This window comes from Gallinula chloropus, assembly GCF_964237585.1.
Source record: "Gallinula chloropus genome assembly, chromosome: 18".
NCBI classification, from domain to species: domain Eukaryota; kingdom Metazoa; phylum Chordata; class Aves; order Gruiformes; family Rallidae; genus Gallinula; species Gallinula chloropus.
This window is the reverse complement of record NC_140103.1, coordinates 2,571,786-2,695,071: the sequence shown is the minus strand read 5'-3', so window position 1 is coordinate 2,695,071 and position 123,286 is coordinate 2,571,786. Positions and strand designations below refer to the sequence as shown.

Sequence of the window (123,286 nt, the reverse complement as noted above, 5' to 3'; positions counted from 1 at the left end):
TTTCTGTGACTGCAGTATTTTTTTCCAGAGAGGATTGTCCTTGATTATAGAGATTAAAAAACAACCTCTTGTGACTCCAGTGATTTTTATATGGCTGCCCACAGAATGGACTGGACTAGTAGAAGGTGATGGCACCTTCAGTGTCCTCCTGGATCTCGTTGTGCTAGATCAGACCCTCATTTCTCCTGCTGCAGTGTGGCTTCATTTCCTCCTGGACACAACAGAGAAAGCAGAGGGGAGTGAGTTGTTTTCCAAGAGATTAAATTTTCTGGAAAACTAAGAGTCTTGAGTTTATCAAGAACCATTAATCTGAGATACCTTGGCAGGAGTATGGTGTGTTTAAAAGCTTAGTCTGGAAAGGCAGGAGGGGAAGCTTTTTGTAAAGGATGTTAATGGAATTTGTGGGTGACTGTGGAGAGAAGGTAGGATAACTCAGCGTGTGTAAGCAAATACAGGCAGGGGGTTGCAGTGGGGAGAAGAATTTGTTGTTTTCAGGAGGTTTTGGTTAATCTGACCAGAAATGTCTGTTGTGTTCAGTGCTTGGTGTCAGCCCAGGGCAGATGTGGTTGTAGGACCTTCACTAGTGCTGGGCTCTGTGCTGAATACATGAGGCTTCTGAGTGTGGCTTTAGTGCTGTCGTGCCTCGTGCTTTGCCCTGTGACTGAGCATCCTTATGTGCAGGCAGAGCTGGGTGATCTCCACACTGATAACTGTCCTGGATGAACGTGCAACATCTTATCTGCTGGTGTCACTTCTCAGACTCACAGCTGAGGGAGTGAACTGACCATCCCACAGCTGCTGGAGCTGGAGGGCATGGGAATGTGTTGGTGGTTCCACAGCAGCACGGTGTTAAGTGTCTGGCTACCTCCTGCAGATAGAAATGACGTTTAGACCTGCAGCTTAAGCTGATGGTTTAGCTTGGTTTTCACCAGGATTAACTGGAGCCAGGGTTGAACAACCCTGTGTGAAAGCAGAACTGGCTTTGGCTAAAAATCCTTCCAGCTGCTCTCAAGGTTCTTGTTGTGCTTCTGGGGGCTGGACAGGAGAGAGTGGGACCTTCAGGTACAGCTGTGGCATTGGCTTCTCCCACTGCCAGCAGAAGGGAAATAAACTCCAACAGCTGCCCAAAGACAGGTGATTTCTCCCCCACACTGAATTTTCTGCAGATGTGCCTATGCCCCTTGCAGAGCTCCCTGGAAATGGAGCTCAGGGCGATCACCAGGATTGCTCTGACCCAGACACTTAGTTTTCTGTGTGGAGAGTATGAATATGGAGCTCCCTCTGGCCTTCCTCAGGTTCTTACCCACAACAAATACAAGAATGTACATCTTTAAAGTGCCTTTCAATGCAATTTCTCTTCCTCAGTCTTTCACACATCAGTCTGTTGTGTGTTTCTGTGCTGTGTGAATTTGTAGCTACTGTGTGTGTCTCATTGTCACCATGCTCACCCGCACAGTGAGTGCTCAGGCAAAGAACGACCTTGAGTTTCAAGAACAGACTTCTCTGAGAACCTTAAAGCAGCTCAAGACTGTGGGAGGAACATGAGTGAGGTGTCAGGGCTTGCGTTTGCCATTTGCTTTGCTTCTCCTCCCGCCCCAGCCTTCAAGTCTGATGGCTAGAGGCAGTGTCAGAGCACTCAACCCCCCTCACTTTGGGTTCAGAGATTTTTGTGGGTTTGGGGTTTTTTTAAAGTACAACAACAAACCAGATGTGTCATATTTGTGATTGTCCATGGGATTTGGTGTCTGCTGGTCTTTGGCAGTGGGGTCACAGCTGGGGCTTTGCTTCTGCCATACCCTAGAATAGCCCCAGGCTCTATGTTGGGTGTTCAGCTGTTCCCCACACTACATGTGTCCAGTGAAATGGGTCTCAATTAGGGTTTTAAATCTGATTCATTTTAAGAGCGAGATGCAGTTGTTGGTGTTCTGGTGTGACTGAAGGTGGCAGCAGTGGCTACAGGTGATGGGGTCTGTGGTTGAGGAGCTGAATTCCCAGCTTCAGGAGGTGACAGGCAGTGACAATCTTTGGGGAGCTCCATTTCTGTTCCCATATTTGCTGCCGTGTCCCTACACAGAGCGGGACAGGTGGGTGAAGTGTTTTGTGGGGGAAGTGGTTTGTGTCTGCTGCTGATGGGTGAAAACTTCCCTATAGTATTAATACTCTTTGGGGCAGTTTGGGATTGCAGTGTTGCTGTGGCTGACTCGAGTGTATTCTTTAGATGTCAAAGTGCATCTTTCAGCACAGTAAAGGAAACAAATTAGAGTGATTGTCCTTACATTGACCATGTGCTGTTGTTTAACTGAGTATTAAAAATGGGAAGAAACATTTGCATCATCTTCTGTAACTGGTTTTGGGTGTTAAATGGATGCTGTGACACGGATGGTGAGTTGGGTAACGGCTTCAGCTTTGTGGCAGCCACCGAGGGATGCGGGTGTGACGCATCCTGTGCGATTCCCCACGGGAAGGTGAGCGGATCTGAGGCCCGTTTAACCCACCCCGTGTCCTTCAGATGCTGAGAGAAGAGTGAAGCTTGTTTCTTGACAACATGCATGACATGTGTCCTTGTCATCCTTGGTCTCAACACACCTTGTCAGGACAAACACACCAGAATCACGGGAGAAACTGGAGCACAACACCCACCTTGGGAAGCTGGCAACTCATTCCAGATCGCTGCCCAGACAACAGGCTGCAATTACCATGTGGTAAGCAAAAATAATTACAAATTAGCATGGGGGCTTGGGTTTTTTAAACTTAGTTTGGATACATTATCAGTATAAACCAACCCTTTCCCTTAGGGCTCTGAACTCTCTGCCCGCAGGTCGGTTCGCCCTTGGCTTGGGCTCAGAGGTTTGAAGAGCTTGGGGTTCCAAGGAGGATTTGTGCTCCTCTGTTCTGAGTCATAAGTGAAACTCTTTATTTTGGAAATGACACCAAGTTTTATTGGAACCTCTCAAACTTCCTTACACAGGGGTATGTTGTTTGGTGGATCTTGGATCGGTCTCTTGGGGTCACTGTTACTGGTCAGTGATTTTGGGGTTGGTGTGTGTGCACAGAGTGCTGCAGGCTGTACCCACAGCATTGTCCCGAGTGCTTACTGGGAATTGTATTAATCCAGGTTAATATAACAGTAGTTTACAGACCTTTCTTATAATCCTGGTCTACATCTAACCAGTTGTTATGGTAGAATTGGGAAAATTGTGCAATTAAACCCCCCAAACTTCTGTGTTAGTAACACCAGCTTCATCTTTCACATCGATGTTCGTGTTTCACCATCGGGCTAAGGGCATCTTTAGTCTTTTGCCCTTAAAACTGCCAGGAGATTACATCCTGGCAGATGAGAAGTCACTCTGCCTGCATTCACAGCAGCATTTCTGGGCCTGGCTCCCTTGATTTCCCAGCAGCAGTGACAGGAGCTGCTCGTGGGAACACTCCTGACTTTGAGCCGTCCTCGGGGAGACGCTGCCTGCTCGGGCATGAACAGCGTTCCACACTCTGCTTCCCAAACAGCAGCCAGGTTGCTTCACACACCCACCTTCCCTCCCTGGCCTGCCTGTTCAGCACGATGCTGCTCTCCAGAAGGAATGCTGCAGACTGACACGTTTCTGTTTGAAATTACAGGATGGATTCACTTCCTTATCTGTGCTAAATACAAATCTGCTGTCAGATTGCTCCTCGGTATTGAAATGCCACCATAGCTTTCTGATCCCTCCCTGGTTCAGAAACAACGTGTATTTATTGTACTGGGAGGGGGTAACCCTGGGAAAAGCTGCTTAAACTGATGTGTGCAGCAGGGATGATGAAATACTCAGTATACAGCACTTGTTGAATGTCAGGTGAGGTGCTTGAAAGGATGGCTTGGAGCACACAGCACTCCTGGAGTCACTCTGGTGCTACAGGAAACCTTACAGGAGGGAAAACTGGCTGCTTTTGGATGTGTGCCTTTCAGGGAATAGCTAGAAAAACTGAATTTACAGTGATTTTATTTCTTTTCATGGTTTTCACTTGCTTTTTGCTACCCAGCCCCACCAGTGCCGTTCTTTTCCTCTTTCTAATGTCTATTTTAGTGCTCTAGATTTGGGGTTTTCCTTCTTCCTAAAGAAGTTTCCAGCATTAGAAGCTATTTTTTTCTCAACCAAGTCAAAATGGTAAATGAATTTTGGTTTGTTTTGCAGCATAATTTCCATTTCTTTCACTGGTGAAGCACGGGGAGGAGCAGCTGCATCCAGGTAAAGAGCCTTCTGCAGAGAGTGATGCTGCAGTGACAGAGCAGCTGAGAAACAGCATCTGCTGATGAGGACAGACAAGGGTGAAGGGAGACATGACCCTGGGCATCGTGCTGCTGGATGGTTGGGTTTTCTGGTGATGTGAAGGTAGGTGGGGGAGATCTCCAGGCCAGGGATCTGGAGGTGGAACCCAGGGGCTGTCAAACGTGAGAAATGCTGAGTGCTGTGAAGCTGTGTTTGTGCTGATGGGCAATCACAGAAGGACCAGGGGCAGAAGGAGCTGTTGTTGTTTTTACAGAGGTGTGGAGAGACAAACCCAGAGGTTTGTGCTGCAGCTCCCCAACCCTGTAACCAGCAGAGCTTGTTCAGAGGCAGCTGGGAGCTGTGGCCACTCTATGGGCATTACAGTCCTGTTCCACCATCCCTGCTGGGCTCATACCTGTGAGGGCTGGTGGAGCTTGAAGCCACCTTCCATTGGGTGGGATCCCTGTAGTTCAGCTGCACTGGGAAAGGGCAGGAATTTGTTCTCCCTGTGTAGATTTGTCTCACTGAAGCACAGCAGTTAGAAGTGACTTTGCAGGGACCTGGCTTCCTGCTGTCCTTGGCTCGGGTCACTTTGCAGCAAAGCAGCTCCATGGCTTCCAAATGTCTCACTTGGCACCTGTGTTAGTCCCAGAGTGAGCTCAGGGTGCTTAAGGCACATTGTCTGTGTCCTCCTGCATGGTTTTGCATAAATATGTTGCGATTTTTACAGTATTTCCTTAAAATGCCCAATAAAACCCACCTCTGGTTATTCATATATATGAACATATATATATATATATGTATATATATATGTGTGTGTATATATATATATATGTATATATATAAAACACTCTGGAAATGGGTTCTCCTTTGGAAATCTGGGGATGTGGACGTGAACCAGAGACTCAGTGAAACATCTTGAAGCATTTGGAGGTAGAAGAGCATGTACTGAGTCCTGGCAGAAGTTAATGAAAAATAAAAATAATTCCCTTAACTACCTATGAAATTTAATGCAAAAAAAAAAAAAAACCAACCCAAAAAAGATCAAATAAGTCAATTAAATGACCTTTAAACACTGTTGGAGGGGTGGTGTCCTTGTAACACTGCAGGTTTGCTGTTGTCATATGTGGAGCTTTGAAAATGGGGGTTGTAAAAAGGAGTTTTTCATGTGTCCCCCCTTGAAACTGGACCTGGGCACTGGAAAAAAACAACATTTTCCCATTGGCTTCAAAGGAAAAGCTTGCTCCCCTTAAACACACAACAGCAGGCTGTACTGTTGCTGCATGCAGCTCTTTTATTGTCATTTGTCTGTACAGAAATGTGAAGCATCTTCACAGTAATTGTACAAAACCATCCCCACCCCAGCCCCCCCTTGGCTGTGTGTCCCAGCAGGACGTGTCAGGCAGTCCCATCCCGGAGGGGGAGCTTTGTCTGCTGCTCACCAGCCATGCAGGAGCTGAGCTGGAGAGATGATGACAGGTCTGTCACTCAGGGGAAGTAAAAATGTCATGTTCTGTAGAGGTTGGAGTAAAAAAGGGGGAGAACAGGAAATAAATATGCCCTAAAGTTTGTTTGAATCTTCAGTGTGGTTTTAATGCATGATGGGGGGGGGTTAGTGGCCAGGTACCATGCGATGGAGCTGGGAACCCCCAGACTACCACAGTCACTGCTCCTTCCTGTGTCCCCCCAGGGCTGTCGTGGCTCTTGCCAGGACTTGCAGCAATTGTTTTCCTCACCCCAGGGAAGTGTGGCTGTGTCCCCTCCAAGGTAGCTCTTTTCTAAGCAGAAACAACTCCTCTGCCATGTGTCACCACTTCCAGGACCAGTACAAAAATAAACTCCTGTGGTTTTCACATGGAACCAGCAAATCCCAGACTGGGCTGGGTTGGGAGGGACCCCAAGGGTCCCAGAGCTCCAACCCCCTGCCACAGGCAGGGACACCAACCTCCAGGCCTGGAGCTACACAAGGTTGCCCAGGGCCCCATCCAACCTGGCCTTGGACACCCCCAGGGACAGGGCACCCACCCCCTCTCTGGGCAGCCTGTTCCAGCCCCTCACCACTCTCCCTGTAGAGAGGGAGGATACATCAGGATACCAACCCAGCCTGGAGAACTAGAATCACTGAACACTCCGTGGTAGACTGGCACTGACCACAGGCAAGTATCTACAGTATTTATTCCAACATCCCAGGAGAATGTCTGCTCCAAATTTACACCATAGAAAGAATTATGCAAACCACAGGTGGTTTGTACACACAGCTTGCTCCTTAAATACACAGATTTACACATCAAACAGAAGCAAAGTACAGGAACCTCCAGGTTGTTCTGTACCAGGGGCACAAACCAGCTCCAGCCTCTGCTGCTTTGGGCACGTGGGGTTCCTCTTTGTGTTCACAAAGGGTCAGTAAGAGAACTGGGGGTGCCCAAGGAGGAAGGGGAGGTACAGAAAGCTGTGGCACCCCGTGTCTTTGCACAAGAACCCTTTGCCAAGCGGGTTTTGGTTTCTTTTTAACCTGCACCACAGCTTTGTTCCACTCTCTCCCTGCAAAGGGAAGTGGGGAATAGAAAACCAGCTGGGCTCTGGGCAGTTCAATATGTTAACACATGAGGGGACACTTCTGGAATTATCTTGAGGCTTTAAATTCTCACAGCTCCCCAAAGTGCTTTTGTCCCTCAACTGAGCTCACTCTTTAGACTTCATGAACCTTCATTCTCTTTTATTCCTTGAGATGGTATTTTTGGCATGCAGAGTTAGAAAGGGGAATAAATAAAACACTGGATCTGCCTTACCCAGAGAGATGAAAAATGAATAATTCAATAATAATCCACACCCCCCCCCCCCCCCAAAAAAAAACAGCATTGGGGCCAGTTCTGTTTGGATTTGGGCGGAAGGGTTGGGCTGGCAGACTGGGCTCACTGGTTTGGGCCGAGCCCCAGCTGTGCTGGTGGCTCGTGGTGCCTGGTGTGGGTCACCCAGGACCTCATTGGCAGCACACCAGGAATAATAACAATTAAAAATTATCCTGTTCAGGCACAGAAGGTCTTTGCCAACACCTTCCCTGGGCATCCTCACCACTCGTGCTTTCCCCATGGGCTGGGCAGCACGTCCCCATGTGCTGGGGCTGCCCCACCAACTGCTTAAAACTGCAATTTTAAACAGGGTTGGGGTGGGATTTTTTGTAAACAACTTCTCTTGGGGGTGTCAGAGGGAGCAAAGGGTGAGTGTTAATGGCAATAAGTGGTTCAGCTGGCAGCGAGCCTGGGCTGGCTGATGGGGTTTCATGGCACCATTTCAAAACCAAAATAAACCACCTTGAAGGGTTAATATATATATATGTGGAAGTATATAAAGTTAACCACTCAGTTATTGGCTTGGCAGGCAAATAAACCCTTTACCCAGCGATGCTGGAAAGGCTGCAGAAACATATGGACACTCCAGCTGGTGTTTCTGCTGCTGCTGGGGCTCTGCGGGGTGGCCGATGCCGACCAGCAGCAGCTGCTGGCGAAGGCGCCGCTGCCGCGGGTGGGCCAAGCCCCTCGGGATCTGGGAACCCCCCCTCCAGGTAAGCAGGGCCGGGCAGAGCAGCCAGGGTGACCAGGGTGGGCATGGGGGGCCGGGCAGAACCCGCTGCCTTTAACTGTGTCTCTGGTCTGTGCCCCAGGAGAAGGGAATGGGGGGGTTCATGGCTGGGCTGCATAGCCAGGGAGGGGCTCAGACCCCAAGCTGCCCCTGGGAGGAGAGGAAGGGGCTGAGCTGAGCACTGACCCTCAACACCCAACATGAGTCTCCCATCCCACCCCCATGCAGGGACCTGAGGCTCTCACCCCCCCCACCCAGGGAGCTCTGGCAGCAGCAGCAGTGGGGGGGGCAGCTCGACGAGGGATGACAACCCCAGGCCCCTGTGCTGCAGCTGGGGCTCAGGCTAGAGCCACGCACACTCTACACCTCCATGAGAGAGCAGGGACAGCGTGGCTTTCATCACCTGGGATTGGGTTTGGGAGCTGCTGAGACACGCTGGAGGCAGCACAGCCTCTGCCGTGGCACTGGGGGAGGACTGCATCCCCCCGGACATCCCGTCCTGTCCATCCCATGGCCAACGGCACGACGTTCCCCACCGCAGCTCCGAGCGCTCCTCACAGCGACGCCCAGAACAGAAAACGAGCAGAGGCTGAAGAACACGAATTGGGTGAAAGAGCAGCAGTTTGGGGACTCCGGGGGATGCCTGGCCAAGAAGGGAGAGGAGGACCAAGAGGAGGAGGAGGAGGGTTTTGGTGCAGTTTTGCTCCTGTAGTGCCAAGCCCCATCAAATGCAAATGACCTGCATCCTCTGGGGCCAATCCTAACGCGGTCCTGCCCACGCAGGGTCATTTGGCATCCGGGTCTCAGCCACGTCCCACCAGCACCAGCGACCGTGCTCACTAGTTGCGGTATTGGTATAAAAAGTTAAAAGCCAAGGGGCGCCCGACCGCCGGCTGTCGGTCTGTCCAGCTGTCCCCTCCGTGCCGGGATGGGGGGTGTGGGCATCCCTTCCACAGCACAAAGCCCAGCCGGGCAGCGCCTTCCCCCTGGGGCGCCAGGCACCCGTGGTGGCAGCAGCCTTCCCCTCTGGCCGGCCATCCTCTTCTCCACTGCCTCTCCCCGGAGCTGCCGGCCCCGGCTGGGGTGCAGGACATGGTTTGGGGGGGTGTGGGGGGGCGGCTGCTCACAACTGGGTCTCGTCGCGTGTTTCGGGGTTGCAGGGGCCCAGCTTGTTGCTGCAGCTGCTCTTGCGGCTGTGGCCGTCGTTGGCCACGTGGGCCAGTGGGTCGGAGCGGATCAGGTACCTGTGGGATACAGCCCAGTTACACCACTGGGACCCACCCCTAGCCCTGGTTCCCCAGTGGTAGAAGGGAGTGATGCTGCATCCCCCCCAAAGCAGGGTCTGGCTCAGCCCTGTGGGGATGCCCCATGATGCTGGGCTGGGTGCTGCTGGTGCCCGTGGGAGAGGGATGAGCATCATGGGGTGGGGGCAGATCAGGCCTTGGGAAGGGGAGGGTGGGTGGCACGAACTGTGGGGGCTCCATGAGAAATCAGGGGAGACAAGGGGATGGGTGGGGGAACCCCAGCGCTGGGGCAGGTCTGGGGGCACGGGGACAGCTCCTGCCCAGGCTGGGGGTGGGAAGAAAGCCCCTGGGGGGTGGGAGCACCTACACGATGTCGTTGAGCTCCAGGCGCGTGTCCGGGGGAGGGTTGATGAGGACGTAGGACAAGGTGTTCTGGTGGTCGTTCATCTCATCTGTGAGAGGCAGGGAAAGGTCTGGTGAGGGACATCCCAACTGACAGCCAGACAGACACCTCCACCCCCCACAGCCCCAAGCACTGGACTCTGTGGGGTCACAGCTCGTCCCCAAGGTTGGCTGACAAGTCCCTTTACAGAGGGAGCCCACAGGCTACAGCCTTGCTATGGGGAGAGCACCAAGACCATTGCTAACACCCCCCCCCCCACACATACACAACTCCTCCCCCTCCCCAGCTGCTGCCCCCACCCCCCCAGCCTGACCCAGGACACTTCAAAGTCCCCACTCCCCCCCCTCCAAAAAAAGAAGTGAGGTGTCTTACCTGGGGTTAGCACAAGAAAGGGAACAGGTTAGTCTTGCTGCCATAAGTAAGGCACAAGGACTCAAATCACTGGCTCAGGGCAGCCAAACCCCCCTTCCCCCCCCAGCCCCACTTCTCCCCTTGTTAACTAATTAATTCAGCATCATCCAGCAACACGTGTTTGCTCAGCAATTGCATCTCCCCCATGCCCAAGGGAAACCACCACCATGGCGTTCAGAGCCACCACCACCATTCAGGGACAGCTCTGAGCCACGGTGACATCCCCGGGGGGCTCAGGGCCACCAAGGGCTGCACCCATGGGTGCTGCGTGGGGCGACCGGGTGGCCCCCAGACCATTGTGGGGGGCCCTGCGCTTTCTGAATGAGCTGAGAACAAGATCATGGGTGAAATGAATGGGGTGGGGAGAGGGGGAAAGGGGGTGCAAGGCTGCGGGCGGCCGGGGCGGGGTGGAAGCTGCGACAAGTAACACCACTTACAGACCGAGTGACGGGGTGCAGATGGACAGGATGGAGGGGGACGGACAGACGGACGCCAGGGCAGCAGAATGAGCACAGCGGCGCACCAGCTCGCTGCAAGGCTTGGCACTGGGTGCCTCTCCAGGGCATGGGAAGGGCTCCTCTGGGAGCATCAGTGCCCGACGGAGGGTTGCTGATGTTGGACAGATGGAGCTTGATTTGGACCAGCTGCCGGGACAGGCGATGGCTCTGGGCTGGGGGCTGCTCTCACCGCCCCCACCACCCCATCCCTGCCATCCCTGGCCGTGAGCCAGAGTGGATTCCCCTGGCAAAGGCTGCCCTGCTGCGTGGCCAAAGCACCCGTGGGCATGGGATGGCCAAGGCAGCCCGCAGATGAAGGGTACTGCTGCTCTTCAGCCTTGGAACTGGGGAGAAGCCCCTGAAGTGGGGTTTATCCAGCTGCAAGATGAGCCACAGCAGCCACCTGGCCTGGCTGCCCCCTACACAGGGATGCAAAAGATGCACAGGACCCTCATTTTGTGACCCAGACACCCCTTGGCACCACTGAGCCCACAGAAGCAGAGGAGGGGGATTGTCTTCAGGGAGATGCTGTGTGGGAACCCCTGACCTGTGCCGGGATGCCCAGCCCCAGGCACCAGCCGGTCCCAAGAGCTTTGGCCACCCCAGTGCTCAGCCTTACAGCGAGGCAGGGACAGGCTTGGGGATGCTGGGGTGCAGGGGACACACAGACCCTGGGACCCGACAGAGACAGGGGGAGGGGGTGGGGGTTGCCATGACGGGGGAGGCGAGGACGGGCCCTGGCTCACGGCAGGTTTCCCTGCCCCATGGAAGCACCTTTTCCTGACCCCCATGCAGCTGAGCCAGGCACTGCTAAACCCACCAGGTACATTGCCACACCGACCCTGCAGCACAGCAGCAGGGCTCAGCCCGCCAGCACCCACCACCCATTTATTCCATGGTAATATTTTTAATAGGGTTATTTTTTGGGGGGGGTGGGGGAGCCAGTACTGAGCTCCAGCTCCTGTCCCCACCCAGCCCCCAGCAGAGATGCCACCATGTCGGTCGCTTATGGGGGTCTCGTGGTTTCAGGGGGGTGACTGGACAGAGCTGGGCTCCTCCATGGCAGGACTTGGTGAGGGGGGGTCTTGCTCTGCCCCAGCACTTCTGGGGGAGGGGAGATACCGGCGGGGTCTGAGCTCTGCCTAGCTGGCAATATACTCTGCTGGCAGTGGGGCTTCCATGAGCCCTACCGGGGCTGCTGCTCTCGGGAAGGACACGGGTTGGAGGAAAACGCCACCGTTTCACCTTAAGCGCGGGCTGGGGAAGCCTAAACCAGGGCTGGGGGCGCTGCTGTGCAAGAAGGGGCTTTTCCAGGGCACTTCCCACCCCTGCGTCAGGCTGCAAAGGATGCAGGAACCCCGCAGCTCCCGCCCGGGCCAGCGGGGTGTCCCTGCGGCTGCTGCCTCTGCCGAGCCCAGCATCCCCCACGCCCAAAACCAGCGTCTGCTAATGCTGGCGAGCTGTTGGGGAACGCACAGCGAGGACTGGGCAGGGAGGGGCTCTCCAAGCGCTGCCCTTGCCCCAGAGCTGTGGCTGACCCTTGTGTGGCCAAGGGGCAAAGGGGCAGGCACGGGAGCTGCAGCATCTCATGGCAGCAGCAGCATCTCTCCCCCCACTCCCCCCAAAAAATACCCTCCTCAAGTTGCTGCTTGGCTTCAGAGACCAAAACCAACTTGCAGAGCAAGGGAGGGAGGGTTTTGTTCAAGGCCAGCCCGGGGCTGTGATTTCCCTGCAAGAATTTAACTGGAAAAAAGGGGTCCCTGAGGCTTTTATCTCCGTGACTTTGCAGAGCCCTGCGGCTGCAGGGACAGCCTTTTGGTTTCCAACACCACCCAAGGGATCAGTGCTTGGAAGGCTGGGGTGTCTAAGGTGAAAACCGGCGAGGGGGGGGGGGTTGGGCTTAGCTGGCATGATCTTGTTGTACGCTGCACACCGTGAGTCACGCGGGACTCCCAGGGAGAGGGAATTACCTTGCAAATATCCCAGGTTTACCCGATTCATCACATCACTGGCTGTTAAATTTGCTACATCCTCTACAGAACATACAGGGAAAGGCACAGACATAAACAGAGAGAGAGAGAGAGGTCAGCAAGCCATGGTTTGGCAAATCTCAGAGACGAGCTCCTGCGCTGCAGCGATAAAATGAGCAAAAGAAAAGGAAAAAGGGGGTGGGGAGAAGGCAGAGCAACGTGTCCTTCTGCAACACCATGAGAGGCCAGACACTGACCGTGACACGAGGTGACAACGCACAGTCCCAGCACAGCCGGACGCACAAAGGGAGCTGCTGGTCCCCACCCCGCCCATGCCCAGTGCTCCAATCCCGGCCAGGCACTGCCCTCCCCTCCCCCTGAAAATGGGAGACGGGTCCTGCACCCCTCACCACTTCTCCACTCGCTGGAGCATCCCCCAGCCTAAATTTGCTGGATGGGCTGGGAGAAGGATGCCCAACTCTGCTGCTCATCCAGGTCATGGTGGCCCGAGCATCCTGGCAGGGCTGGGATGCAGGGAGAACCCCCTGGGATGCTGTACAGGTAGGGAAGCTGCCTCTGCCTTCCCCTGTGCATCATTGGAGGGGGTGCACACGAGGGGCAGCTCTGGCTTTAGCTGCTCCCAGCCTCCCAGCCCCAGCAGCTGTGAAACGCCACTGCTTTAAAGGGGGTACGCTGTGAGTGGGGCTGAGCCCTGCAACAGAGCTGCAGGCAGCTGGATGGGCCCCAGGAAAAGCAGTGGAAACTTGTGGGACTAGTCATGAAGGGAAAAAAGGGAGATGGGATGCAGCTCTGCAGCCCTTCACTTGTCACACCCCTGTCCCCACTGTCCTCCCGCAGCCACTCTCCCTCCCCAGGGTGGCTGGTGATGCCTGCAGCCAGCTTGTTTGACCCCAGATCCTGCCCCACTCCTGCACTGCATTTCTTCACATCCTCTCTCACACAGGGCTTTGAGGGAAGAAGCCAAGATGGGAGAGGAGGATTCACCCCCTCCCGCTTCCCAAAATCCATTCCCATCCCAGCTGGGGCGCGGTGCCAGCCTGCGTGCGGGCAGGGGACAGTGAAGGGGGGGGACAGATGCTCTTCAAGGATGGAGCAAACAGGCAGCAGCACAGGATGGCTTAAAAGAAAGGGGGAAAAAACCCAAACCAAACCCAATAAAGCAAACTAAACAAGCTGTGGGCTACAGACTTTGTCACAACCAAGGGGTGGGGAATTGTCGGGCAGGGGGGACAGGGACACAGATGCCAACACCCACAGGCAGGTGAGAAGCTTCACAAGAAACGCTGCTGCGCAGAGGGACCCTGCAAGCTCCTCACAGCTGGAGACGCTACTGTCACACGCAATGAAGCAAACCACTCAGCCCTACAGCTACCAACATGTCTTCCATGGAAGAGATTCATTAAGGATTAAACTCTGTAACAACAGGGGTTTGTACCAGCTGATGGGGTGTCACCTCTCCCTGCCACGCTGGGGGCTCTGGGGCACACAAGGGCCTGGAGTCAGTGTGTCCTGGACCATCGTTCCTGCACGGCCAGAACAGGGGTAGGGGGGAGAGGGGGCAAGCAGGGCTTTGTGCCCGAAGGCTGCAGAGCAGCGCTTGGTCCAGTTGCAGGCAGAAGGGAAGAGAGTAACTCTGCTGCTGCAAACTCCCTCCTGGACCCAGCCCAGAGTCCTGAAATGGGGGTGGCTGCCTGCAGTCGGATGGGGGGGGGGATGCTGCAGGCAAGGGGGATCTGCACTGCGGGACCCCAGCCGGGAACGCGTTGGTCTGCAGAAGCACAAAGCAAGCTGAGGTATGAGGTGCTGCTTGGAGCTGGGCCTGGCAGCGCCAGCAGGGTTAGGCTTGGCTTGGGGTTAGGCTTAGCTTGGGGTTAGGCTTAGCTTGGGGTTTTCGGCTCGGCACGGGGTTACCTGAGGAGCCCGCCAGCGGGATGCGCCGCTGCAGAGAAGCGGCGCAACCCAGCGGCACTTACCGTAGCCGGTGGTGGGCAAACCCAGGTGCTTCATACGGTTTTTGACCAGCTCAGAAAGCTCCTGCCGCTCGGAGCGCCGGTACAAGCTGAGGCGCTGCTGGCTGATCCACTCGGCCGTCTTGCTGGAGTGCTTGTTGCCCTTCCTGCTCAGCCGCCGTGCCCACTGCATGCTCTTGCGCCGCAGCAGCGGGTGCTCGGACTGGTCGCTGGAGCAGGAGTTCCTGTGGTGGCTGGTCTTGATGCCCCAGTGCTCCTTGACATCCTTCGTGTCCTCGCAGTCCTCAACATTGATTGAGATCTGTGACTGGAAGCCCAGCAGGTCACGGAGGGGACCGAGGGCGCCAGGGGGTCGGGGGGAGCCAAGAAGAGCCAGCCCTGTCCCTGATGGTGTGGGATCTCTCCCATGGGATGGGATGAGATCCTCCCTCTGACCCACGTGCACCCTCCCGGCTCATCATTGCTGTGCTGATGGGCAGATGTGGGGTACACACTGCTGAGCCAAGTCCAACAGGCACCCGAGGGCTCTCACCAGGTTGTCTCAGGGCTGCCCAAGGCACAGCCATGCCCCTGCCTCTCTTTATGCTCACAGCAGGCACACTGCTGCCTCTCCGGTGCAGCCATCCCCAGGAATTGTTAATTAAACGGTTTAAAGGAAGAGGTGGATCCCGTTTCATTAACTTTCGGCTCCCTGCAAAGCCGAAAGCTGAAGGTATTTACGCTGGTGCCTGGCTCACTCCCCAGCTCCTCATCCCCATTAATTACACCTCACGCCTCTCCTCCTCCCAGGCTGCCCAGGTTTGGCTGGCATCCCCCCTGGCAGGGCTGTCAGCACCGGGCTGACGGCTGGCACGGGGTGGTGGGTGGCTGTGGGTGGCCGGAGGAGCTGCCCGGCCAGCCAGGCCCAGCCATTCACCCGCCATCAGCCCCCAGCTCAGGGGTGCCCAAGGCAGCGGATAATTCCCGACACGGCCCGTGTGCCGGGGCTGGACGCATCACTCACCTGCGCTCTGATGTCGTGGGGCTGTGGAGGGGGAACGGAAGGAAAAAGCGGGTGTCAGCAGCCCTGCTGTGCCCCGTCTGCCCACGGGCTTGAGAGATTACCCCCCTGCCTGCAGCCGGGCCGCTGCCTGGAGAGATGGGCCCGTATATCCAGCCAGCTCACCCAGCTGGGGGACTGGGACACCACCAGCACGGGGCTGCTGAGGAAGCAAAGGCAGAGCTTCCTCTGCCCTCGCTCCCCACCGCCACTGAGGTCTGAAGAGCCTCATGGACCTGGCCAGCCTCAGTGGCCGTGTCTCTGCCAGGCCAGGACCCCTTCCTGGCACAGGCTCCTACCTCAGAGGTTGCAAACATGTGTGACTCAGTCCTGTAAATCCCAATGGGAATCTCCGCGCTGGAGGAGCAGAGCTTCTGGAAGAGACGGCCGTACGTCCGGATCCACAGGTCATCTTCAGTGATCTTCATCTGAGCAACAGAGGGCAAGCATCAACCAGCCTGTGCTGTGCACAGCCTGCTGAGGAGCATCTCAAGGCTGCTTCTCAGCTTCATCCAGCTACGCCATGGCAATCCCAAAAGTGAGATGGGCCCCACAAACTGACCAGGGGCAGTTTCCAGCCCGGCCTTCAGAACAGGGGCTTTGCTCTGTGGTAGTTCTTAGGGTTTCGGTAGCACGGAGGCTCCCCACATAGAGGCAGGGGAGCAGTGACCTGGCATCTCTACCTACTGCTGCCTTCCCTAACTCCCAGAAGAGGGGAACCCTCCGCCCACCCCCATACACAGGGTGACGGATCCCTCCAGAGCCACTATGACTTGGCTCAGTGGTTTCAATCCAGAGGGACCCGGCACTTACCGCACAGAGGTAGCCAGAGCCCGGCGTGGTGTCAAGACCCAGCAGCAGCCGAGTGATGGTGATCATGTAGTCCTTCACGAACGACTGGGGGAGACATTTGGGAAGAAGCCCGAGAACAGGTTTGCTCAGTTGCTCACTGGGAGGTGTGAGGGGGTGGCCAGGGCTGCAGGGGTCCATGCCCCAGAGCCCAGCAGGTCCTCACCTGGTAGAGCAGCGTGTCCAGCATGCTGATGCTGAAGACCCTCCCGGCTGCGAAGGGCAGCCGGAACATGAAGGCCAGGTTGGAGCCGTTCTCTCGCTCTTTCTGGAAGAGGAAGGGGGGGGTGTGAGCACCTGCAGCCAAACACAGTTGGCAGGGGCTTGCTCACATCCTTCTACGGCACTTAGCAAAGCCAAACCACACAGCCTTCCATGTACAGGTTGCCCAGAAAACAGGAGGACACCAGCACAGTGGTGTGCTGGGAGGGGACCAGGGCAGCATCCTCCTTACTCTGGGTGAAAAAAGGTTTTCTTCTCCGTGCAAATGTGTGAGACATGAGGCATGGCTGGGATTTTTGACACGGGCTGGATGGGGCCCTTTCACCTGCCCCAGTGTCTGGATCAGGGGTCCTTTCCCCCCATGTCAGAAGATCAGCATCAGTACAGTGACCCCGCTGCCTCAAACCTGACTCAGAGGCCCAGTGTGCCCAGCACAACAGCAGGTGAAGCAGCACAAGCTCCAGTCACCCAATAAACACACTGATACACAGAAGAAGGTGGCAAGTCTGACGATGGACAGCCTGCACACTTGTTCATGGCAGCTTCTCTCAGGTGGGTGACACTAACCATGCAGAAGAGCGTGGGACCTCAAGGAGCTCAAAGGCAGTCACTCTGTGCTGAGTTCCCAGACCCCCATGCAGGGGAAGACCTTCTCTTACCTTTTCTAGCTTGGAAAGGGCAAGAGAGTAGCTGTCCTTCGCTCTGAACTGCATGAACCTCATGTTGGAGGGGTGGGTCAGCTCCGTGATAATGCTGAGGCTGGGGAAGAGCCTGTGATGGAAAGAGACCCACTGTCCTGCCGCTCACTGGCAAGTGAGAGCCCTCCCTGCACATAAAGCCTGAGGCAGACCCACTGTCCTTAGCCACCACCCCAGCTCCCAGCACCCTTCCCAGACTGTCTCCAGCAGAGGTAACTGGCTGTGCCAGAGCCAGAGCAGTGCTCACCCCTCACCTGAACATGGTCTGGACGTTGACAATGGTCTTTGCATCTGCCATGTAGTCCTCCTCAGCGCTCATCGTGCTCTCCTTGTCTACAACCACCAGGTTGTCAGCGTAGATGATGCCACACTGCAGCAAGCTGTCCAGGCTGGGCAGTGGCCAAAGAGAAGGGTTTGGGGTCAGCTCTTGGAAACGACGCAGAGAAGGAGCACGTTGCAACATGCACCCTACATCAAGCCCAGGCTGCTCCCAACCACCAGCTCTCCACCTGCTCCCATCTACTGAGGTGGTTTGACATCCCAAGAAGCCAAGGGTGGGCTCAGCTCTACAGTACCACCCCTGGGGCTTCTCATGGGATGACCCAGGAGTCCAGGCTGGGGTAAATGTAATACATTCAGGCATCACTGTACAGCTGCAGGTGGAAACACCTACTTGTCAATTGTGCCCTCCATGTAGTAAACCATGGGAAAACAACAGATGGCTTCCAGGAAGTGATGCTCAGGCCTGGAGGAAGAGCAGCAGAGAGCAACATGGTTCAGCAAGCATAATACGTGTGTCAGGTACAGACACAAACCCCACACATGTGTCCCTGGGGCCAACATCAGCCAAGGTACCCAACCGTGTCCCCAAAGAAAAGACACCCAAGAAAACACAGGGATGGGCTCAGCAGGATGGAAACCTCTGTGGAAAAGTACTTGCTTGTTGTCCAGCAGCAACACGATCGGGTTCAGCTCTTTGCGGGACCGATAGTACGCCCGGAGCGGGACGATGAAGTTGTACAGCCCATTGCCAGCTGTCTCTGCTGAAACGATGATCAGCTTGTTCTTAAACCCATAGGCTTTGGCATCTTCAAAGCTGTTGTGCTTGCAGCCCTGTGCAGTGGAAGGCAGCATGGGGACTCAATGTGGGGACTCAGCTGCCCGCCCACCCACTGTTCCAGGGAGGGAAGGAGAGCTGCCACTGCTCCCATCCCCATCGTACCTTGTCCAGCCGCAGGCAGCAGAAAGGGGCTTTCTCAGGTAAGAGGTGGCACAGAGTCGGGGAGCTCCCAATGTAGGGGGAGTTGGGAGGGTAGCCCTTCACGTACCTGCAGCAGGGAGAGGAGACAGGGACAACACTTAGATGCTGGGAAAAAAACCTTCAGAAGCTCAGGCATGTCACCAGCAAACGCTGCAAAACTCATAGAGCCACAGAATCACAGAACCACAGAGTCTCCTGAGCTGGGAGGGACCCGTAAGGACCATCAAGTCCAAATCCTGGCTTCACACACGCCCAGCCGAGCCAGAGCATGGGACTGAGGGCATCATCCAGATGCCTCTTGCCCTCAGCCCAGCGTGGGGCTGTGACCCCTTCCCTGGGGAGCCTGTCCCAGCACCTGGCCAACTCTCCCACAGCAGCTGGAATTTCACAGAACACATGTTATTTCAGAGTCTCTTTCACTGTGCAAATGATAACGGGAGTGTAAATAGGCAGCACTGCCAGCCAAAGGGAGACAGGGCAGCCAGCTCCGGGACAGGAGGGCGATGCTGAGCACGTGTGCTTATGCCAAATCCGAGGGGCTCAGCCCGAGCACCCCTCAGGCACCACCGGACGCCCATCATGGGCAACAGTCCCTGACTCTCCGCATGGCGAGACAGCTCGAGCACAGGCGAGTGACTCACTCCACAACCGCCGACCCCTCCTCGTCCGACTGTGTCATCTCATCTTCCGACTGGTCGCTGAGCAGGTCGCAGGGCAGCAGGGACGAGGTGTCAGCCAGCTCCAGGACGGGCGCGATGCTGGGCCGGCGGTTGCCGGAGCCGTTCTCTGCCGGCAGCGTCAGCTTGCTGCTGTTAGCAGGGCGGCACTCTGTGTTTTGCAGGTCCATGGCTACTGTACCTGGACACGGTGGGGAAGGGAGCAAGGCAAACAGGCTATAAGGAGGTGAAAAAGAGCTGCGTCAGCAAAGCATTGCAGCCTTGAGCCCTGCACAGAGCTGAGGTGGGGCACACGGGGCTGAGAGTCACTAAATACATCTCAGACGGGGCTAAGCCATGCATGGGGATGGGGAGTGTGGGCAAAGGACCCGCCAGCAACCTCCACCCAGAGAATTCAGGCATGGAGCATCTCCCCAGGGCACAGCTTGGCCGCTCCTGTGGCTGGCACAGGATGCTGGACCTGGCAACTAACCCTCTCTCTCCGTCCCCCTGCTGAGGCAACCTCCACGGTGCTGGCTGAACCACTTTGCCCCCCTGCTGCTCGCTGAGCCTGAAAAACTTCCCCCTGCCACAGCTTTTATTGTACCACTGCCCCTCAGAGCTGACAGCTCCCCTACCTAAGCCGCTCCTGCAGACATTTGCAGGCTCTGGGACACCCCAGCTGGGTTAGGAACAAGCTGATGTCACCATGCCTAGCCCTTGCTGGGATGCTGCCCTCCCCGTGGAGGTCCCTTTGCCCCAGGGAGAGGCAGATGGGCAGCTCCAGATGCAGCACAGCACCCCCATCCACCTCCCACATCCCTCCTGGTCAGACACAAGTCATCACACGGGGTAAGAGAGTCCTCCCCATCCTGTGTTCCAGCAGCTTCCAAAAATCAAACCTATTTCTGAGGTATTGAGCAGGGCTACAAAGCCACCATGAGAAGCTCCTGCTGAGCCTCTCGCCCGAGTCTCAGCCAACCAGAGATTTTCAGATGCTGAGGAACATGGGGAGCTCCACAGGGAGCAAGTCCCAGGCACTGGGCTCACTGGACCCCACTGCCCCACACTCGTGTGATTTCTCTCCCTCTCATTACTTATTGCCAAAGGTCCCTCCGCAAACGAGCCCCGTAATGAGAGCGCTGCCAAATGCTGCTCAGCAAAGCGCTCTGGGGCTTGCTGGGGGATAATCTATGCAAATTGCTGCTCGTGAGTACAAATGCATAAATTATTTGCCTGAAATATAATCGGCTCGGGCAGCGCAGCCTCTCCAGGCAGCCCCAAACCCCACTTTCCCCAGCTGCAATCTGGAAGTAATGACTCATGGTATTTTTTATTTGCAGCAAGGCAGCGCTCGCTGCAGAGCAAACCCTGCTCTTCATGGGGCTGCCAACGAGAAACACGGTTTGGGATGTGGCCAATGGTGTTTTATCCTCCCAGCCAGGGCCTGGGGGATTTATGCAAATATCTTTAATGATAATGGACATCACAAGCTTTAATAATGGTATTTGAGCTTGCTGAGAGCACCCAGGGTAGAAGCAGCCGGGTGTGTTTTAGAGGGGAGGTGATCGGGATGGGGAAGGGAAAGGGATTTTTTAGCAGCTCCCAGCAACACCCAGGTGAGGGCACGGCAAGGAGTTTGCAACATAAAGCCAAACCTGGGGAAGGAGTCAGAGCAGCATGTGCAGGATCCTACCCTGCCCTCCCAGGGAGCCCCACTGCCCCCACCACCCCGCCAAGGCCCCCCCGACTCACCCATGCTGGCGATGATGCTGTGCACAGGCAGGCGGGATGGGCCATCGTAGGTGCCTCTCCCCGCGAAGCCCTTCTTCTTCTGCTTCTCCTCCTGCTTGAAGATGAAGGCCGAGTTCTCCTCCTTGGTGATGTTGATGTAGAAGCAGGTGTCGGACGCTGCCATGATGTGCCGTGGGCCAGGGTTCAGCAGGATGCTCTTGTTCTCCTCCCTGCGGATGCCGATCAGGCAGACGCCGTACCTGTGCCGGGAGCGTGATGTGGGCATTCACAGCTGGAGAAAAACCCCTTTGGAGCTTCATCCCCACACAAAGGACCCCACAGACCCCTCCAGCCCCAGCCCCGTGCCCCCAGGGATGCAGCAGGATGCTAAGCCCTGCCCAGCCCTGCCCATCACCCCCTGCTCTCACTTCTTGTGCGCGTGGAAGGCGGCGTAGGTGAAGCTCTTCCCCTCGTACTCCATGAAGAACTTGCTGTCGCCCATCCGGATGTGATAGACCTCGTTGCCCGAGCAGCGCCCGTACATCCGCTGCCACTGCTCCGGGGACTCCTGGCCCTCCCTGCAACAGCAGTGTGCTGGGACAGGACCCCTCCGTTCTGCTGGGATGGGACCCCTCTTCCCAGGGACAGGACAGGTTTCCCCTTCCCAGGGACAGGATGGGACCCCCCCCAGACGCTGGCACAGACCCTGGCACAGCCCCAGCCCACGGCACAAGAGCTGCTCAGTGCCGGAGCTGCCGCTTCGACCAGCAGCAGTGAGATCACAGCAACTCATCCCCGAGAGCTGTCGGTGTTTGCAGGCTGGGGATCAGCTCCTTTCCGTTTCTAATTGCCTTTTTATCTAACGAGGGCTCTCGGGAGGCACTGAGGCAGGGATCAGAGCCCGTGCTGGCAAACAGCTCCGAGCGTGGGGTGAGAGTGATGAGGCAGCAATGGGGCAGAACTTTTTGTCAGAGCCCAGAGGCGGCAGGGAGGGATGGGGAGGGGTGGGCAGGGGTGGGCAGCACTCACTGGCCACGGGAGGTGTGCACCAGCAGCGTGATGAGGGTGGAGGTAGCTGGGCAGACACAGTTCAGTGCCAGCATGGCATATTTGCACTCCTCCTCACAGACGACGTGATCTGAAAGGCAGAAGGGACCGTCACAGTGGGGAGGGGGAGGGATGGGTGTGTCTGGGGATGTGGTAATTTTGGGGTGGTATTATGGGCTGGGTGCTTCCTGGCAGTCTGGGAGGGCTTTCAGCCGATCAACAACCCATGGGGGAACACCACAAGTGGGATTCATGCAGGGATGCAGGCTGGAAATCAGACAAACAGACACCAGCCCACCAAGGCCACCTTCCCTGTGTCTGTGGGGATGCTGATGTGTCTCCACACAGCCCACCCTGGAGCCAGCCCCAAGCACTTTGCTGCAGGCTTTCATGTGCATCACAATAAAGCAATCAGGAGGTGTCTCAACATCCCTGACTCCCCCAGCAGGACACACCACTGGAGACACCCGTGACAGCAGGTAGGACAGCCCAGACAGGGAAGTGAGCAGTGCTGCCCGCTGCCTCCGACTCACCCGCAAACTTGACGTGGAACTTGTTTTCAGGCTTTAAGATCTGAACGTAGAGGGGACAGTTGGGAGCAAAGTCTTTCACTGCCCAGGCTCGCAGGATGGTCTGGTGGTCCTAGCCAAGGAGAACAACAAGAGCTGCTTGTCTAATGGCTTATGTCCCCCAGTGTTTCTACACCCAGGATGACCTGCAGAGCACCCAGCCACTGTGGAGATGTATGGCCAAAGCTGCTCCAGCACCCACTAATGGGGTAACCGCTCTCCCCTGCTCCCCAAAGCCCGGCACTGATGGAAACTGGGATGGCAGAAGGAAGGTGAGCCCGTGGGGGCTGGCAGTGTGCTGCTGCACATCCCTGTACTGTCCCCATGCCACCGCTGTGTTTCTCCACAGTCGCTGCCTGCCTGCATCATTACAAGCAGAGCCCCCAAACTAAGGTCTTCCCAGCAAAGGCCCTGTCCTGACTGGGGTAAAACTGCATTAGGGAAGGTGATTTTCGGGGTGAGCTCTCCCAGAGCACTCCAGGCACACAGCCTGCGCTGGCACCCATGGCACAGAGCTCAGCACTCAGCCCCGCCTTGCCCCAGCTGCCTCCTGGTGCACTCGTGTGCCACGCAGAGACAAGACACAGCAACCACCCCAGTCCCTTCCCGCCTGAGAAACCAGCAATTCCCGACCGTGCCACCCCCAGGCCTGGCTTACTGCCGCAGTGCGGTCCACCTCGTTTCGGCTGCTGAGAATGAAGCAGGCTTCTCCATTGTCCATCCTGCAAACAGATTGCAGCGACCCTGTGAATAGCACAGATCAGCACACCGGGCGTCCGCCCGCACCGGCCAGGGCGCTGCCAGCCCCCTCCGAGACCCCAGCACGGGCATGCAGGGACACCTATCGTCATGCATCTGGGCTGGTGCTGCTGGGGACCCTCCTCTGCAGCTCGGTAGCGCAGGAGGACCAGCCTTGCCGTGGGCGCGTGGCATGTCTCTCTGCTCACTTGGCTCTCATGAGGTCCTGGTCCTTCAGCGCAGAGCCCTGCAGGTAGATCACACGCTGCGACCACAGAGGGATCTGCAGGACCCGTCGCACCTGGATGTCCATCTCTGTTGGGCACAGGATCACCACGTAGTAATCCTGCAAGAGAGAGAGGCTCATGTGGGCTGGCAGCCTGGCACATGCCTGCTGCAGTGTGTTTGCGCCTGATGTGTAGCACCCCGTGCTTGAGGGTCTTGCAAGTGGCTCAGGAAACACATCAGCATCTTCCCCACCCTGTTCTCCATAATAAAGCCAACACTTGGCTAGGAAAGAGCTGCACACCCACAGCAGAGCAGAGCCTCTTGCAGCCACAGAAACGAGCAGGATTTTAGCATGGCACCAAGGCTGGGCACTGGTAATGAAGCGTATGTGAGTGTTGGAATGAAATGCAAATCCAAAACGCGCCTGTGATGCTCTTCTCCTGGGGAGATGGAAAGGCACAGTCATTTGCAAGAAGATTGCTTCTCATGTGGGGAAGCTGCTCCAGTAAGAGCTGGGCAAATGGCACTGTGGTTTAGCAATCGCTTGTTCTGTTTCTGCCTGAGATTCTTCACTCAGCAAAGACATCCTTACTCATGTAAGAGCCCTTCTGGTCCCTCTCCATGTGCTCACACAGTGCTGTAACAGGCCTGGCCAGAATATGGGGTGGATCAGGCAGAAATCTCCCCACCAGTGAGATGGCAAGGTGAGGTGGCCCAAGGGTACCACTTGTCCCCTCTATTTGGCCAGGGCTGGGTGGCTTTTAACATCTTCTTTGCTACATCCAGTGTAGCTGAGCAGGGCACCAGCAGTGACCCAGCCATGCCCAGCAAGGCTGCGAGCCTGGCAAGGGCCAGTGTTGACCGAGCACAGCGTGGCGACACGCCGGTCCTCACCTGAAGGCGTGGGTGGGCGTAGAACTCATTGAGGAAGTCCATGAGAAGGTCAATCTTGAGGGAGCTGACACAGAGGACAACATGCTTCTCTGTCTGGGCACGGTGACGGCTGTAATTGCCTCCTGACTTCTGCCGCTCCATCCACAGGTAGACAAGCTCCTCGAACTGCAAATGAGGGCAAAGAGCTGATGCACCCATCAGTGGGGCTGCCTGGGTGCCAGCTCTGCATCCCTCTCCATCCTTGGCCGTGCAGGTCTAACCTGGAGCGGCAGCACGACCAGGGCAACGCAAATCATTATCACGACGAGGAGCTGGGAAGGCCAGATCTTTGGTGTCACATCTCCATAGCCCACGGTGGAAAAGGTGACGATGCAGAAGTAGAAGGACTTGAAGAGGGAGAGCTTCTCACCGGCTCTTTCTAAATGCTGGATGCCACAGGTCCTGCAGAGAGAAAGCACACCCCACAGTGAGTGCTCCCCTGCCCGGCAGCGCTCGTGGTGTCTGCTGGAGTCAGTGAGGAACCCAAGAAGGTGACTTCCACCCGTGTGCATGGAGGAAATCTGTCTGTAACACGCTGTCAGCATCAGCAGTGGATTTGTGTCACCAAGAGAAATGATTCAGCTAATGGCCCTTACAGATCAAGGAGTCAGTCAGGTGGGGGGTGCTCACCAAAGCCGTGTGAGGAACTCTAGGTCCCAGGTGATGGATCGTGGTAAGACCACGCCATGGACAGCGTGCTGAACATCACCCTTGCATTGCAAAAGCCAAAAATGTGGAGGCAAGCAGCTGTCCCAGCCAGGCTCTGAGGGACTCAGCCAGGGGAAGGTCCCTCAGCTTTGAGGGGATGCACTCCCAAGGCAGGACCCAGATCCCACTGCCCTTGCAAAGCTGTGCCGCAGAGCTGCCTCCCTCCCTGCAGTTAGGCAGGCAGTGCAGATTCAAAGTCATCTTCTTAAGCATCCCCTGCATCACCCTGGACCCACACCGCAGCCCTGCCACGTCCGTCAGGACACACATCCATGGCCCCAGCAGGCAGGAGCTGCCACGGGCCAGGAGCTCTGATGAGCTCTGGAATTGCATTAGTTGTTCACATCAGAGCATCATCTTTATTGCCGCAGACTCGTGAGCCTCAAAGCTTCATTTCCTCTCCATCCAGCAGCTTAATCGGTGCTGTGTACGCTCCAAACACCGACCAAGGGAGCTCGAGGAAGATTCAAGAAGCCCAATTCACAGCTAAGTACCCAGTGATGAGAACAGGCTCCTCTGTAAAGCGATGCCCTTGCTGACGGCAATGCGTGGGGTAAAGGGCCTGGTTAATTAGCAGAAGCCCCGGTGGCTCATTACACAAACAAGCTGGTAACTTGGTGGGGAGGAAGAGCACGGTCAGAGCCAGTGAGCACAGTGGGCCCTGGTGCTCGGAGCTGTCACACATGTCTGAGCCTGTGTCCATGTGCAAAGCTGCTGTCCCTGCCCTCGGCTCTGCAGCACCCACAGCCCTGCTCCCAGACCCGCGCCCGCACCACCCATCTCCCTCTGACAGCACCCTCATCCTCACACGTACCCAGCAAAAAGTTTCCCTTAAAACTCATATAATTATGGAGGATAATTAGTTTCTAAATTAGGAATTGATCTTCCCAGTGCTCAGTGTGCTGGGGAATGAAGAGGGGTGGGGAGGAGCCCGGCGCTGGGGGCTGGTGGTGCAGGGCATCCTCCCGTAGTTCCAGCACACGTGGCTGTGCCTAAGGCAAAGCTCCTGAACAGGAGTGGGAACTTGAGGCACACTCCTTGCCAGGGCTCCCCCAGTTCCAAAACTCAGCCTGAGGAACTGGGACTTGTTCTGTTAGTGAAGGAAGGATGCCAGGAACTCAGGAGGCCAACCCCTTCAGCAGCCTTGAAGAGCTCTGCTTCCCACAGGGCACACGGACCTCTTGGGATGAAAAATCAGGCCAGCAGACAGAGACTGAAGGCAGAACCCCTCTGGCTTCCCACATTGCTACGCTGTGTCCTGGCAGGGCCATCCCACCACGGCCAGGAAAGTCCCACCCCATCTCCCTCTCCCGTAAGCCCTTCAAGAACCTGGCTCTGCCAGTCACCCCAGGATGCTCAAAGCTGGTTTCCCAGGATGAAGGAGGTGGTTTAGTAAATCAAAGAGCAACACTCACCCCGTGAAAACGAGACAGAGGAGGGTGCAGATCAGAATGAGCACCTGGTTAAACATTGCAGACTGGGTCCTTTGTATGGCTCGGTGCAGGTCGTTCTGGGGAGAGAGGAGAAGGCTCTCACCAGCTCAGGGAGGCTGAGGGTCAAGTATTCCTCTGGGTACCGACTGCTGTCTTGCTGGCTCCAGCAATGCCCCCCTGGATGAACGTCAGGCCAGAATTTGGCCCTTCAGAAGGGATGGGCATTTCCATGAGCCAGGACAGACAGCTCAAGGGGAGCTCAGGTCCACAGCCCAGCATCACCAGATGGCAAAGCCTCACCCCCACAAACCCCAGCACAGCCTCTCAGAAAACCCACCCAAGAGCCAGTGGCAGGCAAGGACATCCCATCCCATCCCATCCCATCCCATCCCATCCCATCCCATCCCATCCCATCCCATCCCATCCCATCCCATCCCCCTGCCCTCAGCATCCCCATGGCAGAGGAGCTGGGTGAGAGGTATGGAATGCACCCAGTCACTCACAATCATGTTCTCCAGGGCGTACTTGGCGAGCCAGCAGTTCAGAAACACAGGAATGAACAAATTCCTCAGAGGGGGCCAGAATATCTATGAAAGCAAGAAAGAAACCCCCATGTTTCAGGGATAACGATCCAGAGAAAGTCATTATGTTGGAAAATATTGAAGGAAAAAAAAACTTTCTGCCAGCTTTAAATACTACTTGGCCAGACATCCACTTATCTCTATTTCACTACCCAAACTACAGTACTTATTAAGCTTAAAGCTGTTAGAAAATGTCACTGGGAAACACTCACTGTGATAATAAATGGCACCGTGTTAATCATCTCGAGGATGAACGAAATGCGAAAAATCTGTTCCCAGATGTTCCCCTGAGGAATTAAAGACAGATCATAATTAAACAGGCTTGGAAATCTACCCGAGGACAACTGAAAAGCTCCCACTCCGCCACAGCCCCTGCTAGATGGGGGAAATGCACCAGAACGGCCAGGAAAACACTGGTTTGGCTGTGGGAGAGAGATTCAGCTCTCTTCCCGAACTGTCTGGGCCTTTCCACAGCTGTGACGTCCCTCTGTCCATCCCTGCTGCTGCCCAAAACCAGGGGACAGCAGGGCTTTGTGTAAGGATGGAGAAGGAGAGTGACTGATACAGATGGCTGGCACTCGAACCAGGTGGGTGAGACAGGGGCTGGGTCCCTTCTGCCATCTGTCCTGGGGACCCTGAGAAGATGCCATTTGTTAAGGTCACTTTTCTTGGCCATTTTAAGGGGTTTCAGTCCAAAGGAGTCAGCTTGTGCCTCTCTGTGCCTGGCCTGGAGCAGTGCCTGCTACCCCTGGCATCAGCAGACCTCAGAGTCACGCTGCCGAGCTCAGCTCCAGGTCCTCAACCTTAGAGAACTTGGCTCCCTACCCCCACCAAAAAGCAGCAACCCTTTGTAAAACAGGTTTGGATTTCAAGGAAGGTGGAAAAAGAAGAGATGCCCCAGCTCTGCTCTGCCAAACACTCATCCAGCAGCCCAAAGGGGAATGAGAAAGGCAAACAGCCAAGCCAGCGGAGACGTCGCTGAGACAAACGTCTCTGAGGATGCTTCAGCCTTCAGACAGCTCAAAGACAGAGAAACGAATTCACACCAGGGAGGGGGGGTCAGACCCAGCCTGCCCATCACTGTCCAGCGCCCGCCCTGGGGCACTCACCTTGTAGCTGAGATAGATGAGCAGCATGGTCTCCAGGAAGCTGATCAACGCGATGCTGACCTGCAGAGACAGACAGACCAGGGCTGCTGAGGGCTCGTTCCAGGCACTGTCCGTCACTCAGAGGCCTCTGCTGAGCCCTCCTGTGATGGGTACCACAGACATAGCCCTCATCCTTTCACTTCCCAGCATCTGTTTTGGGTGAACGCCAGCCAGGCACGAGCAGCGGGCGTGCAGCCAGCCCTGAGCAGGAGCTGAGGGGCGTTCAACCCTCCTACGAGCGATTCCCCAGGCAGCTGCTGGGCCTGAAACCAGCCCCTGATGGGTACAGCTGCATCCAGGCTGGGGAGGAGCCGAGCCAGCCTCCTGGTTTTATCTTCCTACAGCTCATCCTCTGCTATAGCTCCCAGATTTTCACCCGAGGAGAAGCCCCAGCTCATGTTCTGCTCAGCCAAGAGAAGCCGCTGCCCATCCCTGTTGCAGGCAGAGGATGCCCAGGGACAGAGCTCAAACCCCAGCTCCTGCTCGGCTCCTGCACGCCCATGCCTGAGGTCTGGGTACTCACCTGCACTGCCCACAGCGGCGTTTTTCTATCCACCCAGAAGATGTGTGACCTGCAGAGGAAATTCAGAGCAGACCTGAACTGCAGCCTGGTCAGCAGTGCCTTTCCCTGCACCCACTGCAAACCTCAGGCCATCACCGATGCAGGGTCCAGACTGGTACTGGTGATCCAGTTTGCTCAAGCAGCCTCTGCACTGGGGATAAGCCCTTCCCAAGGGTGCAGCCATGGCACTTGTCAATTGATTTAATCCTGGGAGGGCCCCTCAAGCAGCCCCGTGGCCATGGGCAGCTGCCAGCACCATCCACCTCTGCGTTCCTGTATCCCAGACCCCAGCACTGGAGCAACCCTCAACTCACCAGTTTATCTTCGTGGACTGGTTGAACGCTGTGTAATTCTGCTTTTCGCATTCCCAGCTAGGAGGAGAGACAGAGCAGGGAAAGCAGTCAGCAGAGGGGGAGGGAGGAAAAGGGGTGCTGGCATTGACTCCCCAGGCTCATGGGGTGCTCTGTCCTGATGCTGGGGGTGGCCCCCAGACAACACTCCCACGGGTCCAAATGCACACTGGTCTCTGTAACTGGGGCTTTCCACAGGAACCCATCTCACCCAGGGAATTTTTAACATCTTATTACTGGTGAATGAGACCCATGGGGCACTTCAGACTGTAGCAGAGATGCTGCAAAGTGCTGCTCCTCACCCAGCCCCGGGCTGCCTGGGAACTGTGCCCCAACACAGGGCAGCAGCTGGGAATTACCAGGTTACAGTGAATGAAAGCTGGGAATAACCAGGTTACAGTCAAAGAAAGCTGGGAATAACCAGGTTACCACGAGCAAAAGCTGCTGAGCATCAGCCTGTAGGACAGGGTACCCGGGATGCAGCCAGGAGCCAAGCCCCCCATCCCACCTGGCTGCCAGGGATGTGCTCTCACCAGCCAGCTTTTATTTCTCCACACCCCCTCAGGGAAGCAGTGTTTCCTGACCTGTAGCTCTGCTAAAGCTTTCCAGGGTACATGTCTGTGTCAGGCTGAATTCTTAGAGGCTTGAAACCACTTTTGGACCATGCGGACGTACGTGGTAGTCCAGAGCCTTTGCAAAGAGGAAATTCAATTGCTAATTCTCCTAGGTCTTGGGGGAAAAAAACAGCTAAACACAGCAAGGACATATTGAAAACAGGCTTCTACTGAAACCCAGCACAAAGCTGATGTATGGAATCATCAGCCACCTCGGGGATCTAAATGGCAAAATGGATTTCCTTCCTGAATGCTTAAATGAGACTTAGCATGGGTGTCTTCAAGGGCATCAGAGTTCAGAAGATACTTGCATGGTGATGCCCCAATCGTGAGCTCTTGCCTGTGCCTGCACCCCTGCCCCCTACAGCCAGGCAGCACTGGGAAACGAACGTCATGCTGAATTCTTCTGCCACTTTTTCCCCCCACCCCACGTGCCCAGCTGGGCCAGTGGGTGCCCACACGCCTGTCCACGGGGTTTGAGCAGGGAGCAAAGCCCACCAGGACCGGCAGGTTTGGCTAAAATACCAATTCAGACAGCTGGAGTGAGGAAGATAATCCGTGGTGCATCTCCCCACCCGCTGTGGGGATGCCACCGCGCGGGGAGCCCGGCAGCGGCGGCACTCACCAGCCGATGCCCTCCTCAGGGTTGTCGAGCAGCACGCGGACGATGTACAGGAGGCAGGTGAGCAGCTTCAGCGAGAAGTTAAAGAGTCGGATCCTCAGGCCTGGGGCAGAGGGGAGCACGGTGTGTGCCAGGCAGTGTGCCCCGTGCACCCCATGTGCCTGTGCACCCCAGTGCACCCCACACCACCTGGGTGCCTTGTGCACCCCAGTGCACCCCATGCACCCTGATGCACCCCATGTGCCTTCTGCACCCCGATGCATCCTGATGCACCCCATGTGCCTTCTGCACCCCGATGCATCCTGATGCACCCCATGCGCCCTCTGTACCCCAGTGCACCCCACCACAGCCTCTCCCATTCCCCACAAGCTCTGCACCGCTGGACCCCCCTGAGCCCCAGGGCAGCACACAACCCTTGCTCAGGCTTTGCCCGGGGCTCTGCTCATCCTACCCAGTGTCTAATATACAGGAGACTAATACAGAGAGAAATAACGATGAGTCAGCACTTTGCTGGCCCTGGTACATGTGAAAGCCAAACCAGGGAGCTGCGTATCACCCGCATTAGCAGGCGTCTGCAGAAAGGCATCAGCCTGGCAGGGCCAGGGCACCACCACGCTGCCCACAGCTCACAGGGCCAGCAGGCAAGAGCTGCTGCTCTACCCATTCTCCCTCCCCATCCGGTTCATCGGGTTATTACTCAAATTACAAGTGAGGAATTCATCACATTTTCATTAAAAACTTCCCTGTGGGCACCCCGTTGCGCCACGCTCCAGCTTTTTAACAAGCTGACAGGATGCAGGGAGGAAAAGAAAATGGGGATTTATAAATTAAGGAGCAGACTCCCTCCAGACAGCTAATGACATCCCAGAGAAAGAAAATAAAAACACCATTAGTCAACTGGAGGCTAATCTGGATGGCTGAAGTGGGAGCAGGTAACTCACACCCTGCATGGGCTGTCCCCACATGGGGAGCATCACCGAGGTCTGCGGTGGGCACATTTGCTCCCTGTCCACCCCATCACCCCCAGGTAGCTCCTGACACCCACCCTGCTCCCAGCCAATGTGCTCCTGTGCTGTGTTTGTCCCTGGCAAGCAAAGGCAGCGGGAAGCATCGCCTCCCCCCCATGCAAACATATCCCCCCAACCCACGTTGGCCAACACCCAACAGGCAGCAGCATCCCTGGGCTGGGCAGCCAGCGCTGGGGACACACGAGGACACGGCCACCAGCAGATGGCAATGGCTTCTCATCCCACAGGGACAGAGCACCCTGTCCCAGCCGGCATGGGATTTGGTGGCATGCACGGAGCACTCACTCGACCGCTGGTTTTTGATGAAGAAGAGCTTCAGTCGCTCCTTGAAGGTGTTTTCATTCACGTAGAACTCGACCTGCACCCTGTGGGGAAAACACCCAGGGGAGGAGACTGTCAGCAGGGTGGGTGGTTAGACCTGGAGCCCCCCCAGGAGCCCTGTATCCCCCATCCTGGCTGGGTGACACCCCCCCAAGAGCAGCCCATGGCAGACCCTGGGCTCAACCCAAGTTCCCAGCTTCTCCCACCATACCAGATCACCAGTACCACCAGCCACGAGCACCAAGACACAGAACATGGACCACTACCAAAGCAGCTGATGCCACCCACGGGGCCAAGTCCTGCGTTGGGCTTGTGGGCTTTGCTTTCACATGCAGCCAGCTGACATCAGATGTGCAAACTTCTCCTCTCCCACACACTTTCCCACATCCAAAGCCTCTCAGAAAAGCAGCAGCCTTGGAGCAGTGTCCCCCAGCAATGTTTTACCTGCTCCAACCCACCACGGCTGCAGCAGAGCAAGAGCCGGCGCGGGCAGCGTCCCCAGCAGGGCCCTGCCCTGGCTCTGCCCAGGCAGCAGCAGCGTCCAGCATCGAAGCTGTTAAAATACAAATTGGATCTAAAAGGAGAAAATTTCCCTTTGTTGCTAAGATACCACATTGGGCCATTCCAGAAAAACCCAGGAGCTGCCAACCAACTCCCAGCGACACTTTGGCATTCGGAGCCGCTGGGCACTTGTGGCACCAGGACAAGGGGCCAGGGCACCTCACAGCAACCAGCCAGGAGGTGAAGCCTGTGACCACCATGGGCACCTCTTCATCTGCAGCTGCTCCAGCCTCCATCCCTGACCCCATCCACAGCCCTCCTGCTGCCCCACTCCTGGCTGGGGGTGTCCTCATGCCAGGTGGATGCCCATCACCGTGCAGTGGAGGTGGGGAGGGAGGCTCACCAAGGCTGGAAGTTCCTCCCCACGGATCTCAGAGGGGTCCAAGCACACTGCAATTAAGGGTGTGCAGGCAAAACCAGTCTCTGCTCTGCTGGCACTTCATAAAGGCACAGAGCCCTTTGCAAACTCACTTCTTCACTGGGCAGGGCTATAAATCACCTTCCTGCCTGCTAAGTGCAGGGACCGTTTGGTGATGCCTCAGCTTTAGACTCGGAGCAAGACAGAGTCTGTTCCTTGCTGCTACAGCCAATAATGGAGTTAAGTGCAATGAATTAGCTGCTTCTCCTCTTTCACTGTATTCAACAAGTCTCTTAAGTAAGTGCTCCTATTATCACTCTTTTTTTTTAACTGCTTGGAAGAGGTCATCAAGATCTCATTAATCAGGAGAATTACCAAACCAAGGTGAGGAAATTCACAGTGACAGTTGTTTAACCTGCTGCCCCCCCATCTCTCCCCCCTTATTTCAGCCGTGCAATCCCCATGCACACGTGTTGCCTCCTGGCACACACCCCACCCAGTCTTGATTAATTGGGAAGCAGCTGCTCCTCACTCTGACAACAGAGGGATAAACAAGTATTTACTGAGCTGATTGGGCAGCAAATTGGGAATGGGTTTTATGAGATCCTTCTTGCTCTGGGGTCCCTTGTCCTGGTACCCACCAGCATCCACTGGCATTGCACAGCCAGCCCGTCTGCTGGTGGGGAAACTGCCCAGTAAAAAGCATGGCACATCCCTGAGAGCTCCACAGGGGTTCTTGTGGACTCCCTGACCAGGCTGAAAAGTCAGATTTTTAATTGATGAGGCTTTTATGGAGATAAACCAAATGCACAGAGAGAAACCCCTCAGCTCAGGCTGGGATCAAATTTTATAGGGGCTATCAAACTGAATTCCTCTGCCACTAACCAGTAGCTGCTCTCTGTCTAGCCTGCCTTGGGGTGGCACAGGGGGAAGCCCCCAGCAGCTGCCTGGTCTGGTGGCTGGCAGGGACCAGGCGATGGGCTCAGGGTGGCTGATCTGCTCTGAGAGCCCATCCTTCCGCACTGGATCGGGGAGCCCAGAGCAGTGGGGGTGAGACGCAGCCGTCTGAGCCCCTCTGGCTCCAGAGCTGCTGCAGGCAGAGCTGAGGGGCTCCACACTGCAGGGTCATCTCATCCCCATCGCTGTGAAAACACTGGGAAGCAAATGCTGAGCTCCCATTGCCCACCCACAGGCATGTCCCCTGTGGACCCTGTGCCCTGCCTGGGTCCCTGTGGGAGCTCTGAAACAGAGGTGACAATAACCACCGGTCTTGGCAGGGCGGTCACTGGTGCCAGTAAGACATTTGGCACTGGTGCTGGTTGCAGTGCTGAGGGGAAGGATGCCCAGGCACGGCTGGCAGCACTCAGCCAACCCCTCAGCACTCAGCCAACCCCTCAGCGGTGACGTGAGTCGCTTCCCACCAGGACGGTTCGGAGCGCCCACTGAGGGAGATTCTTAAACACAAATACACCCAAGCAGTGGGGGTTCACATGCCTCACCCCCAACATCCCCAGCCAGCAGCAGCAGGGACAGCAGCAGAGCCTGCGTCTCCCTGATGCTTGTGGGGTCTGGCCAGCCTAAGGAGCAGGGGGAGTGGCTGGGGGGGGGCTCTGCACCCAACTCAGCATGTTCACCAGCTCACTTGCCCACACAAGGAGGGAGGAGGGGGGAAATGGGTGGCCATGGACCCTCCTGCGAGGCCCACGAGGCAGCACGGATACATGGGGAGTGAGCAGGAGAATTTGGCAGCGCTGGCTCAGCCAGCATGATGCCTTAGGAGTGAGCAGCCCCGAATGCAGAGCTGCCCCAGCACAGCTTTCACATGGCAAAATTAATCACTTCCAAAGCCAGACTTGGCAAATAATTTATCTGTGTCCGGGCATAAATCAACTGCCACAACTGCTCACAACACTGCACCCAAAGCTAATTGCTCCTTCTCCTTATTAAAATGCCCAGGGTATGCTAGGAACCAGCCAGCAGCTCCATCATGAGCACTGGGCACCCCCATTCATCAGAGTCCCTGAGGATTAAGGGCCCTGAGGAGAGGGAGACTTGAGGGAGCACCATTCCTCTCCCAGACATTTGCTTCCACACCAAAGAAACAAAACAGTGACATAAATCTCTGTCGCCAGACAGATGGTTTGCTGATCTATAGCTGTGCAGCCCACCTCAAGACTATGAATATAAAGGCTGATGGATAAAAGAACCGAGTGATTAGAGGAGATCTAACTTTTTCTGACAAAGCAGCACATGTGTTCATCCCTCATAATGGCCACAGCAAGAACCAGCTCTTGGAAAGCAGCTGAAGTGGATCCCAGGGGGGAGACAAAAGAGCCTGTTTATGGCTGCAGAGAGAGGAAGGAATAAAAGTGTGTAGAAGAACATGGTCCTTTGGAGACAACTCGCTCTCACTGTCCAGGCTGAGCTGGTGGGGCTGTGTGGGACCCTGCAGCCACAGCCCCACGATGCCCTGGCTGAGCCCCGGCAGCCCCATGGGGTGACCATCCTGTGGGGTTTCTGGCTGCAGCAGGAGGAGGGGGGCAGAGCCAGGGCTTGGCATGACAGGGACCAGGCCACCAGCATGGTCCAACAGCCTGCTCCATCCTGCACCCGCTCTGCAGGCACCAGGACAACCCAACACCCCCAGTGCTGAGCGGGTGATGGCTTTTACCAGGCAGCAGCAACCACCAGAAAGTATCAAGGCTCCTACTCCACTCCCAGCTGAGGGAAGGAGATGATATCATCTACAACAAACCCTTTAATTTTGTTGTCAAGAAGTTAACTTCAAATAAAAATCAAGCTAAACTCTGACTGCATTAACCGCCCCAAAACACACACCCCAACGGGCTCTGCCTGCACAGCAGCACAGCCAAGCTGCTCTCTTAATACCACCCCCTCCCCATGGCCATGGGCAGGCATCCTTCCCCCTGGCTGGGCATCCTTCCCTCAGGCCAGGCATCCCTCCGGGCAGGCATCCCTCCCTACAGCCAGGCATCCCTGCCTCAGACCAGGCATCCCTCCTTCCAGCCAGGCATCCCTCCTTCCAGCCAGGCATCCCTCCCTCCATCCGGGTAGCCCTCTCTCTGACCAGGCATCCTTCCCTTGAGCTGAGTACCCATCCCTCTGGCTGGGCACCCATCCCTCTGGCCAGGCAGCACGGAGCCAGCCCAACCTGGGCAGGACCAAGGGGTGCGGGCAGCAGCACATGCCGCAGGATGGGAGGGGGCAGAGTACCTCTCCCCCCACCTCACCCTGGCTGAACCTCCCCAGGCCATGCAGATAATTATCACAGTACAAGTTTAGTTACAAGCCCTCTGCTTGGAAGTGTAATTACTGCTATTATGCACTTCATAATGCCTGAGCAATTTCATTTTCTTTGCTGGGTTATTTATTGTACTTTATTAACCTGAGATTAGAGGCAATTTGTTATAAGATGATGAGCTCCCCAAAAAAGACACGCTAGTTTGTTCAGAAAAGCCCAGGATGCCAGGCCAGGCTCAGCACAGCCTGGCTCAGCCGCATTAAAATAGACACTGAGGAGCCCCAGCTCTATGCTGGTGCCTTCCCTAGGGAGCTGGGGGTAAACACACTGCCCTTCAAGCCAAGTAAACCACAAAAAACAGGACCCCACATTCAGCCCCCAGCCAGGGCAAAGCAGCACAGGCAGTGCAGGCAGGGACAGGGGATGGAGATGTACCCCCCAAGCTCTGTGTCCCCAAGGAGACTTACATGGGCAGTCCAGCACAGGCAGGTCCCCTCCAGTCCCTGCAGCATGTGACAGCTGCTGGGCATGGCCTGAAAGCTGAGACGGCTCCATAATCCATCCACTGGCCTGCTCAGGGTGCCAGCGGCCACCCCCTGAGCCAGGACGCAGCTCGGAGCCGCTCTGCTGCTTTCTGAAGGGTTTAGGTACCCCAGGCACTTCTGCTCTATTTCATCCCAGACTTCTTGCTGAGCAACGCGTCTTCCAATAAATCTGGCTCTTGAAGGACAAGGAGGAGCTCTCAGCATCTCTCCACAGCTCTAATCCTCGCTCTCACACCCCAGCTGGGAGGGAACACAGTCCTTGTTCCAGAAAAAAGTCTGAGGAAACTTCTCCCATCATGTAGTGAGACACGAATGAGACTCTGCAGAGATTGGGGGGGGAAACCCCCAAACAAAGCCAAAATCTCTGCAATCGGGTGGCTGCCAACACCCTCCTCTGCCAAGACTGTGTAGTCTCAAATGAGACACCCCTCTTTATCCCCCAGCTCTGAGCCCAGAGGGTGACTCTGCATCCTCCCTGCAAAACCACCCGGGAGACGTGGCCATGGCATACAATAGCTGGGACTCAGGGGGTGTGCTGATGGCCTGGGTGGGCTCAGGGGGGTGGGTTTTGGGTACCAGACGCAGCCCCGATGCCCTTCCAAGATGCTCTTTCCTTCTTCCCACTGTTCTCCTGACAGTAGCAGGCATTTGGGTACAGAAGCTACAGCAAGCCAGGTGACACTGTGGTTTTGCTTACTGAACACCGCTGCTGCAGGACATTTGTTTGCCACCCTCCACCCATCCCAGGGCGAGCAGTGGACAGGGACAGCTACAGCCCTTCCCACCACCGAGCCCAACCCGCCGGCACAATGAGCTGGTCCCAGCGCAGGGTTTTGAGGTGGAAAGGAGGAAAAGCTGTACAGCTGTGTGTGTACTGAAAGCCTGGGCGCCTGCCAAAGGCAGAAGCGGGGAACAGGCTGCCCCCACGCTCAATAAGCAGTAATTGAACAATTACTCCAAAGAGGAGGGCTGTGGGTTTCAACAAGGCTGCACCAGCTCAGCACCGGCGAACGTGCAAGGAACGGCTTCGGAACGGCGCGGGGATGCACGGCCCGAGGGGCATCTCCTGCTGCGACCCCCTGTTCCCTGCACACACCCCCACCATGTACCTGGGACTGGCCCTGAGAGAGGCTCTGCACAATCTGATTTTGCTTCAGGGTCTCTTCTGCAGGGCTCAGCCAGCAGCCCAGGGGCTTGGCTGGGGCGGTGTGTGGGTTCCCCCTTCCAGTGGAGCAGGACTGATGCCACACTGCACGCTGAATGCGGCTGGGCAGCCAGACGCTCTGTCACCGCGCTGTGTGGCACAGCCAGCATGCTCACCAGGCCAGGAGCTTTCCTACAGGAGTGTCTCAGCTTCTCCCAGGAGTCCACAAACAGCCCTGAACATCTCCTGCTGCAGCAGCTCCTCCAGTAAAACTCTGGGGTGTTTTTAAACAAGCACAAAGCAAGCAGGGGCATCGCTCACCTCTCCCGCCTTCAAGGGGTAAAGTCCCAGCCCTGGCCACCTGCAAAGGGAAGGGGAGCGGGGAGACCCATCTCAAGGAGAAGTGTGGGGACTGGGGGAGGCAGATTTGGCACCCGGGAGGCCCATGAGAACACGTGAGAGATAAGCAAGGTGAGTCTGCACAGTTTGAAAAGCCACCAATTGCAAAGGGATGAAAGCCACTCACTTTCTATGAGTGACTCTTGTTCTCCAGCCTACAGTAGGTATGACACCGAAGCCACTGTCCCCCTTCTGCAGCATCCCCAGCAACCCCTGTTGACTGTGGCAGCACCCAGCTCCAAAGTTGCACGTCCCCTGTCAGCCTCTCATGGACACCCTCACATCCACCACGGCACCCTCAGAGCCACCACGGCACCCTCAGAGCCATGAAGGCAGCTGGTTCCACTGGCTCCAGCCTCTCAGCTGCCTGGGTGGTCCTGCCAGCCCCATGCAGCACGTGGAGCCTCAGCTCACACAGCACCAGGAATGAGTTTGTGGAGCTGCCAGGGCTCCGGGCACAGCACATGCTGAGCTGCATCACAGAGGACAATGAGCAAAACTGAGTCCCACACTGACAGACACGCTGCAAAAACTCTGCCCCAGACCTGGGTTGGCTTCAGAGGCTCCTCAGAGGATTTGCCCTCCAGCCCCTTCCCCAGCCTGGTTGCCCTTCTCTGGACTTCTGGAGCCCAGAACTGGCCACAGTTCAAGACCTCTCCATACAAGTGCCCCCAGGACAAAAGAGATACCATGGTGGGGCCGACAGCGTGGCACCGACTGGGCAGCACCCTCTGCTCCCGAAAACACAAATTCAGCTTTGGGGTGAAGCAAAACACCCTGCTCCATGCTGGGGATGCTCCAGTGCCTCCCCGGGCTGGAAGCCCCAGCTCAGGGCCATTGCCAGGGGACAGCACTTGCTCCAGGTAATGGATATGCTCATCCCCCAAATCACCTTCCCACTGCAGGTCCTGCCCAGCCCTGGCCCCATGCTGCTCGTGGCTGGGCAGTGGCACCACTTGTTCTTAATAAAATAATTTAAAAAAAAGATTAAAAGCCAGAAAGAGAAGCAGTCATGGAACGACACGCTGGGCTTTGCATGGCTTATTTGTTTTGCAACATTGGAGATTGACACTCATGAGTCTGCTCCTGTAATTGCTTCTGCTGATGAATCTGGATTGTTTAATTAGAGTCTGTGCATGGAGCTCATTGCTAATGGGCAATCACCAATTTGCTACCAAGGATATCGCTTCCTCCCCAAGAAACCTGTCTGTGTCTGGGCACAGAGAGTCCTCCCCATGGTGGGAACCGGTTCTCCTTTGGAAGGGTTTGCTGGTTCCATACACAGCTCCTCGGTGAGGTAAAGGACCAACCCTGTGCTCCTCAGCTCCCTTAGAAGCCGATTATTCTATTGCTAACTTAAAGTCAGTGCAAACCACCATGCTTGGCAGCAGGTCCTGCCCAAAATGCTGGGCTCAGGAGACACCACGCACCCCACAACCCCCCCGATCGATCACAAGGGGTTCTTGGTGCCTGGAGAAGGCGGTTGGAAGAGCGATGGTCCCCGGGGCAGCGGCGCCGCAGCCCTCGCCCCCTCCCCAGGCCGGGACCCGCGAGCGGGGCACTTACTGTGAGAAGGAGGAGTCCACGCTGAAGTCCTCGGCGTGAGGCCTACGGAGCGAGAGCATCACAGGAGGTGAGGGAAGCCCCGGGCAGCCGCCGGAGCCGTGCCGTGGCCAACACCGCTCCCGGAGCAGGGACAAACAGCCACCCAGGTGCTCGGCCGGGGCTGTGCCACACCTGGGATGTGTTCCTCTGGGGTCCTCAGCAGGGACATGGGGGCACCTGGTGATGCTCCGGTGGCTTTGCCAGCATACAGCCCCTTGAAGGGCTCAGCTCCATGGGTAAAAACACTTTTTTTAGGCTTTTTAGAGTGTTGTGATTTGGTTTTAAATGAGTCTCACAACCTGCCCGCTGCTCTGCCTCAGATCAGTGTCACACTCTCAGCAGAGAAATGAGATTGCAGAAGATGCTGTTTGTTTGGGGTGTTTCTCCTACACACACCTTCGAGGAGCTGATTTCACAGACACAGGTGATGACCACAGAAGGGAAACCAGAAAACCCCACAACCAAACCCAGGAAAGAACCAGAAGGAGCAACGGGGGTGACACGGGGGGGTCATGACAGCAGGAGAAAGAAGAACATGAAGATGTACGAGAGTGGGTGGGAGGAGAAGACACTGTGCTCATGTACTGTACATCCTGCAGAGAGACAGACAGACAGACAGCACCACAGCACTATGAAACAAAGCAAGTGCAGATTTCCCTTCACAGGAACGATGCTCTCTCCATCCACCCCCATGGGTGGCCATAGGTCCCTGTTCCTGCAGGCACGAGCTGAGACTGCCTGAGCCCTTCCCTGCCTCCCATGTCCAGCAGTGCCCCCTCTCTCCTTCCCTTATTTAACATGATTTTGGGCAATTGAGAAAATCAATCAAAGCAAAGGGGGCAGTTGCAGCTCACGAAGGCTTTTCTTTGATTTTGCTTTGTGCTTTATGAGTCCACAGCACTCCAGTGTAGTTCAAACTAAATAAAAGCAATAAATTCACATTTCAATTAAAATGTGAGTCCAAAGGAAAACTAATTCATCCCTCAGCTGCAAGGCACACAGAGCAGCTTCCCTGCGACGTGATTTACTTTGCTACTGCTCTTCTTTTATTGCCCATGCAAAGGCTGGAGGAGGGACCTGGAGCCAAAACGCCTGTAGAGAGCACAGGGACAGGAGCTGCCAAACTGGGTGACACCGACAGGGATGTTCCCCCATGCCAGGCCCAGAAAACCTGTGGCAGATGCTCAACTTGGGAGAGATGCTCAGCTTGGGACCAACAGGCTTGTTCAGCCTGGAGAAGAGAAGGCTGCAGAGTGACCTCATTGCAGCCTCCCAGTCCCTGAAGGGAGCAGAGGAACAGGAGAGGAATCAGCTTGTGTAAAGGGCAGAGACTGGCAAGACAAGGGGGATGGAGTGAAGCTGGAGGAGGGAAGGATTAGATGAGATATTAGGGGGAAGTTCTTTACAGAGAGAGTGGTGAGAGGCTGGAACAGGCTGCCCAGAGAGGGGGTGGATGCCCCATCCCTGGGGGTGTTCCAGGCCAGGCTGGATGGGGTCCTGGGCAACCTTGTGTAGCTCCAGGCCTGGAGGTTGGTGTCCCTGCCTATGGCAGGGGGGTTGGAGCTCTGTGACCCTTGGGGTCCCTCCCAACCCAGACCAGTCTGGGATTCTATGATGCTCAGCTCCAGAGAGATGCTCAGCATGGGACTGATGCTGGGGACCTTTCGGGAAGGGAGCCAGGGCAGCCAGTGGGGGTCTTGGAGCAGCCCTTGCATTTATGAACAGCAAACAACCCAGACTTTCTCCAGCTGCAAACCAGAGGCAAGCACAGTCAGAAGGAGCCCAGCCAGCTCAGCCTCCCTCCTGCCAAATTGGATTATCCCACGTTAGCAGCAGGGGCTGTTCCAGCCCCTCCGCTTGCCTTTGGGCTTGCACAGGAGCCTCTGCAGAGACACTTATGGGGAACAGCAAATGATTTGGTTTTCTCCTCATACACTGCCAGCTGGCAACTGGGAAGGCTGTAGGAACAGGGACTAAGCTGCAGCTCCCCGAGGCAGAAGATCGATGCTGAAAACCAAACAGCCGTGGCACATTCAATCCCACAGCTCAGACTTAGGGTCTGGTGTCCCTGTGGGTTCTGGAGCACTGGGATGAGCAGATGTGATTCCCAGGATGCCTTCCTCAGCCAGGTAAAGCCATGGGGGAATAAACATCTCACTCACAAAAAAGCACCACGAGTAAAAAGGAGCGATGGAGAGGCCACAAAACCTCCCCAGCCCGAGCCCTGGGTCCCTCTGTGCCATGGTTAAAGCACATGTGATAAAACAGTAGCAAAAAGGCTCTCCTGGCTTCCAAATGAATCACCTCCTCAGTGCTGGTCCCAGAGGGAAGGAGCAACCCTCAGATGTCACACTGAAACCTCTCCTTCCCACCAGGCTCCCGACTTCTCACAAACAGTCTAAATGCTGAGAGAAGATGGAAAAAAAAAATTAAGAAAACTAAAGAAAAATCTCTCAGATTCTCCCCTGAAGAGCAGCTGTTTGCCAGATCCCCAAAACTTTTTAGAAGTTTCAGCTTGGAGAGTTTGGTTTACTACAGAAAGGCCACATTATCTGCAGGGAGAAGGAAGGACACACAGACCCATCGCCCAGTCAGAGCAGAGCTGCTATCCCAGAGTGCTGCCCGAGCATCCCAACTTGCTGCTCCTCACAAAGCCCACCCCAGCCATCACAAACACCCTGCTGCATCATTTATCTGACAGTTAATCCAGGTTAACTGCTGGGGGGGATTAGCAGAGGGGCAGGAGCCCTTTTGTGCAGGGTCTCCCTTGGAAGGAAAGACCAGATTTACAACACACAGACCTGAAGCCGTTTAACCCAGTTGAAAGGTTGCACTGGCTTTTAGTGTGTTTTATATAATCTACTTCAAATTTAGGTTTTTCAGGTTTTTTTACCCCAGCCAGCCCACCTTGGCTCATCCCATTCCTGCCCCACACACGGGGGCTGAGCAAAACCCTTGCTCCCCTCTGGAGTCCAGGGTCTGGAGAGAAGCATGGAGCTGGGACAGGGAAAGCTGAGATTCCTCATCCCAGTGCTGCCAACCATCAAATCCCAATGCTGAGGAACCGTCTGGCACAAGCAGCATCCCCCAGAGAGGGGGCAGAGCAGGGAAGGAGAGGAGCAGGGGGGGGAAGGGACGGGTCTGTCACCCTTATAAAATAGAAGGGCTTTATTAGAAGGTGAGGAGACAATGGTGTATTTATTATTAGAACAAAAGGCACTAATAAGCCTTGCTTATGTACAGGAGAGAGCAATCACCTGCCTGCCCACGCTGCGTGGCAGCTCCTGGGCTGAGCAGCCACCTTTGCACCTCAGCCTGCCCCCTCAGCTCCAGCACAGCCCCAGTGAAGGTGCCTCTCCTCCCTCGTGCTGGGCAGGGGTGCAGGCAGCACCCCCTGAGCCCTGCTCCCTTAAAGATTCAAGATGCTGTGGATCCCATCCCTTCACTCCAGAGAGGGGCAGGCAGCCGGCCCCGAGCCCCTGCTCTCCTCCCAGCACCACTGGGGTGCTGCAGGACCTGGCTGGTGTTCAGCTCAGCGGCCTCACACAGATAATTGGAGGCCAAATACTTTCCCCACGTTTAAAGTTCTCAATGATGCTCTGACAGAGGAGCAGAAAAGCACAGCAACAGCTCAGCTGAGCTGCTCCTCCCCAGCAAACCCCCTGCCAGCTCCGCGCCCTCACCGCTGCCTCCTGATAATTCTGGGATGTAATTTGGGAAATGAAGGGGAATGAAACTTCCCTTCTGGTCATGCAGTTCATGTTCAATTTACCAGCATTTCCAAGCAAATAAACCCCCCAAATTATGCCTCGACTAAAAGCGTCTGGAAGCTACAAAGACACAAGTAGTGACCTGCCAACACCATGCTTGGCTTTAGGCTGCTTAATAACCACTCACAGGGCCCAGAGCCAGAGGTAAGAGCTGTCAGATATAGTGCCCTGGTCTCGAAATGCCTCCAAGAGAGAGGCAAGGTAGGGGGGTTAAGATGAACCAAGCAATGTAGCTGCTAGGGAAGGCTTCCCGAAGCAGTGTTCATCCTCTAAGACATAAGATGCACCATGGTTCCTACCATATTGACAGTGAGAAACTCGTCCCCAAAAATAGCCTGATGTGAGAAGGACAGATGGGAGGAGACAAAAAAAGAAAGTAAAGAGGGGGAGAAGGAACGAGCAGGAGAAAAGGGAGAGGAAGATGCACGCGTCCTGCTCGCAAACACGTGCCAGAGGGGAGGGAGGGCATGCTCAGCGCTGGGAAGAGCAGCCAACCTCCCCAACCATGGGATGGAGCAGGGCTGACCCCAGGACAGCCCCCAACCCCTCCCAGGTCCGGAGGAAGCTCATGGAGCTGTGCTTGCAGGCACCAGGCAAAGCCACGCCGACCGCTCCTGGCACACACTGATGGTTGCCTGGAAGCTGGAGAAGAGCCAGAGGCACAAAGCCTCCTGCCACCGGCAGCAGGGCACGCTGTGCGGGCTGGCAGCGCCTGGCAGCGGGCACAGCTGCCTCCTCCCCATCGCATGGCACCTCGAGGGGCTCCTGTTTAAGCACAGAGGTGGGTTTTTCCTTGGCATCCCTCTGCGAAACCTCCACCGCAACTGCAACACGTGCCGTTTAGAAACAAGGCACGGTGCCAGCATCACAGCATCAGCCGGAGGAGCCCGTACGCACTCGCTGCCCGGCAGCTCCGGGCGCTGCCTCCACTTACCCACAGGATGTTTCGGCTCTCCCAAAGTGAAGGGTGCTGACAAGCCCAAGCAATGGGCTCTGCCTGTGGAGCAAATGGCCCTGCAGCTGCTGAGGCTGCTGTACTGCACATCTCCCTGCCTTTCTTCAGGAGCTAAACGAGTCCCCACGGTCCCGTCATGCGGCTGAGCCTTGCAGAGGAAGGACTGTGCACAAGCTTGGGGGTGGGCTGTGAGAACCCCCCATCACAGTCCCGCACGACCCTGACAGTCAGGCTGGCGCTGGCAGCTGGTGCCAGCTTGGAGGGATGGCCTTGCCTGGCATCCTGTGCTCCACACAGGCAGGAAAGCTTCCACTGGAGGAGGAGGAGGAGGGATGTGCTAATCCCCGTGCCCTGATGGGACCTGATGGGAATAAGGACCTAAAATAAACAGAGCAAAAGCCCAAGTGCATGTTTCGAGTGTAGGCATCCTTCGGCACCTCGTCTCTGTGTCAGCGCCTATCTAGGGCACCAAGAGCTTCAGCGGTGCTGGCATCACACCAGCAGCCGTGGGAGGAGTGCTCAGCACTTCCAAAACTCAGCCTGTTCCCCTCAGGCGCCCAGCTGCAGCTCTGCCAGTGATGCCAGGGCAGTTGGCATCGCCCCGCGCCTGGGGGGGATGCAGGGGCTTTCTGCTGGAGTGTGCATGAGGACAGGGACATGGCATCTGAGGGACCACAGACATGGGACTGGGCTCTGAAACCTGTGTGAGGGAGCGCAGAGAGGAGCCCTGGCTGGGACACGGTGACATGGGTCTCGTCCCCATGCAGAGGGGTGGGTACCAACCCGGGAGTGTGAGCAGAGCTCCAGTACAGCCCTGGGATGAGCACAAGGAACAGCGGGGCTCAAGCCCCTGTGCCACAGCCCCGGATGAGATCTCTGGCTGTGTTTATGACCAGCTCTGTTTAGCATGAAGGATGCCAGCTGTCAGCTCGCTGTGCCAGCAGCTGGGATCTGGGATCGTTTCCTGATCATGGGGATCAAGCAGTGCATTTGCATATTGTCCCTGTAATGAGATCAAGCACCCTGCCCAGTTTTGCACTGGTCCTACCCAGAGACCACGCTCAGCATCACACAGCGATGCCAGCTGCTGCGGCGGGAAGAACCGCTGAGGTTAGGTGGCTTGAGAGCAGTGCCAGCCCCACAGAGCCACACAATGGTGCCTGGAAGTACAACCCAAGGGAAGCTGGCTGTGAGGAAAGGCAACAGTGGGCACCTTCCCATGGGGATGCTGGGCACAGACCTTCAGAGAGGCTTGAAGCCCAGCTCTGAGACCAGCCCTTGGTTTGGATACTACCAGGGGAAAGTTTGGAGATGCCACGCTCCAGTCTGGGCATCCGTTGGAGAGCATCATCACCCTGTCAGCAAACAGCCACACAGCACAGCAAACCCTGACGTGGGCTCAGCCACTCTCTGTGCAGAAATACTCATGTAGTGAGCCATGTGTTAATACCTGGCTGCCCCATGGAGGAACAAACACCGAGTGCTCTGAAGCTGCATTTTCAGAGCCATTTGGGGGGCTTCCTTGCTCCCTGAAGTGCTTCACCTCCACGACACGACACATCCCGCTCGCCCCAGCGCGGGGCCCTGGTTCTCACTGTGGAGGCTCCAGCCACCTTGGTGATGGTAACGTGGCTGAAGCAAAGCCCCGTTTTTCCCTGCCAAAAATATCTCCAAGCGAGAGACGAGGCGAGGCTGGGGGAGGTGGGGCCACACAGCCTGAAGGATCTAACTGCTGCCCTCCTCTCAGAGGCACACAGCAAAAGGACACAGGGGAACAGGCACAGGAGGGAAGTTATTCCCCCAGAGAGTGATGAAGCCCTGAAAGCACCAGGAGAAGCTGAGGAATCTCCAGCGTGGAAGATGTTCAAAGCTCAGCTGGACTGGTCCTAAGCCAGCTGAGCCAAGTTTAAAATCAGTCCAGCCTTGAGAAGGGCCTTCCAGAAGCCCTGTCCAACCTCAGCCCTTCCGCAACACTAATTTTCTTCCCCAGACCTCAGGAGTCCAGATCTCTGCCATCAGCAGCTTGGCAAGTGCCACTCAAAGAGGCAAGGGTGTAAAGTGCCAGCCTCTGGCCCTCCAGAGCTCTGGGCAGAGCTTCAGAACCAGATGCCCCTAAAGGGATGTTTGCAATCCCTTTGGAATATCAGAGTGCCCCAGGATGGGCAGAGTTTCCTCTGCTCCAGCAGAGCATAAACAGGACACAACCATCTCATAAGAACACTTGTGTTTTTAAACCCACATCTCTGGTACCACAGAGACATCACTGGCTGGGAAACGGGATCTGAACCCAGATATCGACACATCCTCACCCCTGCCAGCAGCTTCCTCCCAAACACCGAGCTGCTGGATGGAGAGCAGAGCATGGCTTCTGCCTTTCCTGTAACTGTGTTCCCTGTCACACCTGCCCCATTCAAACTCCCCCCCAGCACTCACTGCACAGCACCAACCTGCCTGGGGAAAAGCCCAGGTCATAGGGGAAAGGTTCAACCTTCCCCAGCTTGCTTCATCCTCAGGACAGCTGTGTGCTGGTGCAGTTTCCTTGCCCAGGCTTCTAGCAGAGCCTGCCCCTCCTGGAGCAGACAGGAGGCTGCCCTGCCTGTATCCCCTTCTCAGAGCAGCCCCTGAAGCACAGAAGTAGCTCCAAATGTCTTCAGCAGGAGCTAAGTCCATATGAGCAGGCTGGGCTGGTCCCATCCAGCCTGCAGCTCTGCACCTACAGCAAAGGGACCCCATCCTGGATGCCCAGGGCCAGCCCTGAACTCCCCTTTCTGCCTCCCAGTGTGGAATAACACACAGCTGTGGGGGGGCTTCTCTTCAGATGGATTCAAATCCTTTCCTCCTGCTTTGACTGAGAACCCCTGGAAGCTCTGAGGTGAGGCAATGACTAAGAGACAGAGTAAGGAGGTAAACAAAGCAGGTGAGAATAAACTTCACCACCTTCAGCCGTCTAGAGACTTCATTTGCATCCCTGAGAACATCCTGTAACAGCATCTTCTCCACCATCACCTGGTAATTTCACTCCCAACTCCCTGTGACAATCATCGCCGCTAACTTGATAACTCTGCTTCTGTCTGGCTTTGGAGGAGATGAAGCATCTCAAAGACACTATTCATCATTTCTGAACCCTTCTTCCTGCCTTCACTGCCTGCATATGCAGTGAGAGAGAAATGCACAACCCTTAATTGCCAACTCCACTGCTGGGAAGCAGCACCCAGAGGGGGAAAGGCCGGCAGTCAGGAACTCAGACTCTCCCAGGGCTCTGCCCAGTGCCAGGGCAGTGTAAAAGTGTTGCTGCCAACTTCTCTACCTCTCAGCAGCATCAGCTCCCTATGATGAGACTGCGGAAAAACACTTGAGACCCCCAGTGAAACCCAGGGCATCGGGCACCTGCCATGCTCTGCATGGTGTAGCTATGCAATTTTTGGGGCTGTTGCCCTGCTTTTCCCCCCAGATACAATGACATCTTGCAACATCCCTCCTTTGTGCCACGGTCCCCTCCCAGAGACAAAGAGGATCATCCCTGGGATGAAGGTTTGGCTCCCTGCTCCTGGCAGGAACCCACCAAAGCCCTGAGCACGGGAGAGAAGATGCCCCTCCTGCATGTTTGATCACAGCAGTGGTGGGGATGAGTCTGTAAGGGTCCCATGGGTCCTTTTCCAGCCCCACTGCGTCTGCATTTGAACACTGGCACTGTGATGGGGGGTACCTCAACAGGGAGGGCGCAGAGAGGAAGCAGGCTCAGTGCAAAGGCTCTGCCAGCAGTAGAGTTCAGGATGCACCTTCAGAGATGTGGGTGCCCCCAAAACGGCTCCATCTTCGGTGTCTCTTTGAAGCAGTGAAAGCAAGAGGCAAAACCAGAGTGAAAGCAGCCTGAACAACACGGAGCAGAGTCAGATCACTCATCAGGACGTGCTGAGACCTCCCCAGCTTCAGGGATGGAGTCCCAGTGCACCCAGACGACGCCCGTTCGCAGCTCACGAACTCAGAGAGCAGCAACCCACAAGACCCAAGTGTCTGCTCACCAGAGAACCAGCCCTGGTGCCATCTGGAGAGTCGGCACACCACACATCAGACTGACAGGCACACTCTTAGTTCTGCAAGTGTGCCAGGACGCTGCCACCCAGACCTGGAGACTAAAGCCTGTGCCCAGCACAGCTCAGCACCAGGGGCACGAGCACACCGATGCTCCTGCCTCCCTCCCACAACACACACCTCCCTGCTCGGCTTCCCCAGTGGGGACCACATCAGCTAATCCTGCCTGCTTGCCACCTTCCCCCACCAGCCCACCAGTGAGACACGCCAAGATACCGAAGCCAAGTTGCTCCTTCCTTCCAACCTACAGCCGAGCAAGGAAAATTCACCACGAGCAGCAGCTTCCCTACAGTGCTCACTCACACAGGGAACTGGAGTGAGAAACAGCACCAAATTACATCCCAGAAGACCTACAGTACACAGACACAGGCAAGGAGGGTTTTGCTGAGAGGGAAGACAGCATGGATGGGCTGAGAGGCTGAATAGATGGGAGAAAAATGAAACAGAAAATGGAATGAACAAAGCAAGGACTGAATTACTGACACATGCATCCTCGTTGTATCTAGGGGACCTGGCTGCTTCTGAAGCACTGTGATGCGAGTGCAAGGCAAAGCATTTTTAGCTCCTGAGAAACAGCTCATTTCTTCCTGTACACATCAGCTGTGTGCTCACAGAAAGGGAAAGAGGCTGCAGCATTTTCTACGGCGGGTTTTGTTCAGTGATGGGGTTGGGGTTTGGGTTTTTTCCCAGTCACAAATAAATTATTCCTCAGACTGGAGATGGAGCATCTCTTCTTCCATGCAAACATGGTGCTTATGCCCATCCTGTGGCGTTAGCAGTGGAAATAAGCCTCAGCATTAGACTGCACAGATAAGGTGCAGTGCAAGTTAGTAGGGCTGTGTGGCAGCCCAGCTCTCAGGGCTGCCATTCAGACATGCTTTTGGCATACAAAAACACAAGAAGCACTTATAAAAAATTTAAAGGAGCTGGCTTTCTGCTGCTCTGGCTACCTATTTCATAACACAACTTTGGAGCTGGTGTGGCTCTTTAACACAGCTATCAGAAGGATCTGATCCACCTCCCCTCCAGCCCCTGGTGGCACTAATCCTTTCCTTCTCATTTAAAAGACAAAGGTGCTGCCTCCCCCCACCCACAGAGCCCCACGAATCACTGCAGTCCTGCAATACCTTTGTCCGACATCAGTCCCCAAGGATCCCATTCTCCGAGCCGGCAGCAAGGGGCTCACCCCATGGACATCTTCTGTCGTCGCTGGTGGGACAGTTTTGACATGGGAATTGCTCTCTGAAGGGGAATTCTTCAGCTTGGCTCTGGCCATCCTGCGAGCTTTGGCTGCCTCTGTGACTTCCTCCTCTTTCCCCCCTGAACTCTCTCATACATAGCAATCCTCCCCGCATTCAGTTCAGAGCCGTCGGCACGTACCATCTCCTCCTTTCTTCTCCTCTCCCTACTCACGGCTGCTCAGTGGAACAATCCTGTCCTGCACATTTATTTTGGTAGTGAGGGGAGCCAAGGCAAACTCCCCAGCCTTGCTGCTGCAACGAATCTGCTGCAAAGCGACCGAGAAAGCACCCACGATGCAGAACCCCCCGAAAGGGCTTTGTTTAGTAAACGCTGTGATTGCCTTGGCTGCCTCCTTAGAAGGAACGATGCCATTGCTCTGAGCACCACAAGCAGGGCAGGGGATGAGGGATTATTTTCTTCCCTATCCCTGTTTTTTGGTAGCAACGTGAGGGGGAGGAAGGAAGCTATTTTGCCTTACTCCCCTGTGCAAAGAGCAGCGTGCGGACTGTGTGCCAGGGAACAGGCTCAGCGTGCCTGGCTGGCAGACACAAAGCAGCAGAGCAAGGTCCCCTCACCTGCTGTGAACTGAGCAGAAGGAACAGGCTTGCTGCTTCCCTTGGAGCTTTTGCTTGCCTGGTCGGGCTGAAGCTGCGCCCAGGGAGGGGTATGCTGCCTGTCCTGGAGCAGCCCTGCTTTCCCTCTTCAGGTGAGGCAAAACCTGCTGCTCCTCGAACACGCCCGGCACCGATTTCACACGATGTCAAAGGAAAAGGGCCAGGGAGCCCCGAGCAGGGGATAAACGTGAGTCCCCCGGTGCGCAGGTGGGGCTGGAACGGGGGGACCCTCGCCTCCCGCCCCGTTTTGGGGGTGCTGCCAGCCTCCGAGCTGCTCTCGCCTATGCCGGAGGGCTGCTCTCCTCACCGAGCATCTTCAAGCGCACGGGGAGGATGCTGCAGAGCCTGGGCCGCGGCTGCTCCTCCGGGCCGGGGCTCAGCACCACGGACAGCCGCGGCCCGGCACCGCCCCACTGCCACCCGCCAGCATCGCCCCACGGCACGCCAACACCGCCCCACGGGTTGGTGACACCATCTCATGGCATGGCAACACTGCCTGAGTGCATGCCAGCATCACCTCATGGCATGGCAACACCGCCCCAAGGCATGCCAGCACTGCCCCAGGGGTTGGTGACACCACCCCATGGCATGCTAACACCGCACCCAATGCATTCTAACATCACTCTACAGCACGGCAACACCGCCCCACAGCATGGCAACACCGCCCCACAGCATGCCAACACCGCCCCACAGCATGGCAACACCGCATGCCAGCACTACCCCATGGTCCACCCATGCTGCTCCACCACATACTTCAAACATGAAGATTAAATGTACCAGCTAATCACCAGAGATTTGTTTAAAACGAACATTATGCACAAGCCTCAACACATTGATACCTGAAAGGGACTTCCCAGAGCTGTCCTGAGAAGGGACAGCCAAGTCCTGCCATTGAGGGAAGGGCAGAAGCTGCCCTGAAATGGACAATCTGGGATCCAAGGTACTTTATTTTCGGAATGGAAAGCTGACATTTGCCTCCAGCACCAGCTGATCCCTAACCACACCACACCCCTCCATACTCCCACAAGGCTCCTGGAGCAATCGTCCCACCACCTTGTTGCAAACTCTGGGAGGAAAAGGCCAGTCCTTTCCTTTCTCACCCTTACCAGTGAGCTGTCAGGCACAAGCCCTGCTTGCTCCTCTTCCCGCTAACACCAGTACCTCGAGGTGACTTGTCCCATGACACAACGACAGCCCCTGGCTGATCTGGGCAGTGACACCACATCCCTGTTAACCAAGCCCTTGTCTCCCTACTCCAATTATTATTTCTTAATGGGATCTCACCATGAGACACGCTTCATCTCAGCCTTTTGAAACGTAAAATGGATAAAAACCCACAGCCCGTTTGCCAGCGTGCCAGCTTTCAGCTTACATTTCATTTCTCCTTGTGCCTCAAAATGATTCATTAGCTCAACGTGCTCGTTTTCTACCAGAGTCACTCTTTCCTGCTTCACCGCTTGCTTCAGCCTCATCAGCAGCTTATTGCCCTGTATCTGCTCACATGGGGGTGTTGTTCTCAATCCCCACGTATAACTACAGCTGCTAGCCCCTTGGATCGGACCATGCCTGGCTCCAGGCCTGATGAATCCTCCTGGATAACAGGAGTCATGGGCTCTGGAGCAATCAGGGTCTCTATTTTAGGGAGTTACCAGCTAATCCTACCTTGTCTTGTATTTCTGATTCCAGAAGAACATTAAATTCCAGGGTGGAGGCTTGATGTGAGCATTGGCTGATGTTTAAAATATGATCTCAGTGCTAACACCATCGAGCCCAACACTGAACCAAGGAGGGATTAGGGAAAGACCTGGGGAATCTTAACAGAAAATAGAAACCCTCCTGTCATACTTGTGCTATAGAGGTGGTGACAAAAACCACACCAAAGAACGTCTTGAGAAACTCTACTGCACTTGCAGGAGCCTCTACATGAAGATGGCTTCTTGGTTAAGCACTTAAACACAAACCAAGAAGCAAAAACCAGAACAGAGGGGAGTGACCCAACACAGGGTCACGAGGAACCGCAGACTGGGCTGCTGGTCCAAACAGCCAGTTCCCTTCCAAGGCAGGAAAGGGGTGGCCTGATGCTGAGAAAAACCCCTCCGAGGCTGAAAACTCCCACAGCACAACTCAGACTGCTCATGTCTGTGCCGGGCTGCTGGAGCAAGTCTTTAGCTGTAGTTCTGTCAGAAAAATCTCCTCTCAGGCAGCACAGTGTGTCCCACACCTCACCTAAAGATCTACAGCCCCAGCAGCATCTCCCCTCCCCAAGCCACCTCCCAGACAGGCACTGGGCACCATCAGGTCAATATGAGGAGCTGAAAGAGGAGGAGGAAGGCAGGGTCAGTAAGAGGAGCTGAAGGAGGAGGAGGAAGGCAGGAACCCAGAGCACAGCAGGAAAAGCACCCTGGTCCTCTCGGATGGGAGGTGGGAAGCCAGGGCACTGATGAGGAAAAAGGGAAGAATAAAAGCACTGGAGTGCTGTGCTGCTAGGGGAGCACATCATTGGGGATGAAATGGATAAAGCCACTTCCCTCTAACTTGGGAAGTGAGGGGCTGCTACTTCAGGAGATGTTTAAGACTAATTGCAGGTCCCCTGTGCTGGTGATGCCCGTTGACAGCTGCTCTGTGCTTACCCAGAGCTCAAATAACACGGCCAGCGAAACTCATCACTCTGTACACCCAGAATGCTCATTCTTGCTGGGAAGCTGCATGTCCCCAGGATGAGCCATGGCTGGAAATGTCACCTGAAGCACAGCTCAGTGACTCTGTGCTGCAGGGACATGTCTGGTGTCCCACCCATGGTATACACAAGGGTAAGCTACACATCAAACACTTTGTACAGCATGTTCTCCAAGGGAATCTGGGAATGAAAATCAACACAACACAACCTTGGTAACATCAAAATCCAAATAAGAATTCCTCTGCTCGGGAAATATTTGCCCAGCTAACCAAATGCCAACCATCTGACCATCAGCCAGGAAAATCGATGCTTAATTTTTGCTGGAGAGGTCATTGCAAAGTGCTAATTTCTCATTTGAATGTCTGCATTATGCAGAGACCACTGCTGTGCTGGGGGCTGGAGAGCTGGCTGGGGATTGCTGAGCAGCAGTTGCAGTGGCAATAATATTCCTGAAAATAAGATTTAGCAAGGAGCAGATTTTTCATTAGCCTTAATTGAATCTGCAGCAACTGCATTGTTAAATATTCCCCTTTTATCGCAGAGCCTTTCATTTCCAACTGCCAAAACTCCCCTTATGCACCTATTCAACTTATCATTAATAAAGCACAACCTCGCCCATTGTAGCTAGTTGACAGAACGGGAAGGGGTTGGGAGTTTTTTCTCATATTCTCCTGGCAAAGAAACCTGCTCTGTTGAGATAGGACCCAAAGGTGCTGGTGTGCAGAGCCTTCTGTGGGAAAAGCCAGTCTCATACCTTTAGAAAGCTGGAAAAGTCACCCTGAAAGGCATCGACCATGCAAAGACCCTTCCATAGCCACAGAAGGTAACTTGTTTAGGAGACTGTATTTTGCTAGGAAAAACCCGTGCTTCTGGCCACATCAGCATCTCATGAGAGACGTTATCACCTCACAAGAGACATTATCATCTCACAAGAGACATTATCCCCCCGTGAGAGAAGTTACCAGCCACCACAGAGCTGCTGCTCTACTCCTGGGCTGCGCTCATCAGAATTCCACACCACTTTGAGGGACCCCGAGTTAAATAGTCCCTAAGACTCACCACCATGTCTGGTGAGCTGCCCTAGAAACACCACCTTTCCATGCAGGCTCCTGAGGAGCAGCACTCTGTGTAAGGTCTCACGCAATTCTATCATCACCACAAAGTTCTCCTACGTTTCAAGACCCAGCAAACCTAATAGCATGACATTAACAGCTCAGCAGACTTCAAGGCACTGCTAATACTTTGATCAATGTTACAAATCTCCCTGACCAGCCATCTGCTGGTCCTTTCCAAGAACCACAGCATGCTGGTTTGGCCCTGTAGTGCTGGGAACATCCTAAATCGTCACCATGTGTGCTGCAAGCCCAACCCCCCAGCCCACTGCGAGGGTCCTGCAGCCAGCACAGAGCAGCACCATGTCAGCACCCCTCTTCAAGGGAGATGCCTGGAAATATCTGCATTTTGGAGAACATCTAAAGATCTATTATATTTTTTTTTTCTGTTTACTAATTGCTTTCTCTTCCAGTGGGAAGCTAAAAATCACAGACGCTTCTGCTTCCTCACTAGAACAATTTTTCTCTGGCATTTGTTACAGTTTAAATAGCAAATTTGACAAAAAGATAAAGAAATGGGATTAAAAAAAATAATAAATGATGCTCCATCCTCTTTCTCTGTTCTACCCCCATGGTGAGCCAGCACTGCTCTGCCACACAGGGACATGGTGAGAGCACACAGACACAAAGACCCCCTGAACAGGGGGAGACTGACCCAAGCAACCTTTCCCAAAACAAGACAGGTCCTCCTGCCCACATCATTGATTATCAATCAGCAGGTGGAGTTCCAGTTAGCAAGAGGGTTGAATACAAAGGGTTTGAGTTCCTTTTCCCATGAAAAAATACAATCCAAAGACAAGGATTACTTCAGATTGCAGAGACAGTCGAATATACAAGAGATGCTTGGGAGTCCTCTCTGGACAGGAAGGATGTGTGTATTTATTAATAAAAGTGCTTATAAAATACAGCTCATATTGATCCAGAGACAATTTAAAAACTTCTCTCCATTTTCTTTCCATTAGCCTGGAGAGGAAGGTCCTCTCTGGCACACGGCCACTGGCATGGGAGCGGGACCTCAGCACTCAGCTGCTGCTGAGAGCCAGCAGACCCTTCTCAGAGATGAGTGTGCAATGAAAACTCAGGTTTGAGAGACAGGGATGATCAAATCCTTCCTGAGAGGGCTGGGGAAAGCCAGGGATGGACGGTGACTCCTACCCACAGTTCCCAGAGATGTGCACCCAGGTGACCTGGGGCTTCCTGCTGGCTGCTCCCCATGAGAGAGATGTGGACCCCTGCTGCGGGCAGACCGCTGCTCCACGCCAGGATAGGGCCAGGCGAGACCACAGCAGCACCGGGCAACTCGAACTACTTTGCAGACGTGATCTGCATTTAAGCTCCTGTAGCCTCTGTGTCTGACAGATCCCAGCTCCTGCCTTCCCCTCTCCTTTGGTGTCTGCGAGAAGACAACCTCAGCAGCAAATTGCCCAAGATAACGGGAGGGTTTCCCAGGGTTTCAGTTTCCTTTGAGGTGAATCCTTGGCATCTCCACAAACGGACCCGTAACAGGCTGCAAGCAGCAGGGCAGCAACACGAGAAAGCATCTCAGTGACTCCCACCTGCATCCACTTGTTCACCATGTGCACCAAGAGGTACCAGCCAAAACAAGCCTCTGCTTCCCTGGGCTGGGCACAAGAACCCATGCCTCTTCCCCTGCAAGCCCCCAGTCTAACAGGGCTGAGATGCAAGAGTTGGATGTGAAGCAGCATAGAGAAGAAGGAAAAAAGCCCAACTCACAGTGACTTTGCAGGAGCTTGTTCAGAGGTTACAGCCCCTTCAAGCCCTCCAGCTAAGGAACTAGAAGCAGCAATTATTTCCATGCAATCTCTCCCTGCAGAGCACACCAGTACCCAAGGGATGGATGTTCAGGAGCTGGGACAGTCTTCCCCAGCAACGGGGTTCTGAATGGCTGGAGAGGCAAAGATCAGGGAGAGCAACACACACCGGGACGAGGGCAGCAGCATCTCTCTGCTGCGCCTGCCCTCCCCAATCTAGGGCACCACCAGATAACCACCGTGCCCTGTCTTGCATTTACTTTCCCTGGTTTCTGCCCCTCCACACGCTGCCTTGGCAGGGTTAATGCCTTTGCACCACAGGCACTGACGAGTTCCCCGAGAAGCCGTCAGATGGATCTACACCACTGCGAGTTCTCCTTTGTACCTGATACTCTTTCCCGACGTTTGTCTTTAAAAAGCAACGCCATTCATATGAAAAGTTGATTAATTCCACTTGTTGTAATTATTCCCACAAATAAAATCCAGCTATTTTTCCCCCCCCTGCGAACATGGGGGATAATGGTCCTTACGCTTCTCAGCAAAGCGTTTTGGTTCCAGGGGCGAGAAGCTCTGTACTGAGCACTAAGCGTTATTATTAATCTGTCATTAAAAGCATTTCAGGGAAAGTTCACAGACTGCAGGGGTTTCTGTCATCACAGCGGCCAGCTGGGATGGCAATTGGGCTGAGCAGTTACTGCCAAACCCACAACCGCTCTCAAGAGCTGTCTCCGTTCAGGAGTCTCCATGTTTTCTGCAGCCAGTGCCACTGCCGCAGCCACGTCTGCTTGGAGATGGGTGTCACCTCCAAGGATGTCCATGCTGCACTGCCCTTGGAGGGGGACATCTCCCACCACAGTGGGCTTGGGGGGCAGCTCCATTCCCCCAGCACACGTCTAGAGGATGCTCAGGATGAAGGCAAACCAAAGAAACCCAACAGAAGATCAGAGCAGGGGAACACTGATACTCACCCACTGCATCATCACACAGCTACCGAAATCTTGGGCCAAGCAGTGTCACATCAGACCCCAGGCACTCGAAGTCGCCTGGAAGATTTGCATGACACAGGCAGAAATTAACTGGCTGCGTTTCATTCCCTCACTTCCCCTATTTAGTCTTGGCAGCTGAATCTGGCGATGGCACCTGGCAGCAGCTCCCTGCCTCACCCAGCATCCCCTGGGCAGAGTCTGGGGGACTCCTCTAATCAGAGGAAGCGCTGGGGTTTCGGGGGGTGGGGGGGAAAGGAACATTTCGGAAACATGGAGGAGAGCATATTTAGCAGCAGCAAGAGAGCTGGAGACAGAAGGAAGCCTTTGAAGAGCTGGGCTGACGGAGAGAGATGGAAAAATTATGTAAAGTAAGAAAATAGAGAGCTCGCAGGCTGGCTGCGAGCACAGAGGGGGACAGTGAGTCTGATAGTAGGAGAGTGTTTGATTTCTCCCCTCTTCCCCAAGTTCTCTGCATTAACACTTCAAATGTTAACAATTTCCAAATGTTAGCGATGAGAAGGGGGGAGAGCACCTCTCTCACAGACCCAGGCCTCCAGAAACTGCCCAGAACAGGCAGCCGTGCCCCCCGACTTCCCTCCCACCCGTGCACTGAGCAGCGCCCGTACCAGTCCTGGCTGCTCCAACTGCCAGAGGGGGGCTGGCCAGTCCCCCCACAGCTACACCCCAGCCCCTATGGGTGAATATAAACAAGTCCCCTCTTTGCTAGCCCAGAGGAAGGATGGTGGGTCCCCCTTCACTGAGCTGCTCCCCGACTACCCCGAGAGCCAGCAAGAGCCATTATGTAACTGCGACGCAGGAGCCGAATCCCAGAACTGTCATCGCAGCTTTTGCAGACCCATTTTTACCTCTCTAAGTGTGGCTCATCGGCATCCAACATGAAAGCTGCCAACCCAGCCTGTTAACCTGGGACCGCTCGGCAGGGAGAAGGAGAAATAGAGCAGATGCTGAACAAATATCCCTGCAAAGCCCCGGTGCCTCCAAGCGTGGTTTCCTATTTCTGTGGCGATTACACACAAAGCAATGAGACCCTGAAGCTGTTACAGGGACTCCTAATCTCTTCCCACTTCTTAACAAAGCTGGTGACAGGTTAAAACAGCCAGAGGAAAAAGGGAAAGTATCTGTATCCCTGTCACAGCAGCTCAAGCCAGCGAAGAAATTAAAAAGCCCTTGGGTAAAATCTAAATATATATCTGCAAGGGAAGCAGGAAAAGTCTCCAGGCAGAGCACAGTAATCAGGCACGGCCGAGCCACTTTTCCAGGTGAGTACATAACGGGGTCACTATCTGCTTCCCAAGATTTAATGAGACCAGCGCCGGGTGCTCGCCCAGGCAGCGCTTGGCAGCCGGTGCCGGCAGGGACGGGCAGCGCTTTCCAGAGCATGAGTCAGCCCCGGCTCTGCGCAGGAGGCAGAGCAATGCGGCGAGCGGCAAGGCAGGCGGCGATGCTCAGGCATGGTGGCAGGGCAGGACCTGAACCCTGCCAGGACTGCTGGGCAGAGCTGTGTGCCAGGACTAAGCAGGGCTGGGTGACTGCCCTCCGCTGCCATCGGCTGCAGCCCATTGCCTCTGCCGCTGTAACACTCTGTGCTATAAATGTTTATGGCTCCAAGTGTTTGCGCAGTACTTTTCCCCTGGGGCTCTGAAAACACCTCGTACACGTTCCTCCGTATCACTTGCGATGCCTGCAGGAGAAGCAGGGCAGAGGAGATCCCCACATCGAAGCTGTCAGTCAGGCAGTTAAACCCACATCGTGGCACGTTGGAATTACCGCAGCATCTCTCCAACTTCCCTCCAGCTTTCCCAAAGGATGGAGCCCCACAGCTCCCCTCGAAGCCTCCACCTTCTCCTTGCTGCTCTCCTTCTGCCAGACACTGGGCCATGACCTGGAGGAAGGAGAGGGCTGCCCTGAGCACCCTCAGCCAGCAGCTCAGCGCAGGGCAGACCACAGCAGCTCACTTCCCCCGCAGCTCCTGCAGCACACGGTCCCACAACACTCTGCTCTGGGGGACACCCTGCTCCCCTGCAACTCGCCCCAGCTTTTCCCAGGGGATGCGACAGGCATCAGGAGCTGAAAAGGTGCCTCGAGCCTCCCCACACAGCCTCTTGCCCAGCACTGGCTATTTCCAGCCCAGCAGCAAAGTGCCTCCAGGAGCCGATGTCGCTCCGGATGGAGACACACTACGGCGTTTAATGAGCCGGGAGCGCGGGCGGCTCGCTCGCCGCTGCAGAACACCTCGTAGAGCTCCCCAGCAGAGCTCGCCAGGAAGCAATTTCACAGAGACATTCAAAATGCCAAAGCAGTTCCTGCCTCGCAGTTCTGAAGGACTCAGAGCCATTTCTGCAAGACATTTTGTTACCCAAGTATTAAAATTCTAATGAAACGCTCCGTTACACTGCAAAGCAGCATTTACTTATTAAACAGCTCAAAGAGTTTCTGTGTAAGACACAGATTTTTAGTATCTGTAAAACCTTCTTAAAACTTTTTGGACTTCTTTGGTGGTGGTTTTTTTTCTTAGAAAGATGAATCTTCAAAGGAGAACCTTAGGCTTCAAGGCTCTCCATCAGGCCTGCCAACTGTCTATCACAGTAATAAAATTGTCTCCCCTTCCCAAGGGTCTCTGGATCATGCCAGGTACCATTTGCCATCCTTTCCCCACTTGTGACACCGCTCATTTTATAATACATTATATAAGACAGAGAAAATGGCAAGTCCATATAAAAAGCAATTCACAATGTGCTGCAGAAATGAGGCATGAACTCCACGGAGTCTGTGACAGCCTCAGCGCGGTGTGTGGGAAGGACTAGAACAAGGGGTTGTACCAGACCATTGATCTTCAAGTATGCTTCTTAATTTAACTTCAATGAGGAAAGAGAAAATAAACTTGCCTACCGATCAATCGCGTGCCGCAGCGGGAAGCCCTGCCACACTGCGGGAGGGATGCACCAGCCAGGTGATGTGCCAGGCCCCAGTTAAACATGCACCGTGCCCGGTTACCACTGGGTATGTGCCAAACAGGGTCTCGCTCTTGGGGTGTTCAGTCAAAAGCTGGGCTGAGCATCAGGAGATGGGAAGGAACCGATGGGTTGCTCGTGTGCTGCTCGGGCCATGCAAACCCCACCATGAGCAGGGCTGAAGGCAGCGTTCACGCGACAGCAAAGGCCTTTCACAATGGCAACGGCCTTTCACAACGCTACCGACACACCTTGTGTACTCTGACATAAGCAAGTGACGGCGTTAAACACCACAGACCCCACGTAAAGAGGCTCCAGGAGCTCCCCACAGCTCCTACAGCTCCCCCCCCACAGCTCCCTGAGACTCTTGGGGTCTCCTCTGCACAAAACCAGCCCTGAAATCCTCCCCAGAGGAGACGAACGCTGCTGAACACGTGAAGAGCTGCACTGCCTTCTGCCGGGCACACCCAGTCAAGTGCAAAGGTTGAACCAAAGCCACAGGAAAGGATTTTAAGTCAGGTTATTTTACACCATTGGTCTTATCAGCTTGTCAGCTTCTGGTTCAACTCCCATGACCAAAATCATCTGGTGGGAAGGGAATATCTGCTCCAGGAGCCGGCCTGGCAGCAGATGCTATTTCACGGATGCTGAGTCTCAGCTGCCTTGTGCATTTAAAGTACAAAAGCACACTTAAAAAAATATATATATACATAAAATGTCTTGGTCTGTTATCTCTCACATAAGGACAAGCAAAAAGAAAAAGGAATAGGCCCCAAGTTTTTATGCAGTGTCTCCTTAAGGACTGAACTCCCAACAGCGTCCTCTCCATTTATATTCATTCTGGCCAGGCAGAAGCTTTTAAGAAGAAAAATTGTTTAATAAACAGACATTTATAACAAGTGTCTGATCTTGCAGCCTCATCATCTGGAAGGAGCCCATTAAACCAAGTGAGAAACTCTCTGATCATTAAGAGTGTTTAATGGGATCAAGATTAAATTATATGATGATTGTGTTAATATCTGCACCGGCAGGTTCAGTTGTTTTCCCTTCTCTCCCTGAGATCTGGTAGTGGGAAACGGGGCAGCTCAGAGGAAAAAACGGTTTTAAAAGGTGGGATAATTGTTCCAGATCTCAAAAGCTGCTGGAGAAAAGCAGCCACAGGGCCCCAAAGCAGATATCAGCGCTCTCCTGTGCTCACGAACACACACCGGCTCAGCAGCACCCGCTGTGCCTCTCATGAATCATCCTCCTTCAAAAGGAAACAGGGGATCACATCGGCACACGAAAAAGCACCCACAATGCTGGAAAAGGGCACGGCATTTCATCTCTGTCTTTCATGATTTTTAAGATTTCCCTTCCACAGAGATGGGGCATCCCTCCTTTGCCTTCTCCCTCCCGCGAAGAGCTTGATCCGTGTTCCCCCAAAGCCAGGCAGCCCCTCGGGAACTCACACAACCAGAGAGCAAAGCAAACCCTGGGGATGCAAACGCCACTCACGGGGCAGAGCCTGGCAGAGTCCCACCTGCTACAGCAAACAAACTTTGCCCCTCACCTCTGAAGCAGGATGCCGTCCTGGGGCAAAGCACATCACCGGCTTCTCACAGACAAACCCTCACGTCACAGAGCAGAAGCCACTTTCTCTCCTCTACATACCAGCACGGGGCTTCCTTCAGCAGCACAACCTTGCCATGCAAATGATGGCTTCAGATTTACCTAATTAACCTTTCAGGCTTAACCCCAACCTGTTGTGCAGCCTCTGCCAGCCAGTACAATGTCACAAGGTGGTCCCTGACTGGTCCCTGGGGGCTGGAGAGCAAGCTGTGGGCATCAATAGCTGGGCTTTGCTCTTTTTTTTTCTTGTAGCTCCTGGTTTATTGTTTTAAACTTTAAACTCAGGAGCGCATCCATCCTTTGTGTGTGTGCACTGTGCTTTGCACATGTCCATGAGCAGAAAGAAAGACATTTGTACCGCTGACCCCTGGAAGGCTGAACGCTTCTTGGCTCCAGAGCACTGCACCTGGCATTAAAAGGCATTTACAAGTTCTTAGCAAGGAAGAAATATCTGCCATTAGAGATTGTAACAAGAGCTGACTAGAAATTGTTTTTCCTCTCAGTTTTAGCACAATAGCTTCTGGCAATAAACCTCTCCATCAGCACTGGGCAGTCCTAAGTGCAGATACCGCGTGGGAAGAATCCAAACAAAGTGACAATACCGAGCTTTAAAAGCACTTTGGAGAAAGATTAAAAGGAACAATTGTTGAATGTCAGCTCTGGAAGAGGCTGATGAGATGTAATGGCTCTTCACGTCACCATCCCTTCGCCATGAAACACTTGGGGTGACGTGACAGATTACTAACTCCAGCAGCAGAGCCTTCCACAGCCCACAGCAACCCCTGCGCAACAGCTCTGGGATGGCAACACGAGGGATCTCCACTGCCATGGCACTACAAAGTCCTCATCCACATGGGAAAACCTCCCGGTGCTGACCCACTGACCCGGAACCGATGCCACATGCACAGGTCCTGATGTGCCTCAGACAAGAGGGGATGAAAGAGTGTACAGAGAAGATGAACATCCCCTTTCCTGCTTGCGTGCCGGCACGTGGGCGAGCACACTCATGCCCGTATGTGTGCGTGAGCGCGTCAGGAAGGGTATGTCCCTGTGCCAGGGAGGTGGAGCTGCTGAAGATGACTAGAAAGACCAATCTCAAGTCACCCGAAGTGGGAACTGAAGTGTCAGAGGAGGCCTTCACTTTCAGCAGCGTGGGTGTAATTGCATCAAACTGTAATGAAGCAAATCCATCTTCAAAAATCCAAGCTCAGGAACAGCGACTAAACAGCTTCCTCGAAGAAATGCCTTTCCAGAGACCAGCTGTAACTTCCCACTGAGAAATTCGGGCATCAACAGATACCCATTTCTCCATCCCTGAACAAACACTGTGACAGTGCATTATAAATACCAACTAAATTAGCATGCTACTGTCCATGCCAATTATTTCAATTAAACTCTCTCCTAATAACCCATTACTATCCGTTTTATTAAATTAAATTAAAATTTTTCCAAACAATACTCCCATATGGAGCTGTTAGCCCAGATGTAATTATGCCCTTCACACATTGACGTGTGGACACTGCACAAACGAGTTTCTTCAGGTCTCTGCAGCTCTCCCCACTCACAGCCACAGCTGGACTGAACAGAGGGGTTTTGAACAAACTGCATTTGGCACCTGTCTGGAGGAAACCCTTCTGCTCAAGCTCCTCTGCTCACATACAAGCTAGCACACTGCATGCAGTAAGAAGGCTGCTTTCAAATGAAATTGCTCCTGGGGATTGATTAAGGCATTCAGAAATAATGCAGCGTGGCTTGGCCAGATGCTTCTGTCCTAACGGTAACTGTTACCAAACCAACTCAGCTGAACCAGCTGAAGACTCGAGCCACAATCCCTAAACAGAAAGCATTCGCTGCCTCTCTGCCTGCAGTGGGGCACAGGCTGCACAGTCTCTCTGTTAAGATAAGAGCTATCACGTTGGGACCCACGGTACGACACGGCAGCGCTGGCTGAGCCCCAGCCACCCAAGCTCCGCGAAAGATGAAGTGACATGAGTGGCAAGGCCAAGCTTTGCTCATCGGATGGAGGTATCTGCATCTCACCTGGCATCGCCCTGCCTGGTCCCTGCTCAGCGCAGAGGGGAAGGAGGAGAGATCTTCCCACCATGCCCGCAGAGGCTCAGGGCTCCGGAGCAGAGGCAGAGGGATGCTCAGAGGCTGCTTCTTGCTAAAGGCCAGAACAGAGCCAAGGGAGAAGAAAAAAGAAACCCACAAGAGGAGGCAGGAGCCGTGGCCAGGCAGCCCTGGCCCAGGAGGGATGGTGATGGCCAGTCAGGCAGTGCCAGCAGCTCCCACCTTTGGCCTCCCCGTGCATGGGAGCAGGATTCCCATTGCTCTGAGGTGCTCTCACTCCAGGAGTCTCAGGGGTGGAAAAACACCCCTTTGCTTTTGGCAAAGGCCTGCCTCACCGGTGGATTTTCTGCTGCTTTCTGACAGGGTAACACATTTCTCAGCGATGTCACTTCTGCCCACAGGATGGCAAGGTCTCAAGCTGACATTTGCTGAACATCTTCACCACCTGCTCCCCAGAAACGCTCCTCTCTCCTAGACAGAGGAGACATTTTTCTTGACAGCTCCTGCCATCGGGGAGCTAGCACGTACTCTGCCTCCGAGCCACGGCGCTGGCGCTTCATGCTCCAACTGCTACTCAGCACCCCAGCAGCGGGTGCTGGATTCACAGGGGCGCTGACCCATGGCCAAGCTTCACAGAGGGCTGGCGAGACCGGAGCAGCAGCAGAACAGCATTTGGAAAGTCCAATCACCAAATCAACTCGCCTGTCTCGGTCTGATGTCAGAAACTGCGGCAAAGCTGGACGAAAGCAACGGCTTCGCTCAGCGTCACCACCGGCACAGGGGGAACGGATATGAGACACGCAGAAAGGCTCGATGACTCTACTCACAGCCCAAGAAGTAATCGCTCCCCACCTAAAGGGAGCTGCTAAATTTGCAGAGCGACACTCGCGCTGCAGCGGGAGCCTGCGTGGGCTGCAGGAAGCGCGGCGGAGTCACTAATCCAAACACAGCCGCTGTAGTACCGGCACTCGCTCCGCAGCCTCCCCGCTGCACTCCCCCACGGTTCCTTCCTGAAGGTGCCGCAGACCTGCTGCTGTGCCGATCTGTGGTGCCTGCGGATGGCGGCTCCATGAGCTGGAGACCTGGGCCGAGCAGCACAGAGCCCAAACACAGAGTCACCAGCTTGGAAAAGACCTTTAAGATCATCGAGTCCAACCGTTCCTGTCCTGTGCTAAACCATATCCCTCAGCACCTCATCTACCCATCTGTTAAACACACCCAGGGGTGGGGACTCAGCCCCCTCCCTGGGCAGCCTGTGCCACAGCCCCACAACTCTTTCAGGGAAGAACTTTTCCCTCACATCTGCTCTGACCCTGCCCTGGGGCAGCTTGAGCCCATTTCCCCTTGTCCCCTCTCCTATCCCCTGGCTGAAGAGACCATCACCCACCTCTCTGCACCCTCCTGTCACATCATTGTAGACAGTGAGTGTAGGGGTCTTTCACACTGCAAAAGACCCCCAAGGAGCCAGAGCCTGCACAGCAGAGAGCACAGATGATGTGCTGGGTTTCACCTGACCCTAAAATAGAATTTCTTTTTTAAAATCCTGCTGTTTTACCCAACAGGCACACGGTCTCTGTGTCCATTCCCAGGTTACTGGAGAGCCACCAACCAGCCTCAGCACAGAGCAAGAAACTCTCTGCAGCCCAGGCCAAGCGTCTCCAGCACGCAAAGAACAAGCAGCACCCAAGGAAGGGGCGATACAACCTCCAGAACCGTGTTTAGCTCCAAGAGTCAGTCAGGGTCTGCAGACAAGAGGATGACAGCACCTTCCCCAGGACCTTCACATGTCCCCAGGCAGGATCAGGCCAGGTGGAGGATCTCAGCCTTGGCTAAGATGCTGTTGCAGGGGGAGCACAAGAGCTGCTGCTCAGACAGGAGACGGATACCTCCCCCCCTGCACCCCACAGACAGCATATTCAGCACCTGACATGCAAACACACCACATCAGACAGCTTTATGCAAAGCTGCAACCAAAAACCAGAGGACAGGTGACAGCAGAGAGTCCCGGTGAGGATAATGAAGTCAGCTTTGCCCTAGGAGCTCGTTGGACAGGAGTGATGTTTGTGTTGTCCTCAAGAGGGCTCTGCCACCGTATTGGGAAGGAGCAGCAAAAATCATGCGTGTCAGAGAAGCTGTTGACAACAGGAGCCACCAAATCCGGCTGAGAACACAGAAGGTGGCAGGGCATAGGGTGAGGGCCAGGCACAGGGTGAGAGGGCCAGACCCTGGGCAGCCCTACATGGGTCGGGGGAGCGAGGGCATGTGGGTGAGGAAGCAGCTCGGGTGCGGGATGTACCCCCCCGGCCACCCAAGGAGATCTGCACTGGCCACAGCAAACACCTGCACTGCTCTCCATCGGTTCCCTGTGACACCCTTCACCCCTTTGGGGGGACAAGAACCTTCTGGGGTGTGGAAGGCTGCTCTGCTCCCATTTAATTCATTGCACACCATTTCATTCATTGCCATTTCGGTATCCACGATACCCAGCTGACCCCACAAGCTAACCACCCCCAGGCTAATGGACTCTCAGCATATGCTGTTAGCCTTCTGTCCTTCCTTCCTTCCCTGCCTCCGGCTGCGCCTACATCCTGGCCTGGCTCTGAACTCAGAGGCTGCGGCCGTGGCTACTCGTACATCGTGCTACGCGTACATCCCACCCACACAACTGCTGCAAAGAAAGCAGGCAGGGGAAAAACAGAGATGGCATCACATCGGAGAGAGCAGGAGCAAGAGGGATCCTGCGCCCTCCCCACCGCCCGAGGGATCCTGCGCCCTCCCCACCGCCCGAGGGATCCTGCGCCCTCCCCATCGCCCGAGGGATCCTGCGCCCTCCCCATCGCCCGAGGGATCCTGCGCCCTCCCCACCGCCCGAGGGATCCTGCGCCCTCCCCACCGCCCGAGGGATCTGCATCGGTCCAGAAAATAAATCATAGGGAGCCACGGGGGGAAACACATGGTACCCAAAGAGCAAATACCATTGGGCTGGAGAAACTCCTGATCCCAAGAAAGAGAGCTTGTACCCAGCACGTTGGAACTAACCATGGGGTGACTGCTTTGGAGATGGCACCATCCCAAGGCGTTTCTCCTGCTGCTGTGTTCCGTCTGAGTGTCAGAAAACAGCCCAGCCCAGCCCGTCTCTTGAAGAAAGATGATCAGAAGAGAACCAGATGGTCTATCGTTAGGAGGAAGACATAAGCAGGACCATGCAATTGGGGCCCCAGTGCCAGCCCAAAGAGCGGAAAGCCGGCTCAAAGCTCCTGGAGTCTGTGGATGGCCCTTGCAGAACACCTACCCCTGCACCCCATGTCTGCTGCAGTTTTAGAGCAGAAAATAACTCTTCAAAGTGCTTGCAAGCTAGTGTAAGTGCTGCAAAGCATTGCTACTACAGGCTTCCTGCCCAAAAGACAAGTTTTGTGACTTGGATGTGGAAAACACCTTTCTTTCACATTTTTATTTGCTGGCAACACACTAATGTCTGCGATCTGCCTGTCCCACCAGGACTTAAGCCCTGTATTTCAAGCCTATCATAATAAACTCCTTCATTATCAATTATTTATTGTCTAGAATAACTGAAGGGGTGATGCTGAACCCTACCCAGGGGACTGGCATCACTGGAAACTTCCTCCCAGCCCTCTGACTATGCAGGGGAGATTTTAAAACACCCCCATAAGGTTGCTGGCACAGGACAGGACTGCTCTTGCCTGTGGACCTTCACCCCGCGTTCTCCAGCAGGTTGGACTTTGATCATCTCCCAGCAGTAAAACAGCTGGCCCTGAATCTGCTAAAATGGCAACTAAATGCCCCACAGAGACAGGAAATAACACCGAGACAGCAGATGAGACCCAACAGCATCACTTCATCCCGAGCGTCACGTGGCAACATAATTGAAACCCTGAACTCTGAGAGATTAGAAGGAATGGGAGGTGCAATTATCCCCATTGGGGCAAAGCAGCAAATTAATGAACTGATGATAGAAGAACTCTCCAGATTCAGGGACCTGGCGCTGCTCAGCCTTGCCCTGCCCAGCAGCCTGCACTGCCAACCCTCCGTGGGCAAACCATGCCCAGCGCAGTTGTGTAGGCAGCTGGCAAGGTATTTGTGCAGTGCCTGTGCCACCCGTCAACTGAGCTGTCAGTCAGGAGCAATAGGAGGTGTTTTCTTTGCAAATTAACACCTACACCTCTGCTACAGGTCCAAGCAAGTGCTGGTGGAGCAGAGGCAAGCGCAGCACAGCACAGAGATCTGCCCAGCTGCAGGGCTTCCACAGGCAATGTGTGCCCGGCTCTCTTGATAAGAAGAGCTGAAAATAGGAGATGATGAAGAATGAATCCTCCCTATTGGTGAAACTTCTCAGAAACAGAGATATTGATTCTGATTTCAGGCCTTTTACTCCCCCCTAACCCTCTGTGCTTCATGGACTACCCCAAAAGGAGGTCTGAGGGGGGCTGTGAGAGCAGCTCACACCCAAGCAGAGCAGGCACTGGGACAGGGCTGGCTGCAGAAGGCAGCAGTGGCAGGGCAGGAGCCAAGCTCCTGTGTCCCTAAGGGAATAAGCAGGGAAAGCCGGAGCCCTGGTGCTCCCCACACACTGCCAGTCACTGAACAGGTTGAGCAGAGGAAAAGGAATGAGCACCACCTTCAGAACAGCAATAAATTATTTCCCTTGGGAATGAAGATGCAACTGTGATGAGATAAAGCCGTGGGGAAACACAGCAGAAAAAGTTAATGCATTCTCTGCAATTACAGCTACAGCTGCCAAGTTGTTTCTCATGCTGTCACTACAGCAGCAGTGACAGCTTCAGTCTCAGCCTGACCTTCTCCCCTCACCCAAGCCAACAGCAACACCCCCACAGACTCCTGCAGACACAGGGGTCTTCTACGATGTCAAATATCACTGTTTCTCCACCAGCTCGGTGGACACAGACACATACTCCTGATGCTTCCCTGGTGCAGAAGGGACCCACATCCCTTGTAGATCTGTGCCAAGATCTTGCACACAATCAAGCTTCTCCCACTGGCTCACATCTGATTTCTGTTTTCCTTTACCAGCCCATCTCAGCAGCTGTCTCCCTGAGGACAGAAGCTCCAAGAAGCCCAGGCAGAAAGGTGCACCAGGCCTGTGCACTGCTGGAGCAACAGGCAGCATCCCCACTGGGCTTCAGTCTCACCCCAAGAATGTGTGGAAGGAGAATTGCCCTGGTTAACCATGGTAGGACCCAAGACCCAGCATTTTTTGTGCCATTCTGTGCTGTTTCTCCAGCCTCACTGCAGGAAACATCTCAGTCAGGACTTTGCCTGTCCTGCACAGCCAGTCAGGGGGAGTAGAAACATTCACCTCACCAACATGTTTAATTTGCCTCCAGTAAGGCCAACGTTAGCCACCAAGGTGCTGCCCCTGCCACATGCCCACCCTCCAGAGTCCCTGGAGACTGGATTTGAGGGCTGTTGCTCCTGCCCACAGCCCTGCCCTTCCTCTTGCTCACAACACGAGCCAAAACCCAGCTCCTGAGCTGGGACTGCACCCCCAGCCCTCAGCAGGGATGTGCCCCCTGCCACCCCCACCCATGCCTTCCCCTTCACTCCCACAGACACCCTCAGGTCATCCAAAACACCTCTCAAGCCCATCATCCCACCAAACCGAACAGAAACCAAAGCACAAGTAAACAAACAGAGAAAACACACCAGGGAGGGATGGGAAATTTGAGCCACATTAAATTGTGCTAAATAACTGAAAATCAATGCTGTTCTTCCTTTTCATCAGGGCACGGCTGCAGACGCTGCAGCACCCCAGGGACACCTCCACTCCCTCCACCCGACTGCTACGGGCACTTGCTTTGATTACTAGCAAGGGCCCATTACTGCCAGCGAAAGCAATATCCCTGAAAAGAGTAATGACTTCTCTTTTGTTAAATAATAGATATAATTATAAGAGAAGCTTGTTTCTCCTCTTACTCTATTGCTTTCATAACTTTCCTAATATCCCTGCTGACGTCCAGGGGTTCCTGCCTTAAGATGGATATTCCAATAGCTACAAGGAAGCACCTATTAAAACAAAAAGCCCCTCCAAGCAACACTTCAATTAAGACAGCACGTTAATAACCATCACTGCAGCCTTTCAGGGTGACTGAAGAAGTAGATCACGATGAAGAGTGTAGATTATTTTAATGACACATAGCAAACACAAGACCACCCATGTCCTTTGTATACAGCTGCCCCAGGCTTCCAACACATCCCGATGGATCCCGTCTGGAGCTGGGCTGAGTGATCCAGTGGCAATACATGTGGATTTTGCCTCTGTTAAGGGAGAGGACCTGCTGCAGCCACCTCCACTGGAGATGACCCAGCCACCCAGGCTTCCATGGAAGATGGTGAGCCAGACTGGCAGCAGATTTAAGAACACCAACACACTGCCCCAGGTGCTTTTCCCCACATTACAATGAGCTCTGCTAGTCTAGACCATGCTGGGTGGCCTGGGATGCCCCAGAGAGTGGGAACAAGCCCCATCAGAGAAGCACATGCGTCCACCCTCTTGCTGCAGAAAGTGCTTGCAGCTTCTCTAACAACTTAGATGGCACCTGGGGATGGAATTCGGCCTTGTCCACAGTCCTGGCTGACCCACAGGGCTGTAGGCATCTGCTCTGGAAAGAACTCCACCAGCACCTGCCTATCTCATCACGCTGACCAGAGCCCATGGGTTATGCAGGGCTATGGCCACTTGCTGTGTGCTGTCAGACAGAAGCATTGACTCAGGAAAACGGGTGGATCCAATTAATAAATGTGTGTATTTTGCTTTGCCAGGTGGCAAAAGCAGAGGGGAAGCAATCCAATCCAAGTGGTCACACAGGCTCTCCTAGGTTTCCATTTCAGATCCCAGCATGTCCACCAGTGTTATTTATTACTCCATTTGGAGCTGGGCTCAGGCATCACAACTGAGACCGAGTCACCCCTTGAGAGACCCTGCACTCAGGGCTGGTGGGAGAGAGGGTCTTAACGCTGAGGGAGTGGGTATCAGGGAATGAATACCTTCATCTCCCAGCAGTTTGACCCCTTGCTTGTGAAAGCTGGATGAAGATGCCTTCACCAGAGGAGTTTTGTGGCCCATGAGCATCAGAGACAGATCTCCCAAGTGCAGGTACACACCTTCACAAGCACAGATGGCACAGCCTGAACAGACACTGTGATCTACAGCCTAAAATGCTGCTCATTCCCTCACCACCACAGAAATAAATGTGAATTTTTGAATTAGCGTCTGCATCTTCCAAATAAAACGAGAGAAATTGCCCATTAAATCAAACAGCAATGAAGTGGGGCTTCAGCTGCAGACATAGTCAAAGGCAGCTGACAGAGGGACACAAAACTGCTCGGATCCATTAATGTAATGGTGCATTTGATGAGGAAGTCACTTGGGGCACGTTAGCATGAAAACTGCAAGAACAAGATCCGACAAACCTGATACTTCAGCACTCCAGTCTGCTTGTGCCAAGTATAAACCAACCTATGATTTAGAGCCACCACCTAGTGACAAAGACCAGGCATCAGTCAACATAAAAAGGAATTTCCAAAATCTATCTAGCCTGGAAGGAGACGCTGAAAAGGATTTGCCCCAGTTGCTAAAAACCTCTCTTTTCTTGGTTATGCAACATCTGAAAATACCTCTTTGATTTAAAGCAGGAGATGTTAAAATTTTTATAGAGAAGTTGCTGAATTCTTCTGCACAAGCAGCTTTTCCAAACATCCTCATCCATCAAAATGATTCTTTGCTGATAATTAGCCTCAGAAAAATGCACTTAATCAAAGTGACATCCATTACTTCTTGCTACTGTAAATAGGACTGTGGCTTCTGACGACGATTTTCTGGAAAGTATTCAGACTATTTAAATTAGGCAACAAATAAGCTCCTAATGACACTTCTCTGAGACACAGTTTAATTTTATTTATGGGCTTTTTCTTTATACATGCCTCAACCCAGTTGTCATCACTGCCCAAGAAAAGAGAATGCAAGAGATCAAAACCCGCCGGAGTCAGGACAGCAAAGATCAAAGGGATGCCACAGCTTGTGGTATACACAATATTTACCAATTCAGCAGACGTGCTTTCTCAGCTGCCTTCCATCAGCAAATACCAGTATCAGCTCAGGACAGAGCCAGGCTGGCAGTGCTGATGGGATGCTGCACTCAGCTCCTCTGGCCCAGCAGCACCCCTCAGCCTTGCTGCACAGAGGATTCCCTTTGCCAAAGGAGCCGTGAGCCAAGCACATGAAAGGGCAGCCAGGCACGAGTAGTATCTGTGCCCCTGGTTCTTCACCTTCTTTTTGTTCCAGGCTCAACATCCTAAACTTTGCCTTTCCTGTTACACTCCAGTGGCTCCGAATGCTTTGACAGCAACCAACCAGCACTGAGATGGGCAATGGGATGCTATAGGAGAGCAGAGGAGATTTCTCTCTATATATATATATATATCTATTCTGGTATTGACATTGACAGAACCTTCCAAAAAAACAAAGGGAAGCTACTTCTGCACCACCCAGGGCTTATGCCAGACAACTGAGGCAGCTTCAATGTTCCCAAACAGAACCTCTCTCTCTGAAGGAGAAATTACCTCTCAGTCCCGAAGGAGAAATTACCTCTCAGTCCCCATTAGTCAGATTCCTGCCCTGAGACAGCAGTTTGTATCCTCTGGAAATTCAGAGCTGAGTGACAGGTAATCCTGTTTCTCTGACCTCAGGACCTGCCTTGCACAACATGTCAAGCGTGGTGTTTAAATACCGCTGCGCTGTGCTGAAACACAGCTAAGCCCCAGTCCTCTGGCTGCCTCGTGGGATTGAGTTCTGAAGATGAGCAAGAAGATGCTGGAAGGAGAACTTCTATTTGACAACTCTAGGCTCACTTGTCATTAGGCTTCCTCTCTCTCTGCTGCACAGATCCATTTACCTCCTGCATTTCTCTAGCTGGTCCTTTCCTATTTCCTTCCTGGCTGATTTATTACCCTCCTCTAAACAACATTCAAAGGATTATTTTCATTCTCACATCAGTCAGTCTACCTGCTGAAGAGCACTTGGGGAGATTGACTGCCTTCACCTTTCCCATTCCAAGAAGCAAAGCAAGCAGCCTGCTGTACCTATTCCCTCTCACACTCACCAAGCAGTCAGCCCCGGGGTTATGTGGACGCAGTCTCTCCATCTACCACGCCACAGCTCTCTAATTATCCACTTGTTCCAGCAAGCTCTCATCTCCTCAAGCTCCAGCATTACCTCATTCGTTACCTCAGCCCAGTGTTGGTGTCTCCTCAGCATCCTCTGTGATGAGGGGGGATTAATACATCCCTAACAGAAGCGGTTCTAACTCCCCAGAAGCAGTGAGACCCGGGTTCTCCTATGCCCCCCTGCCCCTCCGCATCCTTCCAGCCTCCTGCTGATCCCAGACACCTCCTCACTTCCACCAGCACACCCTCACTCTAAGGGAGCCTTCCAAAAGCAGATAGTCAAGCCACTATTGCTTTTAGCAGTGCTTTTGTGAATAAATGAGATATTCAGTGCTATGGGTGTTTTCCTGCAGCCACACATCTGTAAGTCCACTGAGCTCTGTCCTACCCCTCCCTATGCTGTTTACATGGGGAATCTTCCTCAGCACACTCCTGTCAGGGCTGAACAAGGCACTTCTAAGCACCTCTCCGAGCTGCTTAGTATTTACAAGGAGAGCAAAGTCAAAAAGGCTTTCTGCTTTTCTTCTGCAAACCTCAATCAGCTCCTTATTCAGCTGGTTTGGAACAGACCAAGCTCCTAGTCATAATTACCCCAGCAAGCCTGCTTCTCCTACAAGGTCCCGGTATCTTTAACGACTTGGACTGAACCTCAGGCCTAACAGCAGCGTTTCCAAAAGCCCACGGCGGTGACTAACCTCACTCCCACTGAAGTCAAGAGGACTCTGTGTGAGTAACACAGGCGAGCTCACAGATCTGCGTTCCCAAGCACACCCTGAGATTTTCGGTATTTTCTAGGTGAAGGGGAAAGTCAAAGCACTACAGATAACAGCACATAAAGCCACTGAAAGCAAGAAAGGCTAAGGAATTTACCAAAATAACCCAGAGTGTCTCCATGCTGAAATTAAGGAGAAATTCTGAATCAGAAACACTCAAATCTAGAGGAAAATTAAAAGGGAAAGCAGCCAGATGCAGGAAAAAACCCCACAAAATCCACACTTGTCATCCTCCTTATTTCAGATCCACACAAACACTTAACTATGAAAACTATCAAAACTCTAAACTCCAAACGTATCCAAATCATAACCATTTTGAAATCCAGACAACTTTCTGCACTGGAGTCTCTAGCCAGCCTTTCATCTGCTACCATAAAGCTACATGAACGTTTAAGGGCCTGTTAAGGAAACCTGGGCTTTCAAATCTTGAGCATCACATGCTCATTATAAAAAATAAAAAAATCAATAAAAGTTGGGAACACGTAGTGAGAACATCTGTAAATACCAGATCCTCAAACATACTTTTTTTTCCCCCCTCTATGATGCTTGTACATATAAAAAACTGAAGCTACCCTTAAAAGCTGATGCACAAAGCCTTGGTGCAGGTTTACCCAACACACAGCAGCTCCCCAACAGCTAACTCAGCAGCAGCTGAAGGGTTTGTTTCAACAAGGGTTATATCTCTCTCTGTTTACATCACACAAGTAGTTAGTGGGGAAAGATGACAATCGTGTTGACTCCCCATTAGCATTTTGGGTTTTTGCTATAAGAGCAGCATTGAAGGGAGAGATGTTCTTGTTCCTCTTCATTTAACTGCTCTGCTCACAGAATTAACTTGCCACTCATGGCATTCCTCCTCTTGCTTTAGCTTACTCAATCTGGCAATAAATCCCTGCCAGCCCGCCAGGAATAGCAGGCTTGGCACTCACCCCATAAAGGCCATTTCTCTAGACAGCCCAAGAAAGGGAGAGTTGTGCCACACGCACAGCGGATCCTTGGAGCCCCTCTGCTCCCATCAGCATTCCCTGCTGCAAAGGCAGCCTCTGAGAACAGTCTCTAGGCAAGCCTTACCTCCTAAACCAGTGTATCCACTCAGCCCAAACTCTGCATAGGGCTTAACAGGGAGTTGCCCCTCATCTCACCGTCGTACCCCATGCGCCTCCCAGACATCGACCCCATTTCCCCTTCGCCAAGCCCTGCTGGGACTCCAAGACACAGCAGGCTGCCCAGCATCCCCACACATCTCAGTGTCTGCTGGCCCAGTATGCCCACAACTCCCAGTGCCCAGCAGCTCCAGCATCCAGCGGCCCTGGAGCACGCACACCTTCCCATTCCCCACTGTCCGAGGGGTACCCACGCACATCCCACTGGCCTCCTCCCCCAGCATGCCCACACACCCCCCGCACGGCCGCTGGTTCCAACACATCCCAGCTCCCGCGGACTGGGACACGCTCCCGCACCCCACTCCCGCATCCCACCACCCGCCAGCCCCGGGCACCGGCACGGCGGAGAGAGCTCCGCGCCCCGTGGGGATCAGCACCGCGGAGAGCTCCGCGCCGGGCGGGGTTCGGCACCGCGGAGAACTCTGTTGCCCCCCACCTCTTCCTTCCCCCCCCCACCCCCGCCCCCTTCCCAGCCCCGCCGCGTGCGTGTCCCACCCGGAGTGGGGGGTGCGTGGGTGTCCCAAGTACGTGTCCCCAAGCCCAGGTATGTGTTCCGACCCCCGGGAAGTGGCGTCCCCCGGTCTGTATCTCCCTCCCTACCCGCCTCCCCCTCTGCGTGTGTGTCCCCTTCCCAAAACCGCTTCCCCCTTCCCGGTACGCCCCGAACCTGTCGTCGCTCTGGAAGGACTGGTCCCCCAGCAGCAGATCGCGGAAGCGGTACCGGGGCGGCAGGGGCAGCACCTCGGACTCCAGCTCCGTCATCTTCAGGGCGGCGATGTCCAGAATGACCCCGCTCTTGCGGCTCCCGCCGCCGTCCCCGCCGCCGCAGCCGCCGGGCGACGAGAGCCTGCGGGAGAGAAGGAGGAAGGGGGGGCAGCGGCAATGGAGGGGTTGCCCTGCCCTGCCCTACCCGCCCCCGCCTCCCGCCCCCCCCCTCACCCCCCTCCCCACCCCCCTCACCCCCCGCCCCGGCACCTCCTCCGGGGCCGGCTCCGCACAACCCGCACCCCGGCAACGCACCGCCCGGCGCTGCCCCGCACCGCGGCTCCCCCCTCCCACCCTGCTCTGGGGGGGTAGGGGGGGTGTGGGGGGGAGGGCTGTCGGCCCCGCTGGCTGCAATTACATTGCGGGGCAGGCGGCGGTGCCCCCCCTGCAGAGCGCTCCCCCCGGGGGCATGGGTAGCGAGGGGCTTTCAGGCGAGGGGCCGGCGGGGTGGGCACGGCGCGGAGCCCGGTGCCCCGGAGCGCCCGGCAGCCCGCAGCGCCGGGCAGCGCCGTGCACAGGACATCTGCTCCGCGGCAGACGGAAGAACGGAGAGCAAGAGGAGCCAATGGCAAAGCCCAGGCGCCGAGAGGAAATAAAACCGCTCTCCAAGATAGATCTACAGCTGACAAGCAAAGCCAGATCCACCCCCAGACCCCCCCCCCCACCCCCGGAAAGTATGGATGGGAGGCAGACAAGGCGACGGCTTCACAACCGTGCTGGAGGCAGCAGCACAACCTCCTGGCTGGGCTGCCGGCACTTAAATCACCCGAACAGCTCCAGTATTAAATGAGAAACCACGAACGCTGATGACTCAGGCATCTGTCCAGCTGCCAAGTGTCGAGGCCGGGAGGATATATCACCCATCCCTTGGCGTGCTGGTGTGCCTGATCAAGGGTGGGGTGGGATGGGATGCTGGGGGGGGGGGGGGGGGGATCACAACATCTGGGAGAGACCCAAGGGATTGATCAAAGTGGTGCTACACACAGCCCACCCTGACACACAGAAAAGGGAGGTGAGACTCAACCAGCTCCCAAACTGTTATTTCAGAGGGTTAAGAGCCTGTCTGGGGTCTCCTTTTTCAAACCACATTTACCAACCAGAACAGGGGTGTGACACTGCTGCCCATGTCACCAGAGCTACTAACAACAGCAGACAGGGGTGAAGCTGAAACTTCCCTGCTCGAGGCAACAAAGCCACTTGGTGCTGGAAAGCCAGAGCACGGACACACAGGGTGAGATCCCAGGTCCTGGTGCTTTGGGCTCCAGCTTCATCAATGACATTTATCCCTGCCACCACAGGAACTTCAATTTCACAGACAATTTCATAGACCATTTGTGGACAGTGGGAGAGCCAGGGAGAGCTCGGAAGAGGAGAGGCGATGCCTCTGCAGTGAGCTGACTGTTTTGTCCCTCACACGTAACTTTGGAGTGTGAGGCAGGCAAAGAGCTGAAAGGCTTCAACTCCTGCCAGATGTACTTCCCAGGGTCTCACCCAAAGCCTCTCCAGCCCACTCCCAGCACCCGCCCACAGCTTTGCCTCCAGTACACACTGCATAAGCTACGCACAAGGAAAAGAGCTTCAAACAGCTGAATGCCAAATGAGCAGTAAGCAGACATCTAAAGGGCTTGCTGCTGGCAAGCAGGGATGTGATCTGAGGCTCCTCAGACTGTCTTCTGCCTTTCACAACTGGAGCCCTTGTACATCGGTTCCCAGGTGACCAGGTTCCAAAGTCCGGATCAGCTGTTGTTCCCGAGTTTCTGGAAGAGCAACCAGCATGTGGAATTCCTGCTGAACACAGCCCCAGAAGATGCTGCAGCTCACTCTCAGCGCTCAGGAGGATTTTCACGGATGTGATTTGCCACTTAATTCTCTAGCCTCAGAGCTTCTCCATTCCTTTTAGCTGCCATATGCATGCTGCAGCTGCAGCTCTGCACTGAGCACCGCATCCGTGCGGCGCCTGGGGCATGGGGGAGGTTATTCTATGATATACATTGAGCCAAAACTTGGTCTTTAGGAGAAACCAAGCCAAACTCCTCTCACCTCAAGGACTCCCTCTGGACCGGCTGATCCAAGCACAGAAGTTAGCCCAACATCTCTAGCTCGCATTGCAAAGGAGGATATAACATTAATCTATTCACAAAAAAAAGCCACAATTAAGTCATTCCTCTTAGAGCTTAACTATGATAAATGATGCCAAAAGCATCCTTTCTCCAGGCCACTTCCAGCAAAGTTCTAGCCCAGCAGAGATTTCTTACTGTTGTAAGGCCAAGGCAGCACCCTAAAGCTGGATGTTCAGGGAGAGGGGAAAAACCAACACGTTATAAAAATCATCCACTCTTATCGTAACACATACTTGGAAGTGGGGAGACAGGTGCCTAACTCCAGCCGTGGGCGACCGTAATTGCATTTGAAGGAGACTGTCACACACAGTAATCTCTGCTAAGTGCTGTTTGCAGGATAATGTCGTTTCCTTCCCCAGAGGAAAGCCCGGGATGCGACGGCTGCACCGCCACGGACACAGGGACTGCCATGTGGGAAGGGCACCGGTACGCAGAGCTTCCCCCCTGCCTGGCTGCCCAAGCTGCCGTTACCCTGCGAGCTGAGGATGCTCCAATCTACACACAGCCATCCCCTTCTCAAGTCCTGCCATTGCCTTTTGGGTTGGGGCGAAAGGGAAGTTGTGTTGGTTGGGTTTTTTAAACTCCACATGATTCTCTTCAAACTAACACATCTCTCTCAGCCCCAGATCGTGTGTCAGACCCACGACACCAAGCAATTCCTTACCCTGTCCTTTCTTGGTGTTAAACTGTAGTAACATCCAGTTACATCAGTATCTCTGGAAGCACAGTTTCTGCTTCTGCCTTTGCATCTGAGCCCCTTCTCCCATCTGCAGCAGTGGCTATGCTTTGAATATATTATCTCTTACTTTTGCATATGAAATCATTCAGGGTTTTAAAATCTGGCACGTCAGCTGGTTGTGGGTGCAGGTCCAGCGAGACAGAGACTGCACCTATTTGAAGAAGGCACCTTTATCTATTACACAGCGAGTGTAAGATTGAAGTTGACACTGTTGAGAGAAAAGGGCTCCTGCACTGCACACAGACCTCCTGACACTGGCACAGAGAATTCACGACCCTCCTCCCACCCCAAACATAGGGACTCTGAGCTATAGAACCACTGCAGCAACCCGGCTACTTCTTCAAAGCAGTAGTGGTATAGAATAAAAAATTCATGAACAAGCCTGTTTATTGCACAGTCTTCAAATACTACTGAAAAAAAAAAAAAAGAGAGAGAGATAATCCCAAAGTGGTTGATAGCTAAATACAGGACTGCAGCTTTATTTTTATCTTCCCTTTCCTTCCTTCCTCCAGAACCATGTACCACTAAAAACTCTCACTGTGATCAGCATATGGAAACCTCAACACTATTCCACTTTCTTGCTACGACACCGTCTCTCCCCCAGCTTGGCCAGCTCCCCAGCAGCGGCTGGCATGCTGGGAGGGGGACATCCTCCTGCTCAGCCTCTTGGGAAGCGGGATCAAGCCGAGAGGGATCCAAAGCAGACCTCCCCATCGACCTGTCCTGCTGTGGAACTGCAGCTAGGTGCAGTCACCACCCCCGTTGGGCAAGCACAGCAGCCCCTTGGAGCAGCCTGGCAGGAGCCTCAGAGCTGCGCTGACTTCGCATCCCTTCCATAGGCTCCCTCACGCGTGGGCTGGTCCCAGCCCTGCTCTTCCACCCAAGGCACGCTCAGGGAAGCTGCACCACTGACAGCACCATCCCCTGAGGTTGGGAATGCCAGCAGAAGAGCGGTGACAGCCCACACATCTGCTGGTGCTGGGGGCTCTGCATCGTGCGTGCCCTGCGGGGCTCGTCAGAGCCTGCTCAGGTTCCCAGCACCCAACAGACAGCTCTGCCCCAGAGCAAAGGCCACAGGCAGGGAGCGTGTTGCAGTGTATTTTGGGATTTTTGTTACTATTTTTTACTATACATGACAAAGAAGAGGAAGGACACAGCCCCAAGTTCCTCCTCTGCTTCTCTGCTTGCTGCATATCACAGAAACCACCATGAAACCACCGCGCATCCTCCTGCTGCTCACCACAAACCAATCCCCAACCACCCAGGGTCATCAACAGACCCCACAACCCTACATCCCAGTGTTGCCTGACGTGACTGCCCAAACCTGCCAGGCTCCATCAGGAGCTCCAAAGCTCTCAGGGACACCTCCTGCACTGCTGGCACCAAAAATTATGGAAGACCCTCTCCTCCTTCTGGAGTCTGGGGTGCACAAACACAAGAAAGAGCTGAACCTACACTGAAACAAACTCTTGCACAGCCTACAGCCTAAAATCCTTCTCTCATGCTACTCCATGCTTTAAAATGAGCCAGAGGCACGAGGTCCCACTGGCAGCTGTCCCAGCTGCATCCTTTGCCCCAGAAGATGTCCAAGGATGCTGGATGCGTAGCCAGATGTGGTAGGGATGTGGGGCTGCAGCACAACCCATCATTAGAGGCAAAGCCAGCCTGACTGCCACCATGGCTAGGCTAAACCCAGCCTTTGGAGCAGCAATGCTGGTGGGATGGGACCCTCCAGCTGCTCTTTGCTGGCCCAGACCCAGCGTAGGGCAATGGTCTCTAGATTGCACTCAAGGGACGGGACACTTCTCATGAGGGCCCTTGAAACCAAGCTGGCCCAGGACAGCAAGGACCACGCCACGAGCTTCACCAGCGGCAGAGTCTGGCCCTGCATCCCTGGTCCATCAGTGGAGGCAAGCTCAGCCCCTGCCAGGCTCTGAGAGCTGCTCGATGAACAAAGCCGCACAGGAAATTCTGCCCTTTCTTTCTCTATATTTATTAAAATATATACAATCATCTTCTATTTGCTTCTCCTCCCACAGCTCTTATGGTTACCGGGTTACAGTTGTTTCCCCCCCCCCCCATCCTTTTTGTTTTTTGCTTCTGAGTGACATCCCTGTGGGGTCTCCTAATGGCCCCAGTGCGTGGGGAGACGCATGCTCGCTCTGCGCCCCGCTCCCGCGCCGGCAGCACGCCGCAGGCCTTGGCACCGCTCCCCTGGCAAGGAGGGGCAGCGAGCTGGCACGGCAGCACAACACACGGCCCCACAGAGGAGAGGGCAAAGAGCATGTGGGAAGGAAGGCAGCAGAGCCACACACGGCGGGTCACACAACAGGCTGCCTCACACACCAACTCAGCATCACCTTTCCCTGGGCACCGACCTCAGTGGCGCTCAGGGCAGGATGTCCCTGCAAGGGATGTCCCTGGGGAAGGGTTGGGGTGCTCGTTTCAGGCACAGAGCTGCTTTCTCTGCCCCCACCTCAGCATCTGCTCTGTTCCTTATGTCCCTGTGGAGCACCAGCTACCATCACCCTCAGCTGTGTCTTGGCTCGTCGTAGGAAGAACCACAGATTCTGGTTGCACCCTCCCCTCTCCCATCCCAGAGGTCATACGGTGACTCATCGATGCCATTCATAGACATGAGCAGCCCTGGAGCCCAGGTGACGTGTCCAGGGCCACAGGAGGATCTTCCACACCGTGTGGTCCAAAGGCTCTTCTGAGAAGGACCGTGGTGGGGAGGAGCACAGGCACAGGCCAAGAGGCGGGGTTCTTTCCCCGCAGAATACAGCACTAAAACCATCTCCTCCATTTTCTAAGCTCAAGCCCCATAAGTCACTGCAATTAGAATAATCAGAATGGCTTCCAGCCTCAAAAACAATCAACAAGAAGCACAAGTGCTGCCAGCTGCATGAGCAGAGCCTGTTCCCTTCACCCGGGCAAGGAACAGCCACGTGAAAGGAGCGTTTATCATGGGCAAACCCATGGGCCAAACAAAGGGTCAGGAATGTTGAGCCAATGATCTTACAAAAGCTACTCTCTGATAATAGCTGAAAAAGAGCTAAAAAGACCAGCACTACCACCCTGAGCTTGGTACAGGCAGAGGAATCAGGGAAAGGTGTGTGGGGGGATCTATTTCCTTCTGTAAGGAGATGTCCACTGCTTCACAAACACTTCTGGGGTCACCTTTCCCCAATTCCTCCCCAGTGACCACCCAAGCTGCTGCTTTCCATTTCCTTTCACTGTTCTGACAGCTTCTAGCAGCTTGTACAAGGGTTGTGGAATTAATAACCTCGTGATTCAAAGAGCTTAAAGTGCTCCGAAGGATGCGAACAGGATGGTAACACTGTCCAAGTCCTGGATCCCAGATACTCTGAGCAGCTCTGGCCCAAGTCCGGCTTGGTGGGTCCAACAGCTGCAGAACACACACATTTACACACATATATATTGGGGGGTCGGAGCCGATGATCTCTCAAGGTCCCTTCCAGCCCCTGTGATTCCATGACACACACACACACATCGGTATGCTACACGCTCCGTCTCCCAGACTGAGCTCCTACACCCAAATTTGTGCCTCCACAGACAGTTGGACCATCCACGTCAGGAGCTGCTGTTGCTCCAAACCTCCTCAGAGCTGCTGAGCCCTGTGACAAATCCCTCCATCCCTCCATCCATCCACCCATCGCCTCCAGCGCGCGGAGGCAATTCAGCACCGCAGGCTTCGCGGAACAATTAGCGTGTTGTGGATTTGGTGTTGGAAAGGCACAGGAAGCGTGAGTCAGTGCAAAGCTCCACGAGCCCTTCCCCTGCTGGCAACGCTATTTGCTAGAAGATAAAAGTAGAAATTGTACCGTCCAGGTCATCCAGAGCTGGGTTTTCTTATTAGACAGCCCCCCATTAGCAATTCAGCCCCACGTCTCCCTGTTCCCTCCTGGCTGCTGCTGCTGCTGCTGCACACGTATGCTCTGTGCAGCTCATGGATGGCAAAGCCCTGCTGAGGAGTCATTCTGCTCCCCTTCAGCCCCAAGAGCAGAACCTCCAGTGTGTGGGCAGATCGGCACAGCTCCTCCAGCCCTGACTGCAGGGAGGCCAGTGAAGCCATCCATCCCCCTCAGCCAAGGGCAAGGGGGCCGGGAGGAGCAAGCCACAACCAGCCCCTTCCCCAAAAGCATCCCTGAAAGCATCCCGTGGGGAGGTGCTGGGCAGCGCTGGGGGTGTTTCCAGCAGAGGCAAAGGAAAACGGGTCATGGTGATGTCCCCAGTGACTGCAAAGCCACACTGGGAGAAAGGAGGTGGGGGAAGCAGATCCTACACACCCTGGATAAGGCTCCTGTGAGGTGAGGGACCATCTCCGTCTCCTCAAGCCTGGGCTGGGGCTGCAGTGCTGGTGCAACGAGACAGCAGCGCATGGCCAGGTTCTGTCTCTTGATGTGCACCTTCCTCTACCTCAGCCCCAGCCCCTTCCTCACCACCCAGACCCTTCCTTGCCACCCAGACCCAGCAGTCCTGCTCTGTGTTCCTCTCCCAGAGGCACAGGGATGTGCCACAGCAGAGAGGACAACAGAAGAGACACCTGCAGCCCCGGGAGCGTTTTCCATGAGCACACCAAGGGTTGGCTTTAACCCTCACTGCTTCACTTCTGGCACCGTGTGTCCCACCCTTCCCCTTTGCAGAGGTTTGCGAGGCAGCAGCAACCACATGGGATGAAGAACAGGCTGGCGGTGGCAGGGAAGGGCTGATGGGGAGGGGGCTGATGAGCACAGGAGAAGCCACCCACCCAACTGACCCTTCCCACTGGGGACAGGCACGGGAGCACCCACAGCACCCTTCCCAGCACCCACAAACACCACCAGAAGACGGGGCAAATGCGAAACACACTCAGCCTGCTGAGCCAACATCACTAACCCTGCTGGGAAGTTCCTGACCCAGCAAACCCCAGAGCTATTTATGGACAACAACATTAAACTGTATCATCCTTGTAGGAGCCACGCGCTGAGGAGCGGGTTTCTCAGAGCACCCAGCCCTGCCCCAGCAAGGACACCACCCCTTTTCTCCTTAGCACGTTCTGGGTCTGCAAGGTGGCCTGGGAGCACAGGGAAGTTCATTTAAAAGTGGAGTCACCCCCCGACTCTCAAAAAAATGAAGCCAGAAAGACTCGTGCTGCTGGGAGTGAGAAACCATCCCTCCCAGCGAGGACCCATCGGTCCCCTGGGAAATCACCCAGCCTTGGAGGACAGGGTGCCCTTGCACACAGGGATAACACACCAGGCTCATGACTCATGCCAATCGACCCAAAAAACCCCAAACATCTTAAACCTAAACAGATTATTAACCTAAAGGGAGAGCAATTCACCTGCCACCACATCTGGCTCTGCTCCTGGAGCCAGCAGCCAACTCTCTATTACCTGCTTTAGAAGGGGAACACATCTCCTCCCAGACTTACCCCCAGGCTGTGCCTCAGGTCCCTGCTCCCACCGGTGGCATGAGGAAGGGCACAAAGCCCAGTGGGTCTTGGCCAGTGAGAATTCTCCCACGAGGAACCCTCTTGCCCCCCAAGCCCTAACACCCCATGGCAGTCTCAGCCCCACCAGCACACCCTTCTGCAGGCAACAGCAGCCACCACTCCTACAGCCTGGGGGACAGAGAAGCTCCCTGCTACCTGGAGAGAGGATTAAGACTCCTTTTCCCTCTTGATGTTGCCCAATCCATTTCTTTTTCCCCCTGGGGCTTCCCCTCCCTCACAGAGGGACCAGTGTCACTCCACCTTGGTAACCAGCCCAAACCCTTGTCTCGGCAGATGACCAACAAGCAGGACAATGCTGCCTGTTCCCAGCTCAGGATGAGCAAGGAGATGCTCTCAAGGCAGAGCTGGTTACTCTCCAGAGCCATTATCCACAGGAGCATACCTGGCATGCCACCACACACAATCCTGGCAGCATCTCGTTCCTCCCTCACCCCGAGCTGTTGTAACCTCGACCACAGCTGCCAGTGCCCTGTATTCTTCAGGCTCACATAAACACCCCCCCAAAAAAAAGGGGCTGCAAGATCAGGAACATTCTAATTCTTGCTAACCATCTGCTGGGAAAATTCTCCCTTCTGCACAGCCCCAAACCACTGTAAGAGCTAGGGATGAGGAATGAGAAGTTTCTCCTCCATGCTCCAGACCCCTGCAGAACGCTCCCTTCTATTGAAAGTGGAAAATAATAGCGAGACGTGGGAGGAGGAAGAGTCTTTTCATACTGCTCAAGGAAACAAAGACTTACAGAAATAAACCCAGAGAGGCAGGCTTGTCAGCCCTCTTGCCAGGCCAGGATGCGATGGGACGAAGGGAAGGATGTCTCCTGGGTGGTAGGACAGGAGACAAACAGGAGGGGAACTCTAAAGCAAGTATTTTCTGCGGGGTCCCCCAAGGCTCGTTGCTATCCCAGGGATTCAGAAGTGACAGTGATGACTACAAATTACCTGGTGTGATCGAACCTCAGCCTGACCCTAAAGAGCTGCAGGAGGATGCTGCAGCACTGAGCAAACTGATGATAAAATGCCAGACAAAAATTAGCATCAATAAATGCCAACTGATCTGAAAGGGGAGGAAAAAGCAGCACCCCCCCTCCCTGTGGGGGCACAAGAAGGTCTGTGAATTAGCAGGCAGAAAAGAGGAAGAGTCACAGTCAGTGATACCACAAAGCCAGCAGCTGACTGTCAGCAGTAGCCCAAACCCAAACTGTTGAGAGGCTGCTGCACTACAGATAAAGCCACCACAGAGCCACACACACTCCTGGGTCCCCTCTTCTGAGAGGACACAGCACAGGGGAGGGTGATGGAGATAAAGTGTTCTGTACGAGGACAGACTAAATAGACGAGGAGGAGTCTCTATCCTGGAAAGAGACAGGATGAAAGGCAGGTGGAATCAGAGCGGACAACCAGGGAGCAAGCACATCACAAGCGCTGCAGGGACCCAGGGAAATCACAGGCAGGCTCAAAGGGAAAGCAGCGTGTCTTCTCATAGAGCAGCTGCTTCAGAGAAGTCATAGTACCAATGGGTTCAAGAGGGACCAGGCAAATCCCAGGGGAGACATCCATCCATCCATCCATCCATCCATCCATCCATCCATCCATCCATCCATCCATCCATCCATCCATCCCACTACTGCTGGGTAAAACCTCCAGCTCAGGATCCCCATCTGACACGCTGCAGCCGTGCAGCCCCAGGAAGGGTCACTCTGTACCTGTGCCCCATCACTGGTGCTGCCAGAGGCCACCAGGCCAGAGGCACCTGAGACCCACTGCAGCTCTTTGCCTGGTTTTATTCATAAGAAGGATGAATGAGACGTTCCACACTCCGGCCCAGCTTGGCATGGATGCAAGAGAAACGCTAACAAGCTCCAAAACAAATTGTGTTCAGCACTTGGGAACCAGGCGTGGAGGTCGGGAAGAGGTCGCTGGTGGGGAGCTGGGAGGATTCAAATAGATGCTGTAAATATTTTTGCAGAGCAGAACGAGCCTTGAGCACAGGCAATGACCTACTTTGCTGTTCTCCAGCAAAGGGTGACACAGCCATGCCTGAGCCCAGCAGCGGTTTCTAAGGAGGACATTCAGCATGTCCTTTGTTAAACAAAATAGCTGGAGTGGGGGGGGGGGGTGTCCCCAAACCTCTTCCCTCTGACCCAGGTGTGCTGGTGGCTGCTCTCCAAGGCACGACCTGCTGACAGCCCAGTCCAGCCCCGGATTTCAGACTCCTGCCAGAGCCCCGTGCTTCCCTTTCCTAATTCACTGGGGAAAACAAGAGCAGAATTCCTTCTTATCTCTGCTGCATAAACACCCTGAAAACACAATGTGTTGGGCCCTGTGGGTTTTGGCTCCCTACTGCAGTTCCTCCTGGAACAGCGAGGCCGGGATCCCCGCGGGCTGCCAGAGCCGCAGCCGCTGCAGTCACAGGCCTGACTTTTTGAAGCTGATAAAGTGTCTAAGCCAGTAATCTTGCCCAGAGGAACTGGTTATTAATTAGCTACAGAGCCTGGCTCAGGGGGAACTCCACCAAAGCAGCATCTTCTTATTCATTTCCAGAAAATGGAGAACTTTAAGGGAACAACAGGCTCTTGGCTGCAGGGACTGTCCTTGCACTAAGCTAAGACAGTCCACTCGATACACCTAAAGCAGATGTCATGGGAGAGTCATCCTGGGTCCAGATGAGTGCTCACAATGAGCAAGAATCCTTTAATCAATGTTTTTGCCTTACCCCCTCCCCCCCCCTTCACATCACTCATGGACTCAGATCAACTTTCCCACGTTTTCTCATACAAACTCAGTCCTGGGAACCCACTGATCACCTCAGGTTCAGCACTGACAGCAAGTAAACACCCTCCTTTGGACCCAAACAGAGGATTTGACCAGAGTGGCTGATGGTATCTACAGATATATTTAACCCTGCTGCCACTTGCAGTGATTTCCAGAGCCCAAAAGTACAACCAGTCCTGGCTGCCCAGCCAGGCAGCACTGAGGACAGTCCCCCCCCTCACCCCCCATCACACAGCCCCATCAAACCAAGCTGGCACTCCATCAGCACGCCCAGCTCTCTCCAGTTGCTGCTCTCCACCCCCAACCTCAGCACCTCAAGCACTTGCACCAGAGCAGCCCCGGCTGGGACCCACCTTCCCCCCACATCCCGCTCCCAAACCCATGGCCAGACACCCGAACACACCCTGCTCAGCACCGGCCTTCGACTGTTTACTCCAAGTACAAACAGCGGCGCTGAACCTGAGCAGGGCAGGGCAGGCAGACAGATCCCCCTGTCAGGGATGCTGAAGCCAGGCATGAAAAAAGCCACGTACGTCTAAGGCCCCGACAGGATCTTCCTAAGCAGCTGCTCCAGGGACCATCCCGCATGTCTTCTCCTCTGATCCCTTCCTTCTCAAACGAGCCCCAGCAGCAGGAGGCAGCAGATGGAGAAGCCAAGCCTCCTCCCGCACGGCCCTTCTAGTGTGGGATATTTTTGCGTTGAGTTCTTCCACGTGGCCCCTCATCCATCACTGCTCCTTTCCCAGGCTGCCCTTACAAGGGCAAGGCAGCGGAAGCGGAGCCGCTGGCCCGAGGAAATCCTGTATTCCCCTAAATGACGGGGCAGCTCCTCGTACAAACATTCACCCAGATTTCCCATGAGGTAGGAAAGTAAAAATTAGGCTGCTTGTACCCTCTGGGTGCCAGAAATGCGTATTTGCTCTCCAAACATACTTTCAAGTGCTTTTACGGTTAACCCCTTGCTTTCTGGCTGGAAGGGGCTTTCAGGACCATTGTCTCCTTACGACGAGGGCCAGGAGAAAGCCTGAGGACATTTACACACACACCTCCACCCTTGGGAAACTGAGAAGATGGAATTTCTCTTCATCAGCTTGTCAGCCAGCATTTGCTAAGCAGAGTGGGAATCCAGGGTCCCATTTATCATAACAGGGCCAGCCCAGCCAGAGCCCCCTTGGCCATTCAGCAGAAGGGACACCGAAGGCGTCACCTGTATCTCCTGCTCAGAGACATTCTGGCTCTCACATACCTCTGGTGACAGGTCTGCTTGCCTCCCATCACACCTACGAGTGTACACCTGGAAGTATGGAGCAGAGACAAGCTGAGGAGCCTGTACAGGACTCCCAAACCCCGCTCTACCCTGTAGGTTGCACACCCATCAGATGGGAACCCCACATTGGACACAGACAGGGTGCTGCCTTCACAGCCCTTTCGATGGGAGAGAGAGAAAACCCACAGGAGGCAAGGATGAAACTCTTGTGCTGGGCACCAGCTGAGTGGTAGCAGGGTGTTCAGTGTGGATGATCACCCACTGAAAGGGGATGCACACCCCCAACCCAGGCTGCAGAAGAGGAAATCAAGCAGCAGAGTAGCCAGCAGCCCCCTGGCATCATCTGATGGGGAGACAGCACTCACTGCTCTGCCTGCTCCCCGTTTCTTTTAGCCATTTCACAACAATCACTTTCTGCTTCTTTGCCTAACAGCACTGAAAGACTACAGCAGAGATCCAGGCTGCTCCCAGCTGGAGCTGGGGAACCAGGGTGCTACAGGAAAAGCTGCCAGGTCCCCAGGGCTCCAGCCAGCTCGTTCAGTATCTCTGCAAGGGCAGCAGAGGGGCTGAGTGCAGGGCAAGCCACAGAGAGCAACAGCATTTCAACCTCTCCAGAGCTAAAGGGGGTTAGAAACACACTGAGCTGTATGATAATAATTAGAAAACAAAGCTGTTCCAGTCAGATCTAAAGAGACAGAGGGGAAGACCTTTGGAGGAGGATTTTGTTGTTGTGCATTAGATGAGGATAAATAACCCCAAGCAGTGCTGCAGCCCAAGTAACAACGAGCAATAACGGCTGCCCAAGCTGAGAGACTCATGGCTTTCCTGTAACATTTGAGTCTGAACCCTCAGCGAGCTGCTGTCTCTAGCCTGATCTCTGATCCCACACACACACAGATGCATTCAATAACCTCCTCAAGGGCACCATTTCTGCAGACACACCAAGTACAGGTGAAAACAATGAGGAAATGGGGTTTGGTGAAGGCATTGCAGCTACACAGCCCCCCTAGCATGCCCAAGGCAGCCGAGGTGTTCTTAGGAGTTAGGTGGTCCTGGATCCTGGGGCACCGCAGTGCCTTGGACACAGTGGACATCCTGCCTCTTACAGAGAGATCAGCAGAGGGAATGATGAGGGACTTGATCTCAAGAACTGATATTCAAGGATTTTACCACTCACCCTCTCCAGGGCCAAGTACTGAAAGTTAATGAGCTCACCTAATAGACTGTCCTTTCTTTTTACATCTGGGCTTTCAGGAATAAAAAGTGTCTCCCTAAATCACAGTGAGCAGATGTCAACACAGAAAACCCCAGCTGAGCAGCCCGGGGCACAAACCCAGTCAAGGTCCTTATCTGCCAAGGATGAATTGATACACACCCTTCATTTGCTCATTTAAGCCAGCAGCTGATGAGTGTGACACTCAGAAGAGCCACACTGGTAAACTTAATCCAGTCAATGGTAACATAAAGGAGTTATGAGGAAAAGCTGGGATACTTCAGCAACAAGCACTCATCCCCTTGGGAGACACACCTGCTGCTGCCCATCCCCATGAGCTCCTCTGAGCATCTCTTCACTTCTACACCTCCCTGGCATCGGACACTGTAACTCCGGCATAAAACCAGCCTAAAGCCGTCCTGCCCCTGGGGAAATGCAGCCTTTCTGCCTGCCTACAATTTAGTCCCCTGGTTCGGGGTGGCTTTGGGGCTCAGCCAAACCAGCTCCTCTGAAACACCACCCGACCCACACACCGTGGAGCACAGCCCCTACCCGGGCCAGGCATGATGGAGGGGCAGCACCGACCCCCTTCCCACGGCAGGTATCACTGGGACCAACAACTCCGGGATCTCTTGAGCATCCCCTGCCCCTCACTGCTCCACTCCCACGGGGACCCTGCCCAGAGGGGGGGTCTCAGGGACCCAGCCAGGCCTGGAAGCGTGGCAGAAACTTTCTTCCAGCCGCGGGGTGCGGGAAGGGTGGTGGGAGCGGGGGGCGAGGGTCCTGCCCGGCTCCCCCCGCGGGGTCCCGGCAGCCCCTCCGGGAGGGAATAGGCTCCCCTCGGCTCTGCAGCGGGGGCTTCGTGGTCCCCCAGCCCCGCGGCTCTCCCCCTACACCCCAGCCCCTCGCCCCCCGGCCCGACCCCCGCGGGCAGCCCCCCTCCCCTCGCCGCGTCCCGCCGCCGGGTACCTGTGGGCGCTGCCATCGTCGTAGACGAAGGAGCGGTTGGTGTAGCACTCGGTGCAGACGGCCCCGCCGGCCGCCCTGCCCTCCGCCGGCCCCGCCGGCTTGTAGATCCCTTGCAGGCTCCGCTCCTCGCCCGAGAAAGGCATCAGCGAAGCGGCGCGGCTGCCCGGAGAGCCGAGCCCGAGCAGAGCATGGGCGCCCCGCGCTGCCGAAGGCGCCGGCCGAGGGCTGCCGGCAGCGGGCAGAGCCACAGCCGCCGTCCCGCTCCCGGCCGCCCATCACGGCGCGCCCCGCCGCAGCAGCCCGCGGGCCGGCCGGGCGCTCCGCATAGCGGGGGCGAGCCCGGCGGTGGGGTGGGGGCGAGCAGCAACAGGTGCCGGAAAGTTACGGGGCGGGCTGGGGGATCGGGGGAGGAGGGGATGCGCGGAGCGGGAGGGCCGGTCCTGCCCTAGGCGCACCGGCGGAGCGGTTGCCGGTGCGGCCGCCCCGCTCTCCGCCTCCTCCCCCTGCCCGCCGCCGCTGCCCCTGGCGCCCAGCCCGCACCTCGCCCCCCGCCCCGCCCGGCCCCGCCGCGGCTCCGCGGCGCCCCCTGCCGCCCGCACGGCCCTGCCGCACGCTCCCCCCCCCCCACCCCCCACCAACCCGTCTCCCCTTCCCGCACCGCCCGAGCCGGGGGCACCGCTCAGCGAACCCACCCCAGGCGCCCAGGGCGCGACCCCGGCCTCTGCCCGCTCGCCCCCCTGGGGGCTGGGTGGGGGGGCTCGGCTCTCATTTTTCTTTCTTTTTAAATGTGTATTTTTATTTAATTCTATTTTATTTCATTTTTTATTTTCGTTTTAAACTTCATTATTTTATTTTATTTCACTTCATTTTGGTTTATTTCACTTTCTCTTGCTTCCTCCTACCCGTATAAATATTTGCGCTGAGCGCCGCTGCGGCCCCGGGGTCGTGCCGAGAAGCAGAGAGCCCGGCCAAGCCCCCTCCTGCCTGCCGGGGAATTCCTGTGCCGTGCTGAGCATTGATCTTCCCGGGGGGGCCCTGCTGCAATAACACGGCCCCGCCTCGGGGGCAGCTGGAAACGAGCCGGCTGCCTCCGGGAAAGGGTCCTCGGTGCCTGCTCCCCCCGCCAAGTTCAGCCCCGTGTGTGCTCCGTGTCAGGAGGTGCCACCCGTCATGATGTGGCCAAGCCCCAAGTGCCCCAACGCTGCTGCTGCCTGAGCTGTGCACCCCCCTCGGGGGGCTGGAAGCGAACCCCCACAAGCATCCTCGCAGGCTCCCACACCCCCCCTGCACACCCAGGGCTCTCACTGGCCCAGGGCCATGGGCAGCACAGAGCTGGGCAGGGTGGCCATAGAGCCCCCCCAGGACAACAGAGCCCCAGGGAGTGGCTCTGGCACGATCCTCCTCTCCTTTTCCACTTCTTTTTATTTCTTTTCCAGACACATGCTGGGAAGTCCCCTATGGAGCTGATCCATAGGATCCAGGGGCTGCACCCACAGAAACACGGTGGCCAGACAGCCCCACGCCTCATGCATCACCCTCCTGCCACCTCCACCACCCAAAGCACCAAAGCCCGCTCCAATCCGACCCCAGGGGAGAGTGCTGCCATCCACAGTGCTGCTTCCACGGCGGTGCTTTCCCCCCAACAGCTCCAGGCAGCCCCTGTCTTTCCCTCCCCCTGCCCCAGGGCTGCCCCCCAACCCCTGCAATCCCCCGTCACTGCCCCCAAGGAGCCCCAGCCCTCGCGTGATGCATCGGCACACGGTGCCCGTTGGCTGCTGCAGCCTCCAGCTCCAGAGGAAAGAGCCCACTCAGAAACACTGGGGTTCAGCGCTTCTCACTGGGACCGGAGACTCTGTTTCTCCCACAGCATCTCTTCCTCCTCCCTCTCTCTCCATATGGACTCTCCTACACTGGGAGTCATCCGAGAGAAAAGCAATTAATACTCCCCGTGCGATCCAGCCGAGCGATGCTTCCCGACCCATCATGCTTTCAAGTAGGGAAAGTTATTCCTCATTCACTAATTGCCTCACATTGTCGGGTGCAGAATGTTAACGTGCAGCTCTGTGAGGAGAGGGGTGGGTGGCACAGCGGCGTATTGACATGCTGGGTGATAACACAGGCGTGGAGGAGGAATTATTTAAAACAGCTACGGTGGGGGTGGGGACAGAGGGAAAAGAGAAATGAGAAATGAAAGAGAAAAAGCCAGAAAAAGAGAACATCCCCACCCAAATGCTGCAGCTCCAGCGGCGAGGTTGGCCCCGTTCCACCCATCCCTCCCTGGCATTGCTACCAGCATTGGGGTGGGCCAGCCATGGAGCTGTGCCTGGAAGGGTGCTGATGCCTCCCCAGTCCAGCTGCAGAGGAGGGGGGATGCTGAGGCAGAGGTGTGGCTGCTGGGGACAGGGACAAGCTGTCCCGGTGATGGCACTTGGTGGGATCCCATCTGGGAAAGGTGACCTGGGCACCACTCCCAGCTCTGGCATGGCTCAGCAGCACTGCACCTGCAGCCTTTGCTGCAAAGGGTATGACTGGATCCTCCATAACAAACCTCTTTACAACCTGTAGTTCACAAAAAGCCAGTGGTTGTTTTCTTGCCCTGCTATTCTTTCACTCCAGAAGGTGTTTCAGGGCACATTGTGTGCTGTAGGACAGGGAATCACCACGAGGTGGGCTTTACTCACACTCCGACACTGACTGCTGGGGGATCAGTGTCTGTCCCCGGGCTGAGCCCTCTTGTTCCTCCTCTGCTGTTCACAGAGCAGGCTGTGCCTCCATCCTGAGCTCTGGGGTTGGATGCACTTGGGTGCTGGGTGTCTTCATGGCAGGTCAGGGTCTCTGCTGGATTTCCACTCCCTCACGGTGCCAGCTGAGACCGTTTCCCTGCCGCAGGATCACTGGCTGTGCTGGAGCCTGGGGGGCTGATCTGGTCCTCCTGTCCCTTCTTGGGCACATGGATGCTGTGGCATCCCACGCCAGGACTGTCTGACCTCCAGGGAGGCATTTGGGGATGCTGAGATCACCATATCTCCCTCCTTCAGTACTTCTTCCCCGTGGCTTCCCCACACGCTCGTTAGTCAGCAGCACTCCCTCCTCCTAACGAGGATTCGCCTGACTGCAATTCCCAGCCTCTTCCTACTAGACTGAGCCTGCTTCTACCCTGCGTTTTCTCCCCATGAAAACACACTGCATCACAAAACCCCCCTTCCCTTTTTCCACAGAAAGCAAGGCATGCTGAGTGCTCTCCCTCCTCCCCGAGGCATTTTCTCCAGGAGGGACCTGGCATGGGGCAGCAGAGACTCATTTCTGCTGTTTCTGTGTCTGGGAGAGCAATAAATAAACCCGGGGGAGGCAATGGTGGGCATGAGTCAGAGGCAAGAGGGAGAGAAAGTCATCTGAGGAGCACATTGCCCAAGCCCAGCACGCCGCGGTGCTCCTGGAGTGAGGGTTCGTGTTGGAGGGTGTTCTCGTGCTGCTCGAGCTCCCCAGTGACCCCTGCGACAGGGCACAGCCTCTCCAGCAGGAGCCTTGGCCACAAATGGGGGCTGCAGCCCCCTCCTCATCCCCCGACCACCCCCAGCTCCACAGGGCTGGAGCACAGCTGGATCCATCCAGCACCCTGCAACCCAGAGGGGATATACTGAGGTGTTGCACAGCCCCAAGACCTGCACTCTGTTCCCATTTCCCTCCACAACCTTGGGCAAGCTTTGTGTTTCTGGGTACGGCACAGACACACACACACACACCCAGCCACCCTGGGGCAAGGACCTCCCAAGAAAGAAGAACCCCCCAGCACGCTGCCGGGCGCCGCTGCAGCTCCAGCACAGCCACAGGGTCAGGCACAGCAACGCCTGATCTGCTCCCACCTGCAAACACTGCCGAAGCCTGGGCTGCATTTAACCCAGGGGAAGCTCCATTCAAGCCTCAGAGCCTTTGGATGTTGTGCATCGAATTCTTTCCCTGGGAAATCCGGGTCCAGAGGCACTCAGCCAGCCTGTGCCTAACGCCGGAGCGAGAGCACCAGGAGCCTTGCGTGGCACACTCTGAGCATCAGTAACAAGGGGACAGTCCCCTGGTGGGCTGCAGGGCAGGTGACTTTTCGGTCTGGTTGACAGCCTGGCAGAGAGACAACCACTCAGGCTGGAGCCCTGTAGCCTCTTGCTGTGCCGTTGTTCTCCAGCTCAGGCTCTCCCCACCCAGCTTACCTCTAGCTCCTTATCTCCCAGGCTGAGCGCAGCGCCTGTAGAACACACAGAGGCTTTGAGCTGTCTTTATCAGGGAATACAGAGGTAGTCAGTTGTCAAAGCTGTCGCTAAACTCAAGCAGCAATCATCAAACACACCCATACAAGAAGATTGAGCTCTGTAACTCCGAGACTGATGCATGCAAAGGAGAAACACGGGTGCAGGAGCTTGGCTATAACAACATGTTTTTAACCTCATCAACCCAGCCATTAAATGGGAAGCAAAGCCCCCTCCTGTGCGTGCCAGGAGCCGCTCATCTATTTATCCCCTGTGCCAGCAGCTGGTTTGTTGGGGTGGCTTTAAGTTTCCTGCTTGTTCTTAACACCCAAAGGAACGCTGAGTATCAACCCTGCACGGCAGGTAACTTCTACACACTCCTCTTCCATCATCCCCCAAGCCTCCTTGGAGAACTTCAGGTGAAGAATTGCAAGAGCTGAATCATACCTTGAAGCACAAACATCGCTATTAGGTGACTAAGACCAAAACAATTGTCTCCCTCTATTTATTGCAACTGATGCTGTTATTAAAGACCAGACACGTCCCTCCCCAGCCCCTCGCGCTGCTGGGTCTGCGTGTGCTGGCGAGATGCCACGGGAGGCAGGTTGCAAACAGAGGGGACCCTTTGGGTGGGATGCGGGACAAGGGGAAAGGTGCTTTGTGCTCCCAGGAGCATCCTGGCTGGGGATTTGGGAGACCCCTGCGGGTGCCTTGTGACATGGGTCACCTCTGATCCCTAAAACAGGGCCAGTGGCCATGCAGGGTGGAGGGGGAGGATGTCTCATGGGAAGAGGCTGTCAGGGTGGGGAACACCAGCAGGCCACTTAAACAGGATCTGGTGCATCTCTGGAGTGGTTGAGTGAAGCTTTGAAAGCCTGTGGGAATGAACCCAGCTTTTAGGAAAAGCCTGGGAGCAGGGCACTGTGGTGGGGCTGGAGAGGGGATGTCCCCCCTCCAGGGAAGGACAGCGTGTGGCATGAAGCCATGCACGGACACCTGGGGCAGGCAGACCCCAGGCTTTTATATTTGAGCAAATTTATATTGGAGAAAACCCAATTTCACTGGTTTTCCCTGATAAACCCTGCCCCCCTGCACCAGCGCCTGAGAACGGTGCGTCATCCAGAGCCCTCGCATTTTCATGAAGCAGAGCAGAGCTGAAGCAAGTCGGGCTCTGCTCCCCCTTCCCAAATGTTCACAGTGTTGGGAGCCAAGCCAGGAAACTTTAAGACACGTGTGAAGAAGCTGTGGGTAAGGCTGCTCTCCTGGAGCACTCAGCTGCCCCCCCTGCAGCACCAGCCTTGGGCACACCCAGCTCAGGAGCATCCCCCACCACCCTGCAGGCATCCCCACCTTCCATCTCTGGGGAGCACAGGGGTCCAGGGCTCTGTCCTCTCTGAACATCCAAGCCCCAAACATCCTTCTGGCTACACACTCGCTGTTCGTAGGGTGGGTCAAGCCATCTACAGCGTCACTGGTACATCCCTGCTGCAGGAAGGAGGTCTGATTGGACATAAAATTTAAGGAAAACATGAAGACATCTTACATAAATTACAGCTCCGTGGCTTAGGAGAGCCTGCTGCCCAGTCACTCCCCTGGTTCTCTCCCAGAATCTGTCAGGATTCAGTGCTCCCTTGCCCAGCCAGACCTGACATGGGCCACTCCAGGGTCCTGAGTTCACTCTTCTCCTGGGAGCTCCTGCATCTCCCTGGGAGGGAGGTCTTCCCTCAGTGCATTTGACTTCATCCACCTGAAAAGTGACAGAAGATCAGACATAAGCTGTGTGGTTTGATAGGAGATTCACCCCCAGTCAAGCTCCAGGAGCCGAGGGGCTTTGTGATGCTCCCAAATCAGCTGTTTCACCCTTCAGCAGCCTTCTCATCTCTGTTCCTCAGCTTTCATCCCATGGGACTCAGCCAAGCTCTTTGGGTAAACAAACCCCCACGTCTGAGAGCTGCCTGTGCCCTGGCTGGGGCTGGAGAGTGTTAATCCCATCTACACCCACCAGGTCCAAGCAGTGCCTGCAGCAGGGCTGGGCACCCCCCACTGCGTGGAGCTGTGACAGGGATGATGCACATGGGGCTTTTATTATTATTCTAAAAACACACAATTGGGAAAGCCAATATTTTTAATGGAAGCAGTTTCAAATGCTGGTGTTTGTTTGCTTATTAAATGGTTTAGCTGGAGACAGAGCATCTTCAAAGGAGGAGCTGTGTATTTTTTTCCCCAGAATGGGTATCTGGGGCTATAGTGCCGTATTATTATACGTGAAAAATATTTCCTGATTAGCTTTTTATTTCAGAGAACACATTTAACTGACACTTCCCATGCTGACAGCTTGCCAAGCTTCCAAGCACAACTCCAGCAAGGAGTGTGAGGCCAGTCCAGAGGGAGCTGCAGCCCAGCTGACACACAAGCTCCAGGAAAGGAGCTTTTCCCGTTTCTGGAGAGCCCAAAGCTGAGGTCTGTGTTGGGACACACATAGCAGGTGTGTTGGGGATGCCTTTCAGAGGAGCATGATGCACTTCCAAAGCTGTAACCATATTTTGGGGACCTGGTTTCTTCTGTAACTCCCTACACCAATGGAGATTGTCCCAAAACATGTGGGAAAGGTCTCTCCACACCACCACAAACCCAGGGCTGGCACTGGGAGAGCTGAGGGGCTCAGCCAGAGCTGGGGGATTAATCCTTGGCCACCTCAGGTCAGAAATTGAAGCTCCTCTCCATCTCAGATGTATGGCTGATACAGGCCCCTCTGAGGATGCTTCAGCAAGGATGGAATGGCCAGAGCACCAAGGCAGGCTGGTAAGGCAAACCACAGCCACACTGAGTCCCTTTGCATCTTTTCATCCACAGCTGCAGTACCAGAAACACACCCTCAGCTGAGGAATCTTTTCAAAATTAATAAACACATAATCACCATCTCTTCTCACACAGATGCTGGGGTCCCCACGCTCCAGCCAAGGAAGGCTGATGCCTCCCACCACAACTTGCCCATCAAGCAGCAGCACTGCCATCACTTCACACCCTCCCCAGGGGGATGCTGGGGACCTGCAAGCCCCTCTGCCCCTGGGTGCTCCGCGGGCCCCACGGCTCAGTGACCTGCTGCCAAACCCAACTCCGGCCCCTGCTGACACCTCCATCCTGTTTGTGGTGTCTTTGGCTCTTCCCCTCCAGCACTTCCAGTCCCCTGCAGCTCCCCAGCCCGCTCAGCTCCAGCCCTGCCTGTGCCTCTGCCAACACCAACACCCCGAGGCCCCGGCGCAGCTGAAGGCAGGAGCCTGCCCGGGGTAGATCCCCGGAGGGCTTCACCAGCACACACAAGGCAGAAGCCTAAATGCATAATGAGGGGTTCTGTGGGAAAAGCAAAGGACCATCCCACCCCAAGCACACGGATGCTGGAGGGGTGGGAGGGAGGGGGACACACCAGAACATCCCTGGGCCAGGAGCCCTCCAGCCCAGCGCCTTGGGCTCCTCCTGCGCAGCCTCTCCGGCACGCCTCGCTCCCAGGGGCCCACTGCAAACTCAGCAATGCCCTGCACCTCCTCAGCTCTGGGGCCATGGAGAGCAATGCCCCCTCACCTGGCACAGGGCACAGCTCCCACAGCATCCACCCAGCATGGGGAAAGCCCCTTTGTACCCCCCTCCCCAGGTGCTAGAGGCAGCCTGGCTCCACCGTGTCCTCCACACCCACGGGGACCCCACATAAGGGAAAGCCGAAAGCTCACTCACCAAACCTCCATCTCAGGAGAGGCAGAGTACCCAGCATGGGGGCCAACAGCCCCAGGCAGGGGAAGTGACACCAAAACAGCACAATCATAACCCCACAGAACCCCAGAAAACCAACAATAAACTGGCAGAGCTTCGCCAGAGGACTGGGGCCCCTGTTCTACCAAGTGAGCCCTATAGCAGTCATCTCAGAAATTCATCAGGGGTAGAGTTCTGCTGCTTTGTGTTCTCTGCAGCTGCAACACGATCATCCCCTGGGATCATCTTTCCTCCCCACAGGCAGGTGAGGTGGAAACCACCATCTCCAGGTACTGGGCAGTAACAGGACCCTGCAGACCCCGATACAGACGCTGCCCTGTAAGCCTCTGCCAGGGAGAAACCGTGTCCGCCACCAGCGCAGACCCTGCTGCAGGGAGAGCTCCCACCACCATGCAGGTAGGTGTTTTGGCTGGGTGCTCAGCTGCTCTGGGGCAGCAGGTTCCTTCCCTTTGGCTTCTTGCCCGGTGGGGCTGCGCACAGCATCAGGCCAGGTCCCAAAGGCTCTCCTTAACGTGAGGACACGTTAACACCAGCATCACAGGTTACAAAGTCAGGGAACAGCGAGTTATTCCTTGGTATTTGCATGCACAGGGGCACAGAAAGGAGCCTTCTGAGCTGCAGCATGGCCACGTCCTCCCCAGCTCGGGAGCCCGCTGTGCTGCAGGAAGCAGGGTTGCTCAGGTTTCCAGGAGGATGAGAACCTTGCACTAGTAAAGCAACGACCACAGTCTAAAAGTCACCATTCTGCTTTGTGTGAAGATAAAGCTATGGAAATCCTTTCTGTTCTAGTGAGGGAACTCAGTGTCCATGTCTTCCTTTCCCCAGCTGACACTCTGCAGGCTCCGGACTCATCAGTGGTGCTTCATTCTCTTCAATGTCCTGCTTTTCCACGTGCTGCTTTTTGGGGCAGACTTACTGGAGGAATACTTCCTGCGGTCGTTGCCTCTTTCCTACACCGATGCAAAGGCTCTGGAGATCAGGGAGAGGGCCAGGAAGCTGGACATGGATCCCCTGAAGGCCAATCTCTCCTACACTGTCAGCAGTTCAGCTGTGTGCTCCCATCAGGAGATATTTTTGCTCGTTCTTGTCTGCAGTAGCCCAGGAAACAGGACAAGGCGCAACGTGATCAGGCAGACGTGGGGCAACACGACAGGCGCCAGAGGTTACACTGTCCTTACCCTGTTTGCTTTAGGAAAATCAGCTTCAGCAACAACCCAGCTGGAGATCAATGAAGAGGCTCAAAAGCACAGAGACATCATCGAGGGCAGTTTCATTGATTCCCCCGAGACACAGACACAGAAGATGCTGATGAGCCTGGAGTGGACGGTGACTTTCTGTCCCCACGCGAGGTACGTCCTCAGAGCAGAGGAGGGGATGTTTGTGGGCATTCCCAGCCTGGCTGGGCACTTGCTTAGCTTAACACAGCTGGAGGACGTTTACCTGGGGAGGGTCGTTCATCAAGCAGTGCCCAACAGAGACCCCGACAGCCCTGGCTTTGTTCCCACCCACCAGTACTCAGAAGAGTTTTACCCAGATTACTGTGAGGGAAGCGCCTTTGTCATGTCCCAGGACGTTGTTCGCAAGGTGTACGTGGCCGCCGCGGGGGTACCACTTTCAGTGCCCCCCGATGTCTTTGTTGGCATCTGTGCTAAAAGAGCTGGCATCACTCCCACCCACAGCTCCAGGTTTTCTGGGGGAAAGCACATCAGCTACAATCGATGCTGCTATCAATTCATTTTCACCTCTTCCAACATGAAAGAGGACGAGTTATTTAAAGACTGGAAGGAAACAAGTGATAAGAAAGATTGCTCCTTGCTGGAAACTTACTACAGCCTGGTGTCCTGCAAGGTGCTGACCTATATCGACAAGTTCAAACAGTTTAACTTAGACAGAATAAAAAATGAGGTTCTTCATTTTGTCGATTAAGATTCAACTTTTGTGAAGAAAGGCTGCACTTCCCTGCACCAGCTGTTTTCTCTCATAACTCTCAGTATCACCATCTCCCAAAGGCACCTCTCTCCCCTTCAATAGCAAAGGGATTCTCAGTGCTGTGGTGGCACAGCTGGAGCATGTCCAGTTCTCTTGCTGCTACTCAAGTTCCTAACATATGAGTTAAAAACTGTATTCTTGGAATACCTGTCTGTATCCAGCATTTTCCAGACTTTTTGAAGACCTCTGATTTTTGATCTGAGCAAGGCATCACCTACTCCCAGAGTATTCTGCAACAAAGGGGAATCCTCCTGCACACCAAGGGGAGCTGCTTCTGAGAGCAGCCTGGTTTACAGGAGTGGTGGAACTACAGAACAGCCTGGAGTGGGGACAGACATTGAACCAGGATGGGAATCGCTTGGTAAACAGCCCGGGGGCATTCAAGGCAAGGAACAGAGCTCAGCTGTTAGAGACTTGGTAGTTCTGCCAGCAGCATCAGAGAACAGGGACACAGGCAGCCCAGTGGCATGTCATTACACCTGAGAAGGGTGCCAGCCCTGGAGCCAGTGAGTTCCCCAGCACACCCGTAACACCAACCTCAGTCAGAGCATTAAAATCCCCCAAACCAGGAAGCAGCTGCAGAACACACAACCTGCTCATCCCTGCGTCCTCCAGGTTAACTCCTCCACATCAGCTCTCCCAGCAGCACATCTCAGCTGGACAGATCAGTTCTGCAGCGGTGACAGACCCACACAGACCTCTGAGGGCCCCCTCTCCTCCTCCTGCTGTGACCAAAGGAAGCAGAGGTCCTGAAGCATCCACAGTTCCCAAGTACCACCACGTGCTGCCTGTTAACCAGGGTCAAACTATCACCTTTGGTTTTGGGAGGGGGGTTCTGTTTGGGTTTGTTCCAAACCAGGTTCATCATGTTGCCTCACTTCTCGTTCTCCATCATCCTCTTCCTGGTTCTTCCCTCACCTTTTCCCTCTGCTGCTTCACACAAGGGGTGGGGACAGGAACACTTAAATTTCCCAACTGTGTAAGATACACCAGCAGCAACATGCAGTTCCTGACCCATCCTGTGTATTGCTGTAGGGATTATGTGCATAATAGGGGGGAATCTGACCAATTAATGGGAACATTGAGCTCAAAGCTCAACAAAATAAAGCACATGTGCATATATATAAGAAAAATCCCCTTGTTTGGCATCTCTGTGTATTCTAAAATATTGTATTTGGCAAAGGCACCATGCAAAGCAGATGCTAAAGACTTCACACACAGAGTAGCCTTCAAAAGCACCAGCTGAGAACACACAGGGAAGAGACTCATGAATTGCAGAGAAGGTTTATCCATCCATTTCTTTTACTGAGATTTGAGTATAAAGCTTGTACAGAGCTACCAGCACACAAAGCCACCTAAAACAACAAAGCTGAGCTCTCCAATACAAGTGCAAACTAAGGACTTCCAAACTGCCTTTCACTTCCTCTTCAGTGCTTCCATGTTTTCTCTGGATGTGGGGTTCAGGAAGCTTCCCTGCTCTCACTCTCACAAATGAGACACCTTGTACTGTGTTTCTCTCCAGCAGATGTTTATTGCACACACCCAGGGTGGAAGCAGTGGCAGCAGCTTTGTACAGACCAGATCACAACCAACAAGGCAGGTTACCTGCATCCAGGTAGCTTAGTACACATTAGGGGATATTCCCCAGCCCTTCTGCACACATTCTGAGCCCTTGCCAGCTGTTTTTAGCAGGCAGTACCATCAGCTCTGCTGCAGCTCAAAGCCACTGCGAGCAACAAGAGTGACTAGATCACCCTGCTTCACTTGGTAGAGCAGGGACACAGGGTGAGTGCTTTCCACAGATGCATTCCCACCTTGACACACCACTAAAATAAGCTCCAAAGTAGGAATTTTGTGGTTTATTTCTGTCCTCACAGCTATTTCTCAGGTTTGCTTCTGATATCAGCAGCAAAAAGCATATAAATCTTTGGATAAAGTACATGGCAGTTGCTGTTTACAAAGACACATCACATGTCACTAGTGACCAGCCAGGCTTGCATCACACCCACAGCTACCTGACCCTCTCCAGAGGAGGGGACACAACCTTGTGAGATACATCTCCACACTCCTACTCCAGCTGATGCTTGAAACATGAAAGCTTTATGCTCTTTACCCCTTTGCTTCTAACTCAGACAACTAATGTAATATATATATTTTAAAATAATGCTTAAAATGAAAAAATTCTGTTAAAAAATAGTGTAAACAATTCCAGATTTGGTTCCAAAGTAGACTTGTAGTGCTGTAGCTCTTGCTCCTTTTGAGCAGGTAAACTGAGCTGCCATATAGTCGCAGTCAAGAAGGGAGACAGAGCTCCCAGTTTGGTTTGATACACTAGAGCATGCACTCTTTTCATTTAAGGGCTAAAAACTTGGGTTTTATCCTTAGCATAAAATGTAAACAATATTTAGGATTATTTATTCAACCACAACTTACATCCAGCAAGTTGAAAACAGAAGTGAATCCAGATCATACTCCCTCGTGTGGACAGAAGGGTACTACTTTATTCTTACCAACAGGGCTTGTGACAGAGTCTGACCAACCAGCAGTTTGCTCCATGCCAGTGCCAGCTTTGGCAGAGAGAAAAAGAAAAGAAATAAAGACACTGTGGCAGCATGTGAGGTTACAAACCTCGAGGTGTTCTGGTGTTTGGGTTTTTCTTTAAATTGAACTGAGAAAACACAACAGGAACTCCAAACCCAAGAGCAGTTAACTAACCACTGATCATTTCTGTTAAATCACAGCAGTCAGCAGCTGGCAGAGCACTTACCTGGCTGCTTGTCTCACAACAGCACACAGAGACCTCCTGCCTTGGCATTCTAGGGGAAATTACACTGTGCCCTCCCAGGGTTTGATTTGCTCTCATGACCCATTTTGAGACAAAGTGCTTTGCATTCCTTTAAAGAGAGAATCTAGAGAAACTCCAGCGTGGGGAGTCCTGACACCTTGTATCTTAACACCTATTTCAGTAACGTGATTTGCAAGAAGGGGGACCAAGACACCAGTGACATTACTCTGCTCCTTCCACAGCTGTAGTAGAAACTGCCTTAACATAATAGGGGCCTTCGTGCAGGTAAGCCCTAAGCCTCAAGTAATACTGATTCCCAAAGATCTCTGCAATTGTTTTAGAGTTTGCAAGGGCCTTAACCAATTCGTATTTGGCATCCTTTGAGGCTTTGTCTGGCTCCACGGATCTGTCCACGATGTACTCCACAAATCCCGGGGCGTTGAGCATCAACTTCTGGGCCCACGGTTGATTTGCAATAGCCTGAACATGGAGGCAGAAGAAGGGGAGGGGGAAACACCTCCTTTTAAAACCCAAAACACATTTACACAAGCAGGTTGTTAGACAAACAGCCAAGGAACAGAAAAACTGAAGTGGGATATTCATTCTACTCAGTAGCTGCACAACCACCACCCAGATCCAGCAGCAGGTTTAGCACTGGAAAACAAGAACAGCTCATGCTTCTCTTCAAAGTGAATTATCACAGCAGTGCCTCTGGTACCAGAGAAGCACCCTAGAGTATAGCTATTGGGGCTTTTTTGTGTCCTCATCTCCCATTTATAAGAAAATTAAGTATTATAGACATGACATCTGCTGCATTCTTTAGTGGTGACTGCAAGGGGGGCACGCTGGGAAAGGCCTTATTCCTGACCACTTCAGAGCTCTAATGAGACATTTGAGGCATTCACTTAAAACCCCAAAACCCAACTGAGACTAAACAGCAATACAACTCAGTACCTGGTCTTTAAAACCAAAACCACTTACAGTAAAAACCCGTAAAGCCCCACAGTGGAGATCAGGGAATGGCTGGGTACTGATGCTGCGGAAGAGCTCCAGCGGCTGGCTAGACAGGGACATGAACCACGACTCCGTCATCCTTAAGAGGTCTTCTGTCTGCTGCTCTGGCTGCACACATCAGAGATACACAGAAGGAAGAGCTTGATTAGGACTATAGAAAGCTTTCATGTTCAATAGTTACAGAAGTTAGTTAAAGCAAACCACCAGCAGGTTAGACTGCAGTAGCTGATGTCTCCAACTTATTTTTATGAAGCAGTGACTTTTATTTAGGCTGGAAGACAGATTTAAATAAATTGACTTTGACATGAGTGCTGTACTGGAGTGCACACCTGCAAGACAACTTAAAAGGGCTTAACTTGCTTACTACAACCAGACCACTGGATCTAAAGAACATACACAGGGATTAGAGCAGTTTGCAACTATCCCTGTAAAGCACAAGAATATTAAACTGTTTACTCTCATTCCCTTGCCAATGATGACTTCATGTTTTATAAACAGATTCAGAACACCTGGCTTCTAACACACTCAAACTTGAAGCAAGCAAATAAATCAGGGAATTTCAAAACAGTAAAAGTTAGTGACTCAGAATCCTAGAAACCCACTTCTACCTAAGCTGGATGCTGCAAAAAGGCCTTCACACAGTTAGTCAGGTGCACAGTAACCTCGTTCTTGTAGCTTCAAAAAACAAATACAGGAATCCCCACTACAATTCAAACCCCAAACCAAACCACACGCTTACAGGCAAGTAAAGAAGAGATGAGATTGCATCCAAGCATCGCAGTCGCAGCTCCGTGGGGGCATTCCTGGCCTGGTGCCCTATTCTGTTCAACAGAGTCTGAAATCTACTTCCTTTCAAGATAAAAACAAAAGGGTTTCAATTAATTCAGACAGACCTGTACAGAAGAGCAGTTACCTGTCAGTCACATTACACCACACTAACTGGCAGAAAGCATTGCATATTAAACCTGAGAAAGGCAACTTCTTGACCTGCTGCAGTAGCAGCAGTGTGTGATTCCTTGCTTTACATGGATCCAAGATAGACAAATCCCAAGCTTTTATGTTAATTCTCTGACTCTCTTGTCTTGGGCAGTGTGGACTTTAATACACTTGTAATTAGCAATCTTCAATCCCATCCTACAGTGCTCCAGTGCTACCTGCTGTTACAGATTTTCACTTAAAAAACAACATTCAGACCAGCAGCAAGAAGTCCAGCACCAAATGTGAATCCTCTGAACCATTTTTACATAAGACATCATTACAACATAGTTAATATTTTTCTAATCCTGCCAAGGAGGTCATGACATCAGCAGGAAGATGAGGAATCCAAATTAACTCCAAGTACTGATGATTTGTATGATGCAGCTCACCAGACAAGGAGTAATTCAAACCACACTTGCAAAATGGAAGTGCCAGCTGCCAGGCACTGCACACTGCTGTGCCTGGCAAGGCAGCTACAGCACCCCACCTCACCTGCAGCAGCACAGCCACTCAGACATCCTTCAGGATGAGATAAACACAGGGTTTGGTGTAACATGGAAAGGGATCAAGACAACCCACTCACAACATACAGAAAGAAAGATGACACTAACTAGTTTTCTCTAGAACCTGTTTGCCTTCCACATTAGACCCCAGGATTCCCAGCGTGTCCACTGCCACTCCGATCATGGTTGGGTCGTGACTCTCTGCCATTTCAAAGACTTTTTCCACAAAGATGGGGTATCGCTCACAGATCTGCTGGGGACTGTCAACAACAGCCAGATTTCCAAAGAATTTAACAAATCCTGAGAGAAAACAACAACAACAAAAAAAAAAGCCTTCAGAGTGGAGGAATGATAACTTGGGCAATGTCAAAACTAAATATACACTGATATCAGATTGTTTCACTGCTAGACTGGGTTATTCAATCTGAATACTGGTTGTCAAAGGCATCAGGATAAGGACAGAACTTGGGAACAAACCAGGATTTTGGAAGTTACTTAATTAATGGGGTAGGAACTGTCTTGAACTCATCTAAACCCCCCCAAAAACTACAGTAACACAAACTTCAAGCCTACAGTACGGTCTCTCCAGATCCTTCCTGTACCACCACTGTTAACCAGTAACATTATTCATGTGCTTAACTGTCCTTTGGCATCTTTTTTATACATCCAACACAGACATTAAATAATTATTAAAAAAATAATAATCACATGAGCTTTCAAACCAGAGGCCTGGTAGCCTTCTGGATTTAACTCATTAATAAAGCCAAGCAGCAAACACTGGAAATGAGGAATGTGGGAGGTAACCTGGTAAATAGAAGCCTGAGAAAGGATCAGACTCTGCACCAACGATGATGTTGGAAATTTTGTCAATGACTCCTTGTTGAGCCAGATGCTGCCGCCCGTGTGGGGTGTGCGCCAGCGAGGTCACCATCTCTATGCATGTGGCTCTGTAACACACAAACAGCTGTTGTGGCCAATTTCAGAAGCACCCAGTGATAAAGAAACAAGAGATGCTCCACCCTTAAGACAAGAAGGAACTGCCCCAAGCGTCCAACATCCCTCCAAGCTCAGCTCTCTCTAGGTGCAGAGCTGGAAAGAGCCCTGCTGAGTCTGCAGTGCAGCACAGTGGGGAAGCTTCATCTCACTTGCAAATCCAAGAGTATGGAGCTTTGCATTCAAAGCTGGTTAAGAAGCAGCTGACAAGGGGCTTTCCTGGAAAGGGTTCTAAAGACACATGATTATCTTTAAAGAGGGTTATTTTAACAATGGGGAGATCTCATCAGCAAACACACTACCACCATACCTGACCAGCACATCATCTCCAGTCAGCTCTCCAATTAACTCTGATATTAATCCACTGTTTACACAGTAATTTAATGAATCTGCTGACACTGAAGAAATCTCAACAATTAACTAAATAAAAGCAAAAGGAAAGATTGGTTAGAACAAGGTTATAAGGTTAAGGACTCAGAGAAACAACCAAACACACCTTACAACACTGACTGACCCCCTGTATCTGTAAGAGACAGAACTCCATGCTTCCATAATCAACCCAAGGTTTGCTAGGAGTTCCAACTGCACATGCATTTGATTTCTTCACAGCCACCTCCTCTTCAGAGGATGATCACTACTATCCCCATTAAACTCAGGTGTATCATTCCTCCTTTGCCAGACAGATGTAGACCCACACACCTGGCATCTCCTTCCCGGTCCCTCCCCCCAGGAGCATTAACAGCACTTCACACCCAAAAGCTCAGAGACTACAGCAGATATTTTACTTCCAGAGCAGCAGAAATGTTGGTATGTCTTTAGTAACCTTCTGGTGCCCTGGGCACCACAACTTAGGAAACATTTGAGAGCCACAGCCCAAGAGAGCTGCAGCATTCATCCAAACACCACCACCGATGGCATCCCCACCTCATACACTCTGTAGCGAACAACATCACTTGTTGCCATGACATTCTTCAGGTCGCTCAGCAAACTGCTCACAAATAAAGCCTCCAGGCCATCTTGTGTCTGTGCTATTCTTGAGAGAGATTTGATGGCCTGGAAGCAAAAAAACCAGCAACTTATTGTCAGGAAAACACAAGGAAGAAAACCCAAGGTGAGCTGATTTCGTTTCACTGTTCTTCAATGTGCTGACTCAGGCTACACAGCTACAATTTTAATTGTGATTCACTTTCCAGGGAGAATTAACCACAGCTATGTATGGCTACTCTAACCCATTCCTATTTAGGAGTTCACTTTTGCATCAATACCTACTGAAGGTAACAGTTCTAGGGAAGTTTTCTATCAAGTAACCTCTGGGCTTAGGACACCTACAAGCTTACACCACCTTTCAGGCAAGCTCTCTTTGCTTCAAAAGAGGAGCAGGTGCTACCAGACACAGCAGAAAGGGTGTTCTGTGTGGTGCCTGCATCAGTGCAGAGAGAAAGGAACAAAATGAAAGCAAGCAAGCAATGCTCACCTCTTTAGCCACAGCTATTTTCTCTCCACCAATGCAGTTTATTATCTGCCGCAGCAGCTCAGGGCTGTTGAGAATTTCTGTAACAGCATCTGAATTTTCAACAATCCTCCCAACCTAGAGACATGAGTAAATAATTATAGAATGCAACATTAAAACAAACTTTATTCCACTCTTACAGACATTCAAGCACTGCAGCAGCTAGCCAGACCAGCAGAATCACCAGTTTTGGGGACTGGACACCCTGAGCAGCCTGCTGAAGGCTGGTCCCACTTTTAGCTGGGAACCAGACCTGAAAACCTCTAGAAGTCAATTCCAACCCCCCCTGTTCCACAGTTCTGTTCTTTCAGATTGGTGCAACAAGTGCCAAATTACTCCAGCTTATTGCTCTTTGGTGTTTCCACAGTATCAGTCAAAGCTTCCTGAGTAGCAAAGAGTTGCTGCACTTAATCCTGACCTGCTGTCAGCCTCAGAAAGCCTCACCCAGAGCAGGGGACACGATTAATTCACTTCTGTCAAGACACAGTTTTACATTTAACAGACCACACAGCATTAATCTAAAGCTCCTGGGATAACACCTGCACCACTCTCCTCACAAACCAGGGCAGATTGGGACTAGCCCAGCCTGGCTCAAGACACAGCTCCATCCCCCCTCCCAGAGGCAGGGCCGGTACCTGGGATATGGAGAGGACTTTCACCGAGTCGTCGGGGTGGAACAGCCCCTTCTGAAGCTCCGCTCCGAGGTTCTGGATCACCCAGGCCGGGCCCAGGGCCTGCAGGAGCCTCTCCAGGATGGCCACGCATGCCGACACCTGCTCCCTGCGCGGCACGGAGAGAACACCAGGCCTCTTAGGAGGGGAGACCGCCGCCCGGAGCCCCCAGACCCGCCCCGCAGGAGGGCGGGGAAGGGGCCGGGGCAGCGGCCGGAGACACAGCGCTGCGGGGAGCCACGGGAGGCAGCTGGGCCGGGCCGGGCCGCGGGGCCGAGCCGCCGCTTACCGGTCGTTGGTGCTGAGAAGGGCGAAAAGCGCTCGCAGGTGGTGGTCGCGGAGGTGGGCGCGGAGGTCGGCGGGCGGCACGGCCTGCAGGGCGAGCCGCAGGGCCCGCAGCTCCTCCAGCGGCGCCTCCCGCCGCGCCGCCCGCTCCAGCAGCTCCGCCGCCGCCTCCGCCATCTTGGCGACGCCGGAAAGTATCGCGAGAGCCGGCCGGCCCTAGCAACGGCCGCGCCTGGCAACCGCCGCGCCCGCCCGACAACCGCCGCTCCGTCGCCAGGAGCTTCTTCCGCCGCCGCTGCGCCGCGAGCAAAATGGCGCTGGCGCCACGCGCCCGCCTGGGTCCTCCCTCCCCGCGCTCTGATTGGACGGTCGCGGGAGGGGGCGTGGTTGGAGGGGGCGTGGTCTCGCCTGAGGGGGCGTGGCCCGGGTCAGCGTGCGGGGATGGGAACCGACACCGACCCCCACACGCCCCCCCCCCCCCCCGACGGCTGCCGCCGGGCCGAGCCCCCCCGGATCGGGCCGGGCCGCGCTCGCAGGCGGCCGCGCTCCCCGCTGCCCGGAGGACGGGTCCCTCCCAGGCCGGGACAGCTCAGCCTGGCGCCGCGGAGGTGTCAGGGCGGCCCCCCCGGGTGCGTCCCGCTGGCCGGGCACCCCATGGCTCGGCCATTGCGGGTGGGACGCGAAGCCGGGAAGCCGGGACGGGCTGGCAGGGACCTGCAGAGCCGCCTAGCCCACCCCCCACAGTGAGCAGGGACACCTTCACCTGGGTCAGGATGCTCAGAGCTTCATCCTCCCTGACCCTGGATGTCTCCAGGGATGGGGCCTCCCCCACCTCTCTGGGCACCCTGGGCCAGGGTCTCACCCCCCTCAGATTGACGAGCATCCTCAGGTCTCGTCTAACCCTGCCCTGCTCCAGTTTAAACCGCGGCCCCTCGCCCCAGGGCTCCTTGTCTGTCTGTCCCAGGGCGTCCGCCTGTCCCCGGGGCATCCGTCTGTGCTGGGGCATCGCCTGTCCCAGCGAGTCCACCCGGCCACGGCGCGGGCAGGCGCGGAGGTGGATGCTGGGCTCGGGGGTCGGCGGGGCAGAGTCCCCTCCCCGAGGAGGCCGCGGGGACGCCGCGCGGTCCTACGGGCCGGGGCAGGCGGGCGGGCACCGGGCTGCGGCCAGCGGGGGAGGAAGAGGAGGAGGAGGAGGAGTCAGCGCTGGTTGCGGGCAGCCTCCCCGGGCAGCCTTCCCGGCTCGGGGCAGAGCAGGTGGAGGGACGGCGGGAGATGGAGTGGCTGAGCCAGCGCTGCCCGCTGCCGCCCGCTGCCCAGGGCTGCCCCCGGCCGGGCCGCGGCACCGTGCTGCTGGTAAGTGGGACCCTGCGGCGCTGCCGGGCTGGCTCCCTGCTTGGGGCGGAGGGGCAGGGAAGGCGAAGGGCTGGGGAGAGCGGGGCGTGCGAACAACTGAGGGGCAAAAGGAGGGAGAAAAGGAGAAAAAAGTAAAGGGAAAAAGGCAAAAGTAAAAAAGAAAAATGGAAAAAAATGAAAAAGAAAAAGAAGAAAGGAAAGGAAAACAAAAATAAAGGAAAAAGAAAATAAAGGGAAAATAAAAGAAAAAAGAAAATTAAGGAAAAACGAGAAATTAAGAAAAAAGGAAGAGAAGAAGGAAAAATGAAAAAGTTTAAGAAAGAAAATGAAAAATAAGGGAGAAAAAAGGAAAAAAATAAAGGAGAAAATAAAGAAGAAAAAGAAAAATAAAGTTAAAAAAGAATATGAAGAAAAATTAAGGAAAAGGGAAAAAAGAAAAAATAGAAAAGAAAAAGAAAGTGATCCTTGAGAGGGAATGTGTTCTCAGTCTCTGCAGAAAAAGCTCATTTCTCGGGAGTTTTGGGTTTTTTCCCAGCTGTGCTGCAGGAGCTCACAGCCCACTCAGGCTTGCCACGAGTTGCCTTTGGTTGTGGGTTGTTTACAGAACCTCATCATCATCACTAAGCGAAACGTCCTAACATGGTAACTGAACCCTGAAGCTGGTTTTAGTTCTGCAGGGCAAACCCTGCAGAAATCTCAGTCCATCTGAACTCAGCCATCAGCTTCCCAGCCAGTGCCTGGCAGTGAAATACTGAAAATCTCAGAGCAGGATTTGCAGTTTTGTTCCCTTTAATGTTTTGACAGCCATGAGTTTACTCCTGAAGTTTCCCTCCTTCGCTTTTGCCCCATCCCTGGCAAAACATGTTATTCTGGGGGAAAAAACCCCGAAAGATTAAAAAAAAAGAAGAGGAAAACCCACCCGAGCCCCCAAGCATCATCCCCTTGTACTAGTATTTAATTGCAAATGTTTGTGGGGATTTCCTCATCACATGCACATCATTCTCCAAGAAGATTAATGATTGCCATGCTGAATGGGCTGGATTTGGTTTTTTTCCACAAGCAGGGAGCTTGATTACCTCCTAACGTGGAAAAACGGGTACCCCAGCATCTCTCTGCTTGGCTTGCAACTCCTGAGGAGCTTCTGGGATTTGTTACATAATATTTGTTAAATGGCTTAATGGAAATAAATAAAAAGAGCAGCAAAGAAGCTCGGAGAATTATGATGAGGAACCTTGTGATAACAAAGAGTGTTTCCTGGAATGGCTTGGAAAAGAGGACACGACCACTATCAGCCGTTCTCTGGATGGAAAGGAGTTGTTCTGTGTGGGGACCAGAGATTGTTTTCTTTTTTAATTCAATCTTTTTTTTTTCTTTTAAGAAAATAACCCCCCCCCAATCCCTCTGGCATGGTCCCTGTAATGGGAGGCTTTTCAGAGGACAAAGGAGGATGGAAATAAAGAAGGGGGGGGGAAGCAATATATTCTTAGTCTTCCCAGCGTGGTTTTTTTATCGCTGTAGTTGAATAAGGTCCAGATGCTGTTTATTTCCAAGCTGAGACAAAAGACAAAGAGAAGAGCAGCTGTGCAGAGACAGCGAGCGCTGCAGAACGGGCACCAGCCTTGGGCTCTTACTCAGCACACCAGATTAGCCTGGTTATCCCGGCGCCGTCCCCGCAGAGATAATGACATATTTTCATGTGAGTGTGTCTGGGGCACGTGAGCACAAAGAGCAGCGCAGGGGCTGGCCAGGGACAGCACCCAGTGTACAGTGAAGCCAACTTGTTGCTGCTGCCCTGCCAGCCCATGGCAGCACAGACAGACCCACAGACCTGGGCTGCGTCCAGCAGGATGGGGCTGAATGGAGCTGGTTTCACTGCCCTGTTAGAGCCAGGTCATTGAGATGAAATGAACTTAAAACCCCTGTGTTTGAGGCTCGTCACCCCATGCCTGCTGTGTGAGCCTGCCTTGTAGCCTGGGTGGGCTGTGCAACATCTGTCAGCAGCAGACAGGCATCATCCCTGGGCTGGCAGGGCCACAGGAAAGCTCTCCGTGTCCCAGCACAGGCTGTGGTACCCCAGGCTTCCCATGGCTTCCGTCCCACATCAGGCTCTAGCCCAGATGTGTTTCCCACAGATGGATCCCTGTCCCTCCCTGGGACATTGCTCTCCTTTCCCCAGCCCTGGGGAGGCAGAGGGTCCCGTCCCCAGCCTTTCCTGGCCCTGTGTACACAGCAAGAGGACAGCTGCAGGGGATGTCCTCAGCAGGGAAGGTGATGTGCTCCATGTGGGAACCACCAAGGGTGGTTTGCAACAGAGATGTATTTTAACAGAGGTGATCAGTCACTTACCTCCTCCTAATTTGTCACTTAAATGACAAAAAAATATCACTGCAGTGCTGGGAAAAGGAGGCTGGAGAGCTCTCCTGAGCCATGGGTAAGGTAAATGCTCAGTTTTACAAAGCACAGCATTCCCCCCAACAGCACCCCTCCTGTACTCTGCATTTCAGGTGCTGACCCTGTCCCTGCTGATGTACCCGGTGCTGAGGAGTCTGGCCCTGCAGCTGCACTCTGCTGTCACTGGCAGCTACATCTCAGGGACCCACTCCATTGCCTTCATCAACTGCCTCAACGAGCAGATCGCCAAGGATATTGCCAGGTACAGAAATGCCTCCCCCCCGTTGTCTGCTGTGACTGTTGGAAAGCAGCTTCTTGGGGAAGGAAGCCCTGCCTGGCTCCTTGAGAGGAGCTGGGCTTCTCTGTGCTCTGCTCTTCTCTCCAAATGCTGCTACCCTCCTCTTCCACTCTCCTCCTCTCTCTGCACCACATCCCTGCTGACCAAGAGCTGTGCTCCCTAACAGAGGGCTGAGAACTGCCTCCCAAGTCAATGCCACATTAACATCAAGCCAGTTTTCAGTTTATTCCACTCATTTTAAAGCCACAGCCCTAAATCTCCAGGTCCTCAGATGAATTAAGCTCCAGCCCCATGTTCTCTGAGCTGCCAGAGTTTTAATACTTCTCTTGAGCAACACAGCTAAGCAGGAGAGGTTCACAGAGGGGGACAAAGCACAGTGCACAGCCCTGGAAATAAATAAAAGGCAAAAGTGGCCCAAATAAAACACAGGAGGTGGTGCCTGGAAGCCTGCACACTGCTCACCTGACAAACTTCAGGGCTTGAGGGCTTCACCTGGGTATTTTCCCCCCTCTCTTTTAACACATGAGATACTTTACAGAGTATTTTGCATGCAGAGGTGGTTTTTTCCTCACATACCCACCAGTCCCAGGCTCAATAGATGGTTTGTTCAAGGCACTGAAGCCGTGTTGACTGGGCAAATGTTTATGATGGACCATGAAGTTTCCTGCAGCACCTCTTGTGCAGCTCTACAGCCGCTTGCCAAAACCTCTCTGTCTTCTGCAAAGCCTTCCCAGCCAGACAGGAACTGACAGGCTACTGAAAGGGATGTTGTGTCACCTTAAATACTGTGGCTGTGTTAGGAAATTCAGATGGAATAAGATCTGTACCACACGCTGCCTGCTGGAAAAAGGAGTAACTGTACATGGCTGGTGAAAAGAGCCCTCAGGTCCTGAAGCTTCATCTTAACAGCTTAGCAAATGTTCTCCACTCTTTGTTCCTTATCTCACAGCAAAGGGAGAGGAAACTAATCCCTCCCCAGCACTGAGATATAAGTATTTTAGTTGTGGTTTTTGCTGGCAGAGCAATTACTCTTTTGTTCCAGAATTGGGATGAATGAGCCGTGGTTGTAGGGCTTCTACACTCCTTTCCCCACAGACCTGTCTCCTGGGCTGTGATGCTTATCCTTCCCTCACATTCCTCACTGGGGCACTGGCTTTGATGGATCCAACCACAAGGAAGTTTTCTCTTCTTTTTTAAGGAAGAGAGGTTTGGGGTTTGGGAAAACTGCTTAGCCACGGGTAGAATTCAGCCCCTGGCTTGCTTGCTGTGTCAGTTCTCACCCAGTTTATCTGGATTACCATTAAGCTAAAAGCCTCAGAAGCAAGCCCCAGGTCTGCACAGGAGAACTAGCCTCACACTGGCTGTGGGTTGACCCCGTTGGGCTGGACAGCGTGGGCATCACACCTCCCATAACTGAGCTAACACCCGAGCAGCCTCTCAGCTGCTGCCCTAGCTGTGTGCACATCATCTTCTTTGCTTTCTCTGCTTATTAATATTTCATCTGTCTCCATTCAGAGCCTCTTGTGAGGCAGGGACAAAGAAACACACATTAAGTACCCAACCAAAGGATATCATGCATTATGCAGATGTTTTCCACAGATCACGTTCGGCTTCTCATAACGCTTCCCAGTCCCTTGGTGGCCACTTGTTTCCACTCAGCTTGCTAGAACAAAGTTCAGGCTCTCAGTTAGGATGGCAGTTTCTTGGGATGCAGCAGAAGCAATTAGAAGGGACCCACACAAATCAAACGGTTCTGGCGCTGAAGTGACTTGGAAGTCGCAGGCAGCAAAACCCAAGCGATTTGTGCCATGTGTTGGGCATGACAAACGCAGCAGGGAGATCTCTGCTCATGCTGCTGCTGTTTGTTGGTCTACAGATTAACTCAAGATGCTCTACAAGCATTAAATGCCTCCAACTGGCTACACATGGTGAAGAGAAACAACCCGCAGCCTCCGCAGGGGCCTCTCCTCCCAACCCACGGTCCCTCTGAGCCATCAGAAAAGTCCATCTCCATTGCCTTGCTGTGCTCAGACATGAAACCCCATCCCGTGACTTACCTGGGTCCCCTCACTGGTTCCCCAGAGCGCTCTTGGAGAGGCAAGATGTTGTAGGAGAGCTGGGATGGAAGGCTTTGCTCCTGGCACCGGGCTGCTCCCGGTTCCCCACCCTGCACAGCCCCTTGGCCTCGTGCTCGTGGTTGCAAGGTACAAACTTCTCCAAACAGCCAGAGAAAGTGGCTCTGGTGATGAAGACATGCAAAGAGGCTTATGCACGTTCTAACAAGAGCCCAGCTTCTCTTGTGGGTCAGAGGCCAGATCGCAAGAGTACCTCCAGCCACGGGGAAGCACCTCTTGTGCTCCCTCTGTCAAAGCTGATGGCCAGGGGCAGCACCTGAGGCTGGGGGCGAGCTCTGAGATACACTGAGGACAGGTACTAACCCCCCTCCTGTCTCTCCCAGGGCCATCATGGAGAAGAAGCTGGCTGCCTACGTGAACATCCTGCCCAAGAGCTCGGCCTTGTAAGTTGGGCTGAATGTTCCCAGACAGAGGAGGGGGAGATGGACACCCCACAGCCCTGGGGGGGTGGGGAGCGGGCAGTTTCCAGAAGGCTGCTGGGTCTGTTTGCTGTACAGATGGCAGAGAGATGCTCCCCACCCATGCAAAGTGCCCTGAGCTTATTAAAAGCCGCAGATGCTCCATTTAGGGACCATTTAGTTATCAGTTACTTAGCTACACGGAGAGAGCAAAGAGCAAGGTGATTTATGGTCCTCAGGACACGGTGCTGGTTTTTAGAGGATCTAAAAAGCAGCTAAGGTAGAGACCAGAAAAGGCCCTTACATTATTAAGCAGCACTTTCAGGATGGAAGAGCAATGTCTGACCTTGAAACACGACCAGCCACGCTCTGCAGGTGCCCCCAGCCATCCATGCTAAGGCCATGGCTGCACCCAGAGCTGGATTTGCTGATGCTGTGATTGTTTTCTTTTAAATCCAGGTATTTCTGGAAAGGGGAACTGGAAGAATCCACTGAAATACTGCTGGTAAGTGACAATTCCTCCTTGTCCCAGGCAGAAAGGGCTGCAGGGTGGGTTGGGGAGGACAGTATCCAGGGACCCCCAGCACCTGCCCACGGGCATGGCAGCGGCGCCCAGAGATGGTGGCCTGGCTCTGCCCCTCATCCTGCCTCCACAGTGGACATCAGATAGGGGAAGAGCCCAGGCAGGGCTCCTGCTGTGCCCCCATTCATGCTGGATGAGTGCAATGGGACGGTACATGCAGGACTGCTCCGTCCCCTTGGCTTCTCCCTTGGGTTTTGTCTTGTTTTTACTCTCCACAGTTAGTGAAAACAAGGACATCCAAAATAGGGGAGTTGTCCGACTACGTCAGGTGAGGCTCTGGCTCTGTGGGAGCACTGGGTTTCCAATCCAAGGTAGGCTGCCACCTCTTGCTCGGGCTTTAGGAGTCAGGTTCCTTGAGGCCTGTCCCACCCCGGGGTGAGGGGGGTTAAAGAGCTCCCAACATACCTCGTGAGCCAGAAAAACCCAGAGACAACATCAGCAAAAAAAGGTTGGCAGAAGAATTGACTGTTGGGCTTCAACCAGGCCCTCTGTACGGGGTACGAGGAGGGATTCTCCTTCCCTGAACACAGGCTGTTCCCTGGCTGCCTCGGGCAGGAGTTCCTGCAATTCCCAAGCACGGAGCACTGAGCAGAGTCAGCGTTGGGCCGGGGCCCCCGGCTGGCAGCTGCCGGCTGCGGTAAACCCCAAACTCCCAGCAGAATTCTCACATGGCAGAGAGAGACGTGGGCGCTTTGAAGTCGGGGGAGAGCGTGGGGCAGGGCTGGGAGCAGACACCCAGCTCCCTGCGCCTGCGAGCGGGAGCGGGTCAGCCCTGCTGCGGGGCTGGGGGGGACACTGTGCCTCTGTTCCCGCTTTAGATCCATCCATCCCTTCGAAATTCCTGAAATCATCAGCCTGCCTGTCGACCAAGGAAACCCTCTCTACCTGAAATGGATAGAGGAGAGCGTCCCACGGGACTGATAGGGCAGCACCTCAGTGTCAGGGCTGCTGAGCCGTGCCCCTGGGGCAGGCAGCTCTGCACCCATGGGGAGGCAGCTTGCGTCTTCACAGGTCTGCTGTAACACAGAAGCTTGGGATTGGGGGTTGTGTTTGCACTCCAAACACCCCCCCCTCAACCTGACCCTGTGCTCCAGGGAGCACCAAACAGCCTGGAGACAGTGAAGTAGGGGAGGGCCACATGCACCAAGAGCTGTTGCAGCGTTGTGGATGAGGATACACGGACATGCACATGTCAGGATGCTGCAGGATCTGGGGGCTCCCTCAGTTCCCCCACAGCAAGTGCCAGCTGGTACCCATGGCCTGGCAGCCCCTCCAGTGCCGTGCACCCCTGCAGCCTGACCATCCTCCCTGCTCCCCCGCAGCATCCCACCACACTCTGCCCCCCACTGCCCCAGCACAGCGCCTGCAGACACGCTGCGATGCACCGGCTCAGCCCCTCTCCTGCTGTCACACAACACGCTGGTCTGAGCCTTATAAAACCTGAGGAAGGAGCCAACTGGAGCAGGAGCCACAAGCAGCATCCACACCAGCCCTGCCCTACTCACTGAGCTGGGCAAGGGCCACCCTGTGCTGGCAGGACTGGGGCATCACAGGGCTGTGGGGCAGCACAGGCCCAGTCCTGCATCCCCCTGCAACGCCTGACCTGTGGCTTCCTAAACAGGCCGAGTTTAACCTTGTATAAAGCCGCTCATGTGAATGGTTTAATGGGACATAATTTATGGACCAGTATCCAGTTATTTATGTGACTGAGAAAGGAATAAACAGGAGCTTTCTTACCTGGGCAGGCTCACATGTTGTCGCAGTCTGCAGGGACAGCGTCCGCAGCGGGCTGGGCAGAGGAAGGGGCTGTCCTGGGGTCTGGATGCTGAGCGATGCTCTGCTGGCTCCCACTTGCTGCTCTCAGGCTTGTGGGGAAGTGGCACAGGCACTGTGGAGGCACTCTGCCCCGAAATGAGGGGTGGGGGGAGCAGGGGAGGTAGTGGGGGGATAGCTTGCAGGTACAGGGAAGAGAAGGTGCTTTGGCCAAGCGGTTTGGGCTCTGAGGGTGCAAAACTTTTCAGTTCTGAATCTAAAGGGGGCAAGAGCCCAGCTCAGCACCTGCTCTGGAGAAACAGAGCAAAGCACAGGAGTGGCAGCAGCACCCCCAGGTGAGCTAAGAGACAGAGCTGCACCCCCACTGAGCTAAGCCTTGCTTAGTCCTCTCAGGGCTACATCATGCAACGCCAAGTTTGGGGGGCAGCTCAGCAGCCAGTGGGACTGTGAGCAAGGGCAAAGCCCATCATTGCAGGGGGAGGTGTTGTCCCTGTCGTCCACTGCCCCATGCTTGTCCCTTCCCATCCTTCTGCCTTCCTTCTGCTTCCCAGCAGCATCTCCAGCCACGGGCACACCTCATGAGCCAGCAGCACCAGCTGCACTGTGGTGGGCACACTGGGCACACACCGACCCCCTGTGCCCAAACTCTGTAACCCCAAAACTACAAGGAAACAGTGATGTTAAAAAAAAAACCAAACAACAAACCCAAAGAAAAGAAAAAAGAAAAAGAAAATGACTTTTTAATTGTACCTCAGACATATTAATTACAACTTGGGTGTAACAAGAGTTGGTTATTACAAGCAGCAACCTGAACTCATAAATCTTCAGAAGGTGCACAGAGTCATTATAGTATCTATGACAGCTAATGCAAAATATACTCTGCAACAAAAATACTCTTAGAGGCTCCACATTCAATTCTCTGCAAGAGACCAGGGGGAGAGGAGAGGAGGAGGAGAGGGAGAGGAGGAGAACCAGGGCCACGTGTGAGGGATGCAGCGTCCATCGGTGCATCCTGTGGGAGGAACCCGGTGGGCCCCATGATGGCTCTTGACAGCCCCCAGGCCCCCCCAGGCAGCAACTCAGACAGTAACAAGGGCTTCACAGGCACTGGTGAAAGGGAAATGCTTCAAGCCATGCTTTGGTGACAAGCAGGACAGGGAGGGACCCAGCTGGCTGGGGAGCTGCCCCCAGCCCTGCCAGGCATGGGGAGTCCCAGCAGCACATCTCCCAAAATCCTCTGGAGGAGCCGAGACGCTGAGGGTGCCAAGCACCCCTCCCCAAGGCACATCGGACCCTGCCCAGCTCAAACCACCCCATGGCTGGAGCTGGGCAGACAGACGCCTCTCCCAGACCTCAGTCCACACAAGGGGCCAACAGCTTCTCCACCCAGCACACCTCCAGCTGCATGACCAGGCAGCTCCTAAGGAATTAAAGCGCTTTCACCTGCCCAGCCAAACATCCAGGCTCACAGCACGGGCACTGAAGCAGCTCCTGCCCGGCCCAAACCGGGCAGGCACGTCCCAGGGACGTGTGAGAGGCATCGTCACCCCCGTGCGAGAGGCATCGTCACCCCACTGCTGTGCAAAGGGCTGGTGTGTGCCAGAAGGATCAAACCAGCCATCAGACCCCCGCTCTGTGCTGCTCCACCACGTTACTTTAGCAGCAGCCAGAAGCAGGAGTTTGCTTTCAAGACCCATGCTTCAGCCTCCGCTTCACAAGCATCACCTGCTCCCTCACACCGACCTCACCAACAACCTTTGAAGCACTTCTTCACTCAAACCACCCTCCCCAGTCACCCCCTGGGGTGGCAGATCCTGCAAGCATGTGTACCAACACCGGGGTGTGCTGGGAGAGCAGGGCCACACAGCCCTCCCACCCCCAGCATCACCCACCCACCCATCCCCATGGAACGGCCACAGTGGTGATGGGGGAGAGAGGAGGAGAACATTAAAAATATACACATCTGTCTCTCTTAGGGGAAAAACATAACAAATAAAATATGTCTGATGATATTAGGTATTCTTTAAAAAGACAGCTGCTTTGCTCCTGAACAAGCTGGCAGTATTGCTTTAGCTAAAGAAGGGGGCTGCTCCTGCCCTTCTGCAGGCAAACCCACCCAGCACACTCCCAACCATCAACATCACCCCAGGAACATGAAGCACGGCTGTCCTCCAGCAAGGCACGGCCACAAGGCCACAGGGATGGACGCAGGGACCACAGTACAACCCCCTCCCCATGGCCCCCGCTGTCCTCTTCAGCCTTTTTTGGTTTGTCTGCATGTTTGGCACATTCAGGATGAGGATTCCTGCCGGAATGAAGGGATAAAAAGGCCTCGGGCTCCAGTCTGTGAAATGCCCACCGTGGGTTTAAGGCAAGGGCGGATCTTTTGGCTGGTCTCTTCCAAGACCATGATTGTCAGAACAGGGAAACAAAGCTGGTGCATCATCACACGCCGTCCGGACCGCAGGACGAGATGAGAGCCAAAGCTGGCTGCACTGAGCTGTTCATGGGGCACTTTCCCCTCCTTTAAAACAAGTCATGTTCCTTTAGTGAATGTATTTACGAGGAGGAGGAAAATCCCATACACCAGCTCTGGTGAGAGCTGCCTGCTGATTCCTACAGGCACAGGGATGGGCTGGGGAGGCTGGGATGAGGGAGGTGCTGTCGCAGCAGGACCCCAAGTCTGCTCCATCAGGCTTGGACGTAGGGATGAGTTGGGGTGCACCAGGCACCGGCACGACACCCATCTGTCTGTACGAGCAGGTCATGGGGTGTCCCCTGAAGAGCATTCCAAGGAGGGGAACCCATCTGGAAAGGCCAGACCCTCTCCCTGCTCTTCCCATCACCCTGACAGTGCCTCAGGCTCAGCCAAAGGCTCCATCTGGAGTGTGGCTGGGCCACGCTCTTTGCACACACACAGCCAATAAAATAACAACTGTTCATAGGAAAAAATTACAGCTGAGGGGTGCAGGATTCTCCCCTGGGCAGCACTGATGGTGCAGGCTCAGTTCCTGGGGAGCTGTCCCAGCCAGGACCCCCGGCATGGAGGGGTCCCAGCCCTCCCCACCAGTCCGTGCCCCTCCTCTGCTTGTAATCGTTTCCCCATTGCCCCCAATTCCTCTGCTTCGGCTCTGGGAGAACGCTGGGGGCTGTGGGGCGGGGGGGGGGCTCAGTAAGGGGTCGTGCCTTCCCACTCCACCAGGTACTGCACCTTCCCCTCCAGCGTCACCCGCCGCGCCAGCACCTGGTACTTCTCCCCGCAGACCAGCCTGCCCGCCGCCCCGAAGTAGCTGCTGATGGAGGACTTGAGGTGGGACAGGGAGGAGTCGTCCTCACTGATGCTCTCAAAGGTGTGGCTGTCGATGCCGTTGTCGGGGCGGTCGGGGCCGCAGGCTGCCTCGCTGCCCTCGGGGGTACCCCCGGCCAGGCGCCCGCCTGCCTCCCCACCTCTCCTCTTCACCCCCGCTGAGGTGTAGGCTGGGGCTGCCAGCTTGCGCTTGCGGCTGCCCACGGTCCTCCTGCTGCAAGGGAGGGGACAGAGGGGTGAGGGCAGCACCCAAACAGTGCCCCCCACCCCACCTCTCCCTCGCCATGCTGGCTGCCCTGCAAGCCTGGAGGGAGCACACTGGGAATTTGGGTGAGCCCAGCAAGGACAGACAGCTCTGACCCTGCACACCCAGCAAGGCAGCCAGCCCATTTTGGGAGACAGGGAGAAAGAAAGGCTGCCTGACGTGGGACCGCCCCAGGCCAGGATGTGCTGGTGCTCACCCCCCTGGCCATGCCACCAGAACCCCTCAGGAAGGGGACAAGGGGCACAGCCCTCACCTGGACTCGTAGGAGAGGCTCGTGGTGGCTGAGCCAGAGGTGCTGGCAGCATCCGTGGAGTCCACATCCGATAGGAAAGTCTGTCCTGAGCTGGCACTGGGGACAGCAGGCAGAGTCACCCCCAGCCTGCTGTGAGGGGCAACACGGCCAGGCCCTGCCCCCCAGCACTTGGGCGTTTAAACCACCCCACCACAGCACCCACACCCCCGGCCCAGCCACACAGACCTCTTCAGGCTCTGAATTTCATCCAGCGTGAAGTCAAAGATACTGGCCAGGTGGTGGTTGGTGCTCCAGGCGGAGGTGAAGTCGCTCTGCCCCAAGAAAACACGCTCATCACCGCCAAGCACAGAGCGTTTGCAAGGGATGGGGAGGCTGGGGAACCTCACAGGGAGCCCCAGGGATGGGGCTCGGCTGCCAAAGCCCCAGCTGGTCCCACAGAGGAGTGGGGAGAAGGACTCACGCTGGGAATAGCATCCTCCAGCAGGAACTTGGCCCTCTTGCGCCGTGCCGCTCGCCGCTTCTGCTGCTGGAGCTGCCGTGGCAGCAGGCTGCAAAGCAAGGGGGGGGGTGAGGCTGCCGGGTGTGGGGAGGGGGGTTCCCCAGGGTGAATCGGGCCACTCACTTGTCATTATGGACATATTTGCTCTTTCCTTTCTTCTTCAGCTCGCAGGAGCCGCTCTCGCTCACGCCGGGGGCTTTCTCCGGCAGCACCTTGCTGGGGGGGTTTGGTGGGACGCGGATGCGCAGGCGAAAGATGCATTTCTTCTTCTTGATTTCCTTCCCACACAGAAACCTGGGAGGGGAGGAAGCAGCCCTCAGCCCGGGGCGGGGGAACCCAGCAGCGTTCTGCACCCCATCCCTCGCCCATCCCTCGCCCCGGGGCTCACCTGCTTTTATAGCTGTTGAGCGCATTGAGGAGGAGGGGGCCGCGCTCAGAGATGGGGGTGCCCGTCAGCTGCAGAGAGACGGCCGAGGTCAGGCAGGGCTCGGCAGTGGTTATGCATCAACTAAACAGACGGGGGAACCCGAACTCCGGGAGTGAGATCCTGCCCGAGGTCAGGGAGCCGAAGCCCAGAGCCACCCGGCTTTGGCACCCGCCGCCCTCGGTGCGGGGAGTGGGGAGGCGACTGCGGGAACCGAGCTGCCCGACACGGTGATGGGTCCCCAAAACACCTTGGGTTTTGGGTTTTTCCCGGTTCCAGTTCCGACTGGAGAATTTGGGAGGTACAACACCGGCCCAAAGGGACACCCCAGCTCCCAGGAGGGTACAGGAGCCGCCCGTCCCCCGTGCTGCACAAAGCGGGTCTGCGGAGCTGCCCAAGCTCATGGCAAGGGGCTGCTGGCACAGGGGCACCGCCAACACGCAGCCACGTCCCTTTCTGCCACTCACCCTCCACCTGCCCCCAGACGCAGAAAAGGTCCCTCAGATCTGCCCAGGGCCTGTGCCCGGGGGTCAGCACCGCTTCCCAGCCCAGGATGCAGCATCCCTCACTGCTGCCACTGCCTGCTGGGGACACCCCGCTCTGACACCAACCCTGGGCTGGCCAAACAGCGCACGGGAGATGCGGGAACAGACACCTGTGACTTACATCCCCGGCAGCACCTCTCCCTCCCCACGGCTGCTCTCCAGACCAAGCCCAGGCTGTGTGGTTTTACCTTCCCAAGCTGCAGCGGATCCCAGTGATGGTTCACAAAAGCCAAGATCTCCTCGAAGTTGAAGTACTTCTTCTTGCTCTGGACGCCCAGGTTGTAGAGGGCGAGATGGACAACATCCACCCTGCAAGCGCAGAGGGGGTAAGAGGCTCAGCAGGATGGTACCCACCACGATGCTCTGCTCCATCAGTGCTTCTCAAGCTGAGTCCCTGTTATT

At 54.6% G+C, this 123,286-nt stretch overlaps 5 protein-coding genes across 8 annotated transcripts in view; 2 read left to right on the top strand and 3 right to left on the bottom strand.

Moving 5' to 3' along the window:
* Window positions 1-8,703: 8,703 nt before the first annotated feature.
* Window positions 8,704-90,072, bottom strand: KCNT1 (potassium sodium-activated channel subfamily T member 1; the record flags this gene model as incomplete). Of its 4 annotated transcripts, none has more annotated exons than XM_084272649.1 (32): window positions 8,704-9,070; window positions 9,438-9,522; window positions 12,352-12,414; window positions 14,346-14,649; window positions 15,346-15,366; window positions 15,681-15,809; window positions 16,195-16,278; window positions 16,397-16,498; window positions 17,112-17,223; window positions 17,405-17,539; window positions 17,824-17,888; window positions 18,087-18,263; window positions 18,373-18,478; window positions 19,053-19,269; window positions 20,823-21,061; window positions 21,230-21,379; window positions 21,831-21,939; window positions 22,382-22,490; window positions 23,076-23,139; window positions 23,365-23,501; window positions 24,278-24,442; window positions 24,538-24,718; window positions 26,440-26,534; window positions 26,961-27,044; window positions 27,251-27,325; window positions 28,148-28,207; window positions 28,710-28,758; window positions 29,063-29,119; window positions 30,338-30,437; window positions 31,648-31,727; window positions 75,235-75,414; window positions 89,930-90,072. In XM_084272649.1, 32 exons carry the CDS (start codon window positions 90,070-90,072, stop codon window positions 8,950-8,952), a joined length of 3,798 nt encoding a protein of 1,265 aa, XP_084128775.1. In that variant the 3' UTR covers window positions 8,704-8,949. The 4 variants fall into 4 exon arrangements, with proteins under 4 accessions (XP_084128775.1, XP_084128776.1, XP_084128777.1 ...); XM_084272650.1 differs by lacking the exons at window positions 75,235-75,414; window positions 89,930-90,072 and adding exons at window positions 39,519-39,560; window positions 49,502-49,650; XM_084272651.1 differs by lacking the exons at window positions 12,352-12,414; window positions 75,235-75,414; window positions 89,930-90,072 and adding exons at window positions 39,519-39,560; window positions 49,502-49,650.
* An 8,250-nt stretch (window positions 90,073-98,322) lies between these two features.
* Window positions 98,323-99,858, top strand: B3GALT9 (beta-1,3-galactosyltransferase 9; the record flags this gene model as incomplete). The annotated part of the gene is made up of 2 exons (XM_084272715.1): window positions 98,323-98,328; window positions 98,758-99,858. 2 exons carry the CDS (start codon window positions 98,323-98,325, stop codon window positions 99,856-99,858), a joined length of 1,107 nt encoding a protein of 368 aa, XP_084128841.1.
* A 1,351-nt stretch (window positions 99,859-101,209) lies between these two features.
* On the bottom strand, window positions 101,210-108,837 carry PSMD5 (proteasome 26S subunit, non-ATPase 5; the record flags this gene model as incomplete). Its single annotated transcript, XM_084272714.1, has 10 exons — window positions 101,210-103,186; window positions 103,688-103,828; window positions 104,460-104,569; window positions 105,310-105,501; window positions 106,006-106,148; window positions 106,505-106,614; window positions 107,119-107,247; window positions 107,669-107,782; window positions 108,340-108,484; window positions 108,665-108,837. The coding sequence occupies 10 exons, from the start codon at window positions 108,835-108,837 to the stop codon at window positions 102,929-102,931; spliced, it is 1,515 nt and encodes a 504-aa protein (XP_084128840.1). The 3' UTR covers window positions 101,210-102,928.
* Window positions 108,838-109,932: 1,095 nt separating this feature from the next.
* On the top strand, window positions 109,933-116,797 carry LOC311198397 (protein CutA homolog; the record flags this gene model as incomplete). The annotated part of the gene is made up of 6 exons (XM_084272341.1): window positions 109,933-110,013; window positions 112,518-112,666; window positions 115,161-115,220; window positions 115,695-115,740; window positions 116,037-116,086; window positions 116,637-116,797. 6 exons carry the CDS (start codon window positions 109,933-109,935, stop codon window positions 116,737-116,739), a joined length of 489 nt encoding a protein of 162 aa, XP_084128467.1. The 3' UTR covers window positions 116,740-116,797.
* A 3,917-nt stretch (window positions 116,798-120,714) lies between these two features.
* Window positions 120,715-123,286, bottom strand: part of PHF19 (PHD finger protein 19) — a gene marked incomplete at its 5' end in the record, with an annotated part of 3,118 nt that continues 546 nt past the window's right edge. Inside the window, 7 exons of the mRNA XM_084272419.1 lie at window positions 120,715-121,109; window positions 121,417-121,512; window positions 121,642-121,727; window positions 121,877-121,964; window positions 122,039-122,209; window positions 122,304-122,371; window positions 123,073-123,193. Of these exons, the coding sequence (XP_084128545.1) occupies window positions 120,761-121,109; window positions 121,417-121,512; window positions 121,642-121,727; window positions 121,877-121,964; window positions 122,039-122,209; window positions 122,304-122,371; window positions 123,073-123,193 (979 nt within the window). The 3' untranslated portion in view covers window positions 120,715-120,760. The remainder of the gene's footprint in view (window positions 121,110-121,416; window positions 121,513-121,641; window positions 121,728-121,876; window positions 121,965-122,038; window positions 122,210-122,303; window positions 122,372-123,072; window positions 123,194-123,286) is intronic.